At 47.7% G+C, this 122,642-nt stretch overlaps 8 protein-coding genes across 8 annotated transcripts; 4 read left to right on the top strand and 4 right to left on the bottom strand.

Moving 5' to 3' along the window:
- Positions 1-1,369: 1,369 nt before the first annotated feature.
- LOC135817794 (methylenetetrahydrofolate reductase (NADPH)-like) lies at positions 1,370-13,778 on the bottom strand. The gene is made up of 9 exons (XM_065331036.1): positions 13,211-13,778; positions 9,039-9,346; positions 8,525-8,686; positions 7,818-8,065; positions 7,100-7,262; positions 6,261-6,443; positions 5,775-5,873; positions 2,415-2,534; positions 1,370-2,072 (listed from the first exon to the last, which is right to left on the bottom strand). The coding sequence occupies exons 1-9, from the start codon at positions 13,650-13,652 to the stop codon at positions 1,902-1,904; spliced, it is 1,896 nt and encodes a 631-aa protein (XP_065187108.1). The 5' UTR covers positions 13,653-13,778; the 3' UTR covers positions 1,370-1,901.
- A 2,005-nt stretch (positions 13,779-15,783) lies between these two features.
- LOC135817792 (phenylalanine--tRNA ligase, mitochondrial-like) lies at positions 15,784-33,721 on the bottom strand. Its single transcript, XM_065331034.1, has 18 exons — positions 33,567-33,721; positions 32,296-32,447; positions 31,339-31,429; positions 31,001-31,080; positions 29,926-29,970; positions 29,446-29,506; positions 28,202-28,272; positions 27,794-27,878; positions 26,704-26,748; positions 26,077-26,129; positions 25,151-25,259; positions 24,385-24,478; positions 23,820-23,889; positions 23,010-23,089; positions 21,962-22,016; positions 20,863-20,951; positions 16,744-16,777; positions 15,784-16,613 (listed from the first exon to the last, which is right to left on the bottom strand). The coding sequence occupies exons 1-18, from the start codon at positions 33,649-33,651 to the stop codon at positions 16,563-16,565; spliced, it is 1,350 nt and encodes a 449-aa protein (XP_065187106.1). The 5' UTR covers positions 33,652-33,721; the 3' UTR covers positions 15,784-16,562.
- LOC135817793 (hydroxyacyl-coenzyme A dehydrogenase, mitochondrial-like) lies at positions 17,129-18,714 on the bottom strand. Its single transcript, XM_065331035.1, has one exon. It carries the CDS (start codon positions 18,685-18,687, stop codon positions 17,614-17,616), a length of 1,074 nt encoding a protein of 357 aa, XP_065187107.1. The 5' UTR covers positions 18,688-18,714; the 3' UTR covers positions 17,129-17,613.
- A 368-nt stretch (positions 33,722-34,089) lies between the features above and the next one.
- Positions 34,090-51,936, top strand: LOC135817791 (myotubularin-related protein 3-like). Its single transcript, XM_065331033.1, has 18 exons — positions 34,090-34,258; positions 34,342-34,411; positions 35,954-36,099; positions 37,225-37,304; positions 38,320-38,465; positions 39,836-39,932; positions 40,184-40,297; positions 40,574-40,682; positions 41,511-41,604; positions 42,148-42,264; positions 42,587-42,701; positions 43,765-43,960; positions 44,471-44,644; positions 44,981-45,151; positions 45,696-46,887; positions 49,417-49,712; positions 49,973-50,106; positions 50,471-51,936. Exons 1-18 carry the CDS (start codon positions 34,238-34,240, stop codon positions 50,640-50,642), a joined length of 3,444 nt encoding a protein of 1,147 aa, XP_065187105.1. The 5' UTR covers positions 34,090-34,237; the 3' UTR covers positions 50,643-51,936.
- A 1,151-nt stretch (positions 51,937-53,087) lies between these two features.
- On the top strand, positions 53,088-55,571 carry LOC135816819 (uncharacterized). The gene is made up of 3 exons (XM_065329920.1): positions 53,088-54,103; positions 54,533-54,689; positions 55,196-55,571. The coding sequence occupies exons 1-3, from the start codon at positions 53,359-53,361 to the stop codon at positions 55,569-55,571; spliced, it is 1,278 nt and encodes a 425-aa protein (XP_065185992.1). The 5' UTR covers positions 53,088-53,358.
- Positions 55,572-62,265: 6,694 nt separating this feature from the next.
- LOC135817790 (uncharacterized) lies at positions 62,266-81,905 on the top strand. Its single transcript, XM_065331031.1, has 12 exons — positions 62,266-62,767; positions 63,703-63,840; positions 64,891-65,094; positions 65,502-65,759; positions 69,405-69,602; positions 74,541-74,628; positions 74,955-75,324; positions 76,457-76,601; positions 77,313-77,429; positions 78,100-78,195; positions 80,179-80,286; positions 80,812-81,905. Exons 1-12 carry the CDS (start codon positions 62,522-62,524, stop codon positions 81,046-81,048), a joined length of 2,205 nt encoding a protein of 734 aa, XP_065187103.1. The 5' UTR covers positions 62,266-62,521; the 3' UTR covers positions 81,049-81,905.
- A 4,819-nt stretch (positions 81,906-86,724) lies between these two features.
- LOC135817789 (uncharacterized) lies at positions 86,725-101,546 on the top strand. Its single transcript, XM_065331030.1, has 11 exons — positions 86,725-87,439; positions 90,312-90,407; positions 92,489-92,629; positions 93,632-93,781; positions 94,394-94,461; positions 95,353-95,481; positions 96,353-96,533; positions 97,613-97,712; positions 98,507-98,631; positions 100,088-100,225; positions 100,557-101,546. The coding sequence occupies exons 1-11, from the start codon at positions 86,993-86,995 to the stop codon at positions 100,674-100,676; spliced, it is 1,695 nt and encodes a 564-aa protein (XP_065187102.1). The 5' UTR covers positions 86,725-86,992; the 3' UTR covers positions 100,677-101,546.
- Positions 101,547-115,494: 13,948 nt separating this feature from the next.
- Positions 115,495-120,763, bottom strand: LOC135817788 (uncharacterized). The gene is made up of 2 exons (XM_065331029.1): positions 117,839-120,763; positions 115,495-116,507 (listed from the first exon to the last, which is right to left on the bottom strand). The coding sequence occupies exons 1-2, from the start codon at positions 119,583-119,585 to the stop codon at positions 115,879-115,881; spliced, it is 2,376 nt and encodes a 791-aa protein (XP_065187101.1). The 5' UTR covers positions 119,586-120,763; the 3' UTR covers positions 115,495-115,878.
- Positions 120,764-122,642: the final 1,879 nt, after the last annotated feature.

The raw sequence follows: 122,642 nt of genomic DNA, 5'->3' as shown, positions 1-122,642 counted from the left end.
ACAATACTCAATAGCCTCTAGTATGGTCGTTGTGCGGCTAATGTGCGTCTCTGACTCGTTGCAGCCGAAAACGGGCACTGTGTGACATCAGAGCTTGCTGTCTGCTCCTCTAGTTTCCCACATGCATACTATTATAACTTAGACGTTGTGTTTGCCGTATTTCTGTCATATTCCACCTATTACCATGTTGAATTATGCGTGAAATATACTGTTGCTAGGGCCGTTGCTAAGGATGCCATTGTTGCGGTCATTTGGAATTTTGAAAAAAAACTTGTATCTTCCGTTTCGTCACAGCCAGGGCCATCCTTGATCCAAGTTTGGCCACGATCGGATGAAGTTTATTTGTTGCTATGGTGTTGCTAGGGAGTATGGGAATTCCATTTTGTGCCATCCTGCAGATCCAATTTGTATGTGTGTTCATCAAGGTTGGTACGCTATGTTTGAATGCTCGTAACTTTGGAAATACTGCTTGGATTCCGTTCAAATTTTCTGTGGACAGTCCTTACACATAGATGCTTCAGAAAAACTTGTTAGTTGGAGCAAAGCGCTGCTCAGAAAAAACCGCCTGAAATCCCTATCAAGAGTACATAACCCGGGGGTTATGTACTCTTGATGACATCTATCAAGAGTTCGTAACTCTTTATGACTGTACTCGACTCGAGTCAAGAGTTACTGAATACTGTACAGTGTACTTACACATAAGTTCATAACCCGGGGTTATCTGCATGAACTCTTGCTGTACTCTTGTGTTGATCATTTGATGACATAAACATGATAAAGAGACTGAGTCCATAGACTCCATACACATGTTTATGCACTCTTGTCTTGATGACATCAAGAGGCCATAACCATGATAACCCTGACCATGGCTGGGGAAGTATGCCCCCACAATGCCCACATGAGCGCGACCCAAAACAGCCCCCCCCCCCCCCCATAACTGGACATCCCCAAAACAGACCGAAAAGATTGATTGTTCTTGGAAGAGAAAAATTCAAAAAATGAAACAAACCAAAAAATAACAAGTTTTGAAGTCGCGGTAAGTATGCAAAATCTCTCCAAAACGCGGATGAAAGGCAGTAGTAACGCTGAAAATCGCGTGTCCGCGTGGGGACAGGTCTGGTTTACCGGCAGGGTATATTTACATGTATGTAGACCTAACAGTAACACTGTACCAGATGTAGCACCTTAGGCTGCATAGTGATTACATGTAGTCGTGGTATACTAGTTCATGGTGCATGGTAGACAGGTTTCAATGATTATGTAGCCAGGTAGCAGGTGATAATTCTGATTGCCTCCACCCCCGCACACACACATACACACATGCACACACACCCCGTGACATTCCATGCTAGCGACAACACAACAGCACTTCGAGCATAGACCATTTTCAGACCAAAGGGAAGGTCAGACAAATCGGAAAAGAAACAACATTCCAAGATGAGAGACATTCAGACCAAAGCCAAAGGGAAGGTCAAACAAAAATCAGAAAAGAAACATTCCAAGACGAGAAACAGAAAAAAACAACAAGACATAGTCCATGAAACGCAGAACAACGAGGGGACGAGCAGAGGCGCAATCAGCATTAGCGTCAAGAGAGAAAGACGAGCTTGTCTTGTCCCTAGAAAGTATGGAAAATAAATAACATCTTAAGGGGAAAGGAACAGGATGGGCAGAAAAGTGGCAGAGCACTAGCCAAAGGAAAAAAGAAAAGAAAAAAAAGAGGTGGATATGGGCGTAGTGATGTGCGTGGGAGAGGGAGGGGGGGGGGGGGGTTAGAAGGTGTATGTACAGGACTTGAGGGTAGGAGCAGATGTATCGGCCCCGCACGGGAGGCACCAACAGTGCCCAGGAGAGAATTCAATCACAGCCTATAACTATAACGTTACTCTCCAGGAGAAACTCTAAACTAGGGTCAAAAGCAAGTCAAAGAGCACATTGCCCTTTACATAGTCATTGTCAACCAAGTTCACTAAGTAGAACTTGTCGTGAATGGACTTGATAACGTTCCAGGAAGGACTGTCCTGCTCATAGAACTTGCCCCATCGCTCAATCCAAAGTTCAAATGCTTCATCCTGCATGGGAGTGAGAAAGAGAGAGAGAGAGAGAGAGAGAGACGTTGCTTGCAGTTGATATGTTTGGGAATGAAACGCAGCTGTTGAGTGACAGACGTGCACTGGCGGTGCACACTCTAGTTGTCACGTACGATTACAATTCCCTGTAGGCATCACAATCCAGTTTGCTCTCACGCTTGCGTGCAATGCACTTTCACCGAAGTGGAAGTCTACCCTACTTGTATGTGTGACAGTACAAACTGGTTACGCACAACAGGTGCCAACTAGCAGAATCCCTCTGCACCCCCCCCCCCCCTCTCCCCCAGAAGTGTAGACGCCAGCACTATGCCATGTACAACTGACCTTCCAGATGCCGAAGCTAACCGGATCGACAACAGTCGGTTGGATGATCTCACAGCCTGGGAAGACTCCCCACGTGACGGCGATGGGATTATGGCTGGTGTTGGTGAAGCTCTCCGTTCCCTGTACGCAAAAAAAGAGTTAGGAATAAGCAGATACATAAATAGACGACGGCAGGATAGTACGTACAGTCGGGCAGCGGATACTCAGTGGGTAGACTCCTACCGAGTTTCCATGGCATCAGAACAAAGAGTGTGTAATCTGGTCTGTGGCAGAATTCGTTTTATGTTTTGGAGGCCATTTCGCTCACTGCTACCATCATGTACAGCCAGAGAGCAAATGTGCAAAGAACATGTATGTACAATGCAGCTACGGTAGTTGAAGCAGAACAATGGAAGTTAGATTCATGTGTCCTAAGATTGATGAACTGCCGCCGTGTCTAAAGGACAACCGCGTAATACTCCAAAAATGGCCCCAATTTTTTGATTGAAGTTGCACGCCCTTGATTTTTATAATTATACTACCGTAAAGATGGAGTAAATTAATACTGTTCATCTGTGGCAAACGGATGTGTGCGGTTAAGGAGGCTCCCACCTAAAGAAGTAAAAATAAAAGGTCCATGGACACCCTGTTTTTTATGCATAGAATTGTGGAGTGATGTCTCTTCTTCAATTTGGTATAGTTTTTAGGTAGGGTCACCAGGCATATAAGAGGTATTTTGGTGTATTTAGTGAGTGTACAATTTCTTGATTTTCGGTAAAAAAATGGTAAAAAAATTTGGTTTTTGACCCAAAGAAGCCTCCTGGAAGGAGGATACTAAGCATTTTCTTCATCATATGTTTAAGAACCACATTTGGAGGTATCTTGGCTACACAAGATAGACTGCGTCTTGGTTTTGCCCTTGGGGAGCCACTTTTTCGAAATTACGGGTACCGAAATTTCCATCGGGTGTTGAATTGTGAAATGGTTCAGCCTGCAACATTTTGTCCATGGACATATTGATTTTTGTGGCTTTCTGTGATCCTTGAGCCCCAAGGAAACCGATAATGGACAGTTTTGATGGTGTCACCAGGCACTTTAGGCCCCTACCAAACAATATAGGTATCAAAATATGGTATTTTTAGGCCAATTCTGAAAATAGCATTTTTAGAAAATCTGACCATTCTTGCCTTCTTGACTAAATATCACTACCAATGACATGGTAGTATGGTAACATTATTTTAGAAGAAGTTATTTTCATGCTGCAACCTCCTTTGGACAAACCAGACAGTCTGTGCTTGGAAAGGTACATGTATCATTACATGTACATGTATGTCATGTAGCCTTCAGTCCTATCACATTGATATACGAGTAGTGTACATGTACATGTACATGTAAGGCAGCGAGGTTTCATAACAACCTCGACCATGAAACTGGCACATGAATAATGTGAAAGCAGGCATTCAAAATAAGGCACACTAAACACTCACACGCGTGCGCACGCACATAAACACCCACCCACATGCACGCACTCTCATGCACGCATCATTGTAACACTACTAGTCCATAGCAGGGCTTAGTGTAAATAAAAGCCTGAAGACCAGCCACTGCACTGGGCGTGCATTTGCTGGTTGTCACTTGCGTTGATAGCAGCAGACTCCAGAAAAACATCGCATGAAGGGCAATATGCATCTACACACGCTGGCGTGCACATATACGATATACATGTAATGTACTGTCATGCTCACTCAGCAATTCTTTTTGTGTCTCAAATACGGTTCACAAATGCGCATTCACATGCAACTCCTGTACTGTAAAGCCATTACCACACTGTCCTTGCGGACACCAGAATGGCATACAGAACCAGCACCGTGAGCCCCCCCCCCCCCCCTTCCACACCTAGCTTTGCACACGCACGCACACATGCACGTGCATACACACATACATGTACACAGACATTTGCATGCACATGCACACAGTGCACTCGTGGGGACATGTGCATAACCCAGATCAACATTGCGTGCGAACCCACACATGCGGACACGAGCACGCGCGCACACACACACGTGCGTACACACACACTCGTACACCTGCCCAACGCTGAAGCGAGGATAGCGAACAAACTACGTTAGACATAGCAACTTGTGCTCGGATTACACCTTTCAACAGCTTGCACACACACACGCGCATGCGCGCGCGCGCGAGTACACACACACACATGCGCGCGTACACACACACACATGCGCGCATACACACACACACACACACATGCGCGCGTACACACACACACACACACATGCGCGCGTACACACACACACACAAACGCATGTACTTGCGCATAGAAAAGGATTCAAAATAATCAACCACAGGCATTTACCCAATACACACCTGAGTGTGCACATCTTAGTTGTGGCATCCCCATTTTTACAAAAGCAGGATTTAGAAGTTCGTCCCTGGTTCAGAACACAAGCCTCTGGCCAGCGTTTTCCTTACACCATCAGTGCAGTACAGTGGTTGACACGAACCTCATTCCTACAGGGACAGTAGCCCAAGTTCAGCAGCTCTGAGATGCGTCGTCCACTGAGCTCAGGATACTCTAGGATCCACAGAAACAGTTTCAAACGGCACTCGTGCGACTGGAGCTGCAAGTGGGTCCACTTACCAGCGAGTGGGCAGCCACTTCACGCTCCACAGGTAGGCCATGCTAAATTCCAGTGCCAGTACTAGTATCACTACGTTCGACATCGATGTCTTCACTGACTTCAGCCTGCTTTTCTCACCCTTCTTCGTCAGTAATATATTTGTTCTTCGTGGCCACATCGTACCGCTTCAACAAAGTTTTCACAAAAAATCAAGCAGCGCAGGAACTGCCTTTGTTTAGCATTAGCCATGGCCAGTGATTCTTTCCAGCGTAGAAACAGCCACGGCTACAGAAACACTGCAACGAGTAGAACTACATCCTGGAACAACTGCGAGCACAGAGAAATCAAAAAACTTCTTTCTGAACAACAGCTTATTTCCGCATGGAACACAACATTTTTCGAATCTCGCGGCAAAAAACAGATTTCGGAGGTGCCCTTTTTACACTGCGCTGCGCAACTGTTCGGAGCCTCCTTAACCGAGGTCTGACTGTATTTTGACCTGGCTAGAACCCTGATGTATATATGCACAGAAGTGAGGTAAATCTCACACAAACTGTTTCGGTTGCGACTTGTCGAGCGGATCATATAATGAAAAATGAAAAACAACGTACATGATGATTGCACATGTAATTCGAAAACAAGCCGTGACAGATGCTTATGTGTACATGACTAAACGTAGGTGCACGCTCATGAGTCATGGGAGCTTCGTACTCCAGCACACACCCATCTAAAGTTAACTTACAGACTGGTTGACAATGTGATAGTTCACCCATGGGTGGTCGGCCAGCACAGATTTCAACTTCTCGATACGGTCCGCACTGATGAAGAACTCTAAGTAGGCCTGCAAAAGAATAGGGGAGAAGATGAGCAGATAAATACCAGCATTGGCTTCTAGCTGCCAACAGGTTGTATACTGTACCTAGTCATCAGCGAAACCCAACCTCAGAAGAGGCGAGCAACCTGCACTAACGTCAGTGCACCCCCAGTGTTCACAAGTCTGCGGCTGCACAGCAACCTGCACTAGTGCACACCCAGTGTTCGCCAATGCCGTGTGTAATACTGCACGACCTTCAACGACATAAGCCACCATCCATATGACACGATTCATCCATGGAGAGAGCATACCAGAGAAATCATCCATATTGGGCAGGTCTTGGGTGGCAAACTACAGTATAGCAATATCCAAATTAGGATGACATGAGTGCTACTAATGCAACAGTGATTGTACCTTCTGGTAGACATAACCGCCTGGCTTTCCCCAGCCAACGATGGGGTCAGAGCTGGAGCGTCCGTTGATGCTCGGCTGAGAGTTGATCGTCAGCAAGCCACTGCCGTTGATCTTGGCGAGGCGCTCTGTCAGTAGGTTGGTCTCCGGTGCCAGTTCTTCATCGTTCCAGGGTAGCTGAGACACCTGCATAGATACACACAATGCACAAGGGAACATGAAAAGTCTGCCTTCCATACCACTTCGCCCATGAAGCACGTCCAAGTACCGTTTCGGCCTGCTAATAACAAGAAGCTTTATCCATGATAAGCTGCCATTGAACAGCAAAGCCTCACACGCTGTAGCCTGTCCACACACCACACCAGACACCCCCATGGCCATGACACCACCATCGCTGCCGCCGTCACCACTACAGTCCATTCAGAAAAAAATGAACTTCTAGCTTTTGGCCATAAATGGGTCAAACGTTGAGTTTTTTTAGAATTTTTTTCTGCAATCCCATATGGAATCCTCTTCCAATTATGTTTCTGAAGTTTTTTTGTCCAAAAAGCAAGCCATAGCAAGAATAGGATTTCGGCCAGGTTTTGCCCCAAAAGCACTGAATTGGGAAAAACCATCAAAATCCAGGCCGTTTGACCCCGCCTGCAACAGTGCATTCTGCGGTTCGAACCCCAGTTCAGGCACCCTTTTTGGACCCTTTTTCAAATTTCAAAGTTCGCAGCACTGCACTGTGTACGATGAAATCACGAAAAATCGCCAAATACGGGAGCTCGCCAGAGCCAGGACCCATCTTTTTATGAATGGACTGTAGTACACACACCACCCAAACGCGCGCTGCTCACCTTATGACCGAGCCTGTTCGGCTTGCCAGTGATGTACGCAACGAAGATATCAAACACATCCTGCTCGGAGTGCAGCTCCGGAGTCAACATGTCGATCCACTTCTCTGTCTTCATTTTGCTTTGCAGGTAGAAGAGGTAGTGAGATGCATCGCCGAAAGCAGGACTGTACAAGCACACCGGCAGCACACAGGACAAGAAGGCAACACATTGAGAACATTGAAAGAAGTGGAGCTCATGCTCTACATTCCTCAAGTAATTTTTTTGAAGAACACACGTAGCAGCACTACCACAGGCGATAGGAAACTTTAATAGGAAGAAAAAGACCGGGAAACCGGGAAAGAGGGGTGAAGATACACAACTACTTGTAGCTATGTAGCACAGACCAAAGGGTACAATTTGAGCAATCCTGGACAAATCACGTTAACGTACGCACATTTCTACATACTGTATAAGCAGAAATATTCGTCTGGAATTTAATTTCGTCTTTTTCGTCCAAGGAACTTTTGGACTAAATTCAATACCGGACTATTGTCGATTTGTCCAGCTTTTCTATACACTCTTATGATCCATGGACGAAATTTTCAACCGGACGAACTCCCTTTCTTTGGAGTTGGACGAAATTATTGACCGACGAAATTTTCTGCCTCTACAGTAACTATGCAAGCAGTAGCAGCAGGATGCGAGAAGGACTGCTACAGTGGGAAGCGCTCTCTCTCACCTGGATGAGTTGCCCCATCGGCCATTGGGGAACTCTCCCCAGTCCTGGGTGCGGTGGATGTAGGAGTTGGGCCGCGACGCCCAGAAGATTGGCCGCACGTCCTCGATGGTGCGGCGCTGGTGGTTGGCGGTCTGCTTCCAGGGCAGGATACGCTGCACTGTGCCAGCACCACACCAAAGACCAAGCTGTGTGAGAATCTCGGTGCAGGCAACCTCACGGTTGAGGGTGTAGATATGAAGACCAGGAACCTGGCAACAAGAAGAAGAAGAAACACATCACACACAAACAGAACTGAGATTGCAAAGCTGCTCAAAGAAATCCTGAGGGTGCATCTTGGCTGACGATGCTTTCAGATGCCTAGTCCAGTGTTAGGGGTGTGCGATCCTCCGAGCTGCATTTATTCGCGAGTACATGCATGCAGAGAATTGAACAACGCTGTAGCGGCAGAGGCATGTTGTAATGGGCAGGGTTCGACTGTGACCATCGGCCTAAACGCCCATAGCAGGACGGTTTACTGAGTATAGCACATAGTACTGCTCAGAGAAAGGACGGTAGAGCATGCACATGTGTACGGAAGAGAACCGAAACCGACTGGCGAGAAACGGCTAGAGCTAAGCCAAAAGCATGTACATGTACACGCAAGTGAGAGAAAGGTCTGCCACCCACTACTCAGGACCTCACTGCCTCAACAGCACGATGCGCCTTACCTCTCCACTTTCCAGAAGTGTTTTACACATGGTGACACATTGGTGCACACCATAGCTGCGAATGGCCTCGTCGTTGTCCTTGATCGGTTCAATGGCGCCAAGAATCTCGTCGGGAATGTTCAGCTTGGAGAGCTTGGTCAGCTGCCTCAGGGAGTTGTATGCCTAAATACACATAGAAACCAGACACTGCATCATTTAGACTGGCCGGTAAATGAAGAGAGCAGGATTTCAGATCAGTGACCGAGGCAACAAAAAATACTACGACCACGCTCAACTCCACGGCAACAGGTACCAGTACGGGAACATTGCATGGTCTCACTTTGATAGACAACCTTACTTTAGACCCAAACCCCCGCTGTGTATGAGACTGTCCACACCGTAGTGATGCAGGTAATGTACACACTAGCCAGCTTCAAAGGCCGAAGAAGAATGCAGCAGTGTCCCAAGTCTAATTCACCACCAGTATGACAAGTTTGGCAACGTTTTTAAAGAACACCATCAACACATGTTTTACCTGAATGGGAAATATACCAGGAAGGATTGGACACTTAATTCCAATCTTGCGGCAGTCCCTGACAAACTCTAGGAACACCTCGGCTGAGAAGAAGAGCTGAGTGATGATAAAATCAGCACCGGCGTCAATCTTGCCCTTCAGATGCTGAAGATCATCCTCGTAGTTTGTGCAGTCGGGATGTCCACGTGGATAGCCAGCAACGCAGATGCCAAAATAGTCGCCGAACTCCTGGCGGATCAGCTTTACCAAGTCGCCAGAATAGCCCAGATCTGGGTCAAACGGTTTCCAAGATCCGTCGACTGGCAGGTCTGTGAAGAACAAAGTGGAGCAAATTGGAGTCTATTTACGTTATTTAAAAAAACATAAAACAAAGCAAATTCAGGGTCCCATAGCCATGCGGTGTGTAGGCCAAGCACCAGAGGCATACATGTAGGCTATCTAGTGGCCTCCATATTCTTACATACCATGCCTCATTCCAATCATATGCATGACTTTGGCCATTGGGGAAACACCTTTCCAGACCAACACTGGATTGTATTGTGCAGGTACTTGAGATGTATATGGAAAGGGTACTTTCAAAAGACTACCTGGGAAGGAAGCCATTTGCACTGTCACTGATGATGCATCCATGATGCACTACAGGTGCTGCACGTGTGTGCGGACTTTGCTGCTCTGGAACGAACTTCAAGTGGTACAATTAACTTCTAGTCCCCATGCATTGTTCTGATCTGTCACCAAGCTCCAAGTGGACTGCTCCAGAAGCGCCCATCCTAATAACTCCTTGAGTACATGTACTTAAAATGCCAGGCGTGAGTGCCTGCATCTGGTCCACATTGATTTAGATTATTGCTACTCTGTACAGAACACTCAGCAGAATCTACAAATCAACACCACTACTAGGGAATTCTGGACTGGAAGTTCCATTCTAAAAGCAATACAAGGTTACAAGAGCACAGTAAGAGGGTGACCACTAGTAGAATGGTGTCGCATCAACTAAAAGCTAGTTTTCCAAAAATGCCTAATATCACCAACTTCAGCATAGAGAAAGCAAAGCTTTGATCAAGGAGAACACTGCATGGGAACTTGCCCACTTTGACAGCCAGATAACAGTTAAGTTGCCCATTGGCCTACTCATAAAATCGTAAGTGTGAAATCTCCTAGGCAATGGAAAAGAGTACTATTAGGGGTCGTCGCAAAAGTTTTCTGTCGTCCCTGAAACGAACATCGTTCATTTCGTACTTGGACCCCCTCCCTCCCTCTGAAACGAACACAGCTTGCTATGCTGGACGACGAAAATCGCGTGCATGTACATGTCATGTGTACAGTGTCGGTCGACTTGCGATTTTGGCTCGCTCCCCCCCCCCCCCCCCCCAAATGAATCATGTTCGTTTCAGGGACGACAAAAAACTTTTGCGACGACCCCTTACTACAAGTAGCTTCTATGGCATTGCATGACTACTGGTAAGTTGAAAGTTATTTTTAGCAGAAACCATACTGCTGTAACGCTTCAAATGATGCGCTCCGCCTCGATTTTACTGCCAGGGAACGGAAAATGGTATTTCAGAGTGCAAAACGTGTGTACGGTGTGAGAACCTTGGTATACTAAGGGTGCGTTCTTATACTCTCTAGCTTCTCGGAAAAGAAGAAAAGAGAAGTCGAGGAAACTGGTATAATTTAAGAACGGGTCACGAAGAAATAGGAGATATTTTGCACGTGTGAAGCAATACGAAGCGCCAAGGGGGCCGCGATCTTGAGTACCACGAATATAGTACATGTACGCATTGTGCGTATGCAAAAAGGGAAATGCGTACACTCATGATCAACACATGGCTTTTATATTCTTCGACACAAGCTATATCACTTTGTTTTTGCCCGTACAAGAGGCTGTCGGATACACATGGCTTTTAGCTGTAGTTCGCATGCGCTGATCCCAAACCGCGGGAATCTCCAGGATATAAGAACATCTCTCGAACTTTTCCGAGAGTTTCCAACTTTTCCGAGAGGATTTAAGAACGCACCCTAAGATCACATTTAGTTTCCTTGTGTGCAGCTCCAAAGAAAACTGAGTACGGATTGACTGCACAGCATGCAATGTGCATACAAGGTATGTGCTGTATGACCAACACACAAAACACAACTTCCACAGCACGGCCACAAAAGGACGAGTTGGTGGGGCGCTCTGGCGATACTTTACGGTACTTGTCCAAGTATCACCAAGAGTACATAATCCCAAGAGTACGCAACTTTGCATATGGGGTCTGGCGTGGCACGCTGCCTGCATCACGTAACCACAAACTCTGGGCCATTGCGTCATTATTGATCTGCTACGGTTTCCTGCTTCCAAATATCGCTTTCCTCGGAGACTTTGGATGGTTTCGTACGCGATGTGTCGCATACTGGCATTGCCTTTGACCTGACCATATTGCACGGGAAATCGTTGCCGCTAAACCGTAGGAAAACTCAAATCCAGGCAGCTGGATCATCATTTCACTACGCAATGAAGGCAGTGCGCCGCGCAGGGCGTCCACAGCTCGGAGATCAGAGTTGCACACTCTTGGGGCCATGCACTCTTGGTATCAGTAGCGCCAAGAGTACATAACCCCCCAGAGTATGCAACTCCCACATACCCTGCTGTCCCGACAGAATTTCAAGTTGACGTCATTATTTATGACGCAATGCTCCTTGCACCAGTGATTTACAACATGGGTACGGGTGTCAACGCATCACACGTTTTTCTTTGCAATAATTTGTGCAGGATCGATCGGCTTCGGTCAACCACAGGTTCCGGATTCGTCTGATAATCCGTGTACAGTGCGCATTGCATCATCAAAATGACGGCAAATTGAAATTCTGTCGGGACAGCACCCATAGTGGAGTTGCACACTCTGGGGGGTTATGTACTCTTGGTAGCGCCCCACGGGTAGCTGTGTAGCTGTGCATAGTTCACACGCGGTGTGTGTAGTGTGAAGACACCATGGGTGATCTGTACATGCCCAGTACCATCACATATCCCATGGAGAATGCCACGTAGTGACCAGCATGACCCTTCCGTCACTTTTCCTGTTTCCTGAATACTAATACGTCCCGTGCCATCGCGTACAACTACCTCAAGATGTCAAACTACAGGTACATAGCAAGCATAGTTAGTATTAGTTAGCACCCCCCCCCCCCCCTCACCTTCCCTCCCCACAGTGGAAGCTCTTTTGTTGATTTACAATAGAGGCTATGCGATTACATCATTGGTTGAGATTAAGGGTGATACGAGTATCTATTTTGACCAATCGATCACTCGTTCATAATATTCGATCGAGTATCCGATTATTTCGACTATTTTATGAAAATTCAAAAGCGCTAGATTTGTGAGTTCTCGGCCAATTCAGGAGAAATTATCTGTGAACATAGAGCAAAAGTCGCCAACGTCTTGTACAGAGTGTAAAGTAACGATTTTCATATTACTTTCATATCTCAGATCGTTACTTGCCGTGGTGATCGCATTGTCCAAGTCATAAAATACTGACTCAAAGGAATGCATAAGGCATGCAACCATGTACAGTACAGTACAGTGGCCTGCTAGTGGACGAGCGGCGTAACAAAAGTTTTTGAAAAATAGAATGCCAATACCAAAAAAAAAAAAAAAAAAAAAACGACCGAGTGCAAAATTTCGAATACTCGCTCGTTTGAAATTTTCGAACGAATACTCGAATATTCAAACTAATCGTTTCACCCCTAGTTGAGATGCATTGGCAAAAGCACAGTGATGCACTTGGTCAAGTGAAAGTTAAAGGAAACCGCTGGCTCGCGCTATGTAAGAGGCTCTGCCAAGTCACGCAGTATACATCGCACCCATAAGAGGCTGCGCCGACTCACGCAGTATACATAGCGCCAAGAGTACATAACTCCCATGAACTCTTGATAGCGCCCATAAGCGGTTCCGCTGACTCACCGCCATGACATCATTCCCATAACCTCTATGACTATTATAGTGGCATGCGGAACATAATTCAGTCTGCAAGCCATATATATAATATGGACAGACAGACGACTGTCAAATTCCGATCTCACGTGTCATGTAGCACAGCACACCCCATTTCTATACAGGCTACAGCTACAAACATGCTGCATGACAGTACGTACTAGAATACCTAGTATACATGCAACAGATGATTGCTTACCTCCGCGTAACGCCAAAATATTCTTGATACCCTGGTTCTTAGCCTTGGTGAGATTTCTGATGACCTCCTCCTTGGACTGATGGTACGCTAACGTAATGTGCAACATTGTATCCAGTCCACTATAATTAGTCGCAGCATGAGCAATCATCAGAGAGCTGGTTGGCTCGTCTGACGCTGGTTTACCAGCCGGATGCCACGTAACATCAATGAACAAGGGCTGTCCATTGCGAATACGGTCGAATCGAGCCACCAAATTTGATGCTCCAGCTGGTGTACGGGGCGGAAAGAACTCTAGAGAAAAGAATGGAGCTTTGGATTTGATGCGACCATTTATTTTCTCGATTATCCTTCCATTCCAGCCATCATCTCCAAAGCCTGAGGAGGCAGGTGATTGCGAGCGTGAGCTCTCACCTGACGACGACGGACCAATAGTTAGCTCCATATTGGCCTGCTCCTGAGGAGCACAAATGTCACCGAGTCTCTCCAACCATTCCAACCTCGACTGTGAACACGACCGTCGTACAGCACTTCAAATAGCTGGTATAAACTCACTGATATTTCTACTTGTAGAAGTACTACAGTACAATACCGTACTTTGTTCAAAAAGTGGAGAAATTCTGACGCCATGTTGGCACTCTAGCCCGGCCCTAGCTCTATCACGAGATACTGAGTAGCTAGCTAGCTGGCAGCTAGCCAGCTAGCTAGCTAGCGATCTAGCGACCTAGCTCAGCGGGTGCGTGCACGGACGGTCGGTGCAGCAGATAGCGTTAGCTAGCTAGCTAGCTGCAAAACAGTACGGATACGATCACCTGATCACGGATCAGACACATGTGATACTGATAGATCAGCTGATAGCGACCACGTGGTGCCTTGACATGCATATGTGCATGCATATGCATGCATGCGCAGCATCGATGCACATGCGCATCATGCATGAATGGCATGCGATTGCCTCATGCTAATCTGATCATCGATGCATATCGCATCTAGTAATACTTATTATATAATCAAGAGGGGTTATGTACTCTTGATATAATGCATAGGCTACAATGCATTGTTGTAAGCGCATAACTCGACTATTCCATACTCCATATTACTACCATAGTTTAGAATATAGCAGCTCAGTACATGTAGATCTACATGACATACATGACAGTAGTATGATATACATGTACATCAGTCATCCCACTCTGCAGCTACGAGTATTGAGATTCCTCCTGCAAAGCGAATTCAATGCACACAAAAGTAAAAGACAGAACTACCACCAAGACTAATGAAGACTGGCACTGAGAGCCCAAATACCAAAGGCCAAACCAGCTCAGCTGGGCACTTGTCAGTGGGGTTACATGTATTCATGGTATGGTCTGTACAGGTACTTGTTTGACTAGTAGTAATTAACAGTGTTATCAGTACTCAGCGCCTGCGGCAATACCCTTTCAGTAGTCTTCGCAGTAATGAGGCAATACTCTGTCTAGCCCAAGGTCCGCCTTGCGTTCCCAGTGAATTTCCCACAAGTGTCACAATACAAAGACATTTAGGTACAATGAAATGTCTATGTTACTTTACAACAGGTTGTAGCTAGGCATGCGCAGTCATAAGCATGCCAAAGACAAAGTACCCTACAAGTACCGACTGGTAAAAATACAAAAAACTTCAAGTACTTGTACAAAAAAGCCCAGGCTATGCCAAAAGGCATTATTATTGCATTGCATCATCGCTTCACTGATATCATGCATGATGCATGTGTTGTATTGATTGATTTCTATTTTGAGTAAATACAACCAAGAGTACATAACTCTTGATACAATGCAAGCATCAAAGAACACGCGAGTGGCAATTTTCACTCAAAAACGGATAACTACAACTTCTTGCATTTCATACATGCACTTCCACGCAGATATAGATACAGTAGGGAAAGATGGGGGGATTAGAGTTACAACGTATGCAGTCATACTCATGGTACTTGTAATAACGGTTCATTGCTCCATATAAATGCACTATAAACTGTCAACAGAACAATGGTCACACGTGCATGGTCCTACACAGGTCGGGTCACCGTGTTGTGTGGATCTCACTGCCACTGTGACCCAGCGGTCAATGCGACCACAGATCGACAGCAAACCGCGCAATGCGTGTACAACGTACTAGCTAGCTATGGCCTGCAGATGGGACTTTCTCATCCGCTCCACCTCCACCAATACACAACCACAAGCGGGCGAGACGCTCTCGCAGTGCTTTACAGTGGAAATGGTTCTGTTCAACTATCACAAGTCCTGGCTATTTACATTGAAGTAGAACCAGAGATTGAGTAGAGAGTAGAATAGAGCAACACTGGGAGGAGTGGGGAGCAAATGCACTGGGATCAACGAGCACAAACGTACACGCGGTACGCAAGTATTCCTCACGCAGTGTTGATTTCAAAACCCCATGTCTACGGTGCCGATGTGGAAACATCGCAACGCTGATGCCAGGTACAGTTCAGCGCTGCATCACACACACACACACGCACGCGCGCACCCACGCACACACACACGCACACACACCACTGGCATAGCGCACAATGCCTCATCGTGTTAAAGACGCACGCCAAAGAGCAGAATTCTACTTTAACAGTCAACAGTAGTGAGACCAGCACCAAGGCAGTGAAAAAGAAGAAGAAAAAAAGAGCAAATTGGACGGTGCAATCGCAGCGGCTACTATGGTCATCAATGATTCAACAGAGAGCAAACACAGGTATGAGCCAGGGGCCTGGAAAGACTGAGCGCGTTTGTAAATGACCTGCGAACAACCAGGTTAGACAGATGCTCAATACCTAAACCAGGACGTTGTTTAGATGCACACACTCTAATTGTTCTAGTGTGGACAAGCTTTGCAAATGAATTCATTTCATCGCTGATCACTCCTGAAATAATTAAAAATTCATAGAGATCTAGCGCAACGAGGTACTGATGCCTCGCTAAGGTACACACCCACAGGCCAGCTGGGGCCAAGGCATTCCAAGGAAGAAACCCACGAACATCTAAAATAAGTCAGGCGGAAATGATTCAAGTGAGCCAGTCATTTTCTGGCAAATGACCTCGCACCTATGAAGCACGGGCGCGTGCCAATATATCTGGACAGAGGACATTTTGCTCTAGTCCGGCTACAAGAGTGGAAGTTACTCAGACAAGTAGAATACCGCGGTACGACAAATGTGACACATCCGCCGGCAACTTAGACCGGCATGTGCAGTAAAAAACACCACACAAAACCAATAACTGAATGTAGCTTGCCGTTCCATTTGGCTCAATTATTGTTTGCTTACTGGTGGCTGGCACAGGAGCATGGGAAGCTGAAAAGGATGGCAGTACCCTCAACGAAGAATAACGCCAAGCTTGTCAGCAACCTTGGCACGGATTCTTAGCTGCAAAACCAAACATGATAACAGCAGAAAAGTCGAGTCACAGGGATTTGCAACAGAACCAGGCATAAGCAAGGCGGATAGAAACACAACAGCAACAACAGCAACAAAGCGTCACAAACAAGCTACCAACCTGGATATCATTTATCTCCGTGTTCAGAAGTTGCCTGGTGTGAAAACACACAAACACACACACACACACATACAGGCACACACACACCATGTACCACACACACACACACACACAAACAGACACACCAGCAGAACGTTAGCGGAAACAGAATGTCAAGAGTATGGATTTCTGCACACACACACACAAGTGACCCGGCATCACAGGCACTGCTCCTGCAGTTTGGTCTCATTCGGCTGGTCCTTGCACTGGTGGAAGCCTCGTTGGCAGAAACAACTGGCCCCGGCATAGAGTAACTAGCTACTGAAAGTACGTACTCAACGCTTAGCATCATTCATGCCAATGTGCTAGCTCCACAGTAAACACCACACACAACAAATGACAACCATTAGCATTTCAAATGCTTCAATCTCAAACGTCGTCTCCACCAGCCCAGCTGAACTCGAGACAAAATCCTAAATCGACTAAACAAAACTTAGAATTAAAAAAAAAGTGGGTTTGGGTGGGGCAGCAAGGAAACAGTATTGTACTACATGTAAATATACAAAGCATGTAGTAAACAGTAGCTCAGCATCAGAACAGGGGAAATTTATACTTGCACTGAATAACAGTGATGATTATGATTTAAACCAGAAGACATGCTCTCAGCAAGATCAATACGGAGCAGTCAGTAACCATTACATCATGTGCCTAACCAGGATACGACAAGCATAGAAACAGCAAGCAAAGCTGGAAACCAGTTTTTTTGGCCTCGTGCTTGTCCACTGAAAGTCGTAATTCGGGCGTGATCACAAAATCGTTTCATACCACGTGGATCTGAATCTCATCAAATTCACCACGGACTCCGTGATGACGGCATGCACACCAGTGTGTTTACTTCTTCGGGTATTCATAGAAGCCTTGGCCGGTTTTCACACCAAGGTGGCCCTTCTCGACAAGGGAGTTGAGCATCGCGCTGGGCTTGAAAAGAGGATTATCCGGGTACTTCTGGTGCCATCCGTCCAGAATGAACTTAGTCGTGTCAAGGCCGACGTAATCCAGGAGCTCAATGGGTCCCATCGGATAGCCAGCACCGAGCTTCATGGCCGCATCGATGTCGCGGAGGCTGGCGTCCCCTCGCTCTGCCATCCGCACACTTTCTGCCAGATATGGCACCAACAAACGGTTGACGATAAACCCTGCAGTGTCACGGCACTTTACCGTGTGCTTTCCAACCGCCTTGCCAAAGCTCTCCAGGGCAGTGAACGTTGCATCACTCGTTTGTTCAATACTGATTACCTCCACTAACTTCATAACAGGCACAGGATTGAAGAAGTGCAGGCCACCAAACCGATCCAAACGGGCTGTGGATTCAGCAATCTCACCAATTGGCAGTGAGGACGTGTTCGAAGCAAATATCGTCTTCTCCGGGGCGGCCTTGTCCAGGGACGAGAAAAGCTTACGCTTGACCTCGATATTCTCGACAATGGCTTCCACGACCAAATCACTGTTCATAGAGGCAACAGCCGCACAGGGATCCGTAGCAGTAGAAATTCGTGCTACAACGTTGTCAACAAACTGGCGCTGGGCTTCTTCGCCCTCGATCTTCTTCTTGGCGACGCGGGACAGGCTCTGTTCAATTCTCTTGACGGACTTGTTCAGGATATCTTGCGAAGTATCGCACAGCGTCACCTTATGCTCCGACTGTGCAGCGACTTGTGCAATGCCAGATCCCATCAAACCGCCCCCAATCACAGTGACATGTTCGACTTTGCCTGAGAGACTCCTCGCAAACACTGGTTTCCCGAGCAGGGAGGAGGCAACGCGACGAAGAGGACCAACGGAGGCCATACTGTTTTCGTAAGTGCACGGACAATGAAGACCAAATGAGACTGGAGAAAGGAAGGGTTCAAATAACTTCTCTGCAAATCGTCCTGCTTGAGTTGAAAACAAACTCAAAAGTACCATGCAACAACAAGAACATCAAAAAATCAAAGAAAGTCGTCGATGCACGTGACGAGATGGGGGTGTGTGTTGTCAAAGGTCAAACGTGGACTGTGTGATGTCAGAGACACTCAGACAGGCCAGGTGCAGGTGCGAGCCGTCCAAACCAGGGAGTACATGTAGTACAAATACCGTATTGTACTACTCCCTGGTCCAAACACTGAACAGCAAAGCTTGGCATCGCATCACCATGCAAATCTACTGTCATAGCCGCTACATTTTCTCGACTATCCTTCACGAAGAAATCCATATTCACCGGGCCGTTGGAGCACCCAAGAAGATCACAATGCAATGTAGAGGAAACCTGATTCTTGAGCACTGACTCTAATCTGTCACTGTGGGGAGAGACCAACTGCATTCGATATTCCAGACCAGTCACTTCCGAAGTACAGTAGTAACATTACAGGTCCTGGTCCATGTTTCTCCAATCGAATGCCGATATGCTCAGCTCTTGCAACTACCATGACTAAACGACAGTGTATGCTTTGCTCCTGAATAAATTCGGAAAGTGGTGGCGGGGCCCTGCTGCTCCGTCGACCTAGCTTGGTGGTATCGGCGTCTGCACAGACAAAGCGCGTCAGGAAACGAGGGGGAGAATATGTAAAAGAGAAGGACACTGAACAAGACATCGCTCATGTGCCTGTTCTTTGTATGGGTACTGCAAAAGTAGCTGATGCCACCCTACGCACAGCCGGGATACACACCATTGGCCACCAGCTGTCTACCCTTTTCACACATGTGCACGTGCACAGTGTTCAAGCACACCGTCTCCCTCTCTTCTACCTTGCCTCTTCGCAAACTTGTTACCGGGAAGAAACACGAGTTCGGATCTGCGAAATATAAGACAACCATCATCAATGATCATCATCAGCCGAACGTCAACTATCCGAACGATCCATGATTATGTCAGAAACACTTGATAAAATTGAAGTGAAGGGAGAACATGACGGTTTTTGATGGTTTTCCTCACCACTGACACCATTGAAAAATGATGTACAGGAAGTAGTACGGCAGTGGGTTGGTGTCAACATGTATCCCAATCAGGGTGTCAACATGTATCCCAATCAGGGTGTCAACATGTATCCCAATCAGGGTGTCAACATGTATCCCAATCAGGGTGTCAACATGTATCCCAATCAGGGTGTCAACATGTATCCCAATCAGGGTGTCAACATGTATCCCAATCAGGGGTGATTTCGAGGACTTGGGGGTGTGCCTGTGCCATGTGTAAAGTCGACCTACTCTCATAACGATATTTGCATCAGATGAAGAAATAGTGTAAAAGGGTACTAGTAACTGGGTCATTTCATACAATGTCATGTTCCACATAAACTCATAATGCATGTTTTTCTCTCCATTTTTACACCCTCGTCCACAGCGTCAAGAACGTATGTGCCGTAAAGTACCGTTGATCCGCCCCCTCTCTAATTGCCCCCCCCCCCCCCCCTGTCGACTTGCTGCCTGTGAAGCGACTTCGGCGTATACAACGAAATACGATGTTGAACCGACGCATGCACTGATGTACTCAATATAAGCAAGTGGAGGATGAAAATGTGTACAATCCAGCACATCGAGTTTGGTCTTCCACGTCGTTGTACATCGTACTGCACTTGACAGCCTTGATCTAATTCCCGCCCCCTGCCGAAAACCCAGCTGGGAAGCGACATCGCGGGGGGGGGGGGGGGGGGGATCAACAGTACTTTACGGTACATGAATGTTCTCTGCAAAATATGTACGCAGTGTCCCTGTGTCGAAAGACCACCTGCTATTATTTACAGGTTAGTGCAGTACAGTGAGGGCCTTATGGCTGGTAACACAGGTTAGCTAAAGGGCCATGCGCCCGACTATACAACTTACAAGTGCAATGCGTACTACCTTCTTTAGCGGCAACAAAAGACTTTCAAGTTCAAGATTGGCCTGACACTGAAATAGAACTGCTTCATTTTTCACGCCACCTGCATGCATGCATGTACCATAGGTTTTTTCGCTACACAAAATGAAAAGAAATCAAGCCGGGCGAAAAAAGGTGACTTCCTTCAAACCCATGATCATCAGAAAGGATGACACAGGACGCACCGATATGCAAGACATGTGCACATTATGTGGTAAAGTCGTCTGTAGAGCCCTTAGTTTCCTTACCTTTCATGCGACCTGAAGTTGAGCCGGTAGCAGTAGCTGGAGAACTTGGCATCGCCGGGCTTCGCTTTCGGATTCTCAAAGTAATCCACCTGCGTGCAAGTTACACACAAGTTAGCATGGTGTTAGACTGGTACACAGCACAGCACAAGAGACCAGGATGGTAAGGTGTTAGACTGATACACAGCACAGCACAAGAGACCAGGATGGCTTGGCAAGAGCTTGGGGACGGAAGGAAGTGAAGGAAAGGAAACAACAAGAAGCAAAAAAACTCCCACTGCAGCCCAACAAAACAAAAGAAGAAATTTCCACGCACCCCATGCCGGTGAGGCATCTGTTGAAAAGTTGGTGCTGCTGCTGCACACTGCGGATACTTAAAATGCTGCGTGATCAGAACCCACAAAGTGATGGGGCTGGAGTGGTACTAATTGAAGAGCTTGATTGCAAAACGCTGTATATTTCATTACTTTTCGGATAATGGCCAAAAAGCGATTCATTTTATGCGTGATCCGTATCTAAGGGCATGTTCGATTGGTAGGATCCGGATCCAGATCAACCGGATCCACTGGATTCGCACCCTTTCGATTGGTCGAATCCGGATTCGGATTCTTAGGATTCGGATTCGGTCAACCCACCTTGTGGACCAGGATCGGGAGCAGGGTTGTCTCGATCCACCGGATTATTTTTTTGCCAAAAATCGTACTCTACGTGAAACGCGTATAAATGGCAGAAATAATAGCGATGATGCGGAAATTCAGTTTGGCATGCGGAAATCGTTGCTTTCTCTCATGGAAACCATCAAAAATCACTAAAATTCCAGATTCGATCGAGGACAGCGTTTGATTGGACCTTGGTGGATCCAAAGGATCCACTCAATCGATCTGGATCCGGATCCAACCAATCGAACATACCCTAAACCCATATTTAGCGGACAGTTTTGAAGTGGTTCTTGGTAGATTTTGAAAGTGAAATTTCGCTTGAAGGTGCCCCTAGACATTTGATCGAACTGATATCAAAATCTCAATTTCTCAAATTTGGCGCCTACAGCGTTTTGCAATCAAATTCTTCACATATAACTGCAGAATGGCTCAAGGTGCCTTACCTTTTCAATCCACTCGATGAGATCACCTGCCTCCTCACGGGCAATCTCCATCAGACTGCGAACACAGGCACACGTCAAAAGTACGGGAGAAATACTCACAACTGCCACAGGCTATCATGCTCCCTTAGGCATTGGTCACACTACGTCAAGTTTGAATCTGGACGCAGCGTCACACTCAAGCACTTGACACTGACGCGGAGTCACACTGCATTTTCGCTTTTGCCGTCGCGATCTGATGCACTTCACAAAACCACTCTGTGGCTAACCAAATCCCTACGATAGACTACGGTACGGTACGCTAATCTCAAAAGACACTGTTTTTCATGTAAGCGCTTGCAGCGGCAACGCAGCCGATTTGCTTGCGTCAAATGCTGCTGCGTCTAACGCTCAAATTTCCCGCATTTTTCGTCAGTTGCCATGGAAAAACTCATGTGTCAGAGTGACTTCAGATGCTGATGCAGCATTTCTGCCGTAGTGTGACCGGGGCCGTACAGGCAGCAGCTATTCAAAGTCACTTCCCAATAAAACAGGGGGGGGGGGGGGGGGTACTATTTACGCAATGTCTCTAAACTAATGTATTGCCCGATGTTAGCAGTTCAATTGAACTACATGTAATTTGTGGAGGTATGAATATGATAAGACTACGGTGCACCGAGGGCAGTCTTCTGGTAGCTGATCGATGACATTGTTCATCACCACAGCGGGGACAACGAAAAGCATGCGGGAAGAAGCGATCCAGCTTCGCCAGCGGAGTGGAGGACACCACATCCTGTGTCAGTTGTCCACAATGCTAAAATAATCTACTTTGCCACTGCGCTCACTGGAGGGGGGGGGGGGGGGGGGGAGGGGGGGGGGCTGTACCTTCCTGAACTCTGGAATTCAAGAATCCAACCACTAACTGCCTGCACTAACAATTTGACATGTTCAGCAATGTTTACATTGTCACAAGAGCTGAAAAGCAATGTGAACCAGCCTCAGCCCACCCCCACCCTGTCTCTCTGCGCCTCAGTCAAAGCCTGGTGTGCCCAAGGCCAATGCCTGCACTTACTCATTTTCACCGGCAAAGTCCTTCCCTGCTGTTGTCCAGAAGCTAACATCTTTGTGACAGACTGCAAACTTGCTGAACGGCTGCCGGAGAAATACGACAGTACAGCACAGGCCATGAAAGAAGAAGAAGAATAGAGAAACAGAACAACCTTTGGTAAACTCTGAACACCTAAGCAGCTAAATGCAACTACAGTTCATGCGCACAGACAGAGAACAGGAAGAAGAGTTTGTTTGATGTTAAATACTATGGAAGTTGAATCTCTAACGAGGCACAACGTTTAGGGTAGTATGCTAGTACTGCTCTCTTCTGCAGGATAATTTCGGGCAGCTGATAGCCCTTCTAATTCTACCACCTGATGACATCGTCCAGGCTTTTCATTGGATGCTTGATGAAGCCGAACACCTCCATGTGTAAATGCCCAAGTCACACACACACATGGCATACTACCGTGAAGTACCGTTGATCCGCCCCCTCCTCCCCCCCCTCCTCCCCCCCCCTCCCCCCCCCCCCCCCCCCGATGCCATGTCGCTTCCCAGCTGGGTTTTCGGCAGGGGGATGGAATTAGATCAAGGCTATCAAGTATAGTACGATGTACAACAATATGGAAGGTCAGACTCGATGTGCTGGATTGTGCATATTTTCATCCTGAACTCGCACATATTGTGTACAGCAGTGCCTGCGTCGGTTCAACACCGTACTTCATTGTAGACGCCGAAGTCGCTTCACAGGCAGAAAATTGACAGGGGGTGGCAATTAGAGAGGGGGCGGATCAACGGTACTTTACGGTATTCACATTCAGAAGGAACTCACCGTGAATTGGATTTGTGCATTGATATCATTACGAGCTGGCTCAAACTGGTCTAGGAACCGGTGATACGTCCTGAACAACACAGCAATCACCACACAGCGCACACAGCAATAACCACACAGCGTACACACAGTGCACAGCAGTTAGATACAAGCACAGATCAGGAACCTAACTCTATACCGGCATAAGATACAGCAGCGTGCAAGCACGGACAGCCAGGTCTCCACAGACTCATGAGTGCAGCTTTGCACTCTACCAGAGGCCCCTTTCGCCTCCGATCACGCTTCAACCATATCAGCCAGAGCGAACGGAGTAAGTGGAGAGCGGGTATGCCGAGCTGCTATCCTGTCAGCAAGCTAATACTGCCACGAAGAGAACATGGTAGTTAACGCAATTTGGGGTCACCAATCACAACAAGCCTGGAAAGCTACGGCTAGTTGTTGGCACTGTGTCGAAAAGTGGTGGGAGAAGCTTGAATGATGCTCTAAAAGTGAATGGAAAAGGCACGTACAAATACACTGCGCTGTGTCGGTTTTTCAAACTGCACTACTAGTCCACTGTGCTTACGTCCAGAAGAAGCGGATATCAGGAATGCCGTAAAGGATCATCGCTAGCCGCTCCAGGCCTACACCAAATGCCCAGCCAACCTTACTGGATGCACCTAAACACACCCACACCAAGCACACACGCACATGCACGTATGCACACATACACATGCAAACACACACACACACACGTGCGCGCATGCACACGTGTACACACACGTGCAGAGGTAGACAGACAGACAGACACACACACACACAAACACAGACCACCAGAAAGACACACACACACATACAAAGTTGTTCACTCATAAATAAATATTGCAATAGCAACTGTTTCGCCATACATATGATCAGGCACTGCCTGTTGACACTACAGGGACATTCAACAATGGCAATAGTGCTACCTTTGTTGGGTCTTCACAGAGCACTATTAGTTCCAACTGGATATCCCACAAATGGTGCAGAGAACTTCAGACAAAAATGTACGTAATTTCACTACTAATTTGATGCCCTTATCTTAAACCGGGGAGGTTTCTAGAGGCAGAACATCAACCACTCTCACCAATTCCATAAAGCCCCATCACCAAGTCCTGTAGGGCTGCTAGGTGAATTAATTCCACGCTAGCTACAGGACAGCTCACACAATCCCCAGTGATACCGTTAGCTGCATTCTAGAAGAGAAGCGATGAGGATTGAAGTGGATTAAAGGTACTGCTCCGTAGGTTGCAGCAAAGTTCGAATACTCTTCACAAGGGTGGTGATAGAGATCGGGCGCAGAGAGCTCTAACCTGCTTGGTCCAAGATCTGCTGTCTCATGATACCGCAACCAAGAACTTCCAACCACTGGTCCTGGAAGTAGATGTTGAGCTCCCAGGACGGGTGAGTGAAAGGAAAGTACTGTGGATGAAAGAAGAAAGAAAGAAAGGAGAGAGAGAGAGAGAGAGAGAGAGAGAGAGAGAGAGAGAGAGAGAGAGAGAGAGAGAGAGAGAGAGAGGAGAAAGAGATAGATAGATAAAGAGAGAGAGAGAGAGAGAGAGAGAGAGAGAGAGAGAGAGAGAGAGAGAGAGAGAGAGAGAGAGAGAGAGAGAGGGAGAAAGAGATAGATAGATAAAGAGAAAGAGAGAGAGAGGAGAAAGAGATAGATAGATAAAGAGAGAGAGAGAGAGAGATAGAGAGATAGATAAAGAGAGAGAGAGAGAGAGAGAGAGAAGACGGCAGTAGAACAGAACACTAAGAACCGGAAGGTTGCTCAATACTGGGCCAACCGATTGGAGATATACTGACAACTGATAGTTGCAAGAGTGGAAGACTCCAAGGCAGCATCAGACACAACACTAGTACAGTAATGGTGGTAAAACACGCCTGCTGAAATGACGGTAAATATACCTCCGCACACACAACACTGTCTAAGCTGCAAAGTTCTTGCAAACAGCACTCTTTCTCTCACCACCACCATCATCAGGTTGCACCTGGCCGATGCATGGCGGGTGATATCGCATTACTAGTAGCTGGTCGGTACATCAGCTGGTGGCGTACAGACGATGACACAGGTAGGACTTGGCTCGGATTGCGACGTATATTTCGTCCCTGCTGGACTCGTCAGGCAATCTTCTCACTCAAGGCGTCAACCATTTCGCCATTTGTTTTTACTACGCTTGCTCCCCTAGAGTTGATATTGACCCAAGTAAACACACACACACATTACCGGACATACCTCGCCTGCCCACTCAGTCTTGATGTCAGCACCAAACAGATGACGCACAAGTCCTGCACAGAGAAATCATAGTGTACAGACAGCGCAAATAAGAAAGAAAAAAAACAGCTCACAATCCCTGTCCTTGTGTGCAAAGCACATTATGTCCACGACCAGCACAGGAAACACATACTGGAAACTGGAGATACAATTCTTCGCTTTGCTGCATTCAAGTATGAGAGGTTTAAATACACACAGGAAGTGCCTACAGCCAAGAGTACTATTCATACAGAATACTAGTACTTGCCCTGGAAAAAAATAACTTCGCGACTTTTTTGTTCACACCCCAAGAAGCTACTGTGATCAAGAAGAGATTCGGTTCAGTGGAACAAAAAAATTAAAGACAATGGGTACATATGTACACCATTATACAAAATAGATTGGTACTGCATGAGTCTCACTCGGGGTCGCCATCGCTCAATTCACTAGAACTTACAGGTCGAGTGAAGTCACAATATTATTCTTTATTTACACGATGGCCCATGGCCAATAAGGAAGCTTAGTTGTACCCCCCCCCCCCCCCCTCCCTCTCCACCTCTGAGGGCTGGTGTCCAACTTGAGTCAATCCTACACTGAATGAACACATACCTTCCAGCGTTGACTTGAGCTCTTTCTCGAGAACTTCAGTAGTGGCTAACCAGCAGCAGGAACAACAGTAGCAGCAAAACCTAATTCTCAGCATGGGTGAAAGTTTTTAACAATCACATTTTCGTTTCACTGCTACCCTACCCTGGTCGCGATTCACCTACTTATCATACTTATCTTGCTCATTTGAAGTCTGCGAAACAACCATTGTGACAGCGTTTTTCTCAGTCGGTTACCTCAGGTTTTAACATAATAAGCAATGAAACATGCATGGCCAGTTTTGCCTGATGGTGGCCTAAAGTGCTGGCAAAGGTTGAGTAGCTATATCCATTCCTTGGATTAAAGTACTTAGCAAGTTGAGGCAGATCACCAAACCGGCTGCTGGCCAGCCTGCATTGTGAAAGCACATGTCTACAAGTTCGAACGCGGGGGCCATTGTCAGATCGCCAAAGACACGTGTTGCTGGGGGTAAATGTCAAGCACTAGCAGTACCTACCACATCGGTCAATTGAGAATTCCGGCCACCGATTCTTTGTAAATGACATAAAACACATCACCAGCTCTACAACAGTTGCAGCTTTCTCCGACAACATGCCGGAGATCTCTGCAATCTCTATAGGGCTTGAAAGTGCTACGTCACAGCATAGCAACAATTTCAAAAATTCAAAAATTGGATCCACTTGGATCCAGTTTTTGTATGGATCCAAGCACATTTCAAGCCGTCTTACTCACAGCAAGGTGATGTAACCAGTGAAACTGACTGATTTGGCTACTGGGGGCGGGATTACAACTGGTGGCGAAGTAAAAGTCACCCCTGCATACGACATGAGTAGGTTGCTATGCGCCCACATACTGAGGCAATAGCAAAGTCACACCTTAGTGGATCCAAAATAGAAATCTGATGTCAACTTAGTACTCCCTGGCCGTTTTTGACGTCATCACTTTCAAGCCCTATTGGGTACTTCACAGTGAACATGCGCTAAGCTCAGCAGCCCCCCCCCCGCAGCAGCAGCAGCAGCAGCACCAGCTGCACCAGTACAACCAACATCAGCACGAAACGTGTCAGTGTGAATAGCCTGTAGTTGCAGCTTACCTGGGTTGTGTGTTGATTGTCTCTCAGCTGTGTCTTCAGAACCCTCCACAAAAAGACTCGGTGGATGGACTTCGTTTGGGAAAAGCTAAGAAGATGGGAAACATGCAACGCCAGCATCATTACTATCCATTCCAGTGGACATCATGTAGGAGGAGTATTTATTTGAACACACATACAAACACACACACACACACACATGCACACACACACACACACACACACACACACACACACACACACACACACACACACACACACACACACACACACACACACACACACACACACACAATTCTAGACACTGCAAGTGCAACACAGTCATAACAATCTTGTTGATTACTGACACAACTTGAGTGTTCGATTTCTGCCAACCATCAATCCTGTACATTTCCATACACACAATCCTACCTCTGCAGATGTGTATAAGCGTACACCCTCCATTTGATGGAAACATGGGTAATGAGTACGGTCCACACAATCTACACCACAAACATGGCACAGAACAGTAAGTCAGTATCTACACTGGCAGTCAAACAAAGGATGCAAGTACATGTACAGTCAACTTTGCGTATAACGACACTCGGCGGGGCATCAGAAAAGTGTCCTTATTCGCAAAGTGTCTTTATACCTGATATACCTGAAGTCTTACTACATGCATACAGGTTAGATGGGACTTTGCTCTGGGCATGGACATTCTGTCGTCATTCGCGCATTGTCGTTATATCCGCAGCCGTTATTAGCGAAGTTGACTGTACCCGCATCCAGCACGGCCACCAGGCCAGAGCAGTCACAGGAATACACAAGCTAAGCTGCAGCTGACACAAGTCGAAAGTATTTTCAACTTGTGTCAGTTACAGGAATATTAAATTTTGGACAGGGTCCTGATAACAGAAAGGAATGACCAAATGCTACGAGCTATGACCAACTGTCCACCAGAGTAACCAGATCATCATATCCAGTCAACAAGTGCAATGTCCAGCGTACTGATAACTCTATTAAGTCTATCTTGTTGAAGTATGACTCTCTAGAGGAATACTTCATTCCGCAACCTAGCAGTATGGACCACAGCCTATTTAGCACAGAGAAACACTTCAGATCCGGACTCCGAGATACTGTAATTTCACAAATTTTCGGTGTACTTTCATTTTCGGTACTTTCGGTGCATCTGGTTCATACCTAAAATTTCAATACACCGAACAAACGCTAAAACACATAATCCAAATAGGAAACTGCTTCTCTGTACCTAAAATTTCTGTTCACCTAACCTGGCCTTTTGCCCTCATACCGAAAAAATTGAGCACCTAAAATTTCTGAAATTAGAGTATGGGCACGTCCATTTAGAAGGGCCACTTATGGACACAAGTTGCCATGTGGAAAGAAAAGACTGATCACGAGAACAAAGACAAAAGAAAGGTACGAAAATGCATTTCAGTGCAATAGCAGAAAACAGGATCATGCACACGTGTGTCGACATTTTTGGACAATCCGGAGGTCTGCGCATCCCCTACTGTCCCAAACCGCTTACCTGTCTGCTGCTGTAAAAGCTAAAAGCAGGACACCATCGCCACGGTGGATTTGATACTTAACCCGAGGGACCCACACAGATTACTATGTGGCCACAGTCTAAAATGGCCCCAGAGCATGCACTATACCTCTTCTGTAAACGTCTCCTGTCACTAAGAATGCATCAAGGCCACTGCGAAGGAATTCCGCCTGCAGTGGAAACAACAACAACGACAACGACGACGATGCCGACGACAAGAACAAGAATAAGAACAACAACAACAAAGCTCACACTTGAGACAACATCGCAAAAGAAGAAAAACAGCCGGTGGAAATGCAGAGCACAGCTCAAGCTAGAGAAACCTGTCATTTTCGCAATTGAAGCTGCTCTTGGAGTGCATACATCAATGGTCCTATGAGATATAAACACATGTACGCGGCCGCCTGCATATGCACACACACACGCACGCACACACACACACACATGCACACACACCCACACACACACACACGCACGCACACACATGGGCACGCACGCACGCACGTACGCACACACACACACGCACACACACACACACACACACACGCACACACACACACACACACACCATAGACGACACTGTAATTACCTGATGAGCTGAAGTGTGGGCACGAAGCAGATAGTCCTTGTTTAACTGCAGCCACACCAGACAGAACAGCGAGAGACAGATAGACATAACACTGAATGTTACGTACAGTACGGCCAGGCGTAACAAAAATTTAAAAAAGCGCGCCGAGGAAAGAACAAGCTAGGATTTGCCAAATACTGTAACAGTTGCACGCACGCGTAGTCAGTGACAACAGTACAGTACAATGTTGACTGCCCGGAACTCGGAAATTCGGACGCTCGATTATCCCGGAATCGCTGGGGTTGCGCATAGAACTACTGGTATATGAACGGTGCACATCGCTGTGCATGCGTACAGAACTGCACACCGCTGTGTATGCGTACAAAAGTGCACACATGATTGCTGCTGTAGTATGTGCATGCTTCCATGCTTGCATGGGACAGCTATTGGATTGACACACACTGTACGTACTGGCTGAATGCACAGTGAGCAACTGATATTGAAAAGAGGAACGGAGCGACATGTGATTAAGGACGTTAAGCAATGCGAAAATTCGCACTTTTGGTGGTGGTGATGTTTCGCGAAAATCTATTTCGAAAAAGAAAACTTGTGAGGTTTAGCAATGCGAAATGACTTTTTCTCGAAGTAATTTGAATCTTATAGTACCGTACCGTATATGCAGCTCAGTCTCAAGCAGGGGGCTGTAAAACTACTACTCCCTGTAGTCAAATGCGTACCGAGAAAAGAGAAAGTTACTTTCGCAAATCACTGCAACTTCGCGTCCAAGTTTTCGAAGTTTCGAGCTTTTTTTCTGTACTCATTCCCAAACTCGAATTTTCTTTCGAACTTTCGCGTTGCTAAACGTCCTTATTATCTGTGTGATCTGTCCTTTTTCTAATCTGAACAGCCTCCTTACCCGAAACCCTCGTGAAGGGGTTCTGCCCAGAAGGCGGCCGGATAATGGAAGTTGCATTATAATTTCCCTCAAAATCGCTAAGTTAAAACCATCGCTAAAATAAAATATTTAATATTTATATATATACCCATTTTTACCATGTCAAACGTTGGTAGTGGTGATGAGAGATTAGCCACTCACATAGTAATTGTCCCCCTTGGCACGTGCTGGATGATCAGCTGGCACTAGGAGCTCATCAAAGTTCTGCTGAACCGTCACGACTAGAGAAACAGATGTGAATAGACACACGCACAGCACAGTAGAGAGTTAGCGGCACGCTGACACGTGGAGACGGGCGGTACGGGCAGGCACGCTGCAGGGCGACTTGCGCAAACCAATCCATGATCACATTGGCTCAACATCCGAGTTCAAAAAGAAGGAGTATAGGAGCAGAGTTGTGAAGCAACACCAGGCTGTAGACATGAGAAAATGTAGCTGTAGAGAGTTGGGCGAGTGCTACTGCAGCCTTGACTACTGACCTGGGTGAACGTCATCTAAGCATGTGAACAGTGGTGCTGACGACGGGTTAGGCTTCCGGTAAGTCTTCTCAAAGTACTCATGTATGCGCCTCTGGAGCAGCAGAAACCGTAGAAAGAATACACTGATAACACATAATGACAGAAGGGTCCAGATGCAGTGCAGCAGGAGACTACAGTAGTTTTCTTCGATATTTGTCAGCACGGACTCACCTGGTACATGAAACTGGGGTGGGGTAGCGGGGCGTTTCACCTGGTACATGAAACTGGGGTGGGGTAGCGGGGCGTTTCACCTGGTACATGAAACTGGGGTGGGGTAGCGGGGCATTTCACCTGGTACATGTACATAGCGGGGCATTTCCGTACTCATGCTAGGGCAAACTGGCCCTACTTGTACAACAAATCACGATCTGTGTGAAACTCGGCTGGAGGCCAAGTTTTCCGCACAAGCCGGTGCCATAACCGACCAATCAATCATAGCCCTACAGTCTGTATATCACTGCTTTAAAGGTATATATTGATTGTATGGTATGGTATTGTTGCCAGTTTGACCAAATGCCCAGTGATTTCCGAGCACCGGAGCTGAAATTGTTCACCACCGTTCAAGACCGGATGAGCTGGACACATTTTTTTTGGAACTTTGTTTTACTTCGCAAAATCCAAACGGGAATTTCTTCCCAATATGCAATGACAAGGTAGCGAAGAGGGAAGAAAAAAAAGAGAGAGAGAAGAAGAAAAAAAGAAAAAAAGTGTGTATGCACTGGAAATGATAGTCAGCTGGAAATCAATTGTACGGATCCATTGTCAAACATGGAATTATTGTTTCGGTTTTGGCCGCACCTGCTGCACCGGTTCCGACACCCCTGTGTGCACTATGATAATGAATTCTTGATCGCATGTTTGCTTGATTGACTGCATGTGTCAGTATCAGTAGTATGCGATCACGAAGGACATCCATACCTTGATGAGATGAAGCGGGTGGATGGGATTATGGTGCAGTCGCTGGCCGAGCTTGTCCAGTAGCGGCTGTGTGGCATTGGTTATGCCGTCCACCGCATACTGCTTGCCGTTGATCTCGACGTGCGTATCCGTCAGGGTCCCACCGCCTGCAGCTAAACCATCCCAAGTCCCAGCAAGAGTATTATAACTAGGGCTCAAATGGTCACGGTTTTACCCCTGACGAGTAACTGCTAAGCTACCGGTCGCTTAACGGTTATAACCTATAAGCGCTTTAAGCCACGGCAATCCTTCGGACTCTTTTTTAACCGTATATTTGACTATACTCATTCAAAAAATGTACCTTATTCAGTACAACGCACACATGTACATTCTCTTGCATGCTCATTCATGCTCATTCATACATACTCTCACACCAAGAGACCAGATATGACCGCCCAGAAATTGCGTACGCGTGCGACAGCCTGCGAAAGTGCATACTTTGCAACGACCTGATACTTGAAAAATTGACTGAAAAGTTACTGCATAAGCGTTATCTTTATCGGTTAACCGTTAATTCTTCGTAACCGGTCTGCAACCGGTTAATCGGACTAACCGTTTGAGCCCAAATTATAACTACGCATGTGCACTGTACTGATGCGCACTACAAATACAGTCCGTTCGGTTCGCCGATCGGGAAGTTACCGGCACACCCGTATCAGGGTTCTAGCCAGGGGGGGGGGGGCACAACGCCCCCCCCCCGCCCCCCCCCTATGAAAAAGTGCCACCCCCCTACTTATTTTCCGATTTTTGTGTTTTTTCATGCCATTCAACGAAAATTCAGTCGATAGTCAGTACTAGAGGGTTCATATTAAGGCACATTTGTTTGGGGTGAAGTCAGGTGTTCACCCCGTACGTTGCATTTCGCATAGCAAAACAGTTATTTTGAAATGGAAAATGGGTTACGGGGTAACTGCTTTCCCCCCCCCCCCCCCCTACTATTTTGACCTAGCTTCTAGCCTGCCGTATGAATACCGGTAGTCGAAGGCAGTGTACAGTGTACAATACGTCTATAGCAAAACCTTTCAAACTTGTCGTAATCCTGGGTAATTCAATGACAGAAGGTCAGTACTATTTTTGCCTGCATGACTACTGATTCTAATGTTTGCATCCACCCACATGTCATGTACATGTATGTAAAGGATTCACTACCAGCAGCTACATGGTTACGCCACAGGGTTTTTTCATTAAAACTGACAAATCTCAATACAAAATAATTGTCTCTTGATACTTACACGAAGACGCAGGGCGATTCCATAATGTACTAGTTCTAGAACTCAGCCGCAAACAGCTTCGGGTTATGGTTGAAGCTAAATACATGTTGCTGTGCTAATCCTGAGAGAAACGATTGTGAATGTTTTTGAATTGTGTGCTGAAATACCGGTACAAAGTCATGTACCATGATGTACAGTGTACCTACTGTATGTCCTTGTCACTTGTGTACATGCAAAGCCTGATTCATGTGCTCATTTCGTGCAGGAAACGCGTCGCATCGCGAAAAAGTTCAATCCAAAAACACCAGCACACAAGGATGCGATTGGATTTGTGAATTCGAAATTACTGTGTGCATCAGTCACGCACGCACGGCCAACACTGTGTGTAAACCAGGTTTATTTGGAAAAAGAAAGGTATTTTGAAATTATAATTGTTAAAACTCCGCGAAATGTGTTGTCAGATTTGCGAAACAAGTCGTTGAGATCATGATTCGTGTGGGGAGTCCCCGTTGTTGCAAGAAATGGCTACGACTTGCAACAAGAAAGAGACGCGTTGATGTGTGTGGTTTGAAGTTTTTTTGTTTTGTAAACAGCTAGACAGCTTCGTTCTTCAAATTTTGCTATTGCTGCATGAGGACAGTATCTGCACTCCTCCAAAGCTGCTGAAGCTGTGAGGAGAGCGGGCGAGTACAATGGCGGATTTACCTACTTCTGTAAGACAAAAGTATCTCGTTCTGGCCTGGCTGGCACGATTCAGGAGAAATGACGTCTCTTCAATTCTGCTACACCTTTTTAGATACAGTTCGATCAGGAAGCCGTGGTACTGCGCAAGAGTGAGCTGTTCCCAAAGAAAAATTGCATTCATGGTAAGAAGGAGTTGCCTCTTGAGTACTCGTGCGCCAGACGGTTTCAGTCACTCTACTATAGTACTAATTGTATCGTAAATTTGAGTATTTTTGAAATTGTTTTCAATTTGTTTTGGGTGAGGAGTCCGTCTTGGAATCTGTTTTCAGGGGGATGCCCGTTGATGCTGGTGTGTAATGTCGTCGTGGTGTATTTGTTCTGTTTTCGTGTTGGAAGACATCATGAGTAGATAAAGCGCAATTTAGGCCAGAGACTTTTTGTTTCCTGAAGCGTGTTTTCTGAACCCGATCTTCTGTTTCTGTCACTGAATAATCTTTGCTCGGCACTGAGTCGGCAGATCTAGCTGTGCGTATCTGTGTTTTCGTTTGCCACTCGTGTACTACGGTGTATTTAGACCGTATCAGATTGTGCTGTAAAAGGAGAATACGTGCAGCAAAGATCTTTCTTGTAATCTCAGAAGGTATTGCACAACGTTGCGCTGCGAACAAACCAGGCATAGTAGTACTTAGTAGTATACTTGTGACCACTCGCCAATTGCATTATTTTGTTGAAAGCTGCCGGTAGTGCAGGTGATGTCATTCAGTTTGCCCTGTATGCACTGCTGCTCCAGGCCTTTGGCTGTACGAACAGGAGATCTGCTGGCCTTTCAGTACTGGCAGGACATACACCATGGCATGGATGTTAGCATTGCATCCTGCATCCAGTATTGCTGTTTCCAGTTGCGTAAAAATGTAAACTAGAAACAAAAATTAATAATGTAAACTGCAAACAGCAACACAGTGAGTTGACAGGCAATGGGAGATGCAATGCACATAAAGCTGTGACTTATCTTTGCACATTGCACTCAACAATACAACACTACTCACTACTAATATACTTGTAGTAATAGTAGTATTACTGGATGTATGTATACACTAACATGCAGGCAGTGTGTGTTTGTGTGTGCACCCTATTGCTGTATTGGCACGACTACACTTGTACAGTCAGTACTACTACTAGGTAGGCCTTGACAGGTATACACGCTTCTACATGGGGCTGTGTGTGTGTGTGTGGGCGAGAAAGACACATCAACCTATGTCATGATGTGCACCTGTGGGTGGTGGTGGTGGGGGTATGTTTTTGACAAGTGTGTAATGTGTGTGGTGTGTGTGTGTGTGTGTCCGTGTCCGTTTTATCCGATGTACTCCGTGTGGTGTAGACCAGGTGTGCATTGGTGGTCGATTCACATGGCTTCGCCAGTTTTGGGGATTAGACAGTTATCCGGCGCAAGTCTTGATCTGTCTCATTCAGATCTTGTTCGCTAACGTTGCTATAAGAGAAAATCTGTGGGTGCACATCCGGTGCTTTTGCAGATTTGCATGCTTCTCTTGCGTCGGGCGTTTACATGGTACATGGTGTGTGTGCATGTGTGTGTGTGTATGTGCATGTGTGTGCGTGTGTGTGTGTATGTGCGTGTGTGTGTGTGTGTGTACATGTACACGCATGTGTGTGCGCATGTGTGTATGTTTGTCATAAACTACATGCTATGTCGCTCTTTACTGCAGATGATGAGCCTGTGGAGAACATCACACCGCCAATGCATGGGGAGAGCTTTCTCTTCTGCGGCCGGTGTGGAAAGGACAACAGCCAAGTTATCCTGCTGACAACGTACCGCCTGCTGGTGTTGCAACCGAAGCAGTGGTTTGCTATAGTAAGTGACCTTGCCAGTTGCTTACACTACCACACTGGTATACATGTACTAACGTTAGTAGCATGTACAGTTCGGGCCATGGTTTTGCACTTTTTTTGTGCGAGCAGCACCATACTAGGGCGGATAAGCCCATTGCGCGATGTCGTAACTTGTACCATGAGCACCGCATACAGCCACCTGGGCATGGTCGTCTGGGGTGTTGAACAGTGCATTGCTGATCCCAGCGTACTCACATTCACTACTCATACCTTCCATGTTTAGCAATGTTCTTATTGTGTCCAAGCGTGCTTTGGACCGGGAAGTGTTAGAGCCAGGGTTTAGCCCCCTCCCCCCCCCCCCCCCCCCATACACACGCACAACTGTTCTTCATTTTGCTATTGCCATGATCATAAACGTAAATCTATGTTGTTGCCATGCCTGTTTGAAGACCCGGATGGACATGCAATCCATTCAGTGCACACATGCATGACAATGTACTGCAGCACTCGCGTGCAGATCATGATGATCATGTACATAGCACTTTATCACCTGCTCTTAGTTCAAATGTTCAAACATGAAGTATAGTGTGTCAGTCATCCGATGGCTACTCTCTCTCTCTCCTCTCTCTCTCTCTCTCTCTCTCTCTCTCTCTCTCTCTCTCTCTCTCTCTCTCTCTCTCTCTCTCTCTCTCTCTCTCTCTCTCTCTCTCTCTCTCTCTCTCTCTCTCTCTCTCTCTCTCTCTCTCTCTCTCTCCAAGCTCTTCATTCTTCAGATACGTTATGTTTACCATGAACTTTGTGTGTGTGTGTGTGTGTGTGTTGGTGTTTGTGTTTGTGTGTGTGTGTGTGTGTGTGTGTGGTGTGTGTGTTAGTGTTAGTGTGTGTGTGTGTTAGTGTTAGTGTGTGTGTGTGTGTGTGTGTGTGTGAGTGTGTGTGTGTGTTGGTGTTGATGTGTGTGTGTGTGTTGGTGTAGGTGTTTGTGTTGGTGTGTGTGTGTGTTGCTGTTGGTGTTGGTGTGTGTGTGTGTGTGTGTGTGTGTTAGTGTTGGTGTGTGTGTGTTGGTGTTGGTGTTGGTGTTTGTGTGCATGTACTAGCACGTATTCGCTAATACCTTGCTCCTTTTTCCTCTTTTTTTCGGTATTTATAGGCACCGGTTGGTATTCTGCTCTCCATAGACCAGCATGATAATAGTCTCCTCGTGAAGTTCAAGGATGGACGACACTGCATGTAGGTGCATACATGCACGTATGCGTGTGTGTGTGTGTGCGTGCGTGTGTGTGTGTGTGTGTGTGCGTGTGTGTGTGTGTGCGTGTGCGTGCGTGCGCACGTGTGTGTCTTGGTTCGTGTTTGTATATGCTTGTCTGTCTGTCTGTCTGTCTGTCTGTTTGTGGTATTTGGATGTACGTGTATGCTTGTGCTTGAGCTCCTTGCTTTTACCTAGTACCTTACAGCAAGTAGTCATACATGTACTCCCTTGCCCATCCTACCACACTCCTCCTTACTAACTCTCACACTGATCACACTAGTCACTGTATTACTGTTTGTGTGGACAGGATCATGGGAAGGCTGACATAAGCCTCTTGACCGTAGGAATGCATTGAACATGCTGTCTGAGTGACACGGGGCACTTGAGTAGGCATATGTACAGTAGTGTTGCCTGGACACACTCTCACTCAGCTGTCCAGTGTATTGCTGTTTCGACTGCACAGTTTCGGTAAAATGTGCCGTCATCTGGTTTGCGATTGTGATCTTCGCTCTGAATGCTGGTGTTATTAATTTGTTTTTGCACCATAGTTGGCTTATCAGCAAGTGCGATGAAGCATACCATTACGCTATGTAACTGCTCATTTTTGAGCTTACTTGCCATTGCAAACCTGATGATGGCAATTTTGCCGAAACGTTAAAATAATTTACTGTTTGATTGAAGTGAGATTGCAGAGTCATCAGGAAAGAGCAAAGCTGCTCACACAATTGTCCTTCTTCAAGCTGCAGGCAGCCTCACCAGTCTTACTGCAGATATTCTTGTTTGCCGAAGTCGGGTAAGGGGCGAGGGGGCTTCTTTGCAGCTGTGTTTTTGTTGTTTATGCTTGGCCCTCGAAACCGATCACATCTGGCAGCGCTATTCTTCAGCCGAGAATGAGTTTTAAGAGTGAAGACGTGTATCCAATGTGATGGAAGATCTCACCGCATGATTTCTACCGATGCGTCTCCGTTTTCTCTCTTCTTTGCGTGCTTGTTGCAGCATCCAGTTCTCCAGCACTGAGCGCTGTTTGCTGTGGCAGCACCGACTTTCCGCTGCCATCCCTCCGCCTGCGAAGCTGCAAGATCACTTTGCGTTCGCCTTCCATGCATGGCTGTTTGACAGCGTTGGGCAGCTATGTCAGCAAAGTAAGTTGCGAGATCACCAGTCACGGTGTAACTTAGACCCTGCGATTACTTCAAAGTAGGATCAGCACTGCAATGCAGCTGTGCATATGCCCTGAGCAGTGCAATGTGTCAGGTTTCGCACCCATGCACGGAGGGTGATTTGAAACCTCCTCTGTGCAATCAGTGTTGGTTTGGCATGCATGCAACCCACCTCTATAAGCATGCATACAGCCTCTATAAGCATGCATGTCCAGGTCGACTAGGTCGCAGGTTCATGGGACCGATAGAGCAGCAGTATATGGAACATGTATCCCGCTATAAGGAGCAGACTCGCTATATGGATAGGCCCTGTTCACTGTCCCGTATATAGCTCATGCATACCATTTTCGCCAGAGTATGATGTGCAGTCTTTTTTGTAGGCCCAAATTCACGGCTGGTCTCGATACTGAAAGTTTACTTGAAAAGTACTTCAAGTTGGCACCTTGCATGATCTGAGTTTATTGTGAGTTTGTATTGTGTTGCTTATCGCTTTGCGGAAATCCTTTTGTCACTGTTATTATACGCATTCCCGCGTTGAAGTGTAGCAGCAGTATGCTGCGTCCACAGCTTCGCTTATGCAGAATGGCTTGGGTGAGAGGAGAGGGGAGAGAAAGCAACAAGGCAACCAACATCTATGAAATTGGTCACAATAACATGAAGAGAACCAACCTACATACATGTACGCATGATTGCACAAGAATGGAGACGACCAAATATAATGGCTATAATCATTGTGCCACAAAACCGGTACACAGGAGATCTGACGACAATGTAACGAAACATAAAACTCAGTTACTCAATACAGGTTCCACTAAATTACAAGAGAACAACGCTACAACGTTAGAATTGCCGCTAAATTATCGCAAGTGTAGAGAACGAGTCCAATACAAATGAAAACCATGAACAGACTGTCCCGAAGTTATTTTGGGAACAAATTGTACTACATGACTGTACTTGCTGATACTGACGCTGACGGAACACGAATTTGAGTTGAATACTCACGAAGTCTTGTACATGCACATCATTATGCGCCGGTGTTGTGGAGTAAGCAGGTGCGTCAGTCACCAATCCAGCTTCAGCTCCACGCTCGCTTCAGCAGAATGTTGCCCGCGTTTGCTTTGCCTCCACACGGATAGACGACCAGCGCAGAGTCCCGCAGCTCCGTGGCCGTAAGGTCTTGAGTTCTGTGAATTGCGCTAAATGAAAATGGAGTTGTGTAGATCTCTTGCATGCACAATGTCATGACAGTATGCAGCGAAACAGTGATCACCCCTAGCATTCGAATCAGAGATATCACCTCTACCATACTTAGTACCATGCCTCTGAGCGCACGATGTCTGTTATTCTTTCAGCTCCCAACAACCTCGAGTGGTTTTACCAGGAGATCCGGCGACTCGGCTTCTACGATCATCCGCTATGGCGGACGACGGATTGCAACATAGAGTTTAGGTGAGTGTAGTGATCTCGGTTTTGGCTCGTATGGTGTTGGTTAATGGTCTACAATAGTCACGTTGATGTGTGCATCTCTCTTTTTAACTGTGATCTGTGGAGACTTCTTGCTTTTTGTTGCTGGTGTGTAGCCATGCTTTGCATGCAAGCCTACTGTGCTGGCGTTGCTTGCTCGTGTCTATCAGTTGCTGTGCGTGAGTCGTGGCTGACACTACCCCGACGTGACTTTCTTGCCTGGTGATTGTTTTCAGAGTATGCCCAACGTATCCGCAGCTGTCGATTGTGCCTGCCTCCATGAAGGAAGATAATGTCCGGACGGCAGCCAAGTTCCGTATTTTGTCACGCTTTCCGGCCGTCGTGTGGAGGTGAGCGTAGCTGTGTGGTACAGGTCTCTGTCTTATGTTCCGCTGTTGTGTAGAAATCATGCTTGCTTTGTCCATCCGTCGAATTCATCCTTTGCTATTTTATGGGTGGTGAGCTCTGCTTTAGCTTATTGGTTGCAGCCAGGTTTTGCTTTCACCTCTCTGGTGTTGTGATGATACTCTTTCACAGTGTAGTATTCTCCGGATGTCTTGGTTTCCACGGATATGTATGCTTACGGTGTGTATGTGTGTGTGCGTGCGTGTGTGTATGGTCTGCAGGCATGCTAGTAATGGTGCTGTACTGGCACGATGCTCTCAGCCGCTCATCGGCTTGCTAGGGTACCAGAGATGCGGCGAGGATGAGAAGATGATCGAGGGAATAGCAAAGGTGGGTGTGCACAGACTTTCTTACCGGTATTTGTCTCCTTGGCAAGATTGCTTGAGGACTTCGTCCATTTTCATGGCAATTGGCATTGCTGCATTTTTAGGTGACGCTGTTCTGTTACGTTTTGCAATTCGTACTGTTTTATTGAGGTTTGTCAGGATTAGTGAGTTGAATATGTGTGGATCCGCAAGTATTTATAATAGAAAGTAACCCACTGAAGATAACATAACATGAGTTTGTGCTCTTCAATATAGTGTAAGTGGGCAATGTTCAGCTTTCTTCGTTAGCCGTCGCTTCTGCGTGTGCCAGGTAAGTTTGAAATGGCAGCAGCAGATGTGTATTCACATGCGAGGAGGACTGGGAACTCCCCACAGATTCGATTGTCAAAGCCAGCATAGTTTTCAAATGCTCATCTGCTCCTTCATCACAGTGCATAAAGCCTGATTTATACTTCATTTCGCATACGGAAAGTCATCGCGCGATGACTTTCCGTATGCAAAATGATGTATGAATCGGCCATAAGAAACCCTTGCTCACTTGCCAGTATAGTAAAGGAGCCTGCACTTCCCTCTTTACCTTAACCATAACCGGGCTCACCACATTTCCCGTATAAGCGCAGCATTTTACTTTGAAGTATATTTCAACATTCATGTAGAGGCCCATTCATAGTATCTCTTTTTGCGAAATGCGAGACTTGCGACAATGAAAGCGTGGCATGGCATTTCAGATCATCCATCGTTCGGATAGTCAGCATTCTACTTTAGCCAGTTATAAGTAAAACATTGGTATTCTCAGAGATGATCAATTGTTCTTCCTTGTTGTGCTTCCCAGGCTGTTGTTCTAGATCGGGCATTGGCCAACAAGGTTATCACGAAAGAGGAAGCGGTTAGATGTGTTAACGAAAGTTCCTGCAAGCTCAAAACTCGTAAGCTTTTTACCAGGAATGGTGGTAGTGTAACTTCCTTTGCTCGTCTGATATTTGGACATGGCCTCTATCATAATCACTATCATGGACTATCATGTCTATACAAGTTAGGAAAGGTGGGAAAAGAAGACGGAACAGTAGCTTCCGTGCAAGAATGACGACGCATATGTGTGCCTGCCTGTGTGTCTCTGTGGATGTTTATGTAATTCGTGCTGAAGAAGGGCTGAGGCTTCCTGCAGCTTCATATCTGGAATAAGGAATTCGGGTGCACATGCCCAATCCCATAGCGCTGCATTCTCATTCATTGTTCCTATTACCTGATGATGGCCAAGTGCCGACACGTTGTGAAATAATAATTCAAATAATCGGAACTGGTTCGGATGTGCAGCGCTATAGGAATGGGTGTGTCCACCCGAGTTCCTTTTTTTTAACACATGTGTTGTAATACCACCTCCTCAATTGACTACCATATATCCCGATATGCGTGTCCTTTGATTCCATTTGCTTTGGCATTTCTTCTTTGCCTCATATCTATACATACAGTGTTAGGTGAAGAGAAGGCAACACGGATTGATATGCCATCATTGCTTGTCGTCGACATGAGGACCTATGCTGCTGCCATGGCCAATAGAAGCAAGGGCGGTGGCACGGAAAGCAAAGGTAGGCTTCCACTGTACTGTTCAGCCGATTGGTAGCAATGTCAACTGCTGCCAGGTTAATGTCACATGGTGTCGAATCCTGATTGCCGCATGCGTGACTTGAGGAGCTCTACATGCTGCCACTGGACTTCATCACACTGTTCAATATGACAAGTGCACGCTTCTGTGTTGGTGGTGTCGGCGGCGGCGTCGGCGTTGTTGTTGTTGCCATTGCTGCTATAACTATTGTTGCCCAAATTGACTTGTTCCTGTCATCTGTAACATGTCACCTTGTTATTGTCACTCACCTCTCGTTCCCTGCTTCTGTTTTGCTGTTGTTGCAGACTACTACCCATGCATAGAGCCCGTGTTTCACAAGATTCCCAATATCCATTCGGTGCTGCAAAGCTATGAGGCAATGTCAACTCTCTGCCAGACTCAGTCAACCAACTCTCAAAGGTTAGTCAGTGCCAGCGTAGTCAAAGCTCTATATGCTACAGCCGCTACACTGTGCGCTTGCAAGCACTCATCTAAAAAATACGAAGAAAAAAACTGGAGGCTGTGTGTTTCTAACTTCATTGGTATAACCATGAGCCAAAGCACCATTGCTGTGACTGTGTAACACCGAGACAAAACAGTGACGTTTAAAAAGGCAGTGAGAAGCAAAGAAAGGCTGGCACGTTCTTCCCCGCCATAGGACCGAAAGCCGGATATAAACCACATTGCATTGTTCATGCACGTAGGCGTGCAAAAGAAAAGAAGCTAATGGGGCCGGTCACATTGAGGAAACAATCCTCAGATTATATACCGGGAATAATTTGTTCTGCTTTTCATCACGGCCACGCTGCATACGCACAATGAAAATAATCTCACTCACGCGAGCAATTTTTTTGTCACCATTCGCTTCTGGCTGTCTGTCAACCCCGCTCCTGGGCCAGAGCTACATCAGCACAGCCTCTAGAGTATCGCTCCACTTCGGAACGCAATAAAAAACAAGGAAACTCAAAGAAATCCAGTGGAAGCCGCGGATGATTATAATCTTCAGCGGAAAAGTGAGGCCTCGAGCTGATTTTCATCGAGTGGATTAAATCTCTCAAATCTCCCGCACAGCAGCAAATGTCCATGGTAACCACGGATTTTTTCAAATTTTCCCTCCGTGTGACCGGCCCCTAAAGGGCCGTCCATAATTATCGATCTTGTACACGAAACGAAAAAAAGTTACATGTATGGGTGGGTGGGTCGAGGAGAGTTTTGTTTTGAAAAAGATTGATGACTGAAACATCAACCCATTGTAGCTGTCGAGTCAATTTACTTTTCGGTTGCTGAGTGGTCTTCTTTTGCAGTGTATATATTAGATTTTGCTCTGCGTGCATGTGTAAGCTAGAGCTCCACTCACTCATTATGTGCCTGTTGCGAATAGTGAACAGTTTGTATTTGACTTTAGCTGGAGATGTGTTATTGCTTTAATCGTTAGCTGATGGATCGCTTCTATTGTGTGCCATTCTGTTGTTGTGATTCGTAGCTGGATGAGCCAGTTGGAGAGCACCCAGTGGCTACACTTCCTGTCCGCTCTGTTAGAGTCTGCCGTGCACATTGCTCACACACTGTGTGTGGATGCTCGGCCAGTGCTTGTGCACTGCTCCGATGGCTGGGACCGCACGGCGCAGGCCACGTCGCTCTCACAGCTGCTTGTCGACCCATTCTATCGCACGTTTGAGGTGGGCTTGTTCATCAGGGCTTTTTTCTAGAAATCAACGTAACCACCACCACCCCTCCCCCCCCCCCCCCCCCCCCCCCCCCGCTATGTTATCGCATTGCTCCGGATATTCACCCTTTCGGAAACCCCAGCACACAAGCTCACAGCAGCCCGACAGTGGTGATGACCAGCAGTTAGTTTGAAGACCAGCAACACTCAAAGGCTATCACCACTGAACACTCAGTACTGTACATTTGTAGTAATCACTAATCAGCTTGTCACTCAGTTGACAGCTGACAGTTGTGTGGTGTTTACAATGTACGTGCAGTATCCATGTTGAATCACCGCTTATTGTAGGGGCAACAGCTTTACGTGTAATTTGTTTTCTTGTTATGCATTGTCAGTACGGATGACCATGTTGGCCTTCGTTCTTGGGTGTGTGATGTTGCTGTTGCTACTGCTGCTAAGTAATGGTACTACAAGTACTCATTGTGTCTTTTATTGTCGCGATTGCCGCTTCTTCCCATACCAGGGGTTCACAACTCTCATCAAGAGAGAATGGCTAGGTTTTGGACACAAGTTTGCAGATCGCTGCGGTCACTCGACCCATGCCGAGCCTAGCCCAGTGTTCGTGCAGTGGCTTGATGCAGTTCACCAGGTGATGCATCAGTTCCCGCTGGCCTTTGAGTACAATGAGAACTTCCTGGTGAGTAGCCGTTAGCAGTCTTAACAGGGGTAATGTATCTGTTTTCTTGTGCTGACGAGTAGCGAGACGCTTTTCTCGTGCTGCTTGTGGGAGTTTGTTTGAGTTGAGAGGGATGCTGTGTGAGTGCATTTCGGGGGTCTGACTGCTCTCTGCAGACTCGACATCTATGCGCGTTGCTTGATTATATCTGCTACTTTAATATGCTTGCAGTAATCAACATCTTCTTGAGTGTGGAGCCATTTCATTTTCTTCTCCTTCTTTTCATCCCCTACTGATGCGGAAGACTCGGCCTGCAGCGAACCGTGAATTTTTCTTTTTCTTTTCATCCCTTCACAGGTCAAACTTGCTGAGCATGTGTACAGCCGTCTGTTTAGCAACTTCCTGTGCAACTGTGAGAAGGATCGCATTGCGAATGCCCTGAAGGCAAAGACGCTGGATGTATTCATGGTGCTGAGCAAGGATCGCAAAGACTTCGTCAACTATTTGTACGACAGGGACCACCACGCGGTAAGACTATAATTATGTGTGCTGCTGGTGTCGTTTACCGTACGACTTGGCATGTCTGTACTCCTGAAGCCGATGCCTTTCTGCTGTACGTGTGCATGCATCTGTATGAGAATTCTGTGTAAGATGCAACCTCCCTGTTTCAATGTACCTTTATTAAGATCACCGCATAGTATTCCCATGCGGAAAGGGGTCAGATTAATGTCATGCCGAGTCCAGACATAGTCCGTCACCACATGAGTTGTGCTGTGCAGTCAATCTTTGCGTGCAGTGAACGCCTTGCAGAACAGGCTCCGGAAGATGTTCACGCTGGCCACTCGGCCATGATCGTTTGGTCGTGCAGTATGATAAGCAACCACCACACTCACGCACAAGCGTACACACACACACACACACACACGCACGTGCGCACCTGCACACAAGTGGCATTGATTCTGAATCGGGTTTTCTGTGTGTGTGTGTGTGTGTGTCCGTGTGTGCGTGTGCATGCATGTGTGTGTGCATGCATGTGTGTGTGCATGCATGTGTTGCTGTTCCTCACACGTAGCTCCTAGTGCCTGGATTTGGTGTACAACACATGGTCCTGTGGAAGCGCATGTATCTGCGTCCTGTTCGTAATATCATGCCCGGTGGATCTGACGCGAGAGAAGGACCGAGAGTGCAGCCGACCTCGTCAGCAGTAGCCTTCCCCAGCTATGAGATAGAGAGTTCGTATGATGCTTCCCTGCGCTTGTCACTGGCTCCCGGCGCAGTGCCTGAACGAGGATCATTGCTGGAGTGTCTGCAGACACAGCAGCGCAACATCAACCAAGAGCTTCAGCGGCACGGAGCAGAACCACGGCGTACACACAGCACTCCTCCCGCGGACCGCGGCCACTACTCCCAGCTATCTAAGGCAAGCCCCATATCGGCCTCTGACGATCGGATCTCGTCCAAGATGTCGGCATCACCAGCTCAGAGCATCCCCACCACGGGTAGCCAGCGCACCTCCGGCAAGACAATCCGGCGCGTCAGCTCCAGCGACGGCCTGTGCGGTTCGTACGAGTATCTCAGCTGGTCGTCACCGAAGACAAGCAAGCTACACTCGCACACAGACTACCACCCACCACCTATCACCGCTGCACAGGCTGCTGCACAGGCTGCTGCTACTGCCGCTGCTGCAGGTTCTGTTAGCAGTGGCAGTGCAGCGGCGGCAGCTAACGGCTTTCACGTGGCCTCGGCGAAAGTAGTGACCACGCCGCAGCGTCGACGAGCGGCAGAGCAGCTAGCGGACGTGCAAGTGGTGCAGGAGGCGCTTTCTGGTGATGCGAGCAGTCTGGAGCTATCCCCGACACTGGCCCAGGAGCCTGCTCAGTCTGTGATGACATCCAGTAACGAAGAGGTCACTACGCCTCGCAACGAGCTGTCGACATCGACCGAGTGCGTCAGCCCTTCTTCTTCATCGCCAGTAACCGTGTGTGCTACCAGCCATGCCACATGCATTCCCGTTGGCAGACGCTCGTCACCTTCTCCCGAGGAGTCTGAACGCGAACGGTGGCCCATGTCGTTACCGGAATTGCGGGAAACGGACCAGGAACTCACCGCAGCATCTTCCGATGTCCCTGATGGCAAGAAGGATGGTGCTAGCTTGCGCCAACGGTGTGGCCAAGAAGCCCGTGCTAAGCCAGAGGACGATTCCGGCTGTCCTTCGTCACCCTCATCTCCTACATCCAGTAACCTGGAGTCTACAGTAGTAGAAGGTTAGTTTACGGTCGAGCAGTATAAGACAAACCGAATCCTGGTTAATCACATGTCTTCCTTTTAAAATTGTACCCCTAGTGTACGTATATTTCACTCCGATATGTATTCTCGGAGACCCCCTTGATTTAGTCTTCGGCCTTTGGGGAATCCCTCAAACAATAGTTATAACTCTGTGACAGTCAGGTAACGTAAAGTTCAGCGCATGCTGTAATGCATTTCGAAAACACAGTTGCGTGCATCTGCAAGAGAGTGCGTGTAGATTTCCAGCTGCTATCAGCCTACGGTTTGAGCGTACAGACCAGGAAGTAGTAAAATACCTACTCCCTGGTACAAACCCCCAAAGTTTCAACAGAACTGTGGCAGTAGTCTATACAGTACTTGCCTACACTTTGCACGAAGCGTGCATCTTATACACCAAAGAACATGATTTTTCATCTTGATCCATAAGGGAGCATCTCATAAGTTCGCATTTTTTTTCTAAACGTAAGGCCATCATTTTTTATATCTATGTTTCGCGTCAGGTCAACTTCCAGAATCGTATGCGAGAGGTGGAAAGAAATAAAAAGTTGTAAAATAATAAAAAAGGATCACCAGAGGTGTATAGCACTGTACATACTACATAGCCTATTGACTATAGTCAATAGCTCGTGCATGGTGTACATTCGAAAGAAAAATCGTACATCGAAGCACAAAATCTGGGTTATCAACAAGAGGAAATATTCACTTTGGACAGAGGAGGCAACCGTTGGTGCCCATGCTCCGCTGGATTATTGTACTCAGCCTTCAGCAGCGGTGCGAAGAGCTCCGAAACGACGCATCCTCTCAGCTTGAGGCGATCGATGCGGTCTGGTGTAAGCTCAAAGAATTCTGCTCGCAGATGCAGAACAAACGATCTACCAACGCTGGCCTCGAGGCCAATTCTGAATCCCAGCTTCGCCGTATGCAACCAGTCCACACTGATGACTCGCACGATCGTACACTCACTGTGCATGTTCGATTATTTTATTTTTTTCCGGAAAAAATCAAAACGTATGCGTGCGGACAACGCGAAACATAGATATAAAAAATGATGGCCTAACGCATTTCGAAACGGGGGTAGGGGGGTACCGGGTAGCGCCCTTTTCGAATAGAAAAATGACAGTTCGCACATTTTCTGGATGTGTACAATACTGTGCTCACGGTGCACATGGTGCATGTGCTAGACCGCCTCCGCATGCAGGGTGTGTTCATGGTGTTTACTCAGCGACCTACTAGTATGTTCCCAGATCAGCTAACCCTGCACTGCATGCAATCAATCATGCAGGCTAATCAGAGGTGTCAAATGTCACACCAGCATCGTCAAACCGTGTACCTGGCCAGCTTTCACAGTACAGTCGTTGTGGAGAAACTCTGTTTATGTGCGTGTACATGTCATTTGTACTCAGTAGATGCTGTACTACTGTATGCCACCAAGAGTACATAACCAAACTGGTTATGTACTCTGTGAGTCTTGATGACACTCACATCCACACTAGCAAAACATTCATGTACATGTGTATACCATGGCATGCATGGACATGTACAGTAGTAGATCTACATGTACACTGAAAATGTGCGTTAAGACTTTCAAATAGTGGGGGGAGGTAGGGGGGTAAAGTCTATTCGAAAAGCGTTACGTTTACAAAAAAAGTGCGAACTTATGAGATGCTCCCTAAGAACATAAGTTACATAGCCCAGAAAGCCTCGCTGAGTTCAACACTTTATTTCTAGCGAAATAAAGTATACAAGCGCAAATGTGAAACGAAGTGAAGCCTGATGGCGTGGAGAAAACTCTCAAGAACTCGATGAGCTTACCGACAGCGGCAGGAAACACTGCGTGTCGATGATATTGATTCGCCGAATGAATTACACTTCATAGATTGACTTGAAATCTACATTTTGCCCTTCGCAACCGAAATCCCATGTGCCTTCCAAACTGCACAAAGCTCAATGAGCCAGACTCAGCCTTGGCATCTCAAACCAAAGTAAAAGATAGTGCTACAGTGCTGGCAACTGAAATCCGACCCCCTGAGCGGTGCGCTCACATCGCAAAGACTGTGAACCCACCGCTCAGGGGGTCGGATTTCAGTTGCCAGGACTGTAGTTGTGTGATCAAAGTAGCCTTCTTACAATGTAGTTCCCACTAAGCATGTGAATATGCTCTTTACCTACCCGGACATTTCTTGCTTTGGATGATCATAGCCAGCGTGGTGTGCAGAATTGAGTTTGTTAGCTCAAGGCTCATTTCCTTTTGGCAGTGTGCGTGCATGTGCGTGTGTGTGTACGTGTGTGTGTGTGTGTGTGTGTGTGCGTGTGTGTGTGTGCGCACGTGCATGCGGACATGTGTGTGCGTGAATGTATGCGTGTGTATGTGTGCCCGCACGTGTGTGTGTGTGTGTGTGTGTGCGCGCGCGCGCGCGTGCGTGCGTGTGTGTACATGTGTATGGAAAACGGGTGTAAGCAATACTTTTTTGCCTTTGGCTGTGTCTATTCTGGGTGTGTTGACATAGGAGAGTATGCGCAAGCTGACTGGCTGGTACCACAGTTCATGCTGGATGTGGACGGGCTGCCGATGCTGCAGGACCCGGTACAGGCATTGCTACAGCGCAACGAGCAGCAACACGAGGCTGAGCTAAGCGGCCTGGAGGCTAAGATCGAGCACCTCAACCACGTGTTAAGACAAGCCACTGCCCAGTGTTTGTCTGACGAACAGCACCGAGATTTATCTGCGGCGCTTGCCGACGATATGGAAAGGAAAAGCTCCGTCTCGAGTGACAAGAGTGACATGTCGAGTACCGCCAGCAGTGTAAGCTCTGCAGTTTGCGATGCTGTGCTTTTCTGTACACAGATGCACTGGATATCGCGCGCACGCGCGCGCGCACACACACACACACACACACACACACACACACACACACACACACACGTGTGTGGATGCATGGCTAGCACTTCAGCAAAGTTCCGAACTTGCAGATGCTCACCACATCTTGTCGATCTGTCCCTTCGGCATGCATTGTCTGTACTACGCAATGACAATGTCTCTCCTGTTACTGCTTCCACTGTCAGGTTGCACATTCCTGGGAGGCTGTGGACAGCAACGAAGGACAGCCGATACGCTGGGTGCCTGACCATGCTGCTAAGGAGTGCATGGGTTGTGGATCAATGTTCTGGGGACTGCTTATACGCAGGCACCACTGCCGGTAAGCTAACAGCGTGAAATAAATAATGAACAAACGTTAGTATGTGTCCCGTGAGGCATCTTGAAAGAAATACACTAGTGTATGTCCCTTGAGCCACTTTTGTTTCTAAACAAAAAGCACACATGAAGTGTTGTGAAAATTCAATTGTTTTGCTGCAAAAAGACCAGTGATCATTTAGGGACTTCTGTTTTTTTTCTTCGCATGTATTTCCCGTGATGCCTTGATTTATACTGTGTACTTGTATGTGCGTGTGTGTGTGTGTGTGTGTGTGTGTGTGTGTGTGTGTGTGTGTGTGTGTGTGTGTGTGTGTGTTGCCTGTGCGTGTGTTGCCTGGCACTGTGGCGGGGTGGTGTTTGCTGTGCAGAAACTGCGGCGGTGTGTTCTGCTACAGCTGCTCATGCTACAGTGTGCCAGTGCCAAGCGAGCAGCTGTCCAACCCTGTACGTGTGTGCCGCACCTGCTATGACAAGCTGGACGGACCACGCTATGAGCGCCAGATAGAGCTACAGCATCAGCTACTCGCCGCCAGTAGTTAAGACGTGATGTGTTTGCGCCGTGTGTACTTGTTAGTTCAATCGTCGTGACGATGACGAAAATATTGCTGAACTCCCTTTCTCGCACACACTCTCACTCCCACTCGCACACACTCTCACTCCCACTCGCACACGGCATGCACCGTGACTTCACGTACATCCGCCGAAAGCATTACCGCGGGCACAGCATGAAATTAGGACTGTGTACATTCCACAAACAAGCTCTTTTGGGGGGTGATTTCCCCGAAGAAAACCTGGCCGTGCTATAATATGTTGCCTGCTTGTGAGTACTTCAAAGTATTATTTTTACTAGGTATATCGTGTGTGCTGTATTGTTAGATAGACTGTATGCAGGACTTGGCTTGCCCCTGTACACGCCCTACAGGCCGTACACGCCCTACAGGCCGCAGAGCTTTGCCCGTTTGCGTACATCATAGTACATTCACGCTGCAGGCGGGCAGTTGTACATACCTTGGCTGACGATCGATGAACGATCGTGTCTAGGATGTCTCTATTTTCTGCGTCTTGCGTTTCATGTGCAGCACGTTTGCATGGTTCTTTTAGTGTAGCTCATCCTGTAGTTGCGTTCGTCCCTTTGTATTTCTGCACTGGTCGTCGCGCACACAGTAGCATATCTAACCATACGTCATCACTGCTAATCTTCACAGTAGCATATCTAACCATACTTTATCACTGCTAATCTTCACGTATTGTCTAGGTAACTGGCGTTTTAAGACCCCCCACACACTCTTGCTTCCTCCCTCTGCAATATATATATATTATATATATTTCGCCTTCATCTAAATTCATTCCGACGTCTTCTGTGGCGGTCTTGTCAGGACCTTGCACTTATACGCCCCGGTACCTTCAAGGATACTGCTTCTGTTCATCACATCGTCATCAGCGTCTACCGCAATTGTCACCAAAGATCTCCTCGTGTTTACCGGCGACTGTTTTATTCATTTCCTGCCTCAGTCTCCAGTTGATGTTTATAGTGGCGTCTTGTCACTGTCTTGCATGCACATGAGTACAGCATGTATAACGGTTTTTTTGTTTTGTTATTTTCCCCCATACAAACTTTTATTATAGCCTCTGCTGCTCATGATTGATTTTTTTAGACGCCCATTTGCTACGAGCAATATCTGCTGGTCGCTTAGTATCTTTCGAGGTGTTATCCTTGGAAGTTTATTTTTATTTTTAAAAGTTTTTTTCTGTCGTCAGTCTGCCGGTTTTCATTCAGCAGTTTTGCTTCGACCAGTGAGTTTAAGGGAAACCGATTGCAATCGCGGTGATTTCATGCTCTGTTGGCGCTGGTTGCGTGCAGCGGTGGTGTCGGTGATGTGTTGTGTATGCTACGCGGTGTGTGTGTGCAGCTGGCAACGCGTACACTTGGTACGATTATAGCCACTGTTTGGACGTGTGTGTCACCGTCACCAAGAGTACATAACCCCCAAGAGTGTGCAACTGCCTGCACAACATCTATGCTGTGCTGCGACGGCAGAACTTCACATCACGTGACATGGTTCAAAAGGTTATGCTGGCAAACAGTGCAAAGTGACCACAAGAGAGTTGTACCCAAAGCTGGGCTGCGTACACCCCTGTATCTATCATGCACAGTAGGCCTAGCCCAAATTTGCTCGGGGCGCTTCGATATTTTGCCGGCAAATTTTGCCCGATCACTTTCCATATTTTGCTAGGCATTGCCTTTCATTTCCGATATTTTGCTCCATTTTGCTCCTGCTTTGTGGCAAAAATGGCTTCGAATGAACCGTCTACTTTGGTAAAAATGGATGGTGACTCTGATGAGGAAAGCAAAACTTATAATAGTCTGTCCCTCCAGGAAATCGCGATTCCACGGATGCAACAAATTTCGCGATTTCGGTCCAAGCCCGCGATTTTCAGCAAGATCCGCGATTTCCCGCGTTTTTTGTTGTTTTCTGCACTATATCTCACATTTTTATGCACTTTTCACGCAGTTCTTTCCATGATCCTGTAGGTTATTAGCACAGTACGACTCCCGAGTAGATATAGGATGCAAATAATTTCGTGATTTGGCCCAAATCCGCAATTTTCTGCAAATAATTCCGCGAATTCCTGGCAAGTTCTGCATCATTCCGCACTTTTCGTCGCATTTTTTGTTACTTTCTGCCGCAATTTCTTGCGCAAGTTTTCGAGAGTTTTTTCCGCAAATTCCCGCAGGGACAGAATAGTGTCAGTATTACGGATTTTGGAGCATGATTTCAAATTTATGTACCCCTGACAACCTGCACAAGCTATTTCAGCACGACGTTGGTCCAATGAAACCAACGAAATTTGAATAAAATTGCCAAAACACACCCGGATCCTCTGTAAATTCGATATTTTGCTCGGAATTTGCCAGCAATTTCTTTTCGTTGGAAAATTCGATATTTTGCTGGAAGAATTGCCGGCAAATTTGGGCTAGGCCTAAAGGCCGATTCATACTTCATTTTTTGCGACGCGAAAGCGCGATGCGAAAGTGCGAAATGTCTTGCGTTGGCGACGGCTGATTTATACTTTTCAGGTCATTTTGCGAGACGCCGCGAGTCGCACTTCACGTGGTCAACTTTTTTGCAACTAAAAAATGTTGTTCTCTTGGCAACGGGAAGTTGTGCCGGGAAACTGCAAAAATCCACTGACATGATGTGGTTCTCGTGTTTCTTTTCATTTTGAGAGAGACGAGCGCAAGAGCAAGAGCAAGATGGATATGGACACAGCGTTGGATGTCGCAGCAGCCTGTTTGCTGCTAGCTGCTGCGTTTCAGCGTCGGAGGACAGCACGGACCAGACGTTGGTGTGTTCGTCCGTATTACCAGCACAGGTTAGAGCGAGGGTCGTACCAGTCAGACATTGTGCAAATGAGAAGTGTAGACGAGAGCCTGCACTTCAAGTATGTGCGTATGTCCCCGGCTGTTTTCGACCGCTTACTCGTCCTGATAGAGCCGTTCTTGCCGGTGAGGCGTCAGCTGAATTCCGCAACAAGACCAGAAATCACCAATGCGGAACGATTAGCCCTGACGCTGCGATATCTGGCCTCAGGAGAGTCCATGCAGAACATTGCTATCCAGTTCCGTGTGGGCCACTCCACTGCCCACCACATCATTATCGATGTATGCCAAGCCATCTGGGCTGGTCTTGTGGACAAATACATGCAGTGCCCTTCAAAACCAGCTGAATGGGCTGCTGTAGCTACTGATTTCTACGCGAGGTGGAACTTCCCACACTGCATTGGTGCGATCGATGGGAAGCACATCAATATGCAAGCGCCTCACAACTCTGGCAGTAGCTTCTACAACTACAAGAACTTCCACTCCATCGTTCTTCTGGCCGCTGTGGATGCGCAATACCGCTTCATCATGGTTGACATCGGCGCCAGTGGTCGCGAAAGTGACGGCGGTGTGTTCTCTATGAGTGCCTTTGGCCAGTCTCTAGAGTCGGCATCAGCAGGTAATAACAAGACTAGCGCCAGTTTGTTTTTCATTAGACAAAATGCAATCCTAAAAAGAACAGTGCATGCTTCAGGCCTTTACTAGTATTAAAACACTTGTGAACTATCATTAATAGGAACAATAGTAATCGCAAGTTCACAGCGGTTTTCCAAGAACGTTTTCTTGTGACAATCATCTGTGGGATAAACATTACAATAACATCCCAATATTACATGATGGAACAAGCGATTTTATGAAGAGAGCGTGCAACATTTACATTTAGATAGAGAAAAATGCAAACTATAACTGAAGTGTTCAGGGTGGAAAGAGAGAGATGAAGTGAAACCATTGATTAAAGTAGTGTATGTGTCGACACAATCCACATGATCGGTGAAGGGATATGTACGAAAGGCTTTTTTATGTTTTTTTCTTTCTCTTTTTTTACTAGGTCTTCCTGACGCAACCGATTCCGTCCCCGGACTAGGTCGGCTCCCTTACTTTATGGTTGGAGATGAAGCTTTTCCACTTCGCTCCTACATGATGCGACCTTACCCTGGGAAGCAACTTTCAATTGACAAGCGGATCTTCAATTACCGGCTGTCAAGGTATGAGACTCCAAATGACCTCGGTTTCCATTCTTCATTCTGCTCCAATACCGTATTATCTCCATTAAAAGTCCCAGGTTTATATATTTTCCAACCAGTCCGGGCCCTGGGTTTATAATTTTTCATCCATCTGGTACATGTAGATTGGTTGATATTTTTGTTTTTGTTATACCAGTAGCACAAGTGCTCAATTGCTCAAGGTCAAAAGGTTACAATTTGAAAATGTAGTCTGAATGTAGTCTGGAAAAATCTGTCTTTTACATTTTATGTGATTTAGTACTGTATGTTCTATGTAGGTAGTCTAGAGAGGGTCCAATGCAAATGAAATTGGTCAAAGTATGGTAGGAATTAAATGCATACTGTTCAACGACTGACCTCTGTATCGATCCCCTACCGTTATAGCTGCAGTACACACGATTTGTAGTGTTGCAGCATGCAACATTGGAGAACACCATTGCTTGTGCTGATATAAATACTTTTTTTCTTTCCTCACTTGTCCTCTGTAGGGCTAGACGCATTGTGGAAAATGCTTTTGGCATTCTTGTGGCTCGGTGGCGATTGTTTCGGCAGCCAATAAATGCGAAGCCTGAAAATGTTGTTCATTTCACGAAGGCCTGTGTAGTTTTGCACAATCTCCTCCAGACGGAGAGCAGCGCAACCTACTGTCCAAGTGGCTTCATTGACACAGACGTCAACGGTCGAGTGAGCGAGGGCTCTTGGCGGATTGACTTCAAGAACGGCGGACTCACTGACATTACCAAGGCAGCAAGCAACAACTTCACAAGGCATGTCAAGACATTGCGCGAGCAGCTGGCACGGTTTTTCTTGTCACCTGCTGGAGCTGTGTCCTGGCAAGTGGATGCTGTCACAGAAATTCATTGATGAGTGTTCTGGTCGGGCTTCCATTATTATTTTTTGTATTCTTCGTCCTGTTCTGTGTGTGTGTGTGTGTGTGTGTGTGTAGGTGTGTGTGTAGGTGTGTGTGTGTGTGTAGGTGTAGGTGTGTGTGTGTGTGTGTGTGCGCGTAGGTGTGTGTGTGTGTGCGTAGGTGTGTGTGTGTGTGTGTGCGTGCGTACCGTATTTCCCCGATTATAGGTCGCACTTGATTATAAGCCGCACCCCCATTTCCAGGTTTGAGCAATATTGTTTTGATATATTGACTCGATTGCAAGTCACCCTTTTCACCTTTTTCACCCTTTATTTTTATTTTTAGTGTAAAAAGGTGCGACCTATAGTCGGGGAAATACGGTAGATGCGTGTGTGCCGGTGTGTGTGCGTGTATGTGTGTGTGTAGGTGTGTGTGCCGGTGTGTGTGTGTGTGTGTGCGTGTGTGTATGGGTGTGTGTGTGTGTGCGTGGGTGTGAGCGTGTTTATAGTTATAATTTGTTGCTGGTTTTCTACTCCTCTTCTTATTCTTTGTCCGGGCTTCCATGAATATTTTTGGTATTCTTCGTCCTGTTGTGTGTGTGGGCGTGAGCGTGTTTATAGTTATTATTCTTTGCTGGTTTTATACTCCTTTTCTTATTCTTTGTCCGGGCTTCCATTATTATTTTTTGGTATTCTTCGTCCTGTTGTGTGGGTGTGAGCGTGTTTATAGTTATTATTTTTGGCTGGTGTTCTACTCCTTTTCCTCTTCATTGTCCGGGCTTCCATGATTATTTTTGGTATCCTCCGTCCGGTTTTGCTGTTGTGTGGGTGCATGTGCATGAATTTGAGCAAGTGCGAATGTGGACTCTGCTTCGATCCCGTAATTACGTTTGCTCTGGTCTAGCTTTATCTGCAAGTCCAGATGTGTGAGCGTGTTTATAGTTATTCTTTTTTGGATATTCTTTGTCTGGTTTTGCTGTTGCAAGTAACTTGAGCTTGCTCACGCAATTACGGTAAATGAGGCATGCATATAAATGTTTGCATGCAAACTCATCTCTGCATCGTGTGTGCGTGCGCATGAATTTGAGCAAGCGTGAATGTGGACTCTGCTTCAACCCCGTAATGATGGGCGCTCTGGTCTAGCTTTCCCCGTCCTACGTTGGTTGTTTCATATTCCCTTATTTCCAGCACTCAAAAATAACTTGTAATATTGTTATCCATGGCTGACGATTCATCTGCATCGCCCCAATTTCCGGGAGAAATCTGACCATAAACAATCAATATACAGTGTTGCTCAATGAGATCTAGCCGCGTCATGACGTCAGTAAAGTACACGGCCATAGACCGGCGACACTGGGAAGAGGAATGCTGCAAGGCGCAAACTTGAGTGACGCGACTGGATTTCATTGACCAGCACTGTATTTTACATGGCCTGATGACCGGTATTCTGATCTGGCGATCATACAACTGCACAGAATCAATCTGACGATAAACAATCAATATTATGTTGGAATACATGACCTGATGACCGGTATTGTGATCTGGCAATCAAACAACTGCACAGAATCACTCCTCGAAGTCAGCCAAAAGCTGCTGAACTTTAGCCTTGAGCTGCGCCTTGTTTTTTCTGGACAAATGTCCCATGCTAAGGGCAAGTGCATTGCACCAGGTGGCGTCTTCGTTGTCGCTGGCTGGTGCATTTACCCTCTGCTTGGCCAGTGACAACACGGTGTTAGCCGTTGATACCAAACTACTAGTCAGGTCCATGTCGTCAGCACGCCGTTTCTTGGCCTTTGGTGCCGTTCCAATTTTCTCAGCAGCTGGTGGTGCTGATCGATTGGCGGGTGCTGGGCTGTCCAGTGCTTCCTCCTCTGAGCAATCCTCACCAAGAGGAGACAGGGCCAGGGGAAGAGAGGAAGCCGAGAGAGGGAGAGAGGAAGGCGAGAGAGGAAGAGAGGAAGAGAGAGAAGAGGTTGAGGGGGAATGAGGTACTAGTACAGCGGCAGGGGGGACACATGTTGCTTCGCCAGTGTTTGATGTCGTCGCCCTCTTCCTTATTGTTGAGTCTACAAAATTCATGCAACTCCATAAGTGCCATGCAGGAGCAGGAACACAGACGGTTCCGGAGCCACTCCGGGGTAACTTGGAGATGTGCTCCCTCTTCAGACGCACGTAAGTATCGCGTAGATACTTAAATTTCTTTTGACATTCGGCGGGTGATCTCAGCTGGAGATCCTTGGCAGGTTGCGACTCTGCCACCTTCAGCCATGCACGCTCCTTCATGAATCTGGAAATAGCATGCACATGAAACAAAGAGGATTACAGGTATAAAGTAGATGAAGTGGTCGATGCGGAGACAACAATTTCAAGTAAGTAATGAACAATTGCAATCGAACTTTATACATAGGGCACATTTCCTGCCATGCCAAGAACGAGGCTGGTACTCGATATTATGTATCCCTGAGTACAGTGTGTGCGACCATGTTATGATCAAGCCTGTCCCAGTCACTGGCGGCATTTCATATTCCGAACAAAAGTGTTGAAACCCCAATCAAGCCATCCAAGTTCCACCCAATTCTGCATGCTATTATATAAGGCAGATCGATGTAATTACTGCGGTGTAGTGTGCAAATTCCAGCACATTCAACACTGGACAACTACATTGTAGACTAGAATAAATTTCTGTACATGTAAAATGGACAAGAAATGTGAAAGAACAAATCTACCTGTATGCAAGCAAGACAAGTAACTCACTTGTCCTTGTTATGCTTTGAGGTTTTATCCCACAGACATCCGTACCGTCGCACCTCTTCAACAAAGTACTCCTCGTGGCTCGGCTTTCCTTCCACTACACTCACTTCAGGTGACTCGGGCTCGGGCTGAGAGTGAAAGCTGGAGTCTTGGAGCATCTCAGAAAACGATTGTGAATCTTCGAACGTAGCCATTGTCACAATACAAGGTGTGGAAATGAAAATCAGTAATACCAAGAGTACATAAACTGTTTAGGTACTCTTGGTAACACCGTACATGAAGAGTAGACAGCAAGGAAATGAAAGCCAAATACAAAAAGTCTTCCTTGTCAACAACATGTTCTCGAGCTCCGGGAAATAATTCAAAAAGCAACTCGTACGAAAAACATTTGCAGACAAAATACAATACACACAAAATAAATTGTGAACTCCTACGCGCCCGTGCCGCCATTGTTTTTACCATGGTGAAGCGCTGTCGTCTCGCATCGCTGTCGCGAAAAGTTGAACTTGGCCAACTTTGGGGGTTATGTACTCTTGCCGTCACCAAGAGTACATAACCCCCCTCCCATATACTCTGCTGTCCCGACCGAATTTCAAGTTGACGTCATTATTTACGATTGAATGCTCCTTGCACCAGTGATTTACAACATGACATTGTGTACGGGTGTCAACGCATCACGCGTTTATCTTTGCAATAGGGAGGTTCTGCTATACGTGAAACGTAGAGAAATCACGTAGAGAGCAGGTGTCTGGGTTAGAGTCTACGGCTTCGCGTGTTTTGGCTCCAGATTTCTACGCGGAGATGGGGTTCTCTACGTTGTGGCACACGCAGAGAAAATGCGTACGGATTTGCTGGGTATCGATCAACTGCATCCAGAAAACTGCCAAATATGGAAGGGGAAATTCCCAGTACACATTCCACGTGACTTCTCTAGGTGAAACGTAGAGCAGAACAGCATTTCTTTACGTTACGGGAACGCGAAGAAAGTTCGCGTGATTCTTTGCGTCGCGTTCCCAAAACGTAGAGCAGAACCTCCCTATTACTTTGTACAGGATTCCGGATTCGTCTGATAATCCGTGTACAGTGCGCATTGCATCATAAAAATAACGTCAACTTGAAATTCTGTCGGGACAGCACCCATAGTCGAGTTGCACACTCTGGGGGGGGGGGGGGGGGGGGGGGCTATGATTCTACTCTTGGTGTCACCTACTGACAATGACATCACTCTCTATGATTCTACTCTTGGTGTCACCTACTGACAATGACATCACTCTCTATGATTCTACTCTTAAGTCTTGGTGTCACCTACTGACAATGACATCACTCTCTATTGCAGATTGTTGTGCTGGTACATGTATGTGCAGATAGTGTGGCTAGTCGAGACCCGACCCGTCTCGGAGCACAAGGCTCAAGCACCGAGAGATCAAGCCAATGTGTAGTACAGTCATGTAGAATGTCCATCACAAGTGCCAGCAAGAGTACATGAAAACCAGAGTGTGCAGCTTGGGGCCTTTTCTGCTATGGGTGTCTGTCACGGCGAAATTCCGTGATTACATCATATTTGGCCCAGATCTGAGGCGGGAAATGGCGTAGTGCGTACGACTGAGCTGCAGTTGTGCAGAAAGAAACCTGCTTGAATCCTGCTTGTACGCACTACACTGACCCTGCGGGAATTTGCGGAAAAAACTCTCGAAAACTTGCGCAAGAAATTGCGGCAGAAAGTAACAAAAAATGCGACGAAAAGCGCGGTATGATGCAGAACTTGCCAGGAATTCACGGAATTATTTGCAGAAAATTGCGGATATGGGCCAAATAACGAAATTTGTTGCATCGTTTATCTACTCGGGAGTCGTACTGTGCAAATAACCTACATGTACATGATCATGGAAAGAACTGCGTGAAAAGTGCATAAAATGTGAGATATAGTGCAGAAAACAACGAAAAATGCGGGAAATAGCGGATTTTGCTGAAAATTGCGGGTTTGGGCCAAAATCGCGAAATTTGTTGCATCCGTGGAATCGCGATTTCCTGGAGGGACAGACTACATCACTAAAATGATGTAATCACGGAATTTCGCCGTGACAGCAACCCATCCGAGCTGCACACTCTGGTTTTCATGTACTCTTGGTGCCAGCCTATACTAATGTTAAAAATTCCCGCCAAATTACTGAAACTTAGGGAAGAGAATGCAAGGTGGCAAGGTGTACTTTCTTACGTTGGCGTTCTACTGCCTTGGGAAGGCAGGTTCCCTCGCGGCATAGATTCCTAGCCGCACATGTGAACTATCCCAGTGTTTGCATGCAGGTCTAGCCTATAGCCTAGGGCTGCACAATGCCGGCTGTGGCTTTGACTATCTTGATTGGATTTCATTGAGCAGCACGCGGGCAATTAATGATCATGACAATCACATATGAATCAAGTCCAAGCAACAGAATGCCCAAGAATTCAGTGAGGGGTTCAGCTTGAGGTAGCAGAACAATGCATCTCATCTGTTCATCATCGTATTGCCTTTACAATGTAGTTTCATGCACTGGATGCTGCCATAAGGCTAGGGTAGTCAGTGAGAATGAATCATGCATGCTTGCGTTCGACGTAGCCGCTGACGGCTAGAGGCATTCTCCATGCGGAGGTATTCGTTGCAGGCAGCTCACCGTTTAGTGCTCACACTGGCAAAGGCCGGTAGTGCTGATACGAAAGCAGAGGAAGACACGAGCACAGTGTGCAGGCTCGGTGACTGGAATGAGCAAGACAGCAGATCCAGCAGATCACAACTGCGGGTCCAGCGTCAGAAAGCACGCATGCATATACTCGTACACACAGCTGGTTGACCGTGTATGGAGTATCTGCAGGGCGATGCAAGCAGTGACCATGGCAGCAGGGAATCCATGGCAACATGGCGGTATCCAGCGGTAACCAGGTTGTTAGGATGGTACTTGACGAGAAAGATGTAAATAATCGGCCTCTCGATAGTGCCAACATGCCATTGTTTAGTTTCCTTCCTTGGCGTACTTTATGTGATGTGCAATGTCACCCAAGGCTCCATAACCTGCACCCAGATAACAACAGCAATCAAGACTGCCTCTGTAGTCTGCACTGAACAGCCGAAAGCGTACCAAGCTAACGTAATCATGCGTATACGTATCGGTAGTACCGTATGGCTTGTTTTGCATGTGCACTCACTGCACTGTCCAGTGGGCTTGATAGGCGAGTTGCTGCCGACTGTGGTGCGTTGGTGAAATGAGTCCAAAAAGAACTGCAGAGCATCTTGTGCAGTCATCTTCACCTCCTCACTGGCTTACCAGGCAGTGGGGTAGTTTACGGTTTCAGCTTTGCCAGCTCAGCTGCCAGCAGAGCACAGTCGGCCCTGTGCTTCATCAGAAAGTGGCCATTCAAGTGGAACACTGGGATGTCGTACTGGTATCTGCCCATCCACACCTCATTACCGGCCGCCGTGATATCCACAGTGCGCAGCGTGTATGCCCCATCATCGATGGCATCTTCAATGTCGTCCAAGGCCGTCACACACAGTGTGCATCCTGCCTTCGTGAACAGGGTCAGCACAGGGGTCTCCAGGCCACTGGACGTCTTGGAGCTGCAAGGACGAAGTGCACGCTGCGGCCCAAGCCCAAGAGCGCTTGCACGACGTAGAGATGACGAGCATATGCTGTACAACTTGAGTCCCGAGGCCATAGATCTTCTTCAACAGCAGATCTACCAGCACCTTCAAGAAACAAAACCAGAACAAAACTGAGGCGAAGCAAAGAAGTGTTGAGACGTCAGGAAATTCGAAAGCAGGTAGGAAAATGTTCAAATGTTCAAAAGTAAATTTTCATCTGGGGATTCCCCACATGCATGCAGTGCATGTGTACAGCTTGCACGTGATTCTTTTGAACGGCACATTTTATTGCTAGCTGTTCATGATTTGTTTGAGATTGCAGGATCGTCGAGGATAGTACTAGTAGTGACTGTCTACGTATTATTTTGTCTCCTGTCGATCTCCTCTTCATTCAGAAGTTACATTCTTGGTCCTGGGAGGCGAAGTGATTTGTAGCTGTGTTTTCATATTACCCTCTTGCCTGGGTAAGATCAAATAATTGATACTAGTAGCGTTGTTATTCCCAGAGACGGTCATTATTTTGTTGGAGAGAATCAGGCGAAATCAGTATATTTTGTCAAGGAATTGCTACATGTACATGGACCGATAATTTTTCAGGATGTCAACTCTTCTGGGCATGGCCAACTGCTGCAGACTGTGCGGAGCGTCGAGAGGCTTTTCATGCAATGGCAGGGTACTTAGCAGTTTCGCTCAGGCGAGATTCTGTCTGGTCGTCAATAGCCAGCGATATGCTTCTCACTCTGCTGATCAGCATGGACTGACAGGCTACGAAGCACGTTGTGAGATAAGGGTACACCATGCCAAAGCGCGCGTCAAGATCAAAGATTGGACACGGGCAGACAAGGTCAGCTATGCACTATGAATGCAGAAGTGTTTATTAACACATTAAAAACATTCACTAAGATAGTAAGAGTGAGCACAAACTCAAAGTTCTTCGACAACTACATTTTAAAAAGCTTCACAAGTAAGCTTTCGTGCCTTCTCTCCAGATGATGTACAGGCAAGAACAGAGGAACAGGAGCAATGAGTTATGTACAGCAAAGCGGTGATAGACCAGCGCAAAGAAGAATGGCTAAATACAGCAACGGTACGATGGGTGACCAATACACATAAAAAATGATGACGAAAAGGTTTTAAAAAAGTTTACTTGTGAAACCTTTCAAAATGTTGCTGTTGAGGAACCTGAAGCGTGTGCTCTTTTCTTAGTGTTCTAGCATTTCTGTCTCCGAGGAACCTTCTTGAGTTGATGCCGAAAAATGACACATCCCTATAGCGAGCTGGGCTTGGTGTAGGGCGATGTTCTAGGTGAAATGCAGCCAAAGAGAGGGCTAGGCTGCATGACCTGATCATAGAATACCGGTGGTCTATAGAATTCGTAGATTTTCTATGAATTCATTTGAAAATGTTTTCAACACAAACTCATCATTTCAAAATCTTGGCCAGGTTTTCATCCATTCTCGTTAGGAAGACCTGCAGGTGACAAAGTGATAGCATGGTGAAACCAATGCAATGTTTTTATTTTTGGGATTTGTACTTGTCTGGAAGAGATATCATCCATTGCAGTGAAACCTGTCCAAGACGACCGCTCAAGGGACCTTCAAAACGTGGTCTCTGTTGCCAGGTAGTCTCCTTGTCCAGAGTCATTTGACTGGAAATAGCATCCCAGTGGTCTTCTAGGACGGGTGGTCGCCTTATCCAAGTAGTGGTCGCCTTAACAGGTTTACTGTGTAACTTATGATGTGCTCTATTGTTTTCTTGCTCCCTTTCCACTATGAGCAGCTTGACAGGATTGCTGATTTTGTGTCGAATATGTCCAACCGATCTATTTCTACGGAGGTGCGCACTATGAACGACATCATGAAAGCGTTTGGCACACGCACAGAATACGTGCCGAACGCATTCAAGCTGCTGGACAAGGTAATATATGCGTGCGTGTGTGTGTGTGTGTGTGCATGCGCGTGTGTGTGTGTGTGTGCACGTGTGTGCGTGTGTGCTGGACCCCAGGTGCCCCGATGCGGTTGACCAACGGTCTGAATTTGTTTCCGTGTCCCGTGGCGACTGGTTATCCCGTTAGTCTCGCGCAAACCGCGACCTTTTTAGATGTACCGTATTTTTCGGAGTATAGTGCGCACTTTAGATGTGCTATTTTAGGCCCTAAATCGCAGGTGCGCACTATGCTCCGAATATGAAATGCATGTACTTCAATGAAGATTGAAGTGCGCACCCCCAATGAAGTTTGGGGGTGCGCGTTATACAAAGGTGCGCACTATACTCCGAAAAATACGGTATTATCGTTTTCAGGAAGGGATCTCCACAATGAAAGGCAAATAACCATACAGTCAACATATAGTCAACATGGAGACATTCAATGTAACAGTACTGCAAATTTTGATTTTGTGACAATGGCGCTTGTATACAGTGGAAGTTGGGAGTCTGGACACGGTTCCTTCTATGCGTGTGTGTGTGTGTGTGTGTGAGTCTGAGAAAGAGAAGAAAGATTATGGTCACACACATCTTTCTTCTCTTTCTCACACTCTTCCTGACTTTTCTTTCATTCTCCTGGGTGGTTACCAACAGCCAGTGCATGCCGGAGTATGTGGTGTGATGTGTGTGTGAAAAAAAGACCAAAAAGTAGGGATTCACTGGCCAGAAAAAAGCCACTTCATAGCTGTGTGGTGCAGACCAGGCTGAATAGTGGCGGTCAATTCTTCAGCCTTGCAAGCTGTTGAATGGTGCAATCCCAGCACAAGCTGCTATGGCTTCTGCTGTAGCATCTCTATCATCGCCTCCGGCGATGGGGGTCCAATGGTCCAATGGTGTGTGTGTGTGTGTGTGCGCGTGCGCGCGTGGGTGGATGGACGCGTGTTTTTTTGTGTTTTTGTGACTGTGTGTGTGTGTGTGTGTGTGTGTGTGTGTGTGTGTGTGTGGTGTGTGTGTGTGTGTGCTTATCTTCCTTACACATGCAAGATGCTAGCTGATGGGAGGAAACCCAACTCTCGCACACTTGTGCAGCTGTTCAACATGTGCGCCGTGCATTTTCCGGATCACTACAACCACGTACTGCACCTACACCGCATGCTGCATCGGCGCCAGATCAAGGTTGATCTGCCTGTGGCCAACGCAGCCATCAAGGCCTTTGCCAAATATGGAGATTCGACCATGGCACTGAAGGTATTGAATGGTCATGAATTTAGATTTAAACCGCTTTGTCCTCCTTCGAGCGGTTGGCCTATAATGTGTGGACGGGTTCCACAGGCTTTCTTGGAGATGCAAGACGTTAGCGCAATGAACAGGAAACTCTGTGCGCCCACGATGAGAACCTTGCACTTTGTAGCTATCATGTGTTTCAGGCAATCTATTGAGAAGGATACTAGCAAAGAGAACACTCATTGTAACTCAGTATAAATACAAAAGAAAGCGCTCAATGAATCAGTTTAACTAAGCGCACGTTGTGCAGCGTGAGTGCACGTAGCGCCCTGCTCATTACGTTACAACTGATAATGCTGGGGTTACGATTCACGCCCCGCGCCCTGTGATGAAGTCATTTTCTGTTTATATCTTTTGCTTTTTGCCTGTAGATCTTTTTGGACATGAGCAAGAAAGACATGACAGTCGCTGGTGACGAAGAACCAGGCTTTGTCAGGGTGCCATCGTCCAGTAGTAGAAGTAGGGATAGTGAGGAATCGGATTTGGATGGTGGACTTCAACCTGGTCAGAAGATCAGCGAGTCAGGTGGTTCTGGCATGTTTGAGGTACCTGTGGGCTTGGTCGCCGACTTGTTTACGCCGTACGCCGAGCTGAGACCGGACGTCTCCACCTACGTCTCCTTGCTCAATGTAAGGTCTTTTTTCGGTGTACAGTACTACAATGTATAGATTTGTAGAATTTGAGCCCAAGTCTTATGCTGCCCTTACAGCTGGGCTATGTGGGACATGCTGCCCTTACAGCTGAGCTATGTGGTACATGCTGCCCTTACAGCTGGGCTATGTGGTACATGCTACCCTTACAGCTGGGCTATGTGGTACATGCTGCCCTTACAGCTGGGCAATGTGGGACATGCTGCCCTTACAGCTGGGCTATGTGGTACATGCTGCCCTTACAGCTGGGCCATGTGGTACATGCTGCCCTTACAGCTGGGCTATGTGGTACATGCTGCACTGTACAGTGCTGTTGGTCGGCGAAGAACTGGGGGCTCTGCCTCCTAGCCTAGACCGTTCTTATTTTCATGTATTTAAGGAGGCTCCAACCTTCTGCGCTGCGCAGCCGGCCTGGCGCTCTGTTTTTTGCAGGCAAAAATCTTGTTTTTGCCGATAAGTGCGAAAAGTTGGGAAAGTCCCATCTCAACTTACTAAAATTTGAACTCCGCGATCGACAGTCATATCAGAGAATATTGTTTCTTTCTTCACCTGTAGTCTTCCCTGGGCCCCATCGAGGTTCCTGTTGTTCTCTCTTCCGTTGTGTCAGTGGGTATAGCAGGGCATGTTTTCAAAAGCATCGCTGGTACGTGGTGTGAGCAAGAAGTTGACTTCACAGCTCGATTTCTCGAGATCCTGAATAATTTTGCTTGACGAAAAAATGACCAAGGAGAACGGAGCCAAGCGTCTCGATGGCTGTGTAACACCAGGGACCAAAACCTACTGTAAGCGCGTTTTGCAGAGAGAGACTGAAGTGGGTGCACAGACTCTGGTAAGTGGATCCACTTCTAATTCTCAAGTGGCGAAATATATTGCTACGCTGAAAACATTGCAGTCTTGAGTGAGTGGTAAATCGTTGGTGAGCTACTGCTCAGTGACTTGGGCTATTTACGAAAGCTGTGACCTGTCAGCTGCCAACGTCGCCAGCAGTAAGTCATCACCTGCGTCCACTTGAATTATAATGTGCATAAAATGCAGCACTGAAATTGAGTATGTTGTTTTGCAGTACTATTCTCTATTGTCAGAGTGTGAAGTATTTTGTAAATGCTGTGTTGTACAGCACCAGTGATTTGAAAATATTCCTACACTACTCGCACCAGTCCTATTATGATAAATGCATGCACCTGTACCCATAAGCACCGTGCATGCACATACGCAGGCACGCGTGTGAGCCTACATCTTGTGTGTGTGTGCACGCGCGCGCGCAGTACACGTGTGTGTGTGTGTGTGTGTGTGTGTGCGCACGCGTGCACAAGTGCATGGACAGCAGAATATGGTAACTAAACTCAAGAGCATGCATTTTACATGTGGGCGTATGCTATTGCAGGTGCGCGTATATGACGTACATGTATTTGTGTGTGCAAGGGGTCTTGTTTGTGAGGGTGAGTATGTGCATGTAAGCGTACATGTACATGTACATGTATGTATCAATGTGGGCAATGCGCATGCACCCACATACACTTGTGGTTGTTCCATGTTATTGGGAATAGTATTATGATTATACCTAATGAGTGCTACAATTACTAGCACTAGTAGCAGTCGTTCATTGCCAATATTGAGTTGAACCTGCATCTACATTGTACATGTACTACAAACATGAAACTGTGAAGTTATTGGCCCAGAATATACAGGGGCGTGCTCGGCCCCCCAACTAGGGGGGTGCACGGAAGCCGAGGGGAGCCCCCCCCCGGCAATTTTCTGCAATTTGTTTGCAACCTTTCTTGAATTTTAGAGCATATTTGCATACATTACAATTGCCTTGGATCAGATTGAACATTTTGGGGGGGGGGTGCACGTGCCCCCCGTGCCCATCGCCGAGCACGCGCCTGATATAATAATAATATTATTGTTATCCTCCTCAAGCTCTTTGCCTGTTGCCTTATGAGAAATGCTAGGAGTGCACGATTCCAAGAGTTGTGATGCAAAGCTGGTCTGAACTGCGTTCAGGGTCAGTAGGCCTCGGTCTGGATCATGAATAACGCTGTGCATGGATCATGCCGATATCCAGATCAAGGGCTAAAAAGCCCAGGAACCATGGCCTCATCTAGTCTCCATGTATACTATAACAATCTGGAGGACCATTCAATGCTTTGACACAAAAATGGGAGTGATACCACAAGGAATGATCACATTACCTGAAAAATAGCAATTCCAAGAATGGTGGAAAATCGGCCAATTTTCTGTCCTATTTTTATTTTTGTAGGTCTAAAATGCATGGTAACCCCCCTAAAATTATATATTTCTAGTTTCTATGAAGTATGAGGATCCCAAAAATAGAATAAAAAGGGCATGTCTATGAAGAAATTATGAAGCTGTGCACCCAATTGTACTTTGCGGACGGGCATTTCTGGGACGTTCATTTTTGTACCAAAATTGCTATTTTTCTGAGTAGTCAATGCTGATTGCCAGTTTTTCTTGCTCAAATGCTTCACTGTGATGTGTGAAAGGACTTGCAATCACAAAAAGAAGCCAGACAACTGGTAAATCTGAAATATGACCCCAAAACAAGCAAATTTAGGCCGAAATCGATAAATACACCCACCCCTAGAAATACACCTCAAACAGCCTTATCTCCGCGGAAACACCCCCTGAATTTTTTTGTGGAGTAACATGGGATGATATAGAGCACACTCATCCACAAAAAGGAGGGGGTTTATGAAGAAAATAAATCAACCCCAAAGGGTTGGAGCCTCCTTAATACACTATAATTATAGTCCATGCACAGTTGTGTCGTTCTTCGGCGCCTGACGGTACTGTACTTTGTTGAAAATCCATGACAATGTGATTGGAAAGATGATTGAAGAAAAATCCAAAGTCAACCCCAGGCAATTAGTAGCAGTCACTACTATCAAAGCAGATCATTATTTGCAATAGCGCAACTTGGAAAGCCGGCTAAAATTCCAGACCATCCCTACTTGTAAAGTAGGTCGATATTAACCGGAAGGTGCGTCTACAAAGACCGTAGACGGCACTCGTCCAGAAATGGCAAAGCCCCGGATCGCCTACGCAAATATGAGGCCCGGCGCCTGATGGTACTGTTCTACTGTACTACTGCACTGTGTGTTGGATAGATAGTACTCTGGCCTGTCTTACTGGCTACTTTTGAAATCACGTGATTGGGCATGTGCTCTCTAGCTCTCTGTCTGTGGCCTTGCTTAGCCGAGTATGTAAAGTCCACCGTTCCCATCTTTCTCTCTGGCATGTGTTTCCATCATTCTCTCTGGAACGTGATTCCATCATTCTCTCTGGCGTGTGTTTCCATCATTCTCTCTGGCTTGTGATTCCATCATTCTCTCTGGCATGTGATTCCATCATTCTCTCTGGCTTGTGTTTCCATCAGTCTCTCTGGCTTGTGTTTCCATCATTCTCTCTGGCTTGAGTTTCCATCATTCTCTCTGGCATATGATTCCATCATTCTCTCTGGCTTGTGATTCCATCATTCTCTCTGGCATGTGATTCCATCATTCTCTCTGGCATGTGATTCCATCATTCTCTCTGGCTTGTGATTCCATCATTCTCTCTGGCATGTGATTCCATCATTCTCTCTGGCTTGTGTTTCTGCCATAGGCTGCTGGACGTGATTCTCGGCATCGACTCTTCCGGCCGGCTAAGTTCCTGGCTGTGTACCTGCCCAAGTTGGAGCTGCAGTGGACACCGGAGCGGCGTCGACGCTATTCCCTGCAGATGGCTGATGCCGTGTGGGAGCACATGACTCAGCGCACTGACGTGCAGCTGGGACCTGAACTCTTTGTAGCCTATCTAGCAGTAAGTGGCTCGCTCTGCACTCGATCATGAACCATAATCACAGCGCGCTGTGACAAGAATCTACTGAGGCCTGCTGCAAGCTCTGACGTGTTCTGTTTCCCCGGGTCATTGCTGCGCAGGAGTTTGTTTATATTCATTTTACTTCACCAACATGACGTTCTACATGATGATGGCAATTTGCCGAAACGTCGAACACGATTCTGTGAAATGAAATGAGTTGTGACTTTGCAGTGTCAAGGACATAAGCATGTGTCCTCACCAATTCTCTTTGAGTTATGAAGCTGCAGCTGTACTACGTACAACATGTACAGTGAGACCTGTCCAAAACGACCGCTGCTCAGGGGACCTTCAAAACACGGTCTCTGTTACCAGGTGGTCTCCTTATCCAGGGTCGTTTGACTGGAAATAGCATCCCTTGGTCCTGGTTTCAGTGGTCTTCTAGGACAGGTGGTCGCCTTGACAGGTTTTGATGTACAGGCATTTCATGCCGGTTCTCACTGGCCGTGATGGCCGGTTCTCACTGGCCGTGATGGCCGGTTCTCACTGGCCGTGATGGCCGGTTCTCACTGGCCGTGATGGCCGGTTCTCACTGGCCGTGATGGCCGTTTCTCACTGGCCGTGATGGCCGGTTCTCACTGGCCGTGATGGCCGGTTCTCACTGGCCGTGATGGCCGTTTCTCACTGGCCGTGATGGCCGGTTCTCACTGGCCGTGATGGCCGGTTCTCACTGGCCGTGATGGCCGGTTCTCACTGGCCGTGATGGCCGGTTCTCACAGGCCGTGATGGCCGGTTCTCACTGGCCGTGATGGCCGGTTCTCACTGGCCGTGATGGCCAGTTCTCACTGGCCGTGATGGCCGGTTCTCACTGGCGGTGATGGCCGGTTCTCACTGGCCGTGATGGCCGGTTCTCACAGGCCGTGATGGCCGGTTCTCACAGGCCGTAATGGCCGGTTCTCACAGGCCGTGATGGCCGGTTCTCACTGGCCGTGATGGCCGGTTCTCACTGGCCGTGATGGCCGGTTCTCACTGGCCGTGATGGCCGGTTCTCACTGGCCGTGATGGCCGGTTCTCACTGGCCGTGATGGCCGGTTCTCACTGGCCGTGATGGCCGGTTCTCACTGGCCGTGATGGCCGGTTCTCACTGGCCGTGATGGCCGGTTCTCACTGGCCGTGATGGCCGGTTCTCACTGGCCGTGATGGCCGGTTCTCACAGGCCGTGATGGCCGGTTCTCACTGGCCGTGATGGCCGGTTCTCACTGGCCGTGATGGCCGGTTCTCACTGGCCGTGATGGCCGGTTCTCACTGGCCGTGATGGCCGGTTCTCACTGGCCGTGATGGCCGGTTCTCACTGGCCGTGATGGCCGGTTCTCACTGGCCGTGATGGCCGGTTCTCACTGGCCGTGATGGCCGGTTCTCACTGGCCGTGATGGCCGGTTCTCACTGGCCGTGATGGCCGGTTCTCACTGGCCGTGATGGCCGGTTCTCACTGGCCGTGATGGCCGGTTCTCACTGGCCGTGATGGCCGGTTCTCACTGGCCGTGATGGCCGGTCCTCACTGGCCGTGATGGCCGGTCCTCACTGGCCGTGATGGCCGGTCCTCACTGGCCGTGGTGGCCGGTCCTCACAGGCCGTGATGGCCGGTCCTCACAGGCCGTGATGGCCGGTCCTCACAGGCCGTGATGGCCGGTCCTCACAGGCCGTGATGGCCGGTCCTCACAGGCCGTGATGGCCGGTCCTCACAGGCCGTGATGGCCGGTCCTCACTGGCCGTGATGGCCGGTCCTCACTGGCCGTGATGGCCGGTTCTCACTGGCCGTGATGGCCGGTTCTCACTGGCCGTGATGGCCGGTTCTCACTGGCCGTGATGGCCGGTTCTCACTGGCCGTGATGGCCGGTTCTCACTGGCCGTGATGGCCGGTTCTCACTGGCCGTTATGGCCGGTTCTCACAGGCCGTGATGGCCGGTTCTCACTGGCCGTGATGGCCGGTTCTCACTGGCCGTGATGGCCGGTTCTCACTGGCCGTGATGGCCGGTTCTCACTGGCCGTGATGGCCGGTTCTCACTGGCCGTGATGGCCGGTTCTCACAGGCCGTGATGGCCGGTTCTCACTGGCCGTGATGGCCGGTTCTCACTGGCCGTGATGGCCGGTTCTCACTGGCCGTGATGGCCGGTTCTCACTGGCCGTGATGGCCGGTTCTCACTGGCCGTGATGGCCGTTTCTCACTGGCCGTGATGGCCGGTTCTCACTGGCCGTGATGGCCGGTTCTCACTGGCCGTGATGGCCGTTTCTCACTGGCCGTGATGGCCGGTTCTCACTGGCCGTGATGGCCGGTTCTCACTGGCCGTGATGGCCGTGATGGCCGGTTCTCACTGGCCGTGATGGCCGGTTCTCACTGGCCGTGATGGCCGGTTCTCACTGGCCGTGATGGCCGGTTCTCACAGGCTGTGATGGCCGGTTCTCACTGGCCGTGATGGCCGGTTCTCACTGGCCGTGATGGCCGGTTCTCACAGGCTGTGATGGCCGGTTCTCACTGGCCGTGATGGCCGGTTCTCACTGGCCGTGATGGCCGGTTCTCACTGGCCGTGATGGCCGGTTCTCACTGGCCGTGATGGCCGGTTCTCACTGGCCGTGATGGCCGGTCCTCACTGGCTGTGATGGCCGGTTCTCACAGGCCGTGATGGCCGGTTCTCACAGGCCGTGATGGCCGTTTCTCACTGGCCGTGATGGCCGGTTCTCACAGGCCGTGATGGCCGGTTCTCACTGGCCGTGATGGCCGGTTCTCACTGGCCGTGATGGCCGGTTCTCACTGGCCGTGATGGCCGGTTCTCACTGGCCGTGATGGCCGGTTCTCACTGGCCGTGATGGCCGGTTCTCACTGGCCGTGATGGCCGGTTCTCACTGGCCGTGATGGCCGGTTCTCACTGGCCGTGATGGCCGGTTCTCACTGGCCGTGATGGCCGGTTCTCACAGGCCGTGATGGCCGGTTCTCACAGGCCGTGATGGCCGGTTCTCATAGGCCGTGATGGCCGGTTCTCACTGGCCGTGATGGCCGGTTCTCACAGGCCGTGATGGCCGGTTCTCACAGGCCGTGATGGCCGGTTCTCACAGGCCGTGATGGCCGGTTCTCACAGGCCGTGATGGCCGGTTCTCACAGGCCGTGATGGCCGGTTCTCACTGGCCGTGATGGCCGGTTCTCACAGGCTGTGATGGCCGGTTCTCACATGCTGTGATGGCCGGTTCTCACTGGCCGTGATGGCCGGTTCTCACAGGCCGTGATGGCCGGTTCTCACTGGCCGTGATGGCCGGTTCTCACTGGCCGTGATGGCCGGTTCTCACAGGCCGTGATGGCCGGTTCTCACTGGCCGTGATGGCCGGTTCTCACTGGCCGTGATGGCCGGTTGTCACAGGCTGTGATGTGCCGGTTCTCACTGACCGTGATGGCCGGTTCTCACAGGCCGTGATGGCCGGTTCTCACAGGCCGTGATGGCCGGTTGTCACAGGCTGTGATGTGCCGGTTCTCACTGACCGTGATGGCCGGTTCTCACAGGCCGTGATGGCCGGTTCTCACAGGCCGTGATGGCCGGTTCTCACAGGCCGTGATGGCCGGTTCTCACTGGCCGTGATGGCCGGTTCTCACTGGCCGTGATGGCCGGTTCTCACTGGCCGTGATGGCCGGTTCTCACAGGCCGTGATGGCCGGTTCTCACAGGCCGTGATGGCCGGTTCTCACTGGCCGTGATGGCCGGTTCTCACTGGCCGTGATGGCCGGTTCTCACTGGCCGTGATGGCCGGTTCTCACAGGCTGATGAACTGATGACAGTCATGTTGATATGCGTACCTATATGCTTGGTGTCGTGTGTAGCGGCTGCTGAGAGTTAGAATCATGTGCTTAGCTGCATATCCCAGCTATGGTATATACAGAAGCCTTGCTTGGTAGTTTAACATGTTTTTCGATTTTGACAGCATGTTACAAGGCGAGGACGCGTAGTGCTCCTGACTACAACCATAACCCGGTTGGCAGAGTCCCGGTCTTGCGGCCATTTGAACCGTATTGGGAAAACCCAGGTTCAGACCCTCGTTACTCTACGGGTTGGTAGGATTTTTTTAATTTTCGTTTTTTGTGTTGTAGAACGGCAACACGACGACTTCTACAACACAAAAAAACGAAAATTAAAAAAATCCTACCAACCCGTAGAGTAACGAGGGTCCGAACCTGGGTTTTCCCAATACGGTTCAAATGGTCGCAAGACCGGGACTCTGCCAACCGGGTTATGGTTGTAGTCAGGAGCACTACGCGTCCTCGCCTTGTAACATGCTGTCAAAATCGAAAAATATCCCAGCTAGCGGTGGGCCGTAGTGCTTCAGTTGTCACTTAGCTAGGAGACACAGGAGACAAACGCACTGCCAAACCATTCCCGACAGGCATGTTAGGGAAGGACCATTAAATGTTATGATGTGCCCCCTATTATTACGGGTTCTAAGGGCGCGTTCGAATTGTCACTCTTTGACTTTTCGAGGAGTTTCGTATTTCTGAAAGGGTGGCCTTATTGGGCTCTTCAGAAAACGAAGCTCCTCGAAACTCCACAACCTCACCCGATGGGAGAGGTGGATTAGTTTCGAAGAGTTTGGAATAGCTACGTCACGTAGTACGTGGAGATGGTCGATCTGATTGGACGTCATCATCGCCATGACAATTCCACTGAAAAACTCTAAAATGATAGAAACCGTTCTAATGGGACACTTCAACTAATCTCTTTATAAAATTTGTTTGAACAGTTGATGAAGACAAATCGAACGCGCCCTTAGGTAGCTGCCACAACGCAGTGGACTCTACTGTTGCACATGTATGCAGTCCTTCGATTGTTCAGAACCGGCACACACAGAATACGGAATTTTGTGTTGTTCTTCTCCGCCCCTCTTCTCCCTCCCTGATCGTTAGGCCTATAGAGATGGCGGACGGGTAGACTTCATGCCCTTACCCAAAGACTTCAACACGGAACGGCACAAGCAGCTGATGCTTCAGAAAGGTAAATCCAACGACGTGTGCTCCAGTCTCTTTGTGTTCCTTCTTGCTCGTGCTCTTCTCCATCGAAAGAACAAGAGATGGGTCTCCTTCTCATCTTTCCCCAGCATGCGAGTAGAGTGTTACAGTAATCTCCGGTGGCAAAGAACTGAGGGGTCAGAGTTGTAGCCTAGGCCGTTCATATTTATTTTCATGCGGAAATCTCTATGTAGCTGATCCACCATGTACATACGGGTATACAGCACCTGGTAAAATTCTAGCCTTTTCTTTCTTGCACTCTTCTGCATTTCCCATCCTCTGTCCGCTGGTCTCCGACTGTTCTGCGCCCAGGGCAACTGAGGCGCTACGACGCATCGCACGAGCTGATGAAGATGACGGGAAGCAAGACTGCGGCTGATTCCGATCAGACGTACAAAGTGTCGCTGGACGACCATCTCGACTTGGTGTACCCGGATGACGACGACGACGCCAAGGCTGCCTTCTGGACGGACAACTTTGAGGCGCTGAAGGAGCCGCTCACCGGCGACGAGCAGGCCAAGCAGGACAAGAAGATGGTGGTGCCGCTGGGCGACCCGGCCGAGTTCCTGCGCATGATGACGGCGATGAGCGTGGGCCCCAGTCCCGCCGTGTTCAACGTGCTGTGGCAGTGCCGTGTCGCCGCCATCACTGGTGGTCCCGTACACTCACGGCAGCCGCGCAAGTGAGTACCATATTTTCCGGAGTACTTGTATAAGCCGCACTTTGAACACCCAGAATTCACCCAAAAAATGGGCGCGCGGCTTATGCTCCGATGATCAAATCAACGGTGATAAATAGGATAGATGTCTGTATTTCGTGGCAAAACAATGGGGGTACGGGTTACAATCCAGTGCGGCTTATACTCCGGAAAATACGATACCAGAACTAACTTGCACCGGCCTATTTCTGTTGCTGTGTGTGGCTCAGTTCAGCCTCTGCCGGTCGTGTCCTGCATGCACTCTCTTCCCCATCATGCTGCAGTATTGCTATCGCGGCGCTGCACTCTGACACCAGATATACTGCATGGTGGTGTACTGCAGAACGGCTCATTTGGCAGGCAATTTTTTTGCGTTTTCGGCTTTTCGCCTCAACTTTTCGGAATCAGGACCAATTTGCGATGAAATATTTTGCGCTCCGAGTTTCAGCAATCAAAAAAGGAAGATGACTAGTACATGTGCGGTAGTGTGCATGCAGAATTTTGATTGGCGTGGCAAAACGTTAGCGAAATCGCTAAAATATCACCGGCGCTAAAATTAGCCATTTTACAGTACTGTGCATGTAAATTGTGATGTGAGCTCTCAGAACTAATTTGCTCTTTTTACCAGATGGCCTCAATTTATTCTTTCTATCTATTTGTGCAGATTCATTAATTTTTGAAGGATGTGAGAAGTAAGAAAAAGGGAAGAAATCATTATGCCATAAACATTTTGAGTTTTGTAGACTCCAATGCTGCCCACTGCACATCCCCACGGCTCACTTTCTCCGTCACTCAGTCTCTCTCTCTCTCTCTCTCTCTCTCTCTCTCTCTCTCTCTCTCTCTCTCTCTCTCTCTCTCTCTCTCCCCATCTCGAGCCGTCACTTTGTGGTTTTTCAATTCTTCAATTTTCACATTGGTGATAGGGCATCCGGGAAAATTTGGTGAAACGTAAAGTAAATGTGCGCAGGGAAGAGGAAGGAAGAGAGAGAGAGAGAGAAAGAGAGAGAGAGAGAGAGACAGAGAGTGTGTGTGTGTGTGTGTGTGCGTGCGTGCGTGCGTGCGTGTGTGTTGTTAGGAGTATATAATTAAGGCTATCCTGTATTTTGTTATTTTGCAGGCCCGAGGTACTTGCAGCATTGGCCGCGCTCGACCCCACCGATTTGGTGAGGCAGATGGAAAAGTACCGCTGTGAACCAGACGAAAAATTCTTTTCCGTTCTGCTGCGTCACCACGCCATACTTCGAGACTATGAAGGTGCTCTGGTACGTTGGCTTCTCAGAGTGTTGTACTGTTCTAGAATCTATACACCTACTCTATAGAGGATATGCAATGCACCTTACATACTTCGTTTGCCACTCAAAGTTCTTCTATATAATGGAGTTTCTGTATGCACTTTACCCATACGTTTTGCCACTCAGGTACTAGTAGCTCTCATATAAAGGCGGATTTGACATCATTGCATATCCTCTATTCATGAGATTGATAATTGAGTTTTGTGGCCCTGCGTAGAGTTTGTCAAGTAGTTTGTCAGTTGGAGGGCTGCGCTGTCTTGTGAAGTGCATGTAGCACTTGTTTTTACATTGTTGGCACTTCACTCCTCTCGTTCTCACTCCAAACTGCTATTATGGCTACTTCGAAGTAAATGAAGTACCTGTATAAGAAATTGAGACTCCTCTCAACCCTTTACTTTAGCTAATATAATAAAATTAAAATGACTGCGACGGCATGTAAACATAGTGTTTGTGTACTCGCATGATTATTGCATATGCCCAAGTACTCTTTGCAGAAGTCGTGCTGGCGGCTTTGACCTTTATTTTCTTTGCCACACGATGCCAGAGCAATTAGCCATGGCCGATATGTGATTCTTTTTGCACGAGGAATTCGCGCAGCAAACGAACTCCTGGCGCGTCATTTTCTGGTGTGTCCTTGTTCGTAGTGGTCATGTCTCTGCACGTGTTATTGTTTATTTGCAGCGGTTTCTGGACACTGCTCAGCGGTTCGGAGTGCAGCTAAGTACGAAGCACTACCGTGAGCTGGCGCATGCATGCACGTCGCCAGAGCAAGGCTACGACATGCTTCTTGACATGCAGGTGAGCATGATGTCTCTGGTGGGCAATTCCACCTCTGCACTCAGTATCTTCATTAAGCTGCCCTGCCTTTCTCCTTCGTTCAATGCACGTATCACACTGTCCCGTGTATTCTGGTGCATGGTTACATGGGTGCCGTCACAATCGTATTTTTCCTGGCGGTGATGCAAGGTATACAAGACACTAACAAACGCCACACAAGTATATTATGCTTGTGTGGCATTTGTTCATGTAAGAACAACTGAGATTTCGGTTGGCTGAAAGTTCTTCACCTCTCGCAGGTGACATTCGACAGTTGCGGGTAATGAAATCTAACCTCAGGCATATGAACTTCTCATTTCTGTTGTCGGCCGGATTCAGCTCTGATTTCGTGGGCCATGCAGCATGTCAATAATAAATAATAATAATAACAATAATAATAAAACAGGTCGCGTAATGAAGCAGCATAACGATAGATGTGCACAGTCATGATGCCTGGTCCGCTTCTGTTCTGGGTTCACTACCCCGTGCGTTGCAGCCGCGAGCAAAACCAGCTCAATAATACTCAATGATAATTATGTTATCAGGCTGTACATGTAATGGCATGTTATGTCGCTGAAACAGAGTCGTCCTTGTAGTCCATGTAGTAGTAACAGTTCTGCCCTTTGTTTTCGTTACTCGCCACTGGTGACAGGAACATGGACTGAAGCCCGATGCTGGCACTTACGAGTGTCTTGTGGTGGCTGCTCTCAATCGTGCACACTACGCCTGGACACTTCAGATCTTGAACGTAAGTTTGTTTGACCACCGTGCCAGCCACTGTTGCAGCTGTTTGAATTGTGCTGCTGCTGCTGCTGCTACTGTTGCTACTCTTTCTGCTGCTGCTGCTGCTGCTCGTTCACGTACTGTGGGATTGCTGTGCAATAATAGTCAGCGATTAGACGAAGCAGGTTTTACCTGGTTGGACAAATTCCCAATTTTCGGCCGTAACTCTGAGTTTCACGGTTTTAACCGATCATCAGACAGCAACTTGACTAAAATTTTCAGAAGATATGATTAATATAAGCTGCAAGCTTGGATCATGGCGCGAATGAATGATCCGGGTTGATAGTGTGATATGAAATGCGGTTGTGATTTGTGATTGTGCGATTGTGATTTGCGCCTATATTTGCACCCCAGCACCCAACTTGAACTCACACAGTCACTTTCATATCACACTATCAACCCGGATCATTCATTCGCGCCATGATCCAAGCTTGCAGCTTATATTAATCATATCTTCTGAAAATTGTAGTCAAGTTGCTGTCTGATGATGGGTTAAAACCGTGAAACTCTACTACTACTACAGCAGAAACGCTTTAGATTCCTCTCAAGTGTGTGTACTAGGCTCAGTGTGTGTACTAGGCTCAGTGTGTGTACTAGGCTCAGTGTGTGCACTAGGCTCTGCACCTTGGCAGGGCATAGATTAACGGCCGGACATCGGACATTTTCCGGCCATTTTCGGCCACTGACCGGACGTTTTCAATTTCACCGGACATAGTGTCCGGTCAAAAAAGGAAAAAAAGAGCAGCGACCTTTCGACCTTTTTATGCAGAGTTGGGCTTTCTTCGGAGCTTCGTGCCAAATGCGACTTGCATATCGTACAACTAACACGTCTACACCGTAGCCTCGATCCCTCAGGCGTAGACTTCACCATAATCCGCCTGTAGAAACGCGGTTGCTACAGTCAATTCACACGTTCGACCTTCGTTCGACCTTTGCCAGGCTTTGATACATGGTGTCGACTTCGCACCTGAATCGATGGGTTGAACTGCACTGAAGTGCAGTTGTTCGCTCGTGGGAGGAAGATGTCATCTTTTATTTTTCACTATTTCACTGACCAGGAATGCAGATAGTCTTTTAGAATGTCTTCTGGAAAGCGAAAGGGAGATTCAGAGGACTTGCCGCCGGGCAAAAAAGTCCGTGGTGTGAAGGCCGCTACTTGCGATAAGTGGATCTCGGACAATGATGCAGAGCTGACTACTTCCGCCTGGCTGATTTATGACAGGCAGAAGAACGATCGGCTGTTAGCAGAATGTTTGAAGTGTTCCGTGTGCATCAAGTTTGTAGACAGAGTCCGCAGTTGTAAAAACTTCAGCGAGGCTTTCATAACCGGATTCAAGAACCTGAGAACATCAGCGTTCAAGGATCATGCTGGAACGGAGATGCATAAACGAGGAATGAATCTTTTCCGCAGGCAAGAGTGTCCCGCTCGAAATGCCCTCGAATTCGCTCCAATTGCGAAGGCACCGTGCGAGATGGACGATGGTGCTGCCGCTATTGCACGACGCAAATTCGAACTGACCTACCTTCTCTGCAAGGAGCATATCGCGTTCGCAAAATTCTTGACTGCAACGCTTTTTTGTACATACATTTGTCGTCAGTAAATAGTTCAGTTTCTAATACAAATAAATTGGCGAATTGTACATAGTAATGTGTGAGATACGTCCACATAATGAGTCATTGTGAATATACTCCAGTACTACTAAAAAAAAAGAAGAAACACCCTGAAAATGTGTTGTGGAAAATGTCCGGGCATGTCCGGACAGATTTCAAAACGGAAGGACATTTGTCCGAGCTAAATGAAATCCTTAAGCTATGCCCTGCCTTGGTGTATTGAGCACTGTCACGAGCAACCACAACTCTCTCCGTGTGTGTGTGTGTGTGTGTTGTGTGTGTGTGTGTGTGCGTGCGTGCGTGCGTGTGTGTGTTTATCCTCTGGTGCATGCCTCAGCTCATTCTGAAGGCTGTGCTGCAGCCTACTCCCCTCACTGTTGACATGGTGAAGAAAGCCCTCACTAAATACAGCCTTCCGAACCCAAACATCCAAGATCAAGCACAGGTATGGCAGCAGAATGTCGGTTTGAAGACTTTATACGTACGCATACTTTGTGTTGGAGGTACTGCAGTGGACAAAGCCACGCATCTGTAGATTCCTTTGTTGTTGGTGGTGGTGCTGGCGCTGCTGGTGGTGGCGTGTCGTCATCATTGTCGTTTTCATGGTAGTCATCTTCGTCACCGTCGTCGCTGATGCTGTTGTTAGTGTGGCAGGTACAGATACGTTTAAAAGTTAGAGATTTTTCCTACTTTTTGAAAGTGCACCTTGTAATACACCACCATGCAGCTAAAGTAAAGAAGGGACTCCAGACACCTAACCCTGGCTCGTGCATACCCCCCCCCCCCTCCCTCTGTGTCTTGATGTGTGCGTGTCGACTCGCAATACTTCCCTCTCTTACTGCTATTTGTACTGGATTAGGTGGGGGGTAGCGTCCGCCGTGTGTCCCCTCGGGAACGGACACGATACCATACCTACTTTTACTTTATTTTCAATACTGCTATTTGTGCCGTCGTTTGCTCCCAATCACAGCGTCTACACTACATCAAACTATATCACTTCTTCTCGGGCAAATTCCTGCCCTTTGTACAACCAGCGGAGGTCAGCCACGACGTCGAACCTGACGAAGATGCCTCTGCTTTCCTCGGCCTGGATGACATGCCTGACGAAGAGGAGGAAAACGACAGCAGACCACGGTCAGAAGAAGACTTTGACGAGGACGATGTGCCTCGGCGATTTCGCCAGCGGAACCCTCTGGATTCGTTATGAGACATCCTCTGCTTCATTAACTTGTCCATTCCTTTATGTTGTGGGGCCGTTACACACTGCTACATTATGTACTGATAATGCTGAGCTGATCTCTGTCCTTCTGCTGTGCAGATGGATCATGCCGTGGCATGGGCTGAACCCACTCCAGTCGTGGGTATGGCCGGGCTGCACGTGTTCATGGCTACGTGTGTCCTCAGCTGGCTCTGGGGACACAGCTGCTCCTGCGGTCATGTAGCATTGCTGCTGTCAGTAAACTGCTGTTATGTTCCTAGACTGCGGCGTGCAGTCCTGTGCATGCATGGGATCCCCGTGCTGACATGATCTATATGAGCCTTTGTTGCTGCAGCCCTTTTCCCGCCGATAACATTATGAGTTCTTCATTCTCTGTACTACTCTGCAAACCGCTTGATTACGTTTTCTAAATTCAGGTTTGGGATTTGCCTCCTGCTCTAATAACTTTTCTCGCACACGCTTTGAAAGCTAAACTTGAAGATTGCTGTTGCCAATTCCTACAGGTGGAGTCGTAAGATCAGCTCAGTTCCGTGTGCCTTAAACCATTTCATGTACACGTGACCTACTAGTACATGCACTGCATTGTCACTGTCCATGAATGGCATGATTGTGTGTAGCCTGCGAACTACTAGTATGTCAAAAAAAGTATTCTTTCTAGACCAACTTGTCCACCAACTCTTCTACTAGTATGTGCTGCAAGCAATTATGGATTGTGGATACCCCGAACTCGATGAAACGAATTATTACTTGTTGTCGTTTGAGGCATTTCATCCTTTCCTATAATCAAAGGTTATTTGCTCATTCCTTGTCTGAGTTCGATGCTTCAGAATCGTAGTAACAGTTGAGCTTGCGTAGGCTGAGGAAGATTGTGCCTGAAGAGCTCCACTTATAATATAGTGCTCTCCAGGCAAAAACATCACCAGGGATACAAACTTACAGAGACGCTCCGTTTCCAGCGCGACAAACACCTCGCGAACACCAGATAGCAGCTTGAGTCAGTGTCGCTCATGGAGGTGCTGAACAAGCGCTGAGGACCTTTGGCCATTCACAACGTTGTTGCCTCCAAACCATCAGAGTACCTTAAGCAGCAATTTAGAAATATGAAGCGTGATTCCCGTGGACAGTGGTCCCTCCTAAACAAGTTATCTGGCCGAGCCATTGTGAAGTCTACTCCCGTCGCACCACTTCCAGAACTCACAGATACGTTTGCAGCAGGTGTTCATGACCCAACCCGGCTACAAGCACTGCAGATACCTGCTTCGACAGATGCTACCACAACGAGCACCCTGACTGATTTCACCTTAGTAAATGCGGAGACAGTTATGGACATACTGACTAATCTTAACTCCTACAAGTCTGCTGGTTCGGATGGCATTCCTCCATGCATGTTTAAGTCGTGTAAGGCGTCTACTTGCAGCCCCGCTAGCGTCCATTATCAACCAGTCCCTCCTCTCGGGTGTGTTTCCTACAGCGTACAAGCACGCACATGTGTGTCCTCTATTCAAATCCGGAGACAAACTGTCAGCTACAAACTACCGTCCCATATCTCTGTTGCCACTTGCCTCCAAGGTATTGGAGAAAATCGTTCATCGACAGGTTGTGGAGTTCTTTAGTGGCCACAATGAGCTTTCTGCCTTTCCACCGGAACAGTTTGCATATCGCTCCAACCACAGCTGTGAGGATGCCCTTGCTCTCTGCACTGATAGATGGAACCGAGCATTGGACGATGGTCAACAGTGCGCAATAGTATTTGCAGACATGAGTTAGGCATTTGACCGCGTTCAACATCAGCAGTTAGTCCATGAGCTGGCTAATGTTGGGTTACGGGGCACTGTATTGCAGTGGTTTGCAGATTATCTGTCATGCCGCAGCCAACAAGTCATAGTCAATGACGAGCATGGTGAGACTGTGCCTTGTACCAGGGGCGTCCTGCAAGGGTCGGTCCTGGGTCCTCTGCTCTTTTGCATTTATATTCGCAAGGTGCCGGAAATTCTCAAGCACAGACAGCATATCACAACTCTATGCTGATGACATTGCCTTCTTCATCATCGGACTGGACCTTCCTACTATGTTACAGGATCTCCAGGATGATCTAACTGCCCTGGAGGTCCATTTAGATCTGAAGGGGTTCATCATGAACCCCGACAAGACGCAATTTATCATCCTGCAGCGGTCACGCCTGCCAGCAGCGCAGTTGCCACGGCCCTTGACCTGTAAAGGAAAGGCTCTTACCCCTACGAGCATTGCCAAATACCTTGGTTTATTGATAGACGACCATCTCACCTTCCAGCCACAGGTCCAGACATTGTGTAACTCAGTTTTTGCTAAAGCTGCTGCTTTCCGACATGGCCGTAGAAATTTAACAAATGATGCAAAGCGAACATTCTACTTGTCTATTATCCAGTCCACTAGGATTGTGACCGTTAGTCACATAGCAATGAAGAGAGTGTTTGGACTCGATCGTACCACGCCCACTGAACTAGTTCTTCGCTTATACCGCCTCTATTATTTGGAACAGCGTATTAGCCTCAAGCTCTATGTTTTTGTGTACCGCTGCTTGGCATCTTGCTAGTCCTCTTCTTCAGTCTTTGTACAGTACCAGCTTCGGGCAACTGCACCTGGTCACCAGGCATGCACCCGGGGCAAGGCACAAAGAGCCTTAGTTCTCCCACTTGTTTATACGCAGTATGGCATGCGCTCTATTTCTTTTCTGGCGGCAGGCAGATGGAACTCTCTTCCAGCTGACTGCCGACAGGCCCACTCTCTTGCTCCGTTCATTAACATGGTTAAACTTCACCTAGGGTTCCCAGTAAAAAGGCAGTAGCCTGTTGGGACTCCCCTAGTAAAATAATAAAAACAGCTACTACAGCTACTACTATCTAATTCGCAAGCCCGCACTGTGGACAACAATGAGAAGAAGAGGTTGCGACTTCAGCGATACTTGGGGTGAATTCCCCGAAACACTGTGTATTGAGCAGGGAGTGGTGCTTTCTTGCAGGTTTGCGAGTGGACAGTTCGATGGACCTCTCGTGTGCTCTGGATGGCAGTCGTGAGTCAGTCAAGTGAGAATTCAAGTCGGCAGGAGAACCGCGAGCTGGCCATTGCTGACTACATAAATACATCAGCCCAATACTCTCCTCCTCCCCCGCTCCCTCTTTCAAACTGAAACCTTCCGCACTCTGCGAGGAAACGACGACGCCATTGTGAGTAAACCCCACTAGATCGGAGCAGCCGACGACGGATGAGGAAGCCTGCATAAGTACTAGTGTCGTTCAACAGAGTTACTATGATTCCGAAGCATCGAACCCAGACAAGGAATGAGCAAATGACCTTTGATTATACTCAGAGGAAAGCCTGAAATGTCAAGTGAGAATTCAAGTCGGCCGGAAAACCGCGAGCTCCCATGTAGGGAGCAACACACAATTCCCCAAGTATCGCCGAAGTCGCACCAACCTCTTCTTCACCGTGATTGTTCTCTCCAGCGCGGGCTTGCGAATTAGATAGTTTGGAGGCAACAAAGTTGTGAATGGCCAACGGTCCTCATATCAGCGCTTGTTCAGCAACTCCATGAGCGTCACTGACTCAAGCTGCTATCGTGTGTTCGCGACGTGTTTGTCGCGCTGGAAACGGAGCGTCTGTTCAGTTTGCACCCCTGGTGATGTTTGTGGCCGGAGAGCACTATACTTAAGTGGTGCTCTTCAGGCACAATTTTCCTCAGCCTAGTCAAGCTCAACTGATGAGGGGTGAATTCCCCGAAACACTGTGAGCAGGAAGTGGTGCTTTCTTGCAGGTTTGCCGAGTGGACGGTTCGATGGACTTCTCGTGTGCTCTAGTCTGGATGGCAGTCGTGAGTCAGTCAAGTGAGAATTCAAGTCGGCAGGAATAGCGCAAGCTCCCAAGTAGGGAGCAACACACAATTCCCCAATGTAACATTGTTACACTGGCTGATGAGTCTGAAGTCGGCAGGAAACCCGCGAGCTCCCATGTAGGGAGCAACACACAATTCCCCAAGTATCGCCGAAGTCGCACCAACCTCTTCTTAGCAATGACCCTGATTGTATATTGTTCTAGCCAGTGAGTAACCGTGACCGTAGATCTAAGTATTATTATTTATACCGGTATGACTAGGCCCTCTTTGGTCTTTCCATAACCTTGAACCTTCCAAGTTGGAAGGCTGTCGGTTAGCGCTACGGAGGTGTGTTGAAGTTAGGTGTCAGGACGTCGAATGTCTCAGTACTCTGTCAGTTTTGTGCCTAGTTATTGCACTTTCTGACTGTATTATAGTATCATGTTACAGTGTTGGAGAGTTACTCTTAACTCGTATCCATATGTCCTTTTCTCTTTTACCGGTATGACTAATAATATGTTGTTGAATCCACTCTGCAGATCAGCATTGGACCGGGACTCTAGCTAAAATCCTCATAATATTATCACCATTACCATGATTACGTGCTGGGCATGATGCATCATCATGATCTCCTGGCGCACCAATCCCCCATGCACCAGTCCACGCCATGGTGGGGGATTGTGTACTGTACTACTGAGTCTGTCAGCCTCCTTCCCTCTTGCTAGTCTTGGCCTTGGTGTGTATGGCCGGTTGCCGGTTGACCTTGTTCAAGCCCCTGTTTCCACGATTTCATCCCGATAACCGACAAGATCCTGATCTAAACAGGCTAAAGCCAGGATCGATAATAATCATGATAATGATTATGACATGAGGAACCAGTACCAGTACTCGTAGACCCGGGTGCTCGAATGAGAGACAGGGTACCAAAACAGAAACAGCCTGAAATTGTACCTAAACTTATTCCGATTTCGTTTAGATTTCACAAATACCATCAACATACGGCCCGCTAACGGTATGCCAAATTTCAGCTCTGCCCGGTAAACTGTTTTTGAAATACTCACGACCCACTTTTTGTTGGGTCCTTGATTCGAGGATATGGGTGTCCTGTAGGGTGCTGCCAAAGACCTGCTGAATCTGCGGCTCCACTGACCATCTTGCTCTCAAAAACGAAGTAGTAAGTTACTACTCCCTGCCCTCAACTGCCATACCAAGCGTAGACGATGGTAGACCCGTGTGCTTGAATCGGAGACGATCTGACGAGTTTGCTGTTTCTGATTCGAGCACCCAATTTTCAAGTAAAAAATCCGAAGGAAATACGACTATTTTGCTGCGTGCTGTAGCTTGTTTTGTAGCGCACCCAGGTTCTGAATTCCTGCTAGGTGGGTCAAGCCAGACTCTCTTCCTTGTTCCATCGCCTCTCCAAAAGTATATTCTGACATTGTTGAGATTTACAGATGAGAAATTGCACACCTGTCAAATCGTTTCTGATTCGAGCACCCGGGTAGGGTCTACTGTAGTTCCAGGCTTTTTTTTATTCGGTCTTGAATTACGTAGTTGCGCAGGGCTAGGGTAGACCTACGACTTAGTACGAGTTGTAGGCTACGAGTCCATCAGCTCAGGGCAGGCTCAGACAGAGCACCCACGTCCACGTGAGTAGCTAGCTTACAAGTCAGCGCCGGGGACTGCGCGACCTTAGGGCTACACGCACTGGGCAGGGCGCTTGCAAGCGGCGCTGGCCACGCGCGATCTATCGTCAGGGCTAGGTCGTGTACTATCGATAATCACCTTCACTACGCGGCATTCTCTACTCGCTGTTGAGCGTTGGCAGTGTTGCTGTTCATCGCTCGTGTCAGCTCTTTCATACTATCGCCGCTGATCAGCCTTTCTAATAATTCTAGCGTTGAATTTCTCCACTCGAGCGGCGGTGCTGCTATTGCTACCTCTGACCGCGAAATAAGCAATAATACGCCACGTCTACATACCGGCTACTCCTGCCCTGGTGTAGTGCAGCCAAACCGTGCGTGACCCCGTGGCTAGATCATCGGTACTTGGTGGTAAGCCAGAAGGATCAAGGCGACGAGGGGGATGACGGACGAAGATGCCAACTTTGCCGCCGCTGCCGTGAGCAGTTTGTCCTCGGTTGTGTCGATCAGTAGCGCTGGATCGAAGGGTAAACGAAATGGCAGCAGTGGAGGTGGCAGCATACTGGGTTCCAGCCTGCAGCGCACCAGTCGACTGATTGACGACGACGGAATGAGTACCGGCAGTGCTGCGGCGGCAGCTCGCGAGCCACTGCTTCAGGACTCGATGCGAATGAAACACACCAATCACCTGGTCACTGACGAGTACGGGTCGGTTGGCGAGGTGGATTCGACGGTGCAGCACACCCTGTCGTCTGCGAGTGAGAATACTCAGTTCGGTTCGGAATTCTATTCCTCGCGCGAGTACAACGTCCCGCCAGGTCTGGGAGGCATACAGTTTCATTTGGATCCCGACTCAACTACAGTGTCGGGAGAATACGTCAACATTATGGTGAGTAGATTTACATGACTGTGCATGTGCAGCAAGCAAGACTGTATGCGTAATTATGCTGACCTTTCATACAAACTAACTTCCAGTCAACTACTTGCCCATCATGCTGGCGGTTTATACTGGGCATATAAACCTCATACCTCATACAAACCCCATATATACCACCACCACACAAACTCCTTTTTAGAAACAGGAAAAAGTTGACTGTCAGTTTGTATGAAGGTCAGCATAAGTATCATACATCCCACTAGTACGCTTGTACGTGAAATATAAACCATCATACAAACCTCGGCGGTTTGTATGTCGGTTTATATTTCACGTACAACGTACTGTTGGGTTGTATATAAAAAACTACTAGCCACATGACGTCTGTCATGGTTATTATGGCCCACAATCTGGAAACTTTGACTGTGGACCAGGGAGTCGTACTCAAACTAGGGAGGTGACACGGCACAGAAATCCGTGTCACAGGGGTTGACTCGCACCCGTGACCCCTCGTTGTTATTTTTGGAATAGTTCAGTCCAGTCCAATCCGAAAGATCATACTCGGATTGACTCGCCTTCTGTACTTCACCTCCAAGCGTGCAGCATGGGTGTCTAGTTTTTGAAATTATTGAGGCAGCACATTTCGTTTACAGCCCATCACTCGCCAGTATTCTTTGAAAGACTACCAGCAATTTGTTTACCTCCTGCCATGTCCGAACTACTTGATAGCAGTGATGGCAACAGCAGCAGTTATGAGACAGCGTGTAGTGTTACGGTAACTGTTCAGAACTGTTCAGAGTCGTATCCTAGGTTAATCCGAATACTAAAAATTGACCCAAATTGCACATAACACGAAGCTGGTTTTTGAAAATTGTAAGTCGTGTATCTGCCCCATTTCTTCTTTATGACTTGCACAATACACCAGTCTTCCTAAACAACACATTTCTAGCAGGGGTTAAGTACCATATAAGAGAAGTACAGCCAGTGATATTGTCATGTTGAAATACTACAATTTTGACACAAATTACACATAACACGAAGCCAAGTTTTGAAAAATGTAAGTCGTCAATCTGCCCCATTTCTTCTTTATGACTTGCACAATGGTCCAGTCTGCCTAAATAACACATTTATAGCAGGGGTTATGTACCATATTAGAGAAGTACAGCCAATGATATTGTCATGTCTAAATATTACAATTTTGACACAAATTAGACATAACACGAAGCTGGTTTTTGAAAATTGTAAGTCGTGTATCTGCCCCATTTCTTCTTTATGACTTGCACAATACACCAGTCTTCCTAAACAACACATTTATAGCAGGGGTTAAGTACCATACAAGAGAGCTACATTGTACATCTAGTCATACTGTCATAAACAGCCAGCATTTTTCCTGCAGCAGTCACACCACCATCATCATTATTTCCAGGGAAATCCTCTTACATAATCATCATTGTCAGCTCCTACGTCGTTAGATACAATGTAGGGGGCTGTAGGACCGGCTCGTCAAAAATAGAGAACCTGAACAAGCGTGCTCGGGACGTCTCAGCAATCGTAGTATGCTTGAGCACTCCTATAAAAACTTGATCAATGGCAAAATCGTTCCCCACAGAAAAATCATACTTTGCGGGTCTTGCGTTGCACGCTTGGAGGTGAAGTACAGAAGGCGAGTCGATCCGAGTATGACCTTTCGGACTGGACTGGACTGAACTATTCCAAAAATAACAACGAGGGGTCACGGGTGCGAGTCAACCCCTGTGACACGGATTTCTGTGCCGTGTCACCTCCCTATTTTGAGTACGACTCCCTGCTGTGGACCATGCATACGCCCAATCCAGTATAGAGTTTGTGCGATGACATCATTGGTTGAGGTGCTTTGGCGAAGTTGCGGCACAGCGATGCACTAGCGCTAGCGGCTCACGCTGCGGTACGCTGCATATCCATGTATTGTGCCCATAAGCGAATCCGCTGACTCGTGCTGTATGCTTAGCGCTTATCAGACAACCCGCTGAGAAATCATTCGCATAACCTCTGTAGGGAGAATGGTTTGTGAGCTAAGGCATTGCCTAGTTCGTACATAAACTCAGCAGCAATATAATTTCAAAGGATCAGTCGGGGAAGGCAAGATAATGATATAATTGTGTCCAGTAAGTATAGTGGATTGCCTTCATCAGCAGTAGGAGTGCAAACATCATCTCTCCAACTGAATTATCTTGCGACTCACAATCGAATGAAGTTAACTTGGTGCGATTCGTTGGTGCATACGTTTTTGCGCCTTCTTCTTCCATTGCCCCCCCCCCCCCCCCCCGCCACGAGTGCCCATTCTTTAGCCATTCATTAGGCATTCATGTATTACAATTAATTACAAGCAGTGCTTGGTCTGGGCTAGCTAGTCCTGTTAGCGCTACCATGGCTAACACAAGCACAAAGTACTTAGGTGGCTAAGTCACACGTGGCCCACACTGATATGTCACCGTGCATGGTAAAACTGTTCTTCTTGTGCTGTCGTCAGGCCATTGTTGTTTTAGTCTCCCCGGTTAGCCGACTCAAGACACAGGCCCGGCGGAACCGGTCCGGTTGGTCAGGCCATGGCCGGACCAACCTTTTGGCCACCAACGTGTGTTCACTGCTAAGGGGTGATGCGTAGAAAAAAGTTTGGGTGGACAGGAAAAAACAACGTTTCATGCGTACCTGCCATAATTATCATTCGGAAAGTATGAAATGGTATGGTATGACCGGACCAGTCAAAAATTGCTGCAGATACTTTGCGATATCGAACTTCCTCGGCTCCCGGACACACCTCCAATTTGTAAGTTGATAATGGTAATGCTTCAGAGAACTCCTATGCTTGCATGTTCTTGTCTATCTGGTTTGTATTCCACTGCGGCAGGAGGACGATGGAGAGCGACCCACCAGTCCGACAACGCTGGCTTTGCAGAAGTGCAAGAGCACTGTTGTCAAACCGTACCTGACGCTTCTCTCCCTGGTATGTTTGTGCACGTGTTTGTGCACGTGTATGTGTGTATGTGTGTGTGTGTGTGTGTGTATATGTGTGTGTTTGTTGAAATGTGTGCGTGTGTGTGTGTTTGTGTGCGTGTGTATGTGTGCTTGTGTATGTGTGTGTGTGTGTTTGTTTGTGTGCATATTCATGTGTGTGTGTGTGTGCGCGTTTTGCGCGTGCGTGTGTGTGTGTGTGCGCGCGTTTTGCGCGTGCGCGTGTGTGTGTGCGTTTTGCATGTGTGTGTGTGTGTGTTGGGGGGGGGGGGGGTCTCTATGTTACTGGATTTTGCGTGCATCTGCCTGCATGTCTATATGCTGATCCGATTAAGATTTGTCCTATTCTCTCAGCACCTGTGCTGGAGCAATGGCGGCTTCACTTGCGTATACAGTAAATATCGGATATAACGTGCCCCTTTGATTTTCGAAAATGTATCACTATATCCGGTGCATCACTATAGCCGATTTGCATGTTTGACCGACACATGGCACATGACTGCACATGAAATGATGCGTACACGCTGGAAAAAGCATGCTGAAAGTGCATGCATGCTCCGCGGACTGTGTACCGGTGCATCCATGACACAGAGCAGTGCATGGCAGTGCAGTACGAGTACAGACTGTACATGTACTAGAACTTCGATACATCATGTGGCCAAGAGTCCATAACCCAAGAGTATGCAACTGTGATCTCTTTTCTATGGGCCAACCGCGCGGCGCGCTGCCTTCATTACATCATTCAGCTGCAGTCCGCGCACTGCGGAAAATCAAACACCGCATTTTCCCTCTGGTTTGAAATGAACTTTCGTACGGAACTGAAGTTCACGCGCCAAAATTTAGAGATCGCGTAGGTACTGGAACAAATCGAGCAAAAACGGATGGGCTCGGACGAGACATTGTGGGTTTTAATGCATGCTTTCAGAGCGTGATGAAGGCAAGTTACGTAATGAAGGCAGCGCGCCACGCATGCACCCATGATCACAGTTGCATACTCTTGGGTTATGGACTCTTGATGTGGCATGGCTGCTTCTTCAGCGTGTTCTCCAAAAAAAGCCTGAGCTGGATCCGTGCTCACGTAGATCGTAGATCTACTCGGTGTCCAACGAGTTGCGTAGAGCCAGAAATAGACATGAGTGGCTGTGTCCGTGAGTTGGCAACATCATCGTGAGAGGCAACACAGCCAGAAACGGACAAGAGCATGCAGAAAGATCACTCTTGATCATTATATGCGATATTTTCCTGTACATTTGATATGGTTTGCTTCCTGAAGGCCATCACAATAAGCGATATATCGGTATAGCCGATAATAGTGTATATAGTGATATTTTAGCTGTATTTTTTCAGATTTGATTTTGATTTTGACGTGTTCTATCACTATAACCGGTATATCATTATATCCGGTCACTTTATAAACGATACTTACTGTAGTTCTGTAGTGCCCACTCACGAAATGGTACTGTAAAAGCCATTATTCTAACGAGGCGCATATATAACGATTTCCCAAAATTGACTAGTTTATATGTACCAAAGGTAACGATTCTCACTCATTCTCAATGCTCAATAGGACAGTCTATGTATCGATTTCTGTATAACGATTTCTATTTTAACGACAGATTTCTCCTCGTTAACTCGTTAGAGTTAGCACTTCGTTATATATATATATATATATACTCAATCTGCGGACAGCATGCTGTTTCGTTCTTTTTGAACTCATCAGCGCAGCACAGAGAAAATGAGGCCGAACCTGATAGCAATGGAAATAAAAATTTCCAATCAGGCCCGAACGTACCTTGCCAGAGTGCTCAAACTGACAAGTCAGTGAGCTCTGCATAACGCAAACAGCAAAGGCACTACCCCACGCAAGAGTGCTCAACTGCTACAAGAGCAGGAGCGAAATACTCAATCTGCGGACAGCATGCTGTTTCGTTCTATATATATATATATATATATATATATATGGCTTTTACAGTATAAGAAACTCTATTGTAAGTTACCACATGATGTGGAAAATCTCGATTACGTTGGTTGAATATTCGTGTGTGAATTTGCTCTTGTGTCTCTGATCATCAGCTTGGGTGGTTTCCCATCATTCCCGACAACGGGACGCGGAAAGTCGTCAAGGCTATCAACACTCTGTATCCACTTCTGGCAGTGTGTCTCATTCTCTTTGCGTACGTCGTGCAGTTTGCGGCTTGTTTCAGGCGAGATGCGGTGAGTGGTCGCTACAGCTTCGGTTGTGAGCAATTATCGGTGTTTGTTGTTGTTGTTGTTGTTGTTGTTTTGTTTATTTTAATTCGCAAACCAAACGGGCAGATCTGCCCAATGAAAAGGTGGCGAATGCAGATAGAAAGCAATAATTAATGTTTTTTATATAATGTTTGCATTTAGGATAGACGGAATGTTCTGCCTCTTGCCCACCCACTTATCCTATGTACAGTCAAGACTGCTTAGTACGTACTGGTGTGTAGTACGTACTGGTGTGTAGTACGTACTGGTGTGTAGTACGTACTGGTGTGTAGTACGTACTGGTGTGTAAGCCGGACTTTTGCAGCTGACAAAAAATTGGCACACTTGATTGCAGGGCGGGTGTAGCACACAAGACGTACTTTGGGTACCACATACCTTTGGCTATGCCGTACGAGAAGAGCGGCACGGAATGTCAGATGTACCGCGTAGCACGTACTGTTCGAGCCTGCTGAGCTGGGTTGACTGGTGGTACGTGGAGTTCACGGACCAAACGGTCTTTTCAGGGTTTTGACTGTAAACCGAAACGATCAATTTGTGACTGTTTACAGGTGAAAGGTTGCAGAAAGGTATGCTACAACCTTACACTTTGTTCTATAGAATAGTTACATAGAACCAAGTGTCACGGTGGTAGCATGCACTGGCTGCAGTCTAGGTGTACAGTACTGGGGGGGGGGGGCGAAGAACGGCCAGGGTAGAATTTCACCCAGCACAGCATACCTATGTATACACGGTGACTCAACTGTGCATAGGCTGTAATACATGGAAGTAAGAACGGTCTAGGCTAGGAGGCTGCCCCCCCCCCCCCCCCTCCCAGTTCTTCGGCAACCGGCAGTACTCTCAGACCAAATATGATCTTGCACCTAAACTGCACCTGTATGCCCTGCAGCCCACTGTCATGAAACATGTTTACATACCCTGTCTCGTGACTGTAGTATCATTATGGATGTGTGCCCCGTCATGTGGTAGGTTCTCCTGGCAAACGGTACAATTGAGTGCTACTCGAACGCTATCGGCAGCTACCTGATACCCGACGTTCTGCATTCAGCCGCCTACATCTACGCCTTCTACCTATTCCGCTACCAGCAGAGCGAAAACCTGGTCACACTAATGGAAAGAGTAAGGTTGATATCAAGTGACGGTACCATGTGCCCCGAAAGGACATAGGACACATTTGATTACGACAGATAATTATTATGTTATGTCACCCCACCCTTCACTGCCATGTTATTGGGCAATGATCCCGTTTGACTTTGCAAAGTAAAAAAACCCACAAAAAACGTACTTTCTAAGTTTCTAGCCGAGACACCAGTACCCTATGTCCAACCTTGAGTGGCTGCAAAGCAGTATGCAGGGTTCTGGAAACAATACTCTATATCCCATTGCGCGAATCCCAGCATGCTGGACCCGGGTACACAGTATGCTTCTCGTGAAAGAGAAGTATGCTTTGGTCCTTTCCACACGATCATGTGCACGCACAGTCGCACACACAAGTCACATACACCTCTTCCCTCTCTTATAACGTTACCTTATCTCTTCGCTACTTTGTTATTGGGGGAAGAAACTCCCGTTTAGATTGGATGCAGCAGTAGACATGCATTACGTGTTGAAGTACGTCCATTACTGCACGGTTCATTGTGCTTTCCCGGCTCAGTCCCAAGCTGGTCTTCTTTGTCAACGATGTCATGATGATGTCGTAATGTGATTGCTACACTGTGCATGACTATTCAGGTGTTTCTGCAATCGTCCGTCGGTCAATCAGGATACATGTCTCAGGACAGACTTATAACACGTTTGAGGTGAGTTGAGTCGGGTAGCTGTGTGATGTAAGTTCCCAGGCGCATGCGCCGGTGCCCTTCGAGGGGGTTCCGGGGCCTCCCCCGGGAAAAATTACCAAAAATGAAGCAAAATCCTGCATTTTGAGCGAAAAAAGGGGGGTTCCGGGCACCCAGGAACCCATACGGGGCACGCGCCTGGTTCCACTGTTCTTACTTGTCAGGCTGTGCCCGGCTCTCCGTAAGGTGGTTAGTGGTGGGGTAAGCTATAGTTGTTTCACTTATTTCGTGGACATGTGGATCATTTCACCTGCCAAAAATACTGAACTGGAGCTTAGGTGAGGATTGGAGATCAGTTGTGAGCATTGCTGTTATCCTTGTCCTCCTCCTCCTCCTCTTCCTCCACATACACTTTCTTTATAATAATTATGTTGAAATCCACACCAGTACTGGGGCCTCCAGTTGCATGCAGTGAGTAAAGAAGGTTGTTGTGATGAAGCGGCCCATCTAGCTTGTCTCAGTCTCAGTGCCGACTACATTACCCGGCACTGGCTACAGCTTACATAACATCTACCTCACAATTAACGTCACCTTTCTCATGCACGATCGATCGGGGGTCATTATTCGCGAAGTTGACGGGAGTCTACTCTAACCTGTCCAGCATGGCACTGCTTGTGAATGGACGGTGTAGTGTTTCGATGCCCACCTCCCCCCTCCTGCCACTCTAACCTATCCAGCCTCTGGTCAGCTGAGGGCAAAAAGCCTCACCATCACAATGCTCCCACTCTGCAATTTTTTGTCTTTACCTGCGAACTGTGATCCTTGCAAAATTAAAAAAAAAAAGCACTGCACTGTTGGCAAGCCGGTGGACATGATTGTGCTGTTCTTCATGCCCGCACCCTCCTAACCCTGCAGGTACATGCTGCGTTTCAACATCCTCTGGGTAGTGCTGTCCCTCTTGTCGCAAGTCATTCACGTAGTGGGCATTGCCACGGATCACGATATCGACAACGTCATCATATCGTTCACCTGGATGAATGTCAGGTGAGTGTACAAGTATGTGTTTCAAGGCAGCAGGCTTGCCGTGTATACATGTATTTCATACCCCAAACTGACCAGGCCAAACCTGCCCCGATGGCCTATTGTAGCCCTGACATACATCTTCATACAAACAAGTACAAAGTTGAATGTGACATGTTGTCTCCCAAGATCGGGTGGGGCTCATATCAGGTGGGGCTCTGGCTCTAGAGGTTTCGTACCTTTTTCGTTTGGATTGGCTGTGTGAATTGCTCTATATTCTTTAGTAATCCGTACTCGTTGTAACTGCTCGCAAAACATGCGTGCCTTCACTGGGGGCAGGGGTAAATGCAGTTGGGTCCTGGGACGGATGCCGTCAATCCTTTTCTGCACATTGTCCTCACCGACTTACTGCGGTGCGGTGAGCCCATAAGTGGGGCCACGTTTTTAAAGTCCACCGAAGGTTGGGGATTTTGGGATATTCAGTCGCCGGGCGGTTCTATAGCCAATTGAGTTATTTTTCCGAGGTTTCTTCAGATCTCTCTCCCATTTCCCCAGGGGAGACCCATGGAACCAGTTTCTGGCAGTGAGCAAGTACAAGTACAAGTGTGGGTGTAATGCACGCATACGCGTGCATGCACACATGTAACCGTTATCTGTGTGTATCACGGTGTGTGCACGCACATGTGTGTGTGTGTGTGTGTGTGTGTGTGTGTGTATGTGTGTGTGTGTGTGTGTGTGTGTGTGTGTGTGTGTGTGTGTGTGACTGTGTGTGTGTGTGTGTGTGTGTGTGACTGTGTGTGTATGTAACTGTGTGTGTGTACGTGCACGCATGTGTGTGTGTGTGTGTGTGTGTGTATTTGCGCCGGACTGCACACCTGACTTCTCCCTTTCACAGGACGTCAGCTGGTCAAGTGAGCCTGATCGTTCTGATGCTGATCGGCTTCATCGCACTGGACATTGTGTACGCTGCCATTGTCATCAACTATGCCACTCACTGCGAGCTCTTGATTATCATGATGCGTAGCATGAGCACACGAGCGTTGCAGAAGGTTGCTTCACTGCAGGAAGTTATGCGCGTAAGTTCAGCAGACTATAAGGGGACATGGTGATTACATTACAATTGAAAGTACTCTAATTTCAGAAATTTTCGGTGCTCAATATTTTCGGTATGAACGCAACAGGCTAGGTTAGGTGAACAGAAATGTTCGGTACAGAGCAGCAGTTCCCTATTGCCAGTATTGGATTATGTGTGTTAGTGATCGTTCGGTGTATTGAAATTTTAGGTATGAAACAGACGCACCGAAAGTACGGAAAATAAAAGTGCACCGACAATTTGTGAAATTACAGTATCACGGCTTTTGGCATGGTGCGCCAGTACTATTCATGGTAATCCTATTGTATGGTAGGTAACCATGGTTCCAGCCAATCAGCATCCGATCTGAGCGGGGCATATAGAGTGAAATACCCCGCTGGGGTCAAAAATAGACCCCGCTTGGTTTACTCGGTTCGAAAATATACCCACTCGGTTTACACGCGGGTCTCGCCAAGAGTAAATAAGGGAGGTTTTTAGTGTTCATCACGCTCTCATGATTTGGTACAGTACCATGGGATACATGAATAACAGTAAAACCTGTCAATGCCACCACTCGGATAAGGCGGCCACCTGTACCAGGGGACCACTACAACCAGGACCAAGGCATGCTACCTCCAGTCAAATGACCCTGGATAAGAAGACCACCTGTACACAGCGACCACATTTCAAAGGTGCCTTGAACGGTCGCCCTGGACAAGTTCCACTGTATAACATGTTGTACTTTCCCAGTTGGTTACATGTATCTGACATGTTATGTGTGGTGGATGACTGGTACACTATACTATGTTGCTGTCACGATGACTGGTAAGGGCTCACAGGCCCATGGCCTAGTCCGAATTGCTGGGTTGCGACACATAGAATAGTCCAAGGGGAGCTCGCCAAATTGGCTCGGAGCAACATCGATATGCTGATTTGACAGAAAATGCTGTACACAGTTCTACAGATGCAGCTCCTGATTACTGATTTTCTTCTCCCACTGGTCGAGTTTGGATGTGCTGTTTAACATGTGTTAGCATTGACCTGACTGTTAATTAACCGTGCCGTTCTATCTGTGAACCGCAGGAGATTATGACGGCTCAGAAATATCTCAAGTACATCAACGAGAGCGTGGCCACTGCCGTGTCACTGCTGATGTTCAATTTCGGAGCAGCTATTGTCATCGGTGAGAAGCCGCACTGAGCTATTATTGTTGTAGTGGGATCTTTCATTGACAGTGGGAATAGGTGGTTAGCTCTCACATCTAAATTTCAAGAAGAGAAACCGTGGCCTCCCAGTTAGTTCTAAGAGATAGGAAGTCTTCAACAATTCCTTCAGTTCAGGTACACCGTAAGGATCACACCTGTGTGTCCACTGTCCAGTAGATGACCTGTTGCCTTGAAGGGTGGCTTGAAGTATCACTTGATTGGAAAACTGATTGGGACTGGACAAGTCACGGTGTACTAAATGTGGAGGCGTCCCTTGTTGAGAGGTGTCCTTTGTTGAGCGGTGTCCTTTGTTGGGAGGTGTCCTTTGTTGAGAGGTGTCCTTTGTTGAGAGGTGTCCTTTGTTGAGAGGTGTCTGCTAAGGGTTCTACGGCGATAGCTCTTCATGGCAGAGACAGCTTTCTACACAGCTGCAGTCGGTTATGTATTCCCAACTCTCTTGTATGTGGCCCTTTTGTTCCTCTCTTCGTGACTTGATTCACCATGCCTCCTTTTTCACCATTGAGAGCATTCTCCAAATTCTGTTTGGCACACCCTGTCTATCGATACCGCCACCACTCCTACCTCACTGGCCCTCAGGAGTATGAGGGTTTGTAGAAAAATCTGGTGAACACTCTTTGCTTCCGCACCGGCTTCTGTGTGTGTGTGTGCGCACGTGTGCGTGTGTGTGTGTTTCAAGTTGTGTGTACAAATTCCATGAAAAGACTTTTCAATGGTTCATTTTATTCTGCTCCTGTGTTGTTCGTGTGTGAAGGTGTGCAGTCTGCAGTAAGCCAGAACAACAGTAGGGATAGTGACTTGGTTAATGACACTCTCTTCTCTGCCACCATCATCAGTTTGATCCTGTGGTTGATTATGTTCATGATCCCGCTTGTTCAGGTGAGAATTTGTGTGTCGCCCTGTCTGCATGTCCGTCCGTCTGTACCTCCGTCTGTTTGTCCATCTGTGTGTGTGTGTGTGTGTGTGTGTGTGTGTGTGTGTGTGTGTGTGTGTGTGTGTGTGTGTGTGTGTGTGTGTGGTGTGTGTGTGTGTGTGGTGTGTGTATGTGTGGATTCTTGTTATCCAATGATAGCTTACTGACTGCGCTCCGCATCATCGTCACGTGCAGGTCCCCGCTTTCAATAGAAATGCAATATTTTTCATTTGTAACGAAGTACCCTTACTGAAGTGCGCTGTGCAGCAATGCACTGTGTTGTTCATAATACTATGTACAGCAATGCACTGTGTTGTTCATAATACTATGTACAGCAATGCACTGTGTTGTTCATAATACTATGTACAGCAATGCACTGTGTTGTTCATAATACTACATAGCCAGCAATCGCATGTCATCTCGTACATTGAAAATCAACATAATTTTGCGAATCGACCTTTTTTTCAGGATCACTTTTCAACGAGGACGAAGCAAAGTCGGCCGAACGAAGCCTAGAGGAAGAAAATCACCCTCTCCACTTCACCATCACGATACTGACATACATACGAGATGAAACAACTAAAAAATTCACAAGAAAACTGTACGACCATCATCGCGCTGACTTTGGTCTGACTTTGGTCTGAGAATTTCTATCACGATCACAAATGTACGAGGAGCAATCAAAAATCAGCCACAGACGTACCTTTATCGCTCTCTACTCCTTTTTCAAGGCACAAAAGTCGACTCTCCACTTTCAAACCAGGAACCAGACATACCAGTGGTCCTTTTCAGCTGCTCCACGAGCGCAGGAAATGTTCACCAAGGGGCGCAGAGCAGCATCCATTCCAGAAAAATAGCTAAAATACGAGTGAGACTGCATGCCTGAGTACATGAGTACATGTATGAGTACATGCAGAAAATAGTCAATTTCAGCGTTTCTGCTCCAAACAGCAACTAGCTTCGACTAGAAACAAAGATTACACCAAAGGATCAAACAACAACCATTTTCTGCAGTTTTTTTGCAGATGGCTTCCTTGTGCTTGGCCCAGCACGCCAAAAATCACACCTCGGAGGAGTACAAACATTACAACTCTCAGATGTCCTTGATTGCTGGCCATGATGTACAGCAATGCACTGTGTTGTTCATAATACTATGTACAGACATGTACAGACACGTAAATGTACATTAAAACCTGTCACAGCGACCACTCACGTAAGGCGACCACCTGTCCCCGGAGAAGGCCACTGCAGCCAGGATCAAGGGCTGCTATTTCCAGTAAAATGACCCTTGCTAAGGAGACCGCCTTGTTACGGAGACCACACGTTGAAGGTCCCTTGAGCGGTCGTCTTAGACAGGTTTCACTGTGTACCGGACACTGATACACGCACATGTGCATGTGCATGTGCAATGTGTCCCTGTAGGCTGCTCGCCTCAGTACGGCCTGCTGGTCGCTGGGCAAGATTGGACAGGAGGTAGCTACACGACCATTCGGCTTTCAGAACACCGGGCAGGATGAACTGAACACATTCCTCATGTTCACAACCTCTCTTCAGCTACGGGTAAGAACACAGAACTTACTTCAATCTCCAGGTTATTGCTTCTGACAAGTAAATGTTTTGCTATGTTGGTGCTGAAGTGGAAGCTTATAAGGCCCAAGTAATGGCGTTCGTCAGGTAACACAGCACCATTTTTGATATTTCTGTTAGGTTTCGGGCACATTATTTCTGTTTCTTATCTTTATCCAAAGGCGGAATTACATTAAAACTGCTAGCCGGTCGCAAGGGAGAATCAACGATCTCAGTTGATTTGACCTTGCTGAGATATTCGGATAATCTTTGGAGATGATGATTATTCAGAACTTCCCTTCTCTCTCTCTCCGTTTGTGCGCAGGCGAAGCTCTTCCGTATTCCAATTCGGTCGGCACATCTGCTGATCGTGCTGGTGGCTGGCGGGTTCGCGCTCATGGTACTGCTCACAGTCTCCCCGCAGCTCTTCCATCTCAAGTTCTGAGCACGCTCAGACTAAGCGTAGATCAAGCTCAGATTAACCGCGTGGAGAGTTCACCCTCGGCCTCCACCAGGATGTTCTAGAAACCGCACACGTCACCACATCCCAGTATCCAAGTCTCTATCACTTACTTGGGCAGAAGTGCATCGTGGCCACGAGAAACCCGTAGGGTATAGCTTGGGCAAGGATGAAGAGGGAACTTGAGGCATGCTGCCCAATTAGACTGTATTGGAGTGATTCAGATTATCACAACGTTGAGCTTCATCTTGATATGGGTGACCATTCCCGGCGAACAACCACACTATTGGTGCCGCGATGGTGGTCACGGACGGACTGCAGTGGACTTCAAGAAGCCCTGGATTCGGCCAGGGACCATCATGTGTATTTCCTTTCCTTTTCACAAACTGCTTGAAATCAGCCCACGTAGTTGTCTCTCTTGACCTGAAGAGTAAGTCAGACAGAAGGATGGCATCAGTATACCGTGTAAGAGAAGTGAAACACAACTGACTGGTCTAGGATTACATGTACATGTATATGCAAGTAATTAGTTCCAATAAGGAAACGAAAGGGTATCGCGTGCAAAATTGATAGATCCCAACCTTTATTGGTCTTGAACTGTGATTATCGGATTTGATCTATATCTCTCATACTTGATTCTTTTTGCTATTTGCTTGATAATTCCTTCTCTATTCGCACAAAGTATTGGCATGCGAGTGACAAAATAATTATTTTGAGGCTGGTCAAGGCTGGCAAGACTATTTCTGCATTTGTAGAAAACTGTCGAGCAACTGACTGGAGCAAATCCTCTTCAAGTGCGAATATATATAATTCGAGTATTTTGTTTTGCCAGGAATAGGACGTTTCACCCTCCGATACGAGGTCCGCTGAGCCCGTACCGTGCCTGCCGAGCCTGCGCCCATAACGAGGTAAAATCGTTGAAGAGAATACAACAACAAATCTAGATTGGTGCTTCTTGTTGGTGATGCTAATTGCTGGCCGAGTTGATTTGTTTTGCGATTCGAGAATCCAACAAGGCATACATATACAATGTAGTATTAACTGGTTTGAGGGGAAGAGACAAGCAGGAAAAGTCTGAAGAAAAAATTGACTGTCACCACCAGTATTATACATGTATAATTGTGGGTGCCATATTTCCATACATGCCAGCCTGGAGGCTTGAGTTCCCTCGATGACGAGGCTGAATTCCCTTGATTTTGACCGTTTTCCCTGCACACCAATTTTTTTAGCGAATCCATCATTACGAAATGTATTTTCATGACTGCTGCTCAAGCAGAAGTGATCTCATTGCATTGAGCTGCAATTGCACAAGTAAACTTTCTGTCGGATACCATTTTTCCGGCGATCCGTTGCAGTTTTTTTGTCTACTACGTGCTGTGTGTACTTACAACTGATCTACAAGTTCGAGAAAACACTGAAAAAGCGTCATAAAATAGGAGAAATTCAATTTCAAAAGTTCCATCTCAATCCCTGGACTTTCACATGATATCCCCGGACCCCGGGACAAACACCCTATTCCCTGGACTGTCCCGGGAAACCCTGGACGGTTGGCATGTATGTATTTCACGGTCGGCCATTTCAGCAGTATCATGGCCTTGGTCTTATCATTCAGATAGCCAAGGACGTATTATAAACTCTTGTAGTATGGAAGTTTCAAATGTTTCACACGGTGAATAAAGCAAGTTAGGTGCGCATTCAATACACACACCATTTGCGCAGGCCAGGTTTCCTTGAACCGGCCATTGTCATTGAGATGGCATGGCAACGAAAACGTTCAAGGGACATCTAACCTGCGCGAATGGTGTGTGTATTGAATGCGCAATTTGCTTTTTTTTAATGCCTTGATTTCATTTCTGTCTCCACGAAACTGTGTGTAGAACTGTGGGTGCATGGACATACGGTCGTTGAGAGCAGGTGGTCGCTAAACCCAGCCAGAGGACGCTTACATCAGGTTTTACTGTATTGATGTTGCGGGATGTGAACACACCATGGGCATGGTACTGCTTGAGCAGGTGCAAGCTGTTTCTGTGCTGTTTGGATGCCGACATTGCAATTATTGGATGTGATCTGGAGGTCTCCCATCAATCAATGTGACCGTAGAGATGTTGTCGCTACCTACATGTACATGGTATTACAAGGAGGAAAACTTCCTTCTGCCAGCGGAGAGGGCTCGACACAATAATGTGGAGCACTATTACACACAAAAAGGCACAACGGAGGTTTACAGAGTTGTCGCAACTCAGAGTTTCTTGCTCAATGCAATCATCAGGCGACTATTACATGCTCAGTGGGACTTGGCCAATATAAAGCATAGCCTAGCGATGGCTGGTTGGTGTCTGATTCAGCACAGAAAATATGGCAATGCTGGCCGCGTGGATGGTTGCTTAGGTGAGGGAGCTATTACAGTATTAGCGCAGAAAGTATAGATTGTTAGTGAATATAGAAACGGAAGGTGTGAATTTGTAGACAGCAGCCAGACCAGGGTGTGACGGTAATCCTTCAGAACTGTTTAAAAAAAGTGTTATTGGTGATGCGGAGGGCTCTACAGAAATGTAGGCTCACGTGGGTGTGCTCGCTTCAGATCGTGTCACAGTCCACTGTATGTTTGTTTTGCAAGTGCACGCAGGTGTGTATGTGCATGTACATGACTGTATGTGTGTGTGCATATGAATGTGTGTATTGGGGTGGTTGCACACCTGTGATTATGTCACGGCTGCACTGTGGCTTTTGAGTAGGAATTAGTTATTTGTTGGCGTGGCGGCATTTAGATACAAGCTCACTCCTCTTGTTCAGTAGTAACGTCGCTATGGTTTATTTTCTGTCACTTTCCTTGGCTCTGACCGCTGGAATGCCCTCCCAGCGGAGGTCCGCTCAAGTTCTTCCTTGCATACCTTCCGTAATTCTGTTCTTCATTTTTTAGGGTACCCTGTCAAAAGGCCTTAGGCCTGTGGGGATTGCCCTATCAAAAATTTAATAATAATAATAATAATAATAATAATATGTAAAAAGGCGACGTGGAGACAATAATCTTAATAATGCAATGAATATAACTAAATGCGCACTCATATCACAACCATGGGGACGAATCATGTATTCCAGAACGTTTTCTTGTCACAATTATTAATGGAATTCGTGACTAAAGAGAATGATGAAACTACAATAGGATTTATACACTTGCAGTGGAACATTGTCACACTGCACTTGCTGAATTTCCTATCATTTCTCACCTCACCTATAGTTTATTACCTGTGCAAATTGTTCCTAGGTTTGTGCTATTTTTCTTACTATGCTTGTATCCTCGCTGTTCCACTGCAAGTGTATAAATCCTATTGTAGTTTCATCATTCTCTTTAGTCACGAATTCCATTGATAATTGTGACAAGAAAACGTTCTGGAATACATGATTCGTCCCCATGGTTGTGATATGAGTGCGCATTTAGTTATATTCATTGCATTAATAATAATAATAATAATAATAATACACAGAGGCAATATGCTTTGGTTCTGCAAGAGTGCTCAATGCCTGATTCAGGCAGAGCGGCGTACACAAAGGCACACAATGAAAACCTTGGCAAATTTATTCCGTTGTGACTCCGAGTTTCATGGCTGAACCAATCATCAGACAACGATAATGGAATAGGAGGCAGCGCTGGTATATCTAAGTGGAGAGAGGTGTGATAATATGATAGCGAGAGGAGTAATCGCGTGAATGTATACAGGGACGGGCTATTTCAGAGGCAGATGCAGTAGGCGCAGGTCTAGCACTAACAAGTACTAACACGCACACACATAGTAACACCCACACACACATACACACATGCACGCACACACTAACACACACATACACCCACCCACAACACCCTAACTTGCACATGGGCGCACGCACACACAGGACACCCACCCACCCACAACACCCTAAACTCGCACACGCACAAACACACGCACACACGCATCTACACACACCTATAGACACATGTCCACACGTATACACAGGCATCTGCGTTCGTATGACAAATCTAAGCGCACACAAACTCCTGCAATCACGCGTCAAAAAAACCCGCAGCGGTCATAGCTGTCTATGTAATAGGGGTGGCCAGCAGAAACTTGCGCTGGTGAGACCCGAACCCGAAAACCATGACATACAAGGATGAACCGAGCAACAAGAAGAAAAAAGCGAAGAAAGGGCGCAGCCGCGACGTCATCTGGTTTAACCCGCCGTACAGTACCACGGTCAAAACCAACGTTGGCGCAAAGTTTCTATACCTCGTCAAGAAACACTTCCCTGAAGGGTCGGCGCTACACAAGGTGTTTAACAAGAACACAACAAAAGTAAGCTACAGCTGTATGAAGAACGTAGCGTCGATTATCAAAGGGCACAATGCTGCAAAACTTCACTCGCGACCGCCAGTTGTGCCATGCAATTGTCGGGTCAAGGCGTCGTGCCCCCTCAACGGTGACTGCCAGTCTTCCGACGTCGTGTACGAGGCGCATGTAGCATCCAACGAAGTCAAGACCTACGTCGGCATGACTGCTACCACATTCAAGCAGCGCTACAACAAACACACTTCGGACTTCCGCCATGAAAAGTACGCCGCATCGACTAAGTTGTCCAAGCACATCTGGGATCTGAAAAACGAGAACCGCGGATTCGACATCAGATGGGAGATCAAGGATAGAGCACCTTCGTACAGTAACATCAGCAAGAAGTGTGGCCTATGCTTAACCGAAAAGTTCCACATCCTGAAAGCTTCAAAAGCTACCTCCCTAAACAAGAGAAGTGAGCTGGTATCTAAATGCCCTCACCAGCGCAAGTTTCTGCTGGCCACCCCTATTACATAGACAGCTATGACCGCTGCGGGTTTTTTTGACGCGTGATTGCAGGAGTTTGTGTGCGCTTAGATTTGTCATACGAACGCAGATGCCTGTGTATACGTGTGGACATGTGTCTATAGGTGTGTGTAGATGCGTGTGTGCGTGTGTTTGTGCGTGTGCGAGTTTAGGGTGTTGTGGGTGGGTGGGTGTCCTGTGTGTGCGTGCGCCCATGTGCAAGTTAGGGTGTTGTGGGTGGGTGTATGTGTGTGTTAGTGTGTGCGTGCATGTGTGTATGTGTGTGTGGGTGTTACTATGTGTGTGCGTGTTAGTACTTGTTAGTGCTAGACCTGCGCCTACTGCATCTGCCTCTGAAATAGCCCGTCCCTGTATACATTCACGCGATTACTCCTCTCGCTATCATATTATCACACCTCTCTCCACTTAGATATACCAGCGCTGCCTCCTATTCCATTATCGTTGTCTGATGATTGGTTCAGCCATGAAACTCGGAGTCACAACGGAATAAATTTGCCAAGGTTTTCATTGTGTGCCTTTGTGTAATAATAATAATAATAATAATAGTGTTGTCTTGTCCGCGGTGATGATCTGCAGTTTTTCTTCTAGGCAGAGAGAGGCTTCACTCACTTGAGAGTGACTGTACTCACATCACAGTCACGTTATCCACATCACCATGATCACGAGGCTGTACTGGTATACTTACCCTGGACCTGGTCCCTGGCCGAGGGTGGTAATCAGTGGTAGGCGCCTGACCTGTCACGTGACGTCTGAGTGGGTGGCCACAGGCGTATGCATAGGGCATAGGCATAGCTAGCTGTGTCTATGCTATGGGCCATGGGGTTGCGCCAGTGGCCAGTATCCAGGTATGCGGGTGGCCATAGCTGTGTCTATCCGGGCTTGCGGCTGTGGCCACAGTCTCCACGGCAAAAACGCCCGAATTCCAGGATGGGACGACCTATCCAGGGCGGACCTCGTGTTCGCTCTCCGTAAGCAGGGCCAGGGAGCCAGCGCACCAGCCAGAGGAGCGCCATCTGAAACTGGTATGGTACCAATTGTATCAGAACTGTTAGACGTAGTCCGATCACTTTCAAATGAGATTTCGCAACTACGAAATGTGATTGAAACAAGTAAGTATTCTCAAGAAAACTTCGAAGCCTAATTGTCACGATTGCGGGAAGAGATGGGGGAGCTCAAAAGTCAGCAAGTGCGAGCCCCGGGAGTGCCACTAACCACTCGGTACCAACCGAATACGTACGCTGCCACCCTTTCACGTGCATCTACTACAGAGCCCAATGTACAAGTAGGTCCAAATATGTACACTTCTACCATTCCTGGTGCATCCTCTACAGAGCCCATTGTACAAGTAGGCTCCCAGTACGCACCTCCCGCACCCAAACATGGCACGCGAATGACCAGCTCTGGCACTCCTGGTGACACTGACCGTAATGGTTGGCAGTATCCTCCACGCCGACACATGACTCGTGCTCCCGCACTGCAGCGTTCTATTACATCACAGTATAAAAAGCCGATGTCCAGTAAGCGAGGCAGCCTCCAGGGGGCAGAAAGGATCAAGCGGAAGTGCTTCTACCTCGGAAATGTTGATCCTGGGTGTGAGGCTGACTCTATCAGGGAGTGGTGCAAAAAGAAAGCAGTTGACGTCCTCAGTTGCTCAATTTCGGAGTCCAAGCAGCAGTTCAAGGTTCAGACCTTCCGCTACCTGAAACGGTCGGGTTGGTCATTGGCCACGGACATCGCCCCCTAGGCTACTGCCAGTACGACCCGGTTCATGTTCTCGGAGCACTCCCTTCTCATCAAACTCCCAATCCATCTGTCTTTATCTCTCTCTAACTCTCCTCCATTCTAACTCTAATCTTTCGTCAAATCTGCACGGCAATCAGCCTCTACTTTCGCCTCAGCATCATGATCTTGATACTGCTATATTTGTACTTGTTTGCGTACTTGTTTGCACTCATATCTTGGAATAACAAGTTTCCTGGTTTCCTACCCCCCCCCCCCCTCCTCTCTTTCCTACCCTTAGAGTTCTTGCTCTCCTGCTCTCCTGCTCCCCTCCCCGCCCTTCCACTCCCCATTTTGTTTCCTTTGGTGCACATGTGCAGCTGTGATGCCGAGACACTTGGTCGGCTGAGCTTCACAGGTCCCACCCACTCCGTCCTGCTGGATATGTACCATTGTGTCGAGTTCTTCTCCTCATTTTAGTTCATCATGCAGTGAGTGTTCAATAGTAAAAAAAAGAAAGAAAGAAAAAGTACTTTGGTACTGCTTATGCTCACCTTGTTGTTCCGGCTGAGCATACCGACCAGGTTCTCGAAGAAGATTTCTGGCCAAGCAAAGTTTCCATCAGGGAATGGAGATTTGCATCTGACAGCACAACCTTGGATCAGTCTGCTAGTAACTAAACCATGCATTTGGACCCACACCCACCTTCCTCACTGAACCCACACGCACACCCATTCTTTCCTACCAGACACTCCCTTCCCACTCACCAGCATTCTACACCACCCCAGCTCACACTCCTATCAACAAACTGTCGTTCTGTAGTGAATAAGTGTACAGAGCTTACTATTGTTGCTGAAAAGTGGCAGCCTGACATAATCTGCCTAACTGAAACCTGGCTCGACCCGAATATTGCACTTAATATTACGCGTTATGACACCTTCCGGAGGGACAGGCCCCCTGCAGAGAATAAGTCCGGGACAAGTGCAAGAGGTTATGGTGGTGTCGCTATCCTTGTTCGACAGAATAAGTTTAAGTCTGTTGCCATGCGTCCCGATCTAGCTCGCGATGGGTGCGAAGCCGTTTGGGTTCAACTGCAGCCGTATCCGGCTGCAGCTGAGCCGATCCTCCTCTGCTGCAGTTATCGTCCACCTTCTGCTAAGCCAACAGATATAGCAAGGTACTGCCAGACTCTCGAAGACGTACTCATTACTCTTCCTCTTTCATCTTCTCACGTTATCTTGACAGGTGATTTTAACAGCAAGCACACGTCATGGTGTTCGACAGATTCCACCAATACTGCCGGTGCTGAATTGTATCGCACGCTCAGTCCATTTGGTCGTCACCAACTCGTCAACACATGTACATACACGTCACCCTCTGGTGTCCAAGCCTGCTTGGATTTGGTGTTTAGTAACCGTGCCAATCTCTCGTCTTGCGTCGAAACTGACTGCCCTCTGGGCGCCTCAGACCATGCCATTGTGTACTGCCAGTTCGACGTCCCCCTGCCTCAGTCTCCCCGCGAAACAACGTCTCAAGCTCAGGAGCCTAACCCTATGTCTTTCGATCTCCGACACGTCACACCTGCTGTGTGGGAGGCGGTCAATGCAGACTTAGACTCAGTACCTTGGAACTCATTAATATCCTCAGACGTGGACAGTGCACTTAGTAACCTGCACAGTGTCCTGCAGACTGTGCTGTCTAAGTATGTTCCCCTTCATAGCTCCCGCAAACCAAATCGAACTCCCTCAACCCCAGGCCAGCAGGGTCTACGCGCAAATATCATCCATGGGTTTCCACTGAACTACGCAAGGCTATCAAGTTGAAGCGTGACCTATTCAGCCTCTCCAAGAAATTCCCTACGGACTACAACCTATCAGCATATAAGGCACAGCGGAACCAGGTGAGACATCTCTCCCGCTGGTGCCACCGCCAGTACATTCGTTCAATCAAAACAACACTTACCTCAGGCAGCACCACGCTTCACCAGTTTGTCCGCAGTCAGCGATCGCACAAAGTAAAACCTGGCATCCCTGACATTGCAAGCCCTGATGGGCTGCTGGTGTCTGACAGCTTCCAAAAAGCAACCATCCTCAACAAGCAGTTTACCTCTGTCGCAGTGCCTGATGACCCACGTTTAGTAATACCCCCTCTCCAATATGACACTCGTCTTACTCGCCAATTCACCCGCGTTCATATCACTACAGCAGATGTTCGTAAAGCCATCTCAAACCTGAAATCTGGGAAAGCGCCAGGGCTAGACGGTATCACGAACAATATGATAAAGAAGCTAGCTCCTGCGATTTCTTTTCCACTTAGCCGCCTATTTAACCTCTCCTTTACCACAGGCAAGTTCCCTACTGACTGGAAACTGGCTAAAATTGTGCCTATTTACAAGTGCAAAGGCAGCAAATCTCAAGCTAGTAACTATCGCCCAATTTCCCTCCTGTCCTGTATTTCCAAACTTTGCGAACGGCTCTTCTTCAATCAATTATATAATCATATTTCTCCTGCCGCTTGCGTAGTTGTTCTTACTGCGATACGTTCTAACAATAATGAGATGCCTTTTGTCGGCTCTTCTGCCTGGATTTCGTTGACAGATGCGTTAAGCCCATGGATCCTTCCATGAGTGACATGCGAACTGTAACTATTTTAATATAATACTAGTTATATTTCTCCTGCTCTGGATCCCGCGCAATCTGGGTTTCGTCGTGGTGACTCGACCGCTCTACAGCTCACCAAGCTGATCCAAAACATTGCCGAACATCGTCATATGGGGCGGAAAGTTGCCATGTGCTTTTTCGACCTCGAGAAAGCTTTCGACACCGTGTGGCACCGTGCATTACTTGCTAAACTCTCCAAAGTTTTCGGTGTGTGTGACTCAGCGCTGGAGTGGATTACAGACTACCTATCCGACAGAACGCAAGTTGTCTTTGTAGGTGGACTTCTCTCACATGCTTCACCTGTTCTGTCCGGAGTGCCCCAGGGATCCATCCTAGGGCCCCTCCTTTTCCTAGTGTATAAATGATCTTCCCAGTCATGTTGAAGGTGTGTCCTTATTTGCTGACGATACTGCACTGCTCCGGTTCAATGAGTGTCTAGACAGGCTGCGAGACAGTCTCCAGCGCGGTATCAACGAAGTCCATCAGTGGATGACTACCTGGAGACTAAGACCTAATATCGCCAAGACTGAGATATTATTCCTGCCGAACTCAGAGCCAACCTATGCATTCACTCTTCCCGGATCCCTCACAGACCTCACAGTGGTAAAACAACACAAACATCTTGGTTTGGTCATTGACTCAGATTTATCGTTTAGTAGACATGTCGACTATATCTGTAGCAAAGTCAGTAAAGTTGTTGGCTACCTCGTGTCTCACTGCTCCCACCTACCGCTTGAATGCATTCGCCTTTTTTATCATTGCTATATTCTCCCCATTTTTCTCTATTGCTCAACCGCCTGGTCATCCCTACTAAGTAAATCGTTAATGAGTACCCTGGAAGTCCACAATAAGAGGATACTCAAAGTCCTTTTCCGCAAACCATCATACTTTCCTTCTGCCGAGCTGTATGATATGTTTAACACCTTCCCTATCTCTAGTCAAGCGGATCGAAAACTGTGTATTGTTGTTCATTCTATTCGTCTTGACAAAGCCCCGCCACACTTGCGTAAATATAACTGGTTTCTTCCCACTCGTCCTACGCGCAATCCCTGCACTTTACCTAAAGCCCGAACCTCAGCTTATACCAGATCTTCGTTTTTCGCTGCCAATTCTCTCTGGCTGGCCCTGCCTCTATCAGTAAAATCGTCTTGTACGCTAAAGGATTTCAAGGCCAACATGAAGCTCGTGTTCTAATAACTGGTAATTCTTCATCCAGGTTTGTTTCTCTTTGCCTCCAGTAATGTGCAATATTTATTAATTTTTGCTTTGTTTATGTTTACTGCCATGGCTGGCTACCACCCCCCTCCCTCCATATTGGCCTATATTCTCTGGCCACGGGAAGGTGAAATAAATAAATAAAATAAATAAATAAATACCATGACAACATTGTCTTGGTGATGTGACCACAATATTATTGTTCATTATCTGCATGTTTTTGCGGGGCTTTACCCGGTCAGCTCACTACATGTATACAAGAACACCATGTACCACAGCGAGCTTTCTAGTTTCTACCAAGTGAGAGAAGTAAGTACTGCAAGAAGGGTTCATTCCATTTATCATACGACCCCGTATTGTTATCCGCACGTCCATTGTACAACTACAAGTGAGCCGAGTGCAGCCACTAGAAGGCAAAGCATCCATGGCAGTACGCCGATGGGAGTCTTTCTCTATCGTGTAGAAGGTTGCGAATACAATGACTACATACATTTTGTACATGTGACTATTGTAGACTATTTATTGTAGTTACCTGCCAGTAGGCAGTACATCATTGTAGATCTACATAATACTAAAATGACTGTAGGAGTGCGGTCGACCTCTCGACTCCATGCAACTCACACACACACACACACACACACACATTGCATGTTCAACAACTCCAAGATTCGGCGGTACACGACTCGAACATGGACATGGTCTGACCAGCCCTTGGTATTATTGGTTACCGTGACGGGTTCAAATTAATTCGTTACCCGCCGATTGCCGTAATAGTAACACTACATGCTGCATGATTGAGGCGAGGGGCATTGTTTTGGACGATAGCAAGGGTGATCGGTATCTTGACTGGCAAGTGCTAGAACGCTCTATCCACTTAGGCAAACGTAGTGACGATACAATCATAATAATGTGTAGCCTCCCGTTCTCGGCGATGTACTAACTAACTTAGTTGTAAGTTGATTATAGGCAAGTACTATGGACTTGATTAATTTGTTCCCAGGAGCGGTGTCTTCCTTTCAGAGTTGTTGTTGTACTTGAGTTTCTTTCAGAGTTTGCTACTACCAAAATACCACAGTAGAACAATGCACATGCATCATTATAATTATATTTGTACACGTCCTCAATCTGGGGACAGTGCTGTTTCGTCCTCTACCTCAGAGCCCGATACAACCTGTATTCCTGTAGGCTGTACTGTGTAGAGACGGATCAACTCAGCACAAATACATGATGTACATGATTGTACAAGGAGGAAAACTTCCTTCTGCAAGCGGAGAGGGCTCAACACAATAATAGTCGCCTGATGATTGCATTGAGCAAGAAACTCTTGATTGCGACACATCTGTAAACCTCCGTTGTGCCTTTTGTGTCACATGACTATTATGTACATGTACAGTAGATGTAAGTGAGTGTTGTTGTTGTTGTTGGATTTTATTTTAAGTCGCAACACAAACAGGCGACGGCGCCTTCTTTTATACATGAGTGACGCCCCACCCGGGATCTGTACACCATCATTATCCACTTCCTTAGTATATTTCCCTGCCTCAGGAATTGGGCAGTTTTGGCTGGCGTTTGTAAATATCTGTGATGGGATTGCTATGCCGGTGAAGCTGTACCTGTGCTAGAGAGTCCCTCATCGTCATCAAATACATAATTAAAGTTGCTGTCTGATGATCGGTTAAAACCGTGAAACTCAGAGTTACAGAAGAAACGCTTTTCATCCCTCTCAAGTGTGTGCAATTATAATGACGTATGGGGTATGCGTGCGGATCGCGCTTGCCGATGCGCAAGTCCGCGCGGCCCTGGCGCGTGGCCTTATCCATCCTCAAATGCAAAGGCAGGGTCACCATTTTTTTAAAATTAATGCTGCAAATTTCTTCTCTTCACGACAAATGACAATCATCCGACTTGTGGCTGGGAGAATTGTTTACACATGTTTACCTAACACACACAGCTAGGCCAATACTCTATAAGGTAACCTCACAGTAGGGGTAATGTCATGTCTTCTGTCTTCTTTCACTCCAGCGAGTGACATCTTCGCGGCGGAAATGTTTTCCTTGGATCGATCCATATGCCGGAAACAGGTCACGATGTTTGGTGATGTGCTTTCAAGGCACAGTGTACAGTGGCATGGTCCATGTGTCAAACACAGATACCCCGAGTACCCGGGTTACTTTGATACAGGAAGATTCTTATGGGACTTATCTCGGCCCGAACGGCGCGCGCGCTCCCCGTGCGCCATCATACTGCTGAGTTAGTGTCACTGTGACGGATAACTGTTCCATCAGGTCGAGGTCGGTGATCTCGGTAGGCGATGACAGGCAGTCATGTTCCTCAATGCGCCGTGGTATTCGCCTGGCTCGGGGCTGCCCTGGGCTGCTGCCCAGGGCTTTGCGCATGGTAGAAGAAGCATGGATACTCCAGCTCACCACCACCAACCCCCAACACATTGGTGGTGCGAAGCGACATAACTCAGAACAGTTAATCCCCCCGGGAACATCATCACCGCCATCTAGCCTTCTAGGGTCTACGGTGTGCCCTGTTCTCGATGCCTGTGTCGAGGAAACACGCCTGACAACGACGTTAGTTAGACAAAAACCTCCGACAAAGACACAGTCGCATGCTTTGAGGGGGTAGAGATAATTACCTTCCCCTGTGACGACGTGACTGGTGAGAATGGCCATGCAGGCGGTGACTGACGCCTTCTTCGTGAGAAGGATACCCGAGTGACCCAGCACATCAGCCACATATCATTTACCACATCACCGCGGGACGCCACATTCCGCGCCAGAGCAGTGCCTCCAGCACTGATCATCTTCCTTTCACCTCTCCCACTACATGTATACAGTCTCCACTGCTCGTAGATCTACTCATCCTAGTTTCTGAACGTGTGGAATTCTGCACCCGTAGATCTACATCATACATGTACATGTACGTCGTACCTGGCACAATGCACTTGCCAAGTGTGTGACCTCGTTGTGTTGTTGTGTTCTACATAACGAGGTTCTTATCGGGGAAGTGACCCGGGAATGCAGTGTCAAATCGTGCGGTGTGTATGGGGGACAATGTGGATCAACACAAAACTTAGTACGTACCGAAGCAAAAATGATGCTGGGATTCTCCCCAGAGACTGTTGAGATATCAGTAACAGATAACACATTCCACTCCAATACTCATTACTCACACAAATGGAACACTGCAAGTAGTTTTGATAGTCTTCTGACGCCATGTCAATTCTACGATGACCATACCCAGGCATACCGAGGATTCAAGTTACAGCAGTGAGATAGGAACATCTGGAGTGCTTTGATGTCAAACAAGATGGAGCAGTTGCATAGAGACGGAATAGATCGCACTATCTCTAACTAACTTATGTGTAAGGGCGATCATGCGATCATGCGATCTACTGTAACTGTTGACATTCACATCTGCCACACACACTTTCAGCATTGTACTTTGGTGCAATCTCTGCGGTAACACGTGCGGTAGGTGGTTCTGCATGGAGTTTCAGGTTTCGGACTTCACCCCAAGGAACAGCAGAGTACGTAGACTCACGATCGATAGTGCACACGGCCCACCCACGAGCAAGGCAATGTCATGAACACAGCTTGCTATGTTACGTTATTGCTTGGAGCAACAGTACACAGTTAAAGGTGTGAGGCATTTGGATATCTTTTTCCTTCTAGAGAGAGAGAGTACGTAGACTCACGATCGATAGTGTACACGGCCCACCCACGAGCAAGGCAATGTCATGAACACAGCTTGCTATGTTACGTTATTGCTTGGAGCAACAGTACACAGCTAAAGGTGTGAGGCATTTGGATATCTTTTTTCTTCTATTTTTTCTATTATTTCTTTAACTTCGGCCAGCACTACACTTCGTCACAAGGCTTGGTGGTTAGACATGGGGAAGTTGCCACAATCATGGGGGTGTAAGGCCGCCTCTCGGCATTTGGGTATCAACGTTTAGCAGATTGAGACTTGACGATGTCCCCACTACTTAACATATAATTATTGTTCTCCCATCTCAGCGGTGGGTTACGCATCAGTGCAGTGAACATGTAAATAATTTCAGAACTGGTCCCCACTGCAAAATTTCATGCCACAATGTACATGTATCAGGAGACCTGAGACCAACAGTAATATTTCCACCAGATCTCTATAATGATACGGCTCTCCAGTATTGACAAGTTAGTACTACTACCTACACTGAGTGACGCCGTGCATGCATGGGATCTGTGACGTTCCTTTGTAAACAGCGGGCTGGATGTAATAATATCAGGCAAATTTGTTCCAAGGCCCTTGTCCTGGCTGTGCACGTTTTCACAGCCCTTGCAACACACACACACACACATAACATCAGTATAAGTTGCCATGTCAAAATGGCAGTCACATTGTAGCTGTTGGCAGGATCTCAGTGTGAATAATGTGTCTCAATCAGTCATGATGCATAGAGTCGTACATGGTACGCGGTGCGGCAGATATCCAATATCGGTTATCATCAAGTGATCGAAATGAATGGGTAAGGTGGGAATCCATGGCTTCACGCTGTGCAACAGGCTTCAAGGCATCAATCTGTCAGTCTGCGAAATACGGAATGTGAAAACATCTACTCAGGCCAAAGCCTAAAATATTGTGAAATAGGTCAAGATAATATTATTTTGATGAACTGGAGTCAATGTGTTAGTGTTCTGTGTTCGGGAATACAGATGAATAGCCCAGGATTCTCAAGGATTCGCTACATCTGATTTATAGCACAGTGGATTGTGCTGCAGTGGGAAGACTGGAGATACAGGACTGCGGCACCATTCCTTCGCGCTTTGTCCACGGATCCATAACCAGCACCCAGCCGCTGCTTGTCGACTTCTTCGGCTTGCTGTCGTTGGCCGGGACGATTTTGAAGACTCTCTGGCCCTCCTTGAGGCTGACCTGCCCGAGCTGGTTCTTTCCGATGAAGTTGCACGCGGCAACACTGGGAACATACACGGTCGTCATTCGCTGCAGACTGTTCATGTTGCTGCTGTGTTCGTTTGATTGGTTGTCCTGCTGAGACAGGCGTGGAAGGGAGGCAGGTCGGCGCATCGGTGGCTCATCATAGATCATGCGATGCTCGCCGTCTTGCTTCGACTTCTCCTTCTTCATGCGGTGCAGACTGGTCCAGCGACGTTTTGAGCCACCGGCCTCCTCGGTGTCCGTCTGGCTTCCACCTCCGTTCAGGCGACGCAGGGAGCTGAAAATCGAGCGGCGCTTGGAGCTCTTCCTCAGCTTTGAGTTGCTGTTCAGGATTTCTGTGTCGCTTGTGTAGCCATTGTTCGGCTTCGGGCTACCCAGCATCGGCGCAGGTGATCTCTTTTGTACGGCATGAGCACGTCGTCCCTCTGCATCATGCAAGAAGAAAACAAACAAACAGACAACAGAGGCACGTCAGTTAGCCATCGAGTAATCCACACTGCATATACCCAAAGCATATTCTGGAAAGAATTTCTACCTGTGGCTGTTTTGCCTTACTCTCAGTCGAGCTGGTAGCTAAGCCAACAAACAATTTCATTTTTGACATATCCATACTGCAGTATCTTTTCTTAGCCAGACCAGGCAGGTTGACATAGCACTGAGACTTTTCCACTATCTGGTTTATACCTACACAATGATTGTAGTTCCTATCTCATGGTCGTATGGAGTGATTCAAGTGTTAGAAACTTGGAATGCTGTGACACACACCCTACGGTAGCTTAGCAAGACAAGGCAACTCCAAGGTGACACGGTGCCCAGTGTATGTGCCAGTCAATGTTTCAAGGACCATTGGCAGTTTGCCCAGCAGTAACACCCTGCACCATCTCACGGGTAACACATTACACACACACGTTACACACTTTGTGATCATTGCTGCAGCTACGGACATGTGCACTGGCCTGAAGGAACTCATTTTGCCAGCGTTACGCACGTACACAACATACACGCCGTACATACATGCCTGCCGCCATCAGTCAGCTGGAAGCAGCAGACCCTCAAGTGTGGCGGATTTGTCAGTTTTACCCTGCGGTCTGGCTCCTATGGCTATTTCGATCGCATTTGAACAAGATTGTTCAACCTTACAACATGTACATTTCCATAGGAAGCACCCGCACAGCTACTGTTCCTGCCACCATGTGTTCCAGTACATGGAGGAGTCTAGATGACATGTGTGGATCTACAAGTGCTAAGAAGACTTCCTTGATCTACTACACACGTGTGTTTTGCCAAAGCCAAGGAGTGCACATACAACCTTGGCGAGGGCCTCTCTGAAGGCTACACAAATGTACAATCATGCACATTGAAGTACATGTAGATCATGGTATGAGTTTCCTTTCCAACCCTCTGCACACATGATACCTCAGACTTGCCAAGAGCCCCTATCTGTACAAGACTTGTAACACTTTAGCATGATAAGCATGGCTCGTACCGCGTGCAAGTGTGGCGGTGGAAACACCGCAAGGTGCTCAGTACCACGCCGTCAAGATGGCGACCCACAAGCACTACCAAACTATTATTATTTTCTCGACTACATGATGAGTACACCAATGCTGACTGTTGTTGACTGCCCCATGCCGCCATGGTGTAGCGAGAGAACTCCTGCTGAGTCCCGCCAAAATTTTATCTCTCCCGTTTGACAGCGTACCCTTGACTGTGTACAACAGGTGCACTTAGGCTTGTCAAGTAGCAAAGAACTTACCGAAACCGTTGTGCTCCGGGGACTCAGGGTCAGCTGTCGCTCCTCGTGCTGTCCCTGTTGTCGTGGCAAAGCCATCCAAGCTCGAGTGCTTCAGTGTGCTGCCCTTGCTGCGGAAGTTGCGCAGCCTCTGCACCAACTTGGACTGCTTGCTCGGACGTTGTTGGCCCGTCATGTCGGAAATTGTGTTCGACCTTTTTCTTTCTGATGGTGCGAATTCGGCATCCGACTCGTACTTCGCCCTCTGGGCTCGCGGGCTTCCGTCGGCGGAGGTCCGGCCTTTTGTTGCTGACGACGGCACGCGAGTCCACGTTTCGTAGTCCGACTGCACCACCTTGCTGCTCTGATACGAGGACTGTGGTCGACTGTCGGCCGTCACTCTTGACCTTCCGGGAGCTTTTCGCGTGCGAACGTTCAACTCCGCCACAATGTTTTTCGATCGACTGGTGTAGCCCTCAGTGTCCGACTGCACTGTGTAGCTGTGCCTTCGCGAAGACGCGGATGACTGATGGTGACTGTGCGTCGGGCTACTGTTGACCGCCCGTCTGGTTGCCAGAGTGGAGTTCTGCGACTTGGGCCGCCGCAGGTCTTCGGTTGCAGTGGTACCTACACGACCGGACTTTTGCTGAACTTGCGCGACGTCATATCTTACAGGATGCGTAGAATCAGTGGTGCTGGACAAATGCTGGCTCTGGTTGGCCAAACTGTTGAAGACTGTTAGCTGCTTAGGAGGAGAGAACGGATCACCACATGCCATGGTGTCGAAATCGTTACTGAGCTCGTCCAACGTGCCCGGACTGAGCAGAGCTAGGTTACAGAACTCACTGGGGACATACCCTTCCTGCTTGCCACTGGGGTTACGCGACGGTAGGCGCACATAAAGCCATGCTCCGTTCTGATACAAAGCAGTGGCGTATTGCCCCTGCTGCACCCGGATTTCTACTTCGCAGCAGGGTTCATAGTTCGCCAGCACGACCACCTCAATATCTCCAGGCTCGGAATGCGACGCGTTCACGAGGTCTTGATGAATTGGTAGCTCTTCGCAGCCAGGTAGATTGAGGGCAGAGGGCTTGGGACGATGATGGGGCGGGGGGTGGCGCGTGGTTGCACTGAGGGGAGTGTCTTCATCCAAACACACGCTAGACGCTGCCGAGACGAATCCGCTCTCCTCGTGATGGCTGTGATCCTCGATGCTGGTGTCGTCACTAGATGAACTGCTGCTGCTGCTGGCGCTGCTACTGGCGCTGCTGCAGGCTACAGCAGCAGTTACCACACGCCGTTTTCCCGTCAGCACTCCACTGTTAGCCGTTGTCGGACTATTCACAGACCTATAGGCACTTGTGCTATTGCAGTCTGTGTCTCTTGCCATGGTACATCCTGATCTCGTCTGTATTTGATGCTGCTGTTGCTGCTGCTGGCCGTCCGAGGCAAGATGATCCGGATCACCAGCCATTCTCCCTGTGGCCCTAAACTTCTTCTTCCTTTCTATCGCTTTCACTGGAACGGCGAGGTTTTTCTCCACCGTGAGCCTCCTCAGACTGAGATGGGTCGGCCTGTGGAGTGCACACTCTTTATTAGCGGCCGCGTCCCGCTGCGCCAGCAGGGTCTGGTCGAGCTGTAACAGCGCTGGTACAGCTGGGGCTGTTGATATGCACGTTGGTGACACACTTCCAGAGCCAATGTAGCAGCCAGCACCCGTTGCCGAAGTGAAGCCCTTGCCGGATCGGGGCGCTGAAGCGGTCAATGACATTATTGCTGGCGAACTACACGAAGCACTCAATATCCACGCACGCGTTTTAGACACAAACTACGCTTTGTCAGTTTCCCAGTCTCAGCCCGGAGTTTCCTTCGTCAGAGGCTTGATGGACGGTTGCCCTGTGTGCAGTAGACGTGAGCTAAGGGGGGAGATGGCAAGCCCAAACTAGTGGTCATGAACCTTCCTGTCAAGCGAACGATGCGGACTCAATCTTGCACAGAACGGTTGGGATACGGCACTTGCACTCGAATACCGCCGCCACTCTCAAGAGAGATCGACAAGGTGTACGAATTGGATGGGCTCAGTTAGGGACCTGAACGCTCTTTGCGAACGTCACACTTCGCACAGAGGTCTTGGACTGCTTATGGCACGGCTTGGTTCACAGCACGTCTATATAAAAAGAATCTTGGCCGCAGAGCTTGTACGGAACGGCCAGGCAGGCACAGCACGAGCCTCTGTATCCGAGAATAATGACTGCCTCCTTTCAACAGGACGAGGTTACGATCTGCTGTGGATGACGACGGTTCTGCCAGTACGAGGTCACAGCATCCAGCATACAGCAAGCAGTATCTCTTACATGGACAGGGTCACTATCGGTACATTGTCTGAAACACTGAGATGGTTGCAATTGGCATCGGTGAACATGGGCGCGCACACATGCAGGCAGCTGCGCCAGGATGCAGTGCTAGTGGCACTCTGATCGTTTGACGTACCACTTGAGAAGGCAAGCCTAGGCCACTTGTGCTGGTCGGTTGGGCCGACCTCTTGTGTTATTGAGACGATGAGAGAGCTACTTTTAGGCTACGATGCTCAACATTGCCTCTCGGGATCACACGATTATCTCGTGCTCGATGTCAGTGTAAATACGGCCCGGGTGCGATCAGAGCACATGTAACACTATTGAAAGCAGGTGAACTGCGACATGAACGGTGAAAGATATCATAGAACAGTTCTTCTCCCAACGGTGGAGAAGGCACTCTGCGAAGTGCTAGACTGGTGCAGGTGATCAGGTCGTTTTATGATCTCGATCTTCACTTCACTTGCCACCGCTTCTAAAGGCTGCATATCTGCGCAGAACTCCTGCAGATGTTGGCTCTTTTGTATACCTAACCTTGTTGGTATTGTTTAGTGTAGCCAATGCTGCTGCTGCTGCAGACGACTTCCTGCGATCCCACACGCGACACGAACAGCCAGGGGCTACGAGTGGCAGTGGCCGACGGGCACAATTCGCGCGTTTGGCCTATGGACACCCCTGCGTCCCGTACCTGCTTAACCCACTAGTTAGGTGCTGGTGCTACTGCTGCTGCTGCTGTCCAGAAAACCCTTTCCAGATGATTGGTGCAGCAGCGTAGGAATTGCCAGGTCGCGCGACTGGAACAGTCGGCAGCCTCAACTTGCCTACATCCGGTGGAAATGAAAAACCTTCGCCAGTGCCGACGACAACAACACACAGGCAAAACACGCTCTCACACTCACGGTTTCCCACGCCACAGTCAGTATGCTACACTGTACTAGCTGGCACATGCTCTCGCACAACCTGGAAATTCATTGTGGCTGCCAACACGCCCATACTGGTCGCATATGCAGTACAAGTCATGCACATGTACATACACGATGAGGCCAGCAAAATCATGAGCGCAGACTCAGGGTTGAGTCGCGCGCAAATCGTTTCGGTTTCGTACATGTTTCTACAAGCCGCAGTAGCGGTGATCCACTGGCATGCGTGGCGGACGAGAACAATGTAGTCGGTCGAGGACTGCGCGCAACAAACACAAAGCGAGGGGCGGTGTTCGTCCAAGACGTCACGTCGGGCAGTCAGTCAGTCACTGCGCCTCTCGATCTCCCCATAGAATATGCGTGCATTGCATACTGGTCTTCCTGATTGAAAGTGAAAGTCCTGTCGAGCTGGGCCGCCAGTGTGTTGATTACCACTGACATGCTCGCGCTCGTGAGCGGGGCACATCATTGAGGAATACCTATAAGTATAACGATGTATTAACGTATAAGTCATCATGCACTGCCAGCCTGCGGCAGGCCTTGTACATGCAGCATGGCTGACAATCAGGACGAGAGCTGCTGTCCGTTGCAGTGCTAAACCTACAACAAGACTTCGAAGTGTGCATGCGAAGAGTCTCGCCAAGCACGGCTGTCACAACGAAGCCAGCTAGCTAGTCAGGGTTGTTTGACCGGAAGCAGAACGCCTGGGACCTTGCAAGTTGCAGTTGGCTGCCCGTAGCACTCCTTCAAGGTGTCTGTTGCAATGCGCTTGCTTTCAGCATTCACTCCTGCCATAGTTTGTGATCGTTGTGTCAGATATTGATTGCTGGTTCGAAATCAAATGGAACGTACTTTGCAAAGCAACCCCAACCTTCCCGACTGTGTGGGCTAGATCATTGGATTCCTATGAGCACGAGTACAAACCACAGTGAACTATTCCCAGGAAAACAGTGAACCCACCAAGCACCACGCCAAGGACAAGGTATATGATTGCTTCTATATCGAAATGCACGCCACATGTCCTGCGCGAGAAGGATGCGGCGGATATGTAAGCATCTGCTTGTGTTATCCTCAAACCTCAACAGTGCAAGAGCTCTACAGAAAGATACGAAAGCTACTGCAAGGACGTTTACTGATACGTTCTTGCCCTTTGACGTCCAGACGCAATGCAAGGCAATTCCTCGTCGGTGATAGTATCTCCGTGTTTTGCCACTCAGCGTACTATATCGGCAGAGTCGTTTGCGCCAGGTCGTTTCCTTACCATACAATAGTCTCGTGTGTGTGTGTGTGTGTGTGTGTGTGTGTGTGTGTGTGTGTGTGTGTGTGTGTGTGTGTGTGTGTGTGTGTGTGTGTGTGTGTGTGTGTGTGTGTGTGTGTGTGCAGAATACAGTGTATTTCCATTGTGTATGTGTGAAGTATGGCCACGGGGCCCGCGTCGGCGGCGGGCATCGACCGGTAGTCGTTTACTTTGGTGGCTACCTCTTTAGCGTGTCTCAGCCCATATCTCCTGCAAACATAATGCGCGCGTGACTGTCAACAGGTCTTTCGCGGTCT

The sequence above is a fragment of the Sycon ciliatum genome, chromosome 5 (genome assembly GCF_964019385.1).
Source record: "Sycon ciliatum chromosome 5, ocSycCili1.1, whole genome shotgun sequence".
In the NCBI taxonomy this organism is placed as follows: domain Eukaryota; kingdom Metazoa; phylum Porifera; class Calcarea; order Leucosolenida; family Sycettidae; genus Sycon; species Sycon ciliatum.
Note: the sequence above shows the minus strand (reverse complement) of the source record. Positions and strands in the feature narration are given on the sequence as shown.

Excerpts from the sequence above, each read along its gene's own strand:
- LOC135817791 (XM_065331033.1), top strand. The coding sequence starts at position 34,238 with ATGGCGGATTTACCTACTTCT. Across the intron at positions 41,605-42,147 it reads TTCCTGCAAGCTCAAAACTC|TGTTAGGTGAAGAGAAGGCA; the intron begins GTAAGCTTTTTA and ends CTATACATACAG. Across the intron at positions 45,152-45,695 it reads ACGACAGGGACCACCACGCG|CTCCTAGTGCCTGGATTTGG; the intron begins GTAAGACTATAA and ends CCTCACACGTAG.
- LOC135817790 (XM_065331031.1), top strand. The coding sequence starts at position 62,522 with ATGTCAACTCTTCTGGGCATGGCCAACTGCTGCAGACTGTGCGGAGCG. Across the intron at positions 77,430-78,099 it reads ACATGCTTCTTGACATGCAG|GAACATGGACTGAAGCCCGA; the intron begins GTGAGCATGATG and ends CACTGGTGACAG. Across the intron at positions 80,287-80,811 it reads ACATCCAAGATCAAGCACAG|CGTCTACACTACATCAAACT; the intron begins GTATGGCAGCAG and ends TCCCAATCACAG.
- LOC135817788 (XM_065331029.1), bottom strand. The coding sequence starts at position 119,585 with ATGTCATTGACCGCTTCAGCGCCCCGATCCGGCAAGGGCTTCACTTCG. Across the intron at positions 116,508-117,838 it reads CCCGGAGCACAACGGTTTCG|AGGGACGACGTGCTCATGCC; the intron begins GTAAGTTCTTTG and ends TGCATGATGCAG.
- LOC135817793 (XM_065331035.1), bottom strand. The coding sequence starts at position 18,687 with ATGGTACTTTTGAGTTTGTTTTCAACTCAAGCAGGACGATTTGCAGAG.
- LOC135817789 (XM_065331030.1), top strand. The coding sequence starts at position 86,993 with ATGACGGACGAAGATGCCAACTTTGCCGCCGCTGCCGTGAGCAGTTTG. Across the intron at positions 94,462-95,352 it reads AGACTTATAACACGTTTGAG|GTACATGCTGCGTTTCAACA; the intron begins GTGAGTTGAGTC and ends CTAACCCTGCAG. Across the intron at positions 96,534-97,612 it reads CACTGCAGGAAGTTATGCGC|GAGATTATGACGGCTCAGAA; the intron begins GTAAGTTCAGCA and ends TGTGAACCGCAG.
- LOC135817792 (XM_065331034.1), bottom strand. The coding sequence starts at position 33,651 with ATGTATTTAGCTTCAACCATAACCCGAAGCTGTTTGCGGCTGAGTTCT. Across the intron at positions 24,479-25,150 it reads GCAGATCTTGGACCAAGCAG|GTGCATCCAGTAAGGTTGGC; the intron begins GTTAGAGCTCTC and ends GGGTGTGTTTAG. Across the intron at positions 16,614-16,743 it reads CGGAGATAAATGATATCCAG|CTAAGAATCCGTGCCAAGGT; the intron begins GTTGGTAGCTTG and ends TTGGTTTTGCAG.
- LOC135817794 (XM_065331036.1), bottom strand. The coding sequence starts at position 13,652 with ATGGAGCTAACTATTGGTCCGTCGTCGTCAGGTGAGAGCTCACGCTCG. Across the intron at positions 8,687-9,038 it reads CTGGTATATTTCCCATTCAG|GCATACAACTCCCTGAGGCA; the intron begins GTAAAACATGTG and ends ATGTGTATTTAG. Across the intron at positions 8,066-8,524 it reads CACTTCTGGAAAGTGGAGAG|GTTCCTGGTCTTCATATCTA; the intron begins GTAAGGCGCATC and ends TCTTGTTGCCAG.
- LOC135816819 (XM_065329920.1), top strand. The coding sequence starts at position 53,359 with ATGGATATGGACACAGCGTTGGATGTCGCAGCAGCCTGTTTGCTGCTA. Across the intron at positions 54,104-54,532 it reads TCTAGAGTCGGCATCAGCAG|GTCTTCCTGACGCAACCGAT; the intron begins GTAATAACAAGA and ends TTTTTTTACTAG. Across the intron at positions 54,690-55,195 it reads TTCAATTACCGGCTGTCAAG|GGCTAGACGCATTGTGGAAA; the intron begins GTATGAGACTCC and ends TGTCCTCTGTAG.